Source organism: Acipenser ruthenus, chromosome 1 (genome assembly GCF_902713425.1).
Source record: "Acipenser ruthenus chromosome 1, fAciRut3.2 maternal haplotype, whole genome shotgun sequence".
Lineage (NCBI taxonomy): Eukaryota > Metazoa > Chordata > Actinopteri > Acipenseriformes > Acipenseridae > Acipenser > Acipenser ruthenus.
The window spans coordinates 120,158,029-120,284,971 of record NC_081189.1 but is presented as its reverse complement, the minus strand read 5'-3'; the positions used below and the strand labels follow the sequence as shown (position 1 = coordinate 120,284,971).

At 42.7% G+C, this 126,943-nt stretch overlaps 1 protein-coding gene and 1 long non-coding RNA gene across 3 annotated transcripts; both read right to left on the bottom strand.

Moving 5' to 3' along the window:
• Nucleotides 1–10,812: 10,812 nt before the first annotated feature.
• On the bottom strand, nt 10,813–12,120 carry LOC131740109 (uncharacterized). Its single transcript, XR_009330759.1, has 3 exons — nt 12,048–12,120; nt 11,119–11,911; nt 10,813–11,031 (listed from the first exon to the last, which is right to left on the bottom strand). It is a non-coding gene; the product is annotated as an uncharacterized LOC131740109 (long non-coding RNA).
• A 32,413-nt stretch (nt 12,121–44,533) lies between these two features.
• LOC117421266 (eukaryotic translation initiation factor 2-alpha kinase 3-like) lies at nt 44,534–95,297 on the bottom strand. Of its 2 annotated transcripts, none has more exons than XM_059034810.1 (17): nt 94,820–95,297; nt 80,160–80,289; nt 64,018–64,212; nt 60,927–61,057; nt 57,193–57,421; nt 56,548–56,710; nt 56,131–56,262; nt 55,902–56,024; nt 55,164–55,390; nt 54,807–54,919; nt 53,364–53,486; nt 49,807–49,956; nt 48,790–49,540; nt 48,326–48,499; nt 48,016–48,117; nt 47,739–47,801; nt 44,534–47,221 (listed from the first exon to the last, which is right to left on the bottom strand). In XM_059034810.1, the coding sequence occupies exons 1-17, from the start codon at nt 95,212–95,214 to the stop codon at nt 47,048–47,050; spliced, it is 3,375 nt and encodes a 1,124-aa protein (XP_058890793.1). In that variant the 5' UTR covers nt 95,215–95,297; the 3' UTR covers nt 44,534–47,047. The 2 variants fall into 2 exon arrangements, with proteins under 2 accessions (XP_058890793.1, XP_058890801.1); XM_059034818.1 differs by lacking the exon at nt 94,820–95,297 and adding an exon at nt 80,415–80,546.
• Between the last annotated feature and the right edge of the window lie 31,646 nt (nt 95,298–126,943).

Sequence of the window (126,943 nt, the reverse complement as noted above, 5' to 3'; positions counted from 1 at the left end):
ACCCTAACCCTAACCCTAACCCTAACCCTAACCCTAACCCTAACCCTAACCCTAACCCTAACCCTAACCCTAACCCTAACCCTAACCCTAACCCTAACCCTAACCCTAACCCTAACCCTAACCCTAACCCTAACCCTAACCCTAACCCTAACCCTAACCCTAACCCTAACCCTAACCCTAACCCTAACCCTAACCCTAACCCTAACCCTAACCCTAACCCTAACCCTAACCCTAACCCTAACCCTAACCCTAACCCTAACCCTAACCCTAACCCTAACCCTAACCCTAACCCTAACCCTAACCCTAACCCTAACCCTAACCCTAACCCTAACCCTAACCCTAACCCTAACCCTAACCCTAACCCTAACCCTAACCCTAACCCTAACCCTAACCCTAACCCTAACCCTAACCCTAACCCTAACCCTAACCCTAACCCTAACCCTAACCCTAACCCTAACCCTAACCCTAACCCTAACCCTAACCCTAACCCTAACCCTAACCCTAACCCTAACCCTAACCCTAACCCTAACCCTAACCCTAACCCTAACCCTAACCCTAACCCTAACCCTAACCCTAACCCTAACCCTAACCCTAACCCTAACCCTAACCCTAACCCTAACCCTAACCCTAACCCTAACCCTAACCCTAACCCTAACCCTAACCCTAACCCTAACCCTAACCCTAACCCTAACCCTAACCCTAACCCTAACCCTAACCCTAACCCTAACCCTAACCCTAACCCTAACCCTAACCCTAACCCTAACCCTAACCCTAACCCTAACCCTAACCCTAACCCTAACCCTAACCCTAACCCTAACCCTAACCCTAACCCTAACCCTAACCCTAACCCTAACCCTAACCCTAACCCTAACCCTAACCCTAACCCTAACCCTAACCCTAACCCTAACCCTAACCCTAACCCTAACCCTAACCCTAACCCTAACCCTAACCCTAACCCTAACCCTAACCCTAACCCTAACCCTAACCCTAACCCTAACCCTAACCCTAACCCTAACCCTAACCCTAACCCTAACCCTAACCCTAACCCTAACCCTAACCCTAACCCTAACCCTAACCCTAACCCTAACCCTAACCCTAACCCTAACCCTAACCCTAACCCTAACCCTAACCCTAACCCTAACCCTAACCCTAACCCTAACCCTAACCCTAACCCTAACCCTAACCCTAACCCTAACCCTAACCCTAACCCTAACCCTAACCCTAACCCTAACCCTAACCCTAACCCTAACCCTAACCCTAACCCTAACCCTAACCCTAACCCTAACCCTAACCCTAACCCTAACCCTAACCCTAACCCTAACCCTAACCCTAACCCTAACCCTAACCCTAACCCTAACCCTAACCCTAACCCTAACCCTAACCCTAACCCTAACCCTAACCCTAACCCTAACCCTAACCCTAACCCTAACCCTAACCCTAACCCTAACCCTAACCCTAACCCTAACCCTAACCCTAACCCTAACCCTAACCCTAACCCTAACCCTAACCCTAACCCTAACCCTAACCCTAACCCTAACCCTAACCCTAACCCTAACCCTAACCCTAACCCTAACCCTAACCCTAACCCTAACCCTAACCCTAACCCTAACCCTAACCCTAACCCTAACCCTAACCCTAACCCTAACCCTAACCCTAACCCTAACCCTAACCCTAACCCTAACCCTAACCCTAACCCTAACCCTAACCCTAACCCTAACCCTAACCCTAACCCTAACCCTAACCCTAACCCTAACCCTAACCCTAACCCTAACCCTAACCCTAACCCTAACCCTAACCCTAACCCTAACCCTAACCCTAACCCTAACCCTAACCCTAACCCTAACCCTAACCCTAACCCTAACCCTAACCCTAACCCTAACCCTAACCCTAACCCTAACCCTAACCCTAACCCTAACCCTAACCCTAACCCTAACCCTAACCCTAACCCTAACCCTAACCCTAACCCTAACCCTAACCCTAACCCTAACCCTAACCCTAACCCTAACCCTAACCCTAACCCTAACCCTAACCCTAACCCTAACCCTAACCCTAACCCTAACCCTAACCCTAACCCTAACCCTAACCCTAACCCTAACCCTAACCCTAACCCTAACCCTAACCCTAACCCTAACCCTAACCCTAACCCTAACCCTAACCCTAACCCTAACCCTAACCCTAACCCTAACCCTAACCCTAACCCTAACCCTAACCCTAACCCTAACCCTAACCCTAACCCTAACCCTAACCCTAACCCTAACCCTAACCCTAACCCTAACCCTAACCCTAACCCTAACCCTAACCCTAACCCTAACCCTAACCCTAACCCTAACCCTAACCCTAACCCTAACCCTAACCCTAACCCTAACCCTAACCCTAACCCTAACCCTAACCCTAACCCTAACCCTAACCCTAACCCTAACCCTAACCCTAACCCTAACCCTAACCCTAACCCTAACCCTAACCCTAACCCTAACCCTAACCCTAACCCTAACCCTAACCCTAACCCTAACCCTAACCCTAACCCTAACCCTAACCCTAACCCTAACCGCTAACCCTAACCCTAACCCTAACCCTAACCCTAACCCTAACCCTAACCCTAACCCTAACCCTAACCCTAACCCTAACCCTAACCCTAACCCTAACCCTAACCCTAACCCTAACCCTAACCCTAACCCTAACCCTAACCCTAACCCTAACCCTAACCCTAACCCTAACCCTAACCCTAACCCTAACCCTAACCCTAACCCTAACCCTAACCCTAACCCTAACCCTAACCCTAACCCTAACCCTAACCCTAACCCTAACCCTAACCCTAACCCTAACCCTAACCCTAACCCTAACCCTAACCCTAACCCTAACCCTAACCCTAACCCTAACCCTAACCCTAACCCTAACCCTAACCCTAACCCTAACCCTAACCCTAACCCTAACCCTAACCCTAACCCTAACCCTAACCCTAACCCTAACCCTAACCCTAACCCTAACCCTAACCCTAACCCTAACCCTAACCCTAACCCTAACCCTAACCCTAACCCTAACCCTAACCCTAACCCTAACCCTAACCCTAACCCTAACCCTAACCCTAACCCTAACCCTAACCCTAACCCTAACCCTAACCCTAACCCTAACCCTAACCCTAACCCTAACCCTAACCCTAACCCTAACCCTAACCCTAACCCTAACCCTAACCCTAACCCTAACCCTAACCCTAACCCTAACCCTAACCCTAACCCTAACCCTAACCCTAACCCTAACCCTAACCCTAACCCTAACCCTAACCCTAACCCTAACCCTAACCCTAACCCTAACCCTAACCCTAACCCTAACCCTAACCCTAACCCTAACCCTAACCCTAACCCTAACCCTAACCCTAACCCTAACCCTAACCCTAACCCTAACCCTAACCCTAACCCTAACCCTAACCCTAACCCTAACCCTAACCCTAACCCTAACCCTAACCCTAACCCTAACCCTAACCCTAACCCTAACCCTAACCCTAACCCTAACCCTAACCCTAACCCTAACCCTAACCCTAACCCTAACCCTAACCCTAACCCTAACCCTAACCCTAACCCTAACCCTAACCCTAACCCTAACCCTAACCCTAACCCTAACCCTAACCCTAACCCTAACCCTAACCCTAACCCTAACCCTAACCCTAACCCTAACCCTAACCCTAACCCTAACCCTAACCCTAACCCTAACCCTAACCCTAACCCTAACCCTAACCCTAACCCTAACCCTAACCCTAACCCTAACCCTAACCCTAACCCTAACCCTAACCCTAACCCTAACCCTAACCCTAACCCTAACCCTAACCCTAACCCTAACCCTAACCCTAACCCTAACCCTAACCCTAACCCTAACCCTAACCCTAACCCTAACCCTAACCCTAACCCTAACCCTAACCCTAACCCTAACCCTAACCCTAACCCTAACCCTAACCCTAACCCTAACCCTAACCCTAACCCTAACCCTAACCCTAACCCTAACCCTAACCCTAACCCTAACCCTAACCCTAACCCTAACCCTAACCCTAACCCTAACCCTAACCCTAACCCTAACCCTAACCCTAACCCTAACCCTAACCCTAACCCTAACCCTAACCCTAACCCTAACCCTAACCCTAACCCTAACCCTAACCCTAACCCTAACCCTAACCCTAACCCTAACCCTAACCCTAACCCTAACCCTAACCCTAACCCTAACCCTAACCCTAACCCTAACCCTAACCCTAACCCTAACCCTAACCCTAACCCTAACCCTAACCCTAACCCTAACCCTAACCCTAACCCTAACCCTAACCCTAACCCTAACCCTAACCCTAACCCTAACCCTAACCCTAACCCTAACCCTAACCCTAACCCTAACCCTAACCCTAACCCTAACCCTAACCCTAACCCTAACCCTAACCCTAACCCTAACCCTAACCCTAACCCTAACCCTAACCCTAACCCTAACCCTAACCCTAACCCTAACCCTAACCCTAACCCTAACCCTAACCCTAACCCTAACCCTAACCCTAACCCTAACCCTAACCCTAACCCTAACCCTAACCCTAACCCTAACCCTAACCCTAACCCTAACCCTAACCCTAACCCTAACCCTAACCCTAACCCTAACCCTAACCCTAACCCTAACCCTAACCCTAACCCTAACCCTAACCCTAACCCTAACCCTAACCCTAACCCTAACCCTAACCCTAACCCTAACCCTAACCCTAACCCTAACCCTAACCCTAACCCTAACCCTAACCCTAACCCTAACCCTAACCCTAACCCTAACCCTAACCCTAACCCTAACCCTAACCCTAACCCTAACCCTAACCCTAACCCTAACCCTAACCCTAACCCTAACCCTAACCCTAACCCTAACCCTAACCCTAACCCTAACCCTAACCCTAACCCTAACCCTAACCCTAACCCTAACCCTAACCCTAACCCTAACCCTAACCCTAACCCTAACCCTAACCCTAACCCTAACCCTAACCCTAACCCTAACCCTAACCCTAACCCTAACCCTAACCCTAACCCTAACCCTAACCCTAACCCTAACCCTAACCCTAACCCTAACCCTAACCCTAACCCTAACCCTAACCCTAACCCTAACCCTAACCCTAACCCTAACCCTAACCCTAACCCTAACCCTAACCCTAACCCTAACCCTAACCCTAACCCTAACCCTAACCCTAACCCTAACCCTAACCCTAACCCTAACCCTAACCCTAACCCTAACCCTAACCCTAACCCTAACCCTAACCCTAACCCTAACCCTAACCCTAACCCTAACCCTAACCCTAACCCTAACCCTAACCCTAACCCTAACCCTAACCCTAACCCTAACCCTAACCCTAACCCTAACCCTAACCCTAACCCTAACCCTAACCCTAACCCTAACCCTAACCCTAACCCTAACCCTAACCCTAACCCTAACCCTAACCCTAACCCTAACCCTAACCCTAACCCTAACCCTAACCCTAACCCTAACCCTAACCCTAACCCTAACCCTAACCCTAACCCTAACCCTAACCCTAACCCTAACCCTAACCCTAACCCTAACCCTAACCCTAACCCTAACCCTAACCCTAACCCTAACCCTAACCCTAACCCTAACCCTAACCCTAACCCTAACCCTAACCCTAACCCTAACCCTAACCCTAACCCTAACCCTAACCCTAACCCTAACCCTAACCCTAACCCTAACCCTAACCCTAACCCTAACCCTAACCCTAACCCTAACCCTAACCCTAACCCTAACCCTAACCCTAACCCTAACCCTAACCCTAACCCTAACCCTAACCCTAACCCTAACCCTAACCCTAACCCTAACCCTAACCCTAACCCTAACCCTAACCCTAACCCTAACCCTAACCCTAACCCTAACCCTAACCCTAACCCTAACCCTAACCCTAACCCTAACCCTAACCCTAACCCTAACCCTAACCCTAACCCTAACCCTAACCCTAACCCTAACCCTAACCCTAACCCTAACCCTAACCCTAACCCTAACCCTAACCCTAACCCTAACCCTAACCCTAACCCTAACCCTAACCCTAACCCTAACCCTAACCCTAACCCTAACCCTAACCCTAACCCTAACCCTAACCCTAACCCTAACCCTAACCCTAACCCTAACCCTAACCCTAACCCTAACCCTAACCCTAACCCTAACCCTAACCCTAACCCTAACCCTAACCCTAACCCTAACCCTAACCCTAACCCTAACCCTAACCCTAACCCTAACCCTAACCCTAACCCTAACCCTAACCCTAACCCTAACCCTAACCCTAACCCTAACCCTAACCCTAACCCTAACCCTAACCCTAACCCTAACCCTAACCCTAACCCTAACCCTAACCCTAACCCTAACCCTAACCCTAACCCTAACCCTAACCCTAACCCTAACCCTAACCCTAACCCTAACCCTAACCCTAACCCTAACCCTAACCCTAACCCTAACCCTAACCCTAACCCTAACCCTAACCCTAACCCTAACCCTAACCCTAACCCTAACCCTAACCCTAACCCTAACCCTAACCCTAACCCTAACCCTAACCCTAACCCTAACCCTAACCCTAACCCTAACCCTAACCCTAACCCTAACCCTAACCCTAACCCTAACCCTAACCCTAACCCTAACCCTAACCCTAACCCTAACCCTAACCCTAACCCTAACCCTAACCCTAACCCTAACCCTAACCCTAACCCTAACCCTAACCCTAACCCTAACCCTAACCCTAACCCTAACCCTAACCCTAACCCTAACCCTAACCCTAACCCTAACCCTAACCCTAACCCTAACCCTAACCCTAACCCTAACCCTAACCCTAACCCTAACCCTAACCCTAACCCTAACCCTAACCCTAACCCTAACCCTAACCCTAACCCTAACCCTAACCCTAACCCTAACCCTAACCCTAACCCTAACCCTAACCCTAACCCTAACCCTAACCCTAACCCTAACCCTAACCCTAACCCTAACCCTAACCCTAACCCTAACCCTAACCCTAACCCTAACCCTAACCCTAACCCTAACCCTAACCCTAACCCTAACCCTAACCCTAACCCTAACCCTAACCCTAACCCTAACCCTAACCCTAACCCTAACCCTAACCCTAACCCTAACCCTAACCCTAACCCTAACCCTAACCCTAACCCTAACCCTAACCCTAACCCTAACCCTAACCCTAACCCTAACCCTAACCCTAACCCTAACCCTAACCCTAACCCTAACCCTAACCCTAACCCTAACCCTAACCCTAACCCTAACCCTAACCCTAACCCTAACCCTAACCCTAACCCTAACCCTAACCCTAACCCTAACCCTAACCCTAACCCTAACCCTAACCCTAACCCTAACCCTAACCCTAACCCTAACCCTAACCCTAACCCTAACCCTAACCCTAACCCTAACCCTAACCCTAACCCTAACCCTAACCCTAACCCTAACCCTAACCCTAACCCTAACCCTAACCCTAACCCTAACCCTAACCCTAACCCTAACCCTAACCCTAACCCTAACCCTAACCCTAACCCTAACCCTAACCCTAACCCTAACCCTAACCCTAACCCTAACCCTAACCCTAACCCTAACCCTAACCCTAACCCTAACCCTAACCCTAACCCTAACCCTAACCCTAACCCTAACCCTAACCCTAACCCTAACCCTAACCCTAACCCTAACCCTAACCCTAACCCTAACCCTAACCCTAACCCTAACCCTAACCCTAACCCTAACCCTAACCCTAACCCTAACCCTAACCCTAACCCTAACCCTAACCCTAACCCTAACCCTAACCCTAACCCTAACCCTAACCCTAACCCTAACCCTAACCCTAACCCTAACCCTAACCCTAACCCTAACCCTAACCCTAACCCTAACCCTAACCCTAACCCTAACCCTAACCCTAACCCTAACCCTAACCCTAACCCTAACCCTAACCCTAACCCTAACCCTAACCCTAACCCTAACCCTAACCCTAACCCTAACCCTAACCCTAACCCTAACCCTAACCCTAACCCTAACCCTAACCCTAACCCTAACCCTAACCCTAACCCTAACCCTAACCCTAACCCTAACCCTAACCCTAACCCTAACCCTAACCCTAACCCTAACCCTAACCCTAACCCTAACCCTAACCCTAACCCTAACCCTAACCCTAACCCTAACCCTAACCCTAACCCTAACCCTAACCCTAACCCTAACCCTAACCCTAACCCTAACCCTAACCCTAACCCTAACCCTAACCCTAACCCTAACCCTAACCCTAACCCTAACCCTAACCCTAACCCTAACCCTAACCCTAACCCTAACCCTAACCCTAACCCTAACCCTAACCCTAACCCTAACCCTAACCCTAACCCTAACCCTAACCCTAACCCTAACCCTAACCCTAACCCTAACCCTAACCCTAACCCTAACCCTAACCCTAACCCTAACCCTAACCCTAACCCTAACCCTAACCCTAACCCTAACCCTAACCCTAACCCTAACCCTAACCCTAACCCTAACCCTAACCCTAACCCTAACCCTAACCCTAACCCTAACCCTAACCCTAACCCTAACCCTAACCCTAACCCTAACCCTAACCCTAACCCTAACCCTAACCCTAACCCTAACCCTAACCCTAACCCTAACCCTAACCCTAACCCTAACCCTAACCCTAACCCTAACCCTAACCCTAACCCTAACCCTAACCCTAACCCTAACCCTAACCCTAACCCTAACCCTAACCCTAACCCTAACCCTAACCCTAACCCTAACCCTAACCCTAACCCTAACCCTAACCCTAACCCTAACCCTAACCCTAACCCTAACCCTAACCCTAACCCTAACCCTAACCCTAACCCTAACCCTAACCCTAACCCTAACCCTAACCCTAACCCTAACCCTAACCCTAACCCTAACCCTAACCCTAACCCTAACCCTAACCCTAACCCTAACCCTAACCCTAACCCTAACCCTAACCCTAACCCTAACCCTAACCCTAACCCTAACCCTAACCCTAACCCTAACCCTAACCCTAACCCTAACCCTAACCCTAACCCTAACCCTAACCCTAACCCTAACCCTAACCCTAACCCTAACCCTAACCCTAACCCTAACCCTAACCCTAACCCTAACCCTAACCCTAACCCTAACCCTAACCCTAACCCTAACCCTAACCCTAACCCTAACCCTAACCCTAACCCTAACCCTAACCCTAACCCTAACCCTAACCCTAACCCTAACCCTAACCCTAACCCTAACCCTAACCCTAACCCTAACCCTAACCCTAACCCTAACCCTAACCCTAACCCTAACCCTAACCCTAACTCTAAACCAGAGTCACACTTTTGATGGGCCACAGCTGGAGCTGCGTGCCTGCAACGGAGAGTGGGAGAGCTGGAGAGTGGGAGAGCTTGGGAGTGGGACTGCACTTGCATCCCAGCCGGATGCTGGGCTTTGGGATGCTCCATCCTTTTCACCGGCCATGGATGCGGCCAGGGCAGGGGCATGGATGCCTGGGACACAAGCCCAGTGCGGGAGTGCAAGCCCAGGGGTCATAGCTAGGAACATGCGACCAATGAAAACAGCCAAGGTTTTGAGTCTAAAGCACTTTATTAAAATCAGACAGATCCTGAGACGGTGCATTTAAACAGGTGTCCTCTGTGGAGGCAGAGTGAGCGACCAGGGGCGGCAGGCTGTCGGTAAGCTCCAGGCTCTCCCCGATGAGGCGTCTTGCTCGTTGGTGGTCAGCCGGGGCTTGGTCATGGACGTAGAAGCTCTCCTGTGTTCTCAGGCTGTGCGCCATGTGTCTCGAAACTGCAGTTTTGTTAACTTCGTTATGAGTTGCCCAAGTCTAGGGAGTAAAGAAAAATGAGTCAGGTTAGTGAAGTTGCCTTTACGTGCTGCAAACACCACTGGGCAGTGGTCAAGTCCTTCTTACATAGGTGACCACCGCAGAGCGAATCATGCCTGTGGTAATGTCGTCTCCCAGCCCCCAGTACTTCCAAGCTTTCGAAATGGCTCTTCTGATCTTCTTGATAGGGTTGCCCTTGTTGGTAAAGAAAAACGTGGTTGGTTTGTAGCTGTATCCCGGGAGTTTGTGTCTCATTGCGGCATACCGCAAGAGCCATTGATGCTCCAGGGTGCTCACCACCAACACCGCTTTCCCGAAGGTCCCTGCCGTTTTGTGGTTACTCACCTGTTGGGAGGGGGTAAAGAAAAGGAGACATTATAAAAAAAGGTCCCACTGTATTGTATATCAAAATAGAGAGCTGAAATACACAGCAAACCATATATAATATATATATATATATATATATATATATATATATATATATAATTTCCCCCAATGTCATACTTATTTTACACCAGTAGATAGCAGCAGCCCCCAAGAAGTGTAGTCGACAAACATTAAAATTGTTACACACGCTGATGTGGAACTCCCCCGTGTAGGCTTTGGCACCGTCAAAGTCAAGCAGACTCATATTCATTACGACCCCCCTACGGTGACCATTGTGCAACAACAGCCTCCCGCACAGAAGGCCGACCAGGGTGCAGGCGTTGGAAGGTGCCGACTCGCAGAGATCTGTAAAGACAAGGGGAGCAGGCAGTCAGCTGTGAGCGCCCAGACGACAGGCGAGTACGTGTGCATTGCAAGGCTTACCAAGTAGTTCAGGTATCGCCGTCTCGCATTGCTGGTTAAAGCACTGGAGCTTGTTTTTTAGGGATGAGCCGCTCTGCGAAACAGACATGAATGCACACATGAGCCGATACTATAAAATACACAAAAAGACAAACAACAAGAACATCGCAGAAATATCTTGCCCATGGTCTTGTACCAATTGACGGTGCAGCGAGAGTTGCCTTTTCCCCTGCTTTCTGAACGATTTGAGGAGGAACATTAACGAGCGTATGTTCCGTTCAGAAAGTTTTACGTGGCTTAAGTCAGCCTCATGCAGGTACCGCAGGAAAGAAAGTACGTCCTGTAGGTAACTGTGGACCGTGGTAGGTTTCAATCCTGATCTCATCAACTCATCGAACCACCTGTAATGAAAGAAGGACATGGGACGTTCAGTGGTTTGTCTAAACAGACGGGGTCGATGGAGCTTGTACTTTACGAGTATTACTCACGACTGGCTCCGTGAGGCATGGCGCAAGAACCGCAAGTCGTTCCTGACTGGCCCCTCTGGTAACCTGGCCATGTGTTGCAAGAATAGTCGGATATGCTGAACCGCCTGTTTCGTGTTGTCCCGGCCCTTTGCAGTGGGTAGCGGTCCTGACAGAAACGCTCGGTACAGCTGAAGCGCTTTGGCTGAAAGGCACAGGAAAATAAAAAACGGGTTACACACACACACACACACACACACACATACAGAGTCTGAACTCATGGTCACGTTGGCTTCTTGGCTCGGGGCTTGAAGGTCCATGCTCTGTATAGGAGGAGGAGGAGGAGGAGGAGGAATCATCATCTTCAGATGTTGAGGACGGCGACAGGTATGTGCCGCTACAAGATGTGCTACTCTCTGGGCGTACCGAGCCAGTCCCAGTAGCTGCCGAGGTGTCCTCTGTGGCTCGTAGCTGTCGTCGCAGCCCTGTGACAGTCGGCAGCGTTTTTGTACATGCTGGCTCCCTTCCCGAGGGCATTAAAGTCAGCGGAGCCGACTCTTGGTGAACACCCGGGTCTGAACTGAGAGTATGCATTTTCTCGGTCGACTTATGTCTTTCCTCCGGCTCCTCCTGCATCCAATTATCAGTGACATTGCTTGTGGACCTTCGGTCAACTGTAGCTTTAGCCTTGGACATGAGTGCAGCATACTCTGGGTTGACTATCTGAATATCGTGAATCCTGTGCAAGTGTCGATCCAGTCGGGCAATATTTCTGGCAGGGCAGCCCTCCAATGGACAATTTAACTTTACGGGTGTTCTATAAAAAGGAAAAAAAACAACAGAAAAAACACTCAATTAAAACACAAAATCTAACTTTAAAAATAAATTAAGAAATAAACGTAAAAAGGTATTTAACAAACAGAAAGAAAGTTACAATACATTAACACGCTTACTTATCTGTGGTATGCTGGCGAACAGAGCAGTTTTTTTTCCGTGTCCATCACTGACTCAGGCTCTAGCCTGATGAAAGAGTAAATGACTGTCTGACGATCCGGCTTTATATCCTTATGGACGAGTCCACTGTTAATTGGACACGACCATTTTCCAGTGCTTGCTTAATTAGAAGTTGGACGGGATTACCCGCAGCTGCGGCCAACAAGGAGGCTGTTTTTTCTGCTGCGTGGGATCGACGAAAATAGCAGAGAATTAAGCTCACCCCACCCCCGAGTCTTCGGAAGACTTCGGCAACGTCACGGGCAGCTGCACGGCGGTTAGCCGTGGTCCCGTGTCCCTGGAGAAAAGCGATTAATTAATTAAATGCACGTCCCCCCCCCCCCCCCCGGGTGCACGAGTGTTATGAGGCCGGGCTGCAGTTCCGCGAGCTCGGGGTGAACACCTGCTCGTCCCCCCCGGGGAGCTGCACGGCGGGACAGCGATTAATTAATTAAATGCACGTCCCGTGTTCCCCCGGGAGCACGGGTGTTATGGGTCCGGGGCGGCGGGAGCTGTCCCCGGGGCCGTGGAACCCAAGCTGGGGCAGTAGGAGCAGAGGCCAGGGTGGTGGGAGCCAGCCCGGGGAGGCTGGAGCTGTCCCCGGGGCCGTGGAACCCTGCCCGGGGAAGTGGGAGCAGAGGCCGGGTTGCAGTTCCGCGATCTCGGGCTGAACACCTGCTCGTCCCCCCCCCGGGAGCACGGGTGTTATGAGGCCGGGCTGGAGTTCCGCGAGCTCGGCTGAACACCTGCACAAGCGCCGCTGCGGAGACCCGTTAGAAGCAGCCCCGGAGGCCAGCGAAAATAGCCGAGAGTTAAGCCCCCTCCCCGCCGTGGCTTCGGCTGCCTTCCGCCGCGTCACGTCAGACGGGACTCTGGTCATGTGATTTGCGACATGACCAGAGTCCCGTCCGTCTTGAAGCGGCGAGAGGCTGCCGAAGCCACGCTAGGGAGGGGGCTTAACTCTCGGGCTATTTTCAAACTCGGCGGGAAGGCAGCAGGGGGCTCCATTCACGGCTAACTCCCCGCGATCCCCGCTGACCGATCGGAGCCGGTTTAGCGCTCCAGGCAATCGGATACTTTAGCGCCTCAGCAGCGGGGGCGACGACCTCTAACATTCCCCGGGGAGCTGCCCGAGTGTAAGGCCGGGACCCGTCTGCTGGGGGAAAAAAATACCTGCACGTCCCCCCCGGGTGCACGGGTGTTATGAGGCCGGGTTGCAGTTCCGCGAGCTCGGGCTGAACACTTGCTCGTCCCCCCCGCCCCCGGGGAGCTGCACGGCGGGACAGCGATTAATTAATTAAATGCACGTCCCCCCCGGGTGCACGGGTGTTATGAGGCCGGGTTGCAGTTCCGCGAGCTCGGGGTGAACACCTGCACAAGCGCTGCGGAGGCCCCCCTGTCCTTAACCCTTTCAGACCTGGTGTCCATTACAATGTACATCACCTGTTTGAGCGTTTTTCGATTGTTTTCGAATTCCTGCAGAAATCTGATTTTTTTTAGCAATTCAAATAAGAGTAACAGCATTTGCGTTGGGTTCCCCGATGTCATAAATATTTTCCACCAGTAGATGGCAGCAGCCCCTAAGAAGTGGAGTCGATAACCATTCAAATACTTGAAAAAGTACATTTGGAAGAGTTTTGAAGCCATGCAACCAGGTAGAAACACCATTTCAAGGGCTGTAGTATCAGACTGACAGACTGTAACTGAGCCCAGTGTTTTTAGAGCGATTCCTGCAAAATTCAGCTTTTTTCCCATTCAACTAAGGCGACCGCTGCTTTAAGCCTATGGGGCATTTGGAACAATTTTGGCAGGCTCTCAAAGAATCAGCGAATGTGGTAGGTGGCTGAAAATTGCTACAGAGTACCTGTAGGACATGCAGATAAGTGGTGGAAAAGCACAGGTTGCTGGGCCTTTTGGTTCCGACGCTGCCCCTGTCCTTAAATGCCACTTCTAAGTGCATTGCAGGCCCCTTGAAAAAGTACATTTGGAAGAGTTTTGAAGCCATGCAACCAGGTAGAAACACCATTTCAAGGGCTGTAGTATCAGACTAACAACCTGTAACTGAGCCCAGTGTTTTTAGAGCGATTCCTGCAAAATTCAGCTTTTTTCCCATTCAACTAAGGCGAAAACTGCTTTAAGCCTATGGGGCATTGTGGCAGGAATGGCTGAGGGTCTGACGTCACGGCAGAAGAAGGGACAACCAAAACAAAAAGGTAGGATGCAGTGGCGCGGGCGCCGTTTTATTTAAAGCAACCAAAAATAAAATAAATATTTAAACAAAAGAACACTTGCTCACAGAGCAAAATAAAAGGGTAAACAAAAACAAATCACGAACACAAAATCCAAAATAAATAAACCATACAGGTCAGGCTGGGCAGTCGCTGTCACTGTTCCTGTATGCTATGATTTATTTAGTTTCGTTTTGTAACTCCGTCTCCTCTCACACACTCTCTCCTTCTGACACCCACCCCGAGTTGGAGATCTGCAGGCTTTTTATAACAGGTGACCATCTCCCGATTAGCAACAAATTAAATCACCTAATTAATTCGGGAGATGGCCACCTTCTGCACGAGTTTTAATTATTACTCCTGGCAGAGGACGAGCACCGATCTCGCCTCTGCCAGGACACGTTTTAAAAATAAACAAAACAACAACACGGCGCTACGCCGTCATAAATACAATACAATAAAACATACGGCGCTCGCCGACATAAATACAATAAATCATAATAAACAAAAACAATACTCTGCACAGGGGCGGAGGGGGAGACCCCGATCTAAAAATAAACAATGTACAGGGCTGCTCGCCCTGTTACAGGCATTAAAAACAATTTTGGCAGGCTCTCAAAGAATCAGCGAATGTGGTAGGTGGCTGAAAATTGCTACAGAGTACCGAAATTATATGCAGATAATAAATGTAGAAGCACAGGTTTATGGGGCTTTTGGTTGAAATGCAGCAGCTTGCCTTAGATTGACTCATACCGAAAGATTGCAGCATATTTGATAAGCACCTTTTTAAGTGTTTCTCGGCTGTGCGACCAGATAGAAGCTCCATTTAAATGGCTGTAGTATCAGAGAATTAGTCTCTAACAGTATTCAGTGGCCTTGTAATGAATCCTGCAAAAACTGATTTATAAGAAAAAAAAAAAGATTACTGGCAGATGCAAATTCACTTCTTTTTTTTTTATTTCTCTGGAACAGTATGTGCTAGAGAAACCATTCAAACAGTTCCTGCATCAGGGTAATAGGTAGCAATTGTGTACCAAATTTGAGACCAATCCGTTAAAAAACAGAGTTTTTATTCAAAAAAAGCAATTGTGTTTTGTGGATTTCAATGTTATCCTATGGGTTGTCTTCAAGTTGCGGTTTGGTGCAAAATTCTTATTTTCCCTATAAATACGAAACGCCAGGTGCTATCGTTTCAGGTAGGGCATTGTTATACAGATAAGGGTGTAATCTACACAACGAGACCGTTCCTGGGTTGTAATTCCACACCTGCACTAAATGGCACGTGTTATTGTGTCTTTTTTTACGGTTTTGGTGAAAACGCCTATACGTTTCAATGGGAATCACATTAAAATTAATATTTCAATAACCCCTGGTGCTACCACCTCATACGAGGTATCGTTGGATAGGTATGATTGCAAGCTACAAAACAACACCACACTCGAGTTCTATTCTATTCGACTGCTACACTAAATAACGACCTTAAATAGGTTTCGTTTACATTTGGCGAAACAACGTTCAGGTTTTTTTTTTTTTTTTTTTTTAATATTTAAATAACCACAGGTGGTATCAATTGAATCAAGGTATGCCTGGAAAGGTATTACTGCGAGCTACAAAACAAGACCTTTAGCACGGAAACGAGTGTGACCCTAACCCTAAACCCTAACCCTAACCCTAACCCTAACCCTAACCCCAAACCCAAATCTAACCGCAACCCTAACCCCAAACCCAAATCTAACCGCAACCCTAACCGCACGTCTATCCCCAACCCCTACCCCCGCTGCACCCCCACCCTTAACCCTAACCCACACCACACCCCGACCCAGACACTACCAGAGAACCGACGACTCAGCAACAGTCCAGCAACACTGCCCAGGAGAACCTACCAGGTTCACAGACACATTAACACGGACAAAAATAACATAGACTGGAGCCTGCAAACTAATAAGAACATTCTCATCATTGGGGACTCCAATCTCCACAGAATCCTTGACCACACGCACAGCCAAATACAGATTGAAAGCTACCCCGGAGCAAAATTCCTACATGCAGCCAACCTTCTGGACAAAGCCAAAACAGAAAGAGGAGTGACCAAAGTGATCCTATCATTCGGAATCAACAACAAGGACCAGAAAGTCAAAGAGACAGCGATCAAAAACCTACAAAGGATGTACAGGTCAGCAAAGACAACCTTCCCAACTGCAGAAATCAAAGTGCCACTGGTGAACTTCTCACGAGCACTAGACATGCAGGCCCAACGGAACTTGGAAGAACTAAACGGATTCATCTCAGCCAACCTACCACACATACCGCTATTACCAACTGAGAAATTTCAAGTAGGCGGAGACAACATCCACTGGACAATTTACCTTGATTCTGCTCAGGAAATTAACAGAATAATACAAACACTAACAGACCACAAAATAATTACTAGAAAACAGGCACACTATCTCAAGGGGGCAGACACACCCAGAGCACGCATTTTTTACATGCTACCAAAAATACACAAATCACCAGACACATGGACTATCCCACACACCATACCACCAGGCAGACCGATAGTATCGGATTGCAACAGTGAATCATATAGAATTGCAGAATACATAGACCACTTTTTAAACCCCCTATCCACCAAACACACTAGCTACCTTAAAGACACATATGACTTCATAGACAAAATTAAAACACTCAAACTACCAGAAACAGCTTTTCTCTTCACAATAGATATAGACAGCTTGTACACAAACATAGAGACCAACGCAGGCATTGCAGCTATCAGGAAATGTCTAAATCTAAATCCGGATCCAACCAGACCAGACGAGGAACTGATCAAACTCCTGGAAATCAGCTTAACGAAAAACGACTTTGAATTCGACAACCAATTCTACCTCCAAACCAAAGGAACAGCAATGGGGAAACGCATGGCCGATTGGGAAGAAACAATCCTCCCCAGATGCCCACACAGACCAACTCACTATTTCAGGTACCTAGATGACATTTGGGGCACTTGGACACATAGCATGGAGGAATTTACACATTTCATCTCGTTACTTAACACACACCACCAGTCCATCAAGGTAAAATACACCACACATAACAGCAAAGTAAACTTTTTAGACACCACCACTTACAAAGGACCACATTTTTCACAAACACACCAACTAGACACAAAAGTATATTTTAAAGAAACTGACACACACACTCTACTACACAAAACCAGCTATCACCCTAAACACACATTTAGAGGTTTAATAAAATCACAACTACTCAGATTCCACAGAATTTGCACACAACATACTGACTTCCAGGCAGCTACCAAAGTCTTATTCACAGCACTCAAGCAAAGGGGGTACTCCCGATCCTTCCTCAGAGGAATAAGGAAAACCTTCTTAGAACAAAAGCCTAGAGACAACAAAAAGATTATTCCACTTATAACTACCTACTCACATTTTAGTGTGGCAGCTAATTCACAGATAAAACAAAACCTAACCAACAAATTACAAGACACCAACCTTCTTACAGGACACAAGATCATCTCAGCCTACAGAAAAAACAAAAACTTGACCAACTATTTAGTGTCCAGTAAACTGCCTTCACTTAATCGCAAACCAACAAAAGCATCACGACACTTCAAGCAACTTTCCACCCTCCGGAGCCAATCCACAGGCATCACATACAACATTCCACAAACCTTTACACAAAACAGCAGAAACTGCATCTACGCAATACAATGCGATACATGCAAACTCATTTACATTGGAGAAACAGGCAACACTATCCAAGTAAGACTAATGCAACACATCTTTAATATCAAACACAAAAAAGAATCACAAACACCTCTAGTAGCACACTTCCTACAACACAACTTGGAATCTCTGAAAATTACAGGGCTGGAGAGGAACCAGAACTGGACAATTGGAGAAAGGAAATGGAGAGAAAAAGACTGGATCAACAAACTACAAACAACTTTCCTGCTAGGCCTGAACATTAGAAACTCCACGATAGACCTACACTAGAAAAGGAGATCCAAAACAAAATAACAAAGAAATAAATCCAAAAAGAGCCAGATGGCCAGCGCATCTTTCTTTCCCTGAAAAACCAACCAAGTGTGGAGTTCTTACGGAAACAAAGTTCCTACCTCACCCTAACCCTAACCCTAACCCTAAATCCTAACCCTAACCCCTAACCCCTAACCCTAACCGGCTTTTGTTTGTTTTCTGTGCTGCGGGCTCCGCCCTTCCCTGTGTCTTATAACAGCGGCTAATTTGAATCAGCTGCTCCGAGTTTCATATCATTATCAGAAAAAGTCACACCCCTGTTAGACTTTAAGATGCAGTGTTTTCTTATTAAAGCAATTAAAGATGTAATTTCTCCTCACTGCTTCTAACTGCTCTGTACTTGTCCACTTGTACTTCTCCCACGCTGTCGCCTTAGGATTTTGTCAAAAGCTTTCTGGAAATCTAAATAAACCTTGTCATATGCTTTGCAATTATCCATTGTCGATGATGCATCCTCAAATAAATCAAGCAGGTTAGTTAGACATGAACTTCATTTCCTAAAACCATGCTGACTGTCTCCCAGGATACCGTTACCATATAGGTAATTTTCAATTTTGGATCTTATTGTAGTTTCCATAAGTTTACATATAATAGAAGTCATGCTTATTGGTCTGTATTATTATTATTATTATTATTATTATTATTATTATTATTATTATTATTCATTTTTAGCAGATGCGCTTACACAGGGAGATTTACAGTTGTAATATAAAAAACATTTCAAGAATCACAGTACAAGTATTAATACAATTAACAGCAAGATAAAATACAATGACTTCAGTTCTATTAACTACAAGTATATGACAAAATACAATTCAATATCAGAGCAGATAACAGTGTCAGTGACAGTTACATCACGATACAACAGATTGAATAACACTTGTGGCAGATTACAGTACACTACTCTGTAAAGTACAGGATTAAATGCAGTAAAATAGGGAGCAGATAAGTGCAAGTAAAGTGCATTAAGGAAGAATGATAAAGTGTCCAGAGGGAAAAGTTCTACAGGTGCTGTCTGAAGATGTGAGTCTTGAGGAGGTGCCAGAAGGTGGTCAGGGACTGGGCAGTCCTGACATCTGTATGAAGGTCATTTCACCACTGTTGGGTGAGGGTGGAGAAGGAGTGGGCTCTGGAGGCAGGGGAGCATAGAGGAGCTACAGCCAGTCTTCTAGTGCAGGAGGGGCGGAGAGGTCAAGTGGGGGTGTAGGGAGAGATGAGGGTCTGAGAGAGCGGAGCAGTGGAGTTGCGTTGGAGAACCGAGGCAGAGAGAACACCAGGCGAGCAGCGGGGTTCTGGATGAGCTGGAGCGGATAGGTGGTGAATGTAGGGAGGCCAGCCAGGAGGGCATTGCAGCAGTCTAGGCAGAGGAGTACCAGGGCCTGGACCAGGAGCTGGGTGGCCTAGTTGGTGAGAAAGGGTCGGATTCTTCTTATGTTCCTCAGGAAGAATTGGCAAGTGTTTGCCAGAGTGGAGATGTGCTGGGAATACAAGAGGAAGGGGTCCAGGGTGACTCTGAGTTTAGTGAGTTAGTGACAGACAGGCGGGCGGTTTCAGTGGAGTGAGCAGAGCGGAAGCCAGATTGGAGAGGGTCGAGCAGAGTGGTTGGACAGGAAAGCAGAGAGCTGGCAGTGTACTGCCCGCTCAAGGGTTTTGGAGAGAAAGGGTAGGAAGGAGACAGGACGGTAGCTCTGGAGGGAGGTGGGGTCGAGGGTAGGTTTTTTGAAGAGGGGAGTGATGGAGGCTTGTTTGAAGGCAGAGGGAAATAGACCAGAAAGGAGAGAGGTGTCGAGTATGGAGGAGATGAAGGGAAGTAGAGCAGGAGCAGCAGTTTGAAAGAGGTCAGTGAGGAGGGGGTCCAGGGCACACGTGATGAGTTTGTGGCCCTGGAGCAGGGAGGAGAGGTCAGAGTCTGAGAGGGGAGAGAAGATGGAGAAGGAGGGTGAGTTAGTAGGGGATGCAGTGGGTATAGGGGTTGGAGCTGGAGGGGGTGGGGGGAGGGAGAGGTGTTAAGGAGTTTGCGGATATCTTAGATTTTAGAAGACAAGAAAGAGGCAAAGTATTCAGAGATAGAGGAGGGAGGAGGAGGGGGAGGGTTTAGGAGGGAGGAGAAGGTAGAGAATGGTTTACGTGGGTTGTTAGTGGAGTCTTGGATTATAGATTGGAAATAAGAACATTTACCAGAGGAGAGAGTAGAGGAGAAGGAGGAGATTAGGGAGCAGTAGAGGTCTAGGGTAGGAGGGAGTTTGGTTCTCTTCCATTTCTTTTCAGCAGATCGCAGTGTGGTTCTTGCTGAGCAGAGCACAGAGGAGAGCCAGGGTTGGGGAGGGGAGGGGCAAGCAGGTCGGGAGGTGAGGGGACAGAGGGAGTCAAGGGAGGAGGAGAAGCGGGTGGAGGTAGTAGAATCTACAGAGAGTTGGGAGAAGGAGTCGATAGGAGGGAGGTGAGAGACAGTGGTGGAGGCAAGGACAGAGGGGGAGAGCGGAAGTTAAGGCGAGAGGTGACAGTGGGGGTAGGAGGAGCAGGGAGAGAGGGGAGAGACAGAGAAAAAGAGATGAAATAGTGATCAGAGAGGTCCAGGGGTGTGACAGAGAGTGGAGGGGCAGCAGGTTCAGGGGAAGTTGAGGCCCAGTTGACGGACAGCTTTGTGGGTATGAGGGGATGGAGAGAGACAGAAGTTGAAGGAGTGAAGGAGAGGGAGAAATCCAACAGAGTGGCTGGGTTGGAGAGATGGATATTGAAATCACCTAAAAGGACAGTTGGGGTAGACAAAGAGGAGAGGGAGGAGAGTAGATAGTCGAGTTCATCGAGAAAGTGAGCAAGTGATCCAGGGGCATGGTACAGTACAATTAGCAGGAGTTGACAGGAAGAGGTTAGTTGAACAGCATGAAATTCAAAGCTGTGAACAGAGAGTGAGGAGAGGTCAGAGGGGACAGAAAAGAGTAAGGAGGGAGAGAGGAGAAGACCAGTCCCACCTCCCCGTCCAGTGAGACGCGGAGTATGGGACAGGAGGTAGAGAGAGGACAGGGCAGCAGGAGTTACAGTGTTATCAGGGGACAGCTAGGTTTCAGTGAGAGCAAGTTAATTGAGAGAGAGGTGGGAGGCAAAGGCAGAGATTAAATCAGCTTTGTTAGCAGAAGAGTGACAGTTCCAGAGTGCACCAGAGAGAGTGCAAGGGGGAGAGTGACAGGTGGGAGAGGCAGAGGGATGAGGTTAGAGTGGTTGGAAGAGCAGTGGCAGAGAGAGGACAGAGGACGAGTGAAAGGACAGAATGACAGGGATGTTAGAGACATCTGTAGTTACCTGGTTCGTTTTTTTCTCCCTTTTTGTGGATCGGTATTACGTTTGCAATTCTCCAGTCTGTCGGTACAACACCTGTGTCAAGAGACTGTTGCATGATCTTGATTAGTGGTTTGTAAATAACTTCTTTCATTTCTTTGAGTACTATTGGGAGGATCTCATCTGGCCTAGGGGATTTGTTTATTTTAAGAGCGCCTAGTCCCTTTAACACTTCTGCCTCTGTTATGCTAATGTTATTTAAACTGGATAGGAACAGGTCGACATGTCGGGCATGTTGTCCGTATCCTCCTTTGTAAAAACTTGTGAAAAGTAATCATTTAATATATTTGCAATTTTTTTCTCTTCATTTACGATTTGCCATTTGTATTTCTTAGACATTTAACCTCCTCTTTGAATTTTCTCTTGCTGTTATAATAGTGGAAAACCATTTTCAAATTAGTTTACACAGCTATAGCAGTGTCCCCCAGTGGTACACAGTATCTTTGTAAGTAACTTATGTTGTTTGCTTGTTCAACTTAATTGGCATTGCTGTCCCTGTAGCAATAAAAAATACTATTAGTTTATACTGGGAGAAAGCATTAGCAGAAAACATGTTTAGAAAAAACTGGGAACTACTAAAATACAAAATCAGAAGATTTACCATGAAAAGTGGCACAGAACTAGCTGAATCTAGACAAAAGGAGGAAACTCATGTCTTTCTACCATTATATATATATATATATATATGAATCTAAGATCTCTTTGGATTCAATAGAATACACTTCCTCAACAGTGCGGAACACAAAGGCATACAGAGCTAATAACAGGCAGCAGCGGTTGGAGTTCAAGACCAGTTCTCAGAGCCGACTATAGCACTGTGTTTATTAGTTTAATTATTTACGTGATCAGGAGGCTGTGTGGTCCAGTGATTAAAGAAAAGTGCTTGTAACCAGGAGGTACCCGGTTCAAATCCCACCTCAGCCACTGACTCATTGTGTAACCCTGAGCAAGTCACATAACCTCCTTGTGCTCCGTCTTTCGGGTGAGACGTAGTTGTAAGTGACTGCAGCTGATGATGTAAGTCGCCTTGGATAAAGGCGCCTGCTAAATAAACAAATGATGATCAATCACTGAGTCCATTGTAGACAGATGATGATCATATACCCAAGTGCATATGAACTGGAGTGAGAGAGTGTAAAGCTCTGAGTGCAGAATAATTGGGAGGTATGTGAGGTTGAATTATGAAAATCGACAACACCTTCAGTACAAGATGAAGCATTCCAAACCCAGCTTTATTAAAGCAACTCCAGCACAATGCATTGAGAATCCGTCCAGCAGAGGGCGACAGAATCAAACATTTCTACAGGATCCAGAAGTGTCCTCTATTTGCATACAATACATTTAACTCAAGCAATGTGTTTACCTTTCATTGCACATCTACAGAAGAATAAAAGGGTAAGAATTCCACAAACAAATTGAAAAGAAGGACAGTTCAGAGAACATCAAAACGGCTGTGTGCAACCCCGGCAGATCTAACACATAAAAGAGAAAGTAAGAAGCGAAAGGACCTCACAGCTACTGCAAAGTAAACCAAACACCTGTCCAAAAAACCAAGGACCTTCCTGCCCCAGCATCACTACAGCACTTTAAACAAGGACCTTCCTGCCCCAACATCACTACAGCCATTTAAACAAGGACCTTCCTGCCCCAACATCACTACAGCCATTTAAACAAGGACCTTCCTGCCCCAGCATGACTACAGCCATTTAAACAAGGACCTTCCTGCCCCAGCATCACTACAGCCATTTAAACAAGGACCGTCCTGCCCCAGCATCACTACAGCACTTTAAACAAGGACCTTCCTTCCCCAACATCACTACAGCCATTTAAACAAGGACCTTCCTGCCCCAGCATCACTACAGCCATTTAAACAAAGACCTTCCTGCTCCAACATCACTACAGCCATTTAAAGCACTTCAGTGACTGATCTGTACAGTATTGTGCAAATGGGCTTGCTTTAATCTGCACACTAAAAACAGTATGTTGTGTAGTTCTGCTTCCAGTGGTGGATATGAGTCATTCTTTACTAGATATTCTGTTACGAGCTGCTTTAATTCTTCAACAAGAAGAAAACAAGAAGAATAGCAAGAAAAACTAAAAAGGGTTTTTCAAGAGGTATTACACTGGAAATGGCTTTATGAACAAAAACTTCTTAACTGCTGTAATTCCATTATATGTTAGTGTGTGGCTGCAGATATAGCTGGCTTCCTAACCGTCAATGCTCCATCACTCCACTCCCTTGTCACGAATTCTGAGGGTTCAGATTTCTTTACGTACTCTTTTTATTTTGCTCAGCATACGCTCTTATCTCAGGGGAGACGTTAGGAGGACAGAGATGGTACTACTCCTTGTGGGGTATTTTTATTACGCTCTTGACCCCGCAATATATCCAGATGACTAATATAGCACCCAAGAAATTGACAGAAAGATTTTTACGAATCTGAGTATGATTAGTACTCGTTCGGTTTATTAACGGTTAAATATTGTATTGAGTAGCTACAGGCTACTTCGTATCCCCAGCTGACAGACGCACTGGGCAGTCCAGTGTCTTAACAGATATCAACGTTAACACTTTAATACATATACATACATATACATACATATACATACATATATATACATATATATATATATATATATATATATATATATATATATATATATATATATATATGTATTCAAGGCCGACAAGCAGGCCAAGAACACGTCACCTAAAGTACCCAATGGTCTATTTCAGCACATTCAACAAAATACTCTTATTTTCTAAACATAGCGTGAGTCCCTTATAGCAATACATGCAATACATGTGAGATAAAATAATAATTGATTAATGCTTACCCTTTAAAATAAATCGTAAATGGATATGGCTGTCTTCACCAGGCAAATGAAACTGAGTTCAATCAACTCAATTGTGTAGGCATGCAGAAGATGGACCACATTACCCTGTCTGGGATGAGTGTGGTACTCCATTGTAATTACTTAGGAGTTATATAGGTTTTTCATCTCATTGGAATACATGGGACGCCTCAATTAAATCCAGTCATTAATCTGTTGAGACAGCTCTTCTTCCTTTTACAAATAATAGTTTTCAAAAGATCCGGACTAACTTTTCAGAATAGGTGTCATGTACTCAATAAATTCAAGACTTCACATTTGTCTAACTCCAAACTTTATGATCTCACTCCTTGCTTTCCTCCGAGCCCCTCCTTTATCTGAAAAGTCAAGTGAACCAAAGTTCCCAGGATCTTGGTTTATAATATAATATAAAAACACTACTGTTATATGTGCATGCAAAACACTTTTTTTATATGTGTTATATATAAGAGATGTTCTTAATATGTGACATCATCTTCTAATTGATTATATGTTGCTAAATTAAAGGTATCTGTTTCTTTTAACCGCATATTTTTTCATCATTTTGTTAATGAGTCAGTTTTAATTCCATATACCATTGTCTAACAGAGTATTTGACAAAAGATTGTCTCATACAGTATTTAAGTCAATTAGTTTCACTAAGTTTAAGTGGTAATAGTTTTCATTACAATTTTTTTTATCCCTTAAAAGATGCACTAACCAGGCTCTGACCTGTACCTGACTCTGAGTATATGCGATTGCCATCAATTTCCACAGTCTCTTGTTTTTTCAAAGGCCAGAGTCTGTGCAAACACTTTATTAGATATATGACCTATCAATGTCTGTTAAGCCATAATTTTTGCATATTATTTCAAGATATATTCTTATCTGTGCTAAACCACTAATTCCATAAACCTTAACACTCCAAATCTATAAGACTTGCAGCTTTGTTAGAGTGGAATGTAATAAGACCCCTCCTTTCTCTACAGCCCATACTTCTTGATAAGGAGAGGGGCCCCTTTTTCAATGCAGCAGTTTCAAAGAACCACATTATAAGGACTCCGTCTACCATCATTAAACAATAGTATAGTGGATTAACAACAAAGTACATTATAGTATATCATTACAAACTTAACACAAAAACATAACACAACACCTTTTATATTCTATAATTCAATGGATATCATAATGTCTAGAGGACTTGTTGTTCAATAGGAGAAAGAAACTACCACTTTCCCATTTAATTAAATTGAATACTGCTCCAGCTTTTAATCTTCTTATCACTACAGTAAAGTCATGAACAAGCAATATTACTTGTCAGTTTTAAATAATATGTTTTCTTATTACAGCAAATACTTAAAACATATTATTAATCTTATGAAATCAAATAATTATTTTTAGTTTCAAATATCGTGCTGTCTAAAAAAGGGGTTAATCATTTATTATATTAATTTACAATACCTTTGTGTCTAATTTCTATTCTTTGACCATTATAAACTATAAACAGTGTCAATTAGCACTGAACCTTTTTTAACTATATATTAATTTACTTCAGTTTAACAGTTGCTCCTAGAATTTATAATATCACTTTATTTCTTTGGTGAATCCCTCTAAGATTTAAATCCAAATACAGGCCAAAATAACTGCATTCAACTCTTATATATTTTATAATGACTGAACTAGGTTTGACCCTGTCCTTTGTTCATACAAAATCCAGCCAAAACAGTTTTTTTCTTAAGACCTTGGCTGCTAAATTTTAATGTTAATTTATGTGTTGCAAAGAATTCCTTTCTTATCTTGTTTTTAGAAACATGAATTTGTAGGTGTGATTAACGTTCACTTTTTAGCCGGAATGGTGCTTTTTATCAAGCGTCATGCTTTCTGAAGATTAGATATACAAGCGGTAAATCGTTCATTATATATTTTCTTAGAAATTCCCAGATTACTAAGTACTTAATTAAGTGATTTATCCAAAACAAGAGTGGACTGACCTATTTCATGGGACAAGAGAGCCATCTACTGGCGGTACAAGGATACTCTTTCTTTATCCTTCCTTCAAAAAACCTCTAACACTTCATTTTTAAATCAAAGTACATTCCATATTTGAAATCGCCTAGTCACTGTCCAGCATATCCACACATTCCCAGCAGGATTCAGCTTCTGTACTAGGTTTCGCTCTTAGTTGGTTCCACAAGAAGTCCCTTGATCCAATGTTTCTCCAGCACAGGTGTGGATTTCCATGGTCTGACTTCATTCCTATAAGATACTTGGACACATTTAGCTGTACATATTATTTCTATATATTTCCTTTTGTTCACACCGGGTCATTTTGCAAGGTATGCGCTCCATCCAGAATTCTAAAAGAGGTCAAAACTCACTGTGATTCATATTTCTGGGCACTCAGTTGTTGCCGTGCCCTACATCATCAATTGGAAGACTTAACATAACTGAATCTGAATCAGTTGATGAACCGTGCACTGTAGCTTATTGAGATCCTCCATGCAAAGGAGTCCAATGTTTTACTACACGGAATAACTAGTTCAGTGTCACCTGCGACACCCTACACAATAACCTATTCATTGAGCATGAGAAGTGAAGCTGACACTGCAACATGAGGGCAGACTTCACAATGATGCAGCCGGCAAAGATTCTACAAGGAGCTCTCAGGAGGATACAACTGAACAAGTGAAAGAGAACCCAGTGCAATTCCTATCCTCCTCACTAGAGGGAGCCATTACAGCAGCATTCTTTACCTTGTGTGTATGAGTGTGCGAGTGCCCGCTGTCCCAAGGAAGACAATTTGCATAGAAAAGACACTTTGCATTGGCAGCACATGCTTCAGTGCTCTGGGAGTCTTTATAGCCCTGTGAGTTTAACACTTCATGATTGAGAGCTGTCCTTCATGTCAACACAATCTGAAACAACAATGAGTTTTATAATTCACTTCATCTGCTCGCTGATAATCTTCACTCACATTAAGAGATCATTTATTAAAAGGGCTACATTATAAAGAAAGTAGGTAATTAATGTGGATTCTCAAAGAAGCTCTAAATAGTAAACAAACAACTTTATGGCTTTGAGTATTTAACACAAAATATAACTTTTTAAATGTATTCTGAAATGCTTTTTATACAATGACTATTTTGAAATAAGCGTAATTACAGAATTGTATTATTTTAATTGCTCTTTTAGATTCCAGTGGACAGACTTTGACTCAGTCTCCATCGGCTAAATCTGTTCTCCCTGGAGATACTGTCACTATCAACTGCAAAGCAAGCAGCTCTGTGAGCAGCTACCTAGCATGGTACCTGCAGACACCTGGAGAAGCTCCTAAACTCCTGATCTATTACGCAAGCACCCTTCAATCTGGGATCCCAGCTAGTTTCAGTGGCAGTGGATCTGGGACTGACTTCACTCTGACCATCCGCAGTGTCCAGGCTGAAGATGCAGGAGATTACACTGTGTAACATTTTTTTTTTTTTGTTCCTGGGTAGTAAGTGTTATTTCCTAATTGCTTATGCCTCAAAAGTATAGAAAATGGCTATTATTCCCCACACTTTGCTTTTGTGACCAGGACAGTGATGTTTTGAAATTTACCTATTTTCCAGAACATTCCAGATAGATTCAGTGCTGAGTAAACTTGGAGTAACTTCTAGAACTTTCTAGAACTTTTCAGTAATATAAATAGTAGTATAAATACAGGGGCCTTAAGTCCACCAGTTCAGTTTAGTTCCAGCTGCCTAAGTGGATACATATCTGCATTTTCCTGAGATGGCATCAAGGTCATAGGAGACTTCAAAATGGTGGCATTCCTGATGGGTCTCCAAGGCGGTTTTACCAAGTTTCCCTGCTATCTTTGCCTGTGGGGAGGAACAACGTCAAGTGGGAGCCACTGGTGGACCCCCGGAAGGTGCTGATGCCACCACTGCACATCAAATTGGGACTTATGAAACAATTTGTCAGAGCTCTAGATAAGGAGTCGGCAGCCTTCAAGGACCTTCAAGACTTCTTCCCTAAGCTGTCTGAGGCAAAGGTCAAAGCCGGTGTCTTCGTCGGACCACAGATAAAGAAGATCCTGGAGTGCAATGAATTCCCCAAGAAGCTCACTAGTAAGGAGAAAGCGGCTTGGAACAGCTTTTTCACAGTGGTTCGGGGCTTCCTGGGCAATCACAAGGCCGAAAACTATGTGCAGCTGGTTGAGACTCTGGTGAAGAACTACAGCACAATGGGCTGTAGGATGTCCCTCAAAGTCCATATCCTTGATGCTCATCTTGATAAATTCAAGGAGAACATGGGAGCGTACTCGGAGGAGCAAGGCGAGCGCTTCCACCAGGATATACTGGACTTTGAACGCCGCTACCAAGGACATTATAACGAGAACATGATGGGAGACTACATTTGGGGGCTGATTCGTGAAAGTGATTTACAGTATAATCGTAAATCTCGAAAAACTACTCACTTCTAACCCTTTGCGGTCCATTTATTAATCGCGCGTCAGGCACGCCAGGTCTAATTAATTTTCACACGCGCAGTTAATTTTATACGCACTGTTTAAAAGTATTTTTTTTCACAGTCAAACGGGTTTAAATGGCCCTGCATATCAACAAAGCACACACTAGGCATCTCCAGCCCCGCCCCACCCTTTCGTTTGCTATAGCGTTCAGCTATGTAAGAAATAAATAATAATAATAATAATAATAATAGTCGTACATACCGATCGATCATCTCCCGATCACTCGTTTTATCACCAAACTCCTCAATAATGCGATCCAAGTCATTATTTTATTACTATAACATCTGAAAAAAGCTCTACAAATGTCCATGATAGTCTCAGTGCGCTGACGCACTCAGCCAGCTTGTTTACTATGAACGCCCCATTATCTGATACCTGATACCATGTATGACTAATCATGAAATACGCCTTTTTTTTTTTTTTCGACTTGTCTCGGCTCCTGTCGCTCCCACTCGGCAATTGAATGGTTTTCTCGGCTTTTTCCGGAGAAAAAACGACTAAACACCCGTTTATTGCGTTGCTATAATGATGTCGGACCCAGTCCGACAAAGGACCTGTGAGGAATAATTGCAATGTCGGACCGCAAAGGGATAAATCTTTTGTAGTCATTTTTGTATTACTTTAGTATAAATACATGTTAATTTGGATTCATATGTTGTTTTTTTCTGACTTTACGTGAACGAAAAGACACAAATTCATCCGTTTTCTCATTGGAAATAGGTAAATTTCAAAATATCACTGTCCTGGTCACAAAAGCAAAGTTTGTGGGGAATAATAGCCATTTTCTATACTTTTGAGGCATAAGCAATTAGGAAATAACACTTACTACCCAGGAACAAAAATTGTGTTACATAGTGTTATTACTGTCAAAAGCACTACAGCGGCCCTCTCACACAGTGATTCATGTCCGTACAAAAACCTCCCTCAGCTTGACTGCACAGCGACTGCACTGCTGCAGCTAGACCTTCTGCAGGTGCTGAGGGGGAAGGCAGTGACAGTTGCTCAAGGACTGGAATAGAAAAAAAGAACTTCATAAAACCATGACACCCAGCAAGAGTTATGTGTATTTATATTAAAATTAGACGCTTGCATATTTAAAATCACCATTACATACCATACATGCTAAACCTGCTCCCCAGTCCATTATTAACATATAAGTAATAAACACCCTTTGTTTCAATATGAGTGAGAGTTAAACACGACTCTGAAATACCTGGGAGTGATTGCAGCTCCCACAAGGTGCGCTGGACACTCACAGTGCCAGGGTGTGGCAGGGCAGGTCAGTTAAACAATCTGAATACATTTAACACGTCCAGTATACACCAACCCCAAATTATCAACAGACAACTCACCAAAGAGATGCATACAATACAATGCAATACAATACAATACAATACAATACAATGCAATACAATACAATACAATACAATACAATACAATACAATACAATACAATACAATACAATGCAATACAATACAATACAATACAATGCAATTCACATTTATATTGTGCCTTTCATCACAAGCATCACAAAGCGCTTCACAAATAAAATAGCAATTAAACAATCAATTCAATTAAAAACAGTCTAATACAAAATGCAATAAAATTGAAATTAAAAACACACAATGTGATCTTAATTGTAAAATTAGAAAAAACAAATAATAAGCTAATTGGTAAAAATAGAACAATTAATGAAATTGCAATTTATAAAAGAAGGAAATGCAGCTTTGATTAGAAAATTAAGATAAAGCTATTTTGTAAAATACATTTTCTATCTTGATTTAGAAACAGTAAGAGTCCCAGCTTCCCTGACAGAAGAAGGCAGAGCATTCCACAATGTAGCAGCTTTGGCTATTATGTGTACTACCCCCTTCCTTTGTTTATTAGCGTTTAACACTAGAAGCGCCAAACCAGTCATTTTAACAGGTAGCTTTTTTTAACAGAACAGCTGTAATATGATAATGAAAGACAAACGATCGTATAAGACTCAAAGGTTTTATTTATGAACATCAAATCAAACATGTGCATAGCAGAAACACCGTATTTAGATGGAAAACAAAACTTTTTTTTTCAAAAGGAGCAGTACAAAACAAGAAAAACTTAAATAAAACATAAATAAAATAATTTTACTAGTAACAATTTTGTAACGCGTCTCTGTACATACAAAATTGTATAAACATTTTATTTGTTTGTAAAAATAACATCAAAGGATCTTTTTTTCGAAAATAGTATATAATGCACTACTTCAAAACATAAATGACTATAATACAATAAACAATTTACTTAACATTTTTATTTAGCCTACATACCTGGCAGCTTTGTAACCTGTACAGTCCACACACAATACACGCTTCTCCATTTTCCCTGAGCATTTACCACACACATCCAAAGTTTTGTTGTCGTTGCATTTTGCAACCTGCCATTGTTTCCTTTTGCATGTGGTTGCAGCGGCTGCAGCACTGCCAGAAGGGGCATCTGTGTCTGCCATTGAACTGATCCATTGTGCTTGCCGAAGTTCCATGGCTAACTACAAGATGAAGTCCCTCCTGTTGCAGTTTTCCCCGGTACATTCTTTGTACAAAACATACGCATTGATGGCTGTCTGGTCCAAAATGTTATAAAATACAGCCACAGGCACTGATGAAATCTGCTTTTGACTGAATGCTGTCATGCCGTGTGATCTAGCATATCCACACTGAACATGTGGCATTGTAGTATTCCACTGTCTCAGGCTTTCATCTGGTCCAGCACATCCACACTGAACATGTGGCATTGTAGTATTCCACTGTCTCAGGCTTTCATCTGGTCCAGCACATCCACACCGAACATATGGCATTGTAGTATTCCACTGTCTCAGGATTTCTTTGCCATCGGTTTAGATCACCACTGTTTTGTGCATAGAGCTGAGAATGAACCTGCAGTGCTATACACAGGGAGGTACCTATGACTCAGAGAGGCGTGTTTCTCAAGCACTCAATGTAGATAGGTAGACGCCACTTGATCACGGGACTGATTGTATTGAAAAGGACAGGCAGGATTATAGGCTATATTTGATAAATAAATATGTATTGATATAACCAATTAAAATGACTGGTTTTGGCGCCTCTAGGTAAACATGCTTATCTGGCTTCCGCTCTGCTCACTCCACTGAAACTGCCCTCCTGTCTGTCACCAACTCACTTAAGTGTGCCCGAGCTGCCTCTCTCTCCTCTGTCCTAATTCTCCTCGACCTCTCTGCTGCCTTTGACACTGTTGATCACTCTATTCTACTATCATTTCTTGCTGACCTGGGGATCTCTGGCACTGCTCTGGCCTGGTTCTCCACCTACCTCTCCAACCGCACTTACCAGGTAACTGGCATGGAGCAACCTCCACACCTCACCCTCTCTTAACTGGAGTCCCCCAAGGGTCAGTCTTGGGTCCTCTCCTGTTCTCTCTCTACACCCGCTCCCTGGGCCCCCTCATCGCATCCTATGGTTTCTCATACCATTACTATGCTGATGATGCTCAGATTTTCCTCTCCTTCCCCACCTCTGACTACACCATCTCCTCCTGTATCTCTACCTGTCTGTATGCTATTTCCTCCTGGATGCACTCGCATCACCTCAAACTCAACCTCTCTAAATCTGACCTCCTTTTCTTTCCCTCCTCCTCCCTCTCCTCTGATCTCTCTATCTCTGTTCCTCTGGAATCTACCACACTCTCTCCCTCTTCCTCCGCTAAGAACCTTGGAGTCACCCTGGGCCCCTGCCTCTCTTATTCCCAGCACATCTCCACTCTGGCACGCACTTGCCGATTCTTCCTGAGCAACATCCGAAGAATCTGACCCTTCCTCACGAACTATGCTACCCAGCTCCTGGTCCAGGCCCTGGTACTCTCCCGCCTAGACTACTGCAACTCCCTCCTGGCTGGCCTCCCTGCGTCCGCCACCCGTCCGCTCCAGCTCATCCAGAACTCTGCTGCCCGCCTGGTGTACTCTCTGCCTCGCTTCGCCCACGCTACTCCACTACTCCGCTCGCTCCACTGGCTCCCGATCACCGCTCGCATCCAGTTCAAGACTCTTGTACTAGCCTACAGATGCCTTGACCAGACTGCACCCAGCTACATCCAGACCCTCATCTCTCCCTACACCCCCACTCGACCTCTTCGCTCCGCCTGCACTAGAAGACTAGCTCTACCTCCGCTACGCTCCCCTGCCTCCAGAGCCAGCTCCTTCTCCACCCTTGCTCCGCAGTGGTGGAATGACCTTCCTACAGATGTAAGGACTGCCCAGTCCCTGACCACATTCCGGCGCCTCCTTAAGACTCACCTCTTCAAAGAGCACCTGTAGAACTCCTCTGTTTGTATCCTGGGACACTATCACCCTTCATGTAAATGTGCTTTATTTTGCTCTTATCTGCCCCCTATTTTACTGCATTTAATCCTGTACTTCAGAATACTGTAATCTGCCAAGTGTTTAACCTGTAGTACTTTGTATTTAATCACATCCTGATGTAACTATCACTATTTAATCATATCCTGATGTAACTATCACTATTATCTGCTGTATTATTGAATTGTGGTTTGTCACACTTGTACCTTGCTTGAACAAAAGTTATTGTATTCTTGCTCTTATTCTATTACTTGTATTGTAACACTTGAAATGTATTTGCTTACGATTGTAAGTCGCCCTGGATAAGGGCGTCTGCTAAGAAATAAATAATAATAATAATAATAATAATAATCAATGTCTTGCAAATATATGTATTAGATATACTTATGCCGTTTGGCTCAAACAGCATAAGTATATCTAATACATATATTTAGGAAAAGTCACAAACGGGCATGCGCATTACATTCCGGAATGCAGAATAATATACATTTTAAAACTCAAAACGCTTTTCGCTTCTAGTGTTAAAATCTTTTCACTGCACAGGTTCTTCTATTGAGGCAGAAGAGTCAGGAGAGAGTGCTGTATCAATAATAATGTGGCAGGAGACAGTCATAAAGTAGAACATTATATTGTATTAAAACATTGAGACAATGGAATGATTTAATGTTGCACTTCCCATTTACAATCACTAATCTTTTGATCATTAGTCATCTTGATTTAATCACAGAGTACTGTTTCACTTGTTTACCATCAACTGGATTATCACAGTTAGACAGTCTGAGTGCAGTTAAGAATCACCTAATAGACCCATGGAAAGCTATCTTACAGAACATGCTTATAATCCACAGCATTCCAGATGCCCTCAAGTAGACTTTTAAAAAGCTTACAGAGGGAGGCATCAGAGAACATTGTAGGTGTTTGAGTTGAATCTGTTGAACTCAATACAGGACACTTGACATGTTTCTGATGCTGATGTTAAACAGTGTGTCACTTCTCATGGGAATCATGGGGTTTAGTGGATTCACCATGAATTCACTTGGAAGTGTTTTCAGTGTCAATGTGCCTCCTGAACTCATTCCTTGTGTTCTTCACCAGTCCTTCATGTCTAATTAATGAACCTCACTCTAAAGTGCTGGCAGCACTAACCCCCCCCCCCCCCCCAATCATATGGACTCACAGCGGAGTTCACGGTTCAGCTCTCATATAGCTATTTCTAACAGGATTTGCATGAAGGAAGGTTCTTTGCATACCTGTGCATGCTTCATTGCTCAAACCCTTTTAACTGAAGACACACATTATTGTTCAATCACTGTTGAGACCTTTCAGAGCTCCTGAAACACACAAGAAAATGATGTCCTTGTTTCTCCTGGTTGGGACGCTTCTTATAATCTTTGCCCAGGGTAAGAGTGAAAGTGGAGATTTTAAACACACAGCAATGCATTCTTTACTGCATAGTTTTTAAACATAGATTTTTATTATTATGTAACTCTTTCTTTCTGTTCCTCAGTCTCCAGTGGGCAGATCACTTTGACCTAGACTCCTTCAGCGCTCTCTGCTCTCCCAGGAGAAAGAGTCACTATCAACTGTAAAGTCAGCAGCTCTGTAACTGACAGTGATGGTGACAACATGGCCTGGTACCTGCAGACACCTGGAGAAGCTCCTAAACTCCTGATCTATGATGCAAGCACTCTTCAATCTGGGATCCCAGCTCGTTTCAGTGGCAGTGGATCTGGGATTGACTTCACTCTGACCATCAGCGGTGTCCAGGCTAAAGATGCAGGAGATTACTACTGTCAGCAGGGTTACAGCACCCCTCTCACACAGTGATACATGTCTGTACAAAAACCTACCTCAGCTCTACAGGAACTGCTCTGGTTCATAAACAGAACCCACAGGGGGCTGAGGCGGATACCAGCTGCAGAGCTGCAGGCTTGTCAGACCGGTATGCTTTTGATTTGAACATTTTAACAACATTCCTAGCTATACCAGGACGTTTTGTGAACTCGAAGCAAACACACACTGCCGTCAGATTTTATTAACTTGCATCACCCGTTTATTTCTCAAAAGCAAAATTAATTTTTACAGAATAAGGGTCTGAAAACTGTTAAACTGTCTGCTATTTCCTCCTGGATGCACTCGCATCACCTCAAACTCAACCTCTCTAAATCTGACCTCCTTTTCTTTCCCTCCTCCTCCCTCTCCTCTGATCTCTCTATCTCTGTTCCTCTGGAATCTACCACACTCTCTCCCTCTTCCTCCGCTAAGAACCTTGGAGTCACCCTGGACCCCTGCCTCTCTTATTCCCAGCACATCTCCACTCTGGCACGCACTTGCCGATTCTTCCTGAGCAACATCCGAAGAATCTGACCATTCCTCACCAACTACGCTACCCAGCTCCTGGTCCAGGCCCTGGTACTCTCCCGCCTGGACTACTGCAACTCCCTCCTGGCTGGTCTCCCTGCGTCCACTACCCGTCCGCTCCAGCTCATCCAGAACTCTGCTGCCTGCCTGGTGTTCTCTCTGCCTCGCTTCGCCCACGCTACTCCACTACTCCGCTCGCTCCACTGGCTCCCGATCACCGCTCGCATCCAGTTCAAGACTCTTGTACTAGCCTACAGATGCCTTGACCAGACTGCACCCAGCTACCTCCAGACCCTCATCTCTCCGCTCCGCCTGCACTAGAAGACTGGCTCTACCTCCGCTGCGCTCCCCTGCTTCCAGAGCCCGCTCCTTCACCACCCTTGCTCCGCAGTGGTGGAATGACCTTCCTACAGATGTCAGGACTGCCCAGTCCCTGACCACATTCCGGCGCCTCCTTAAGACTCACCTCTTCAAACAGCACCTGTAGAACTCCTCTGTTTGTATCCTGGGACACTATCACCCTTCATTTAAATGTGCTTTATTTTGCTCTTATCTGCCCCCTATTTTATTGCATTTAATCCTGTACTTCAGAATACTGTAATCTGCCAAGTGTTTAACCTGTAGTATTTTGTATTTAATCATATCCTGATGTAACTATCACTATTTAATCATATCCTGATGTAACTATCACTATTATCTGCTGTATTATTGAATTGTGGTTTGTCACACTTGAACAAAAGTTATTGTATTTCTTGCTCTTATTGTATTACTTGTATTGTAACACTTGAAATGTATTTGCTTACGATTGTAAATCGCCCTGGATAAGGGCGTCTGTTAAGAAATAAATAATAATAATAATAATAAAGTCCAAAGCAATACTCAGACAAAACCTTACAAACAAACAGCCCAGAACCACAGCAACACTCAGTATTAACGTACAGTGAATTCAGACAAACTTAATAATCAAAATATGAATTTAACATAAACTGAATAATTCCACACACAATTATAAACCAAAACATAAACAAAAGAATATCTAAGTAATAAAAGGGAATACATCCAACCACACACAATCATAAACCAAAAAATAATCAAATTAAATAACCCTGAAATAATTCTGGTGTGCTTTTTTATGAAAAGATCCACAAATATCGATTAGGAAGTCTACTATCACATTGTGACAGAGACAAAATGATTCTTGGTGATACATCTCCCTCCCGACCTGTGAAAATAAACATATCCAGGTGTTAGAATGGCCAAGTCAAAGTCCAGACCTGAATCCAATCGAGAATCTGTGGAAAGAACTGAAAACTGCTGTTCACAAATGCTCTCCATCCAACCTCACTGAGCTCGAGCTGTTTTGCAAGGAGGAATGGGCAAAAATTTCAGTCTCTCGATGTGCAAAACTGATAGAGACATACCCCAAGCGACTTACAGCTGTAATCGCAGCAAAAGGTGGCGCTACAAAGTATTAACTTAAGGGGGCTGAATAATTTTGCACGCCCAATTTTTCAGTTTTTTATTTGTTAAAAAAGTTTGAAATATCCAATAAATTTCGTTCCACTTCATGATTGTGTCCCACTTGTTGTTGATTCTTCACAAAAAATTACAGTTTCATATCTTTATGTTTGAAGCCTGAAATGTGGCAAAAGGTCGCAAAGTTCAAGGGGGCCGAATACTTTCGCAAGGCACTGTATATGTGTCTCCATCCATTTGCGCTTCCTTCCATATGATGTAGATATCCCTCTTTCTGGTGTTGATGGCTGAAGTGTAATGCTGGCTCCAGTGATCAGTTTATTGCCTCCCTAGCGCATCAGCACACACAATGGCTATGATGCTGGCTTTGGGGATCAACCACAGTGCGGCCTCCCCAGCGCATCAGCATGACAACCGTCTGGATTGAGCTAAGTAGGGTACATCTCTGGGGTCTTGAAATGGGCACCTTCCATCCTCAGTGTTTCGTCGACTAGCCCACAACACCTCAAGAGGGCTTGACAGTGATTCTGGCGTCCCAGCATCACCCCCCTCCATCCCCCACTCAACTCAGCCCAGCTTACTTACCTGTACATCAGCTTTCCTTTCTATTGTGCTTGAGATCCCCAGCCAGAATCTTTCCATCTCAACCACAGCCAGTTGCTGCTCCTCTCTGCTGCTTCAGATAAGTTCTTCACTGTGCGATGCAACTCTTGTCCACTGAATCCGACGTCTCTGAGAAACTGGGTTGTAGAGTGTGCCACAAATCCTCGACAACCCACCTCGGACCAAACCCGGACTCTCCACCCTTGCTGTTCCACTTCAGTAGCTAGTTGAGCATACAGCAGTTTCTTCCTCTCATACGCCTCATCTACAGCATCCTCCCATGGCACTGTTAACTCTGCAAGGTGAACAAGGCGTGCTGATCCAGACCTCAAGACAATATCTGGTCAAAGTGAAAAATAAAATCTACAAATTGTTATAAATTAATTTCAAATACAAAACAGAAAATAATTGATTGCATAAGTATTCAACCCCTTGAGTCAATATTTGGTAGAGGCACCTTTGGCAGCAATTACAGCCATGAGTCTATTTGGATAAGTCTCTACCAGCTTTGCACATCTGGACACTGCAATTTTTGGCTATTCTTCTTGCAAAATTGCTCAAGCTCCGTCAAGTTGAATGGGGACCTTTGGTGAACAGCAATTTTCAACTCTTTCCACATATTCTCAATTGGATTGAGGTCTGGGCTTTAACTGGGCCATTCCAGGACATTGACCTTTTTGTTTTTAAGCCACTCCTGTGTCGCTTTGGCTGTATGTTTGGGGTCATTGCCCTGCTGGAAGATGAATCTTCTCCCAAGTCCCAGGTCTCTTGCAGACTTCAGCAGGTTTTCATCCAGGATTTGCTGCATCCATTTTGCCCTCTATCTTCACAAGCTTTCCATGCCCTGACGCAGAGAAGCATCCCCATAGCATGATGCTGCTACCACCATGCTTCACGGTAGGGATGGTGTTCTCAGGATGATGTGTGGTGTTAGGCTTGCGCCAAACATAGCGCTTAGCGTTGAGGCCAAAAAGCTCTATTTTGGTCTCATCAGACCATAGAATCTTCTTCCACTTGGTCTCAGAGTCTCCCACATGCCTTCTGGCAAACTCTAGTCAAGCTTTGATATGGGGTTTTTTCAACAATGGCTTTCTTTTTGCCACTCCCCCATAAAAGCCAGTTTTGTGAAGCACCCAGGCTATTGTTGCTGTATGCAGTGTCTCCCAGCTCAGCCGTGGAAGACTTAACTCCTTTAGAGTTGCCATAGGCCTCTTGGTGGCCTCCCTGACTAGTGCCCTTCTCACCTGGATACTCAGTTTTTGAGGATGGCCTGTTCTAGACAGATTCACAGTTGTGCCATATTCTCTCTATTTCTTAATAATGGACTTTACTGTGCTCCGAGGGATATTCAATGCCTTGGAAATGTTCTTATATTCTACCCCTGATTGGTGCTTTTGAAGAACCTTATTCCAGATTTACTTTGAATGTTCCTTCATCTTCATGATGTAGTATTTGTTAGGAAATGTACTAACCAACTGTGAGACCTCCCAGAGACAGGTATATTTAACCTGAAATCTTGTGAAACACCATAATTGCACACAGGTGGACTCCATTCAACTAATTATGTGACTTCTAAAGACAATTGGTTGCACCAGAGTTTATTTAGGTGTGTCATAGCAAAGGGGGTGAATACTTATGCAATCAATTATTTTCTATTTTCTATTTGTAATTAATTTAGAACAATTTGTAGATTTTATTTTTCACTTTGACATGATGGACTTTTTTGTGTGGATCAGTGGCAAAAACTCCTAATTAAATCCATTTTGATTCCATGTTGTAACACAATAAAATGTGGAAAAGTCCAAGGGGGGTGAATACTTTTGAGAGCCACTGTAAATAATAATGAGTTTGTGACAGCGCTGTGCTTTGTTGGACAGTCACTGTTTATTGTAGAGAGGTATGTATTGGTAACTTCATGCAACAGTCCTGTCTGTCCATCAGCTAAAACACTGCCTAATGCTGACAATCTTTTGTCGTAAATATTTGACAGAAAATGGTGATGCTTTAGTTGATAAACTTATGGAATGCATTGATGTGTGATTTTTGACAGGTCTCCGCTGGCTTGCACCGCCCAGTTCTGTCAATTTTCTTTTTTTTATGATTTTAAGGCGAATAAACCTGTCTTGCTTTGTGCTGATGTCATGTTCATACTTTCTGTAGATCCTATTTCCATCAGCACAGCGACTGGCCAAACGTTTGCAAAGTGCCAGCTAACTTGGGATGTGGCTTTGACTTGCACAGATTCTGCTTCATCATACATGCCAAGGACATTATTAACACTATGTAACACAATTTTTGTTCCTGGGTAGTAAGTGTTATTTCCTAATTGCTTATGCCTCAAAAGTATAGAAAATGGCTATTATTCCCCAAACTTTGCTTTTGTGACCAGGACAGTGATATTTTGAAATTGACCTATTTCCAATGAGAAAACGGACGTTCACGTAAAGTCAGAAAAAAAATAACATATGAATCCAAATTAACATGTATTTATACTAAAGTAATACAAAAATGACTACAAAAGATTTAGAAGTGAGTAGTTTTTCAAGATTTACGATTATACTGTAAATCACTTTCACGAATCAGCCCCCAAATGTAGTCTCCCATCATGTTCTCGTTATAATGTCCTTGGTAGCGGCGTTCAAAGTCCAGTATATCCTGGTGGAAGCGCTCGCCTTGCTCCTCCGAGTACGCTCCCATGTTCTCCTTGAATTTATCAAGATGAGCATCAAGGATATGGACTTTGAGGGACATCCTACAGCCCATTGTGCCGTAGTTTTTCACCAGAGTCTCAACCAGCTGCACATAGTTTTCGGCCTTGTGATTGCCCAGGAAGCCCCGAACCACTGCGACAAAGCTGTTCCAAGCCGCTTTCTCCTTACTAGTGAGCTTCTTGGGGAATTCATTGCACTCCAGGATCTTCTTTATCTGTGGTCCGACGAAGACACCAGCTTTGACCTTTGCCTCAGACAGCTTAGGGAAGAAGTCTTGAAGGTCCTTGAAGGCTGCCGACTCCTTTAGAGCTCTGACAAATTGTTTCATAAGTCCCAATTTGATGTGCAGTGGTGGCATCAGCACCTTCCGGGGGTCCACCAGTAGCTCCCACTTGACGTTGTTCCTCCCCACAGAGAACTCGGTCCGCTGTGGCCAGTCCTGCCTGTGGTAGTGCGCCTTGGTGTCCCTGCTGTCCCAAAGGCAAAGATAGCAGGGAAACTTGGTAAAACCGCCTTGGAGACCCATCAGGAATGCCACCATTTTGAAGTCTCCTATGACCTTGATGCCATCTCAGGAAAATGCAGATATGTATCCACTTAGGCAGCTGGAACTAAACTGAACTGGTGGGCTTAAGGCCCCTGTATTTATACTACTATTTATATTACTGAAAGGTTCTAGAAAGTTCTAGAAGTTACTCCAAGTTTACTCAGCGCTGAATCTATCTGGAATGTTCTGGAAAATAGGTAAATTTCAAAATATCATTGTCCTGGTCACAAAAGCAAAGTTTGTGGGGAATAATTGCCATTTTCTATACTTTTGAGGCATAAACAATTAGGAAATAACACTTACTACCCAGGAACCAAAAAAAAAAAAAATTGTTACATGGTGTAATCAGAAACCAGAACTGCTACGCATCATATTCCACATGTAAAGTGGGTATACTGAGATTTTTTCCCCAGATTTTTACTGATGTTTCAATTAAAAACTATTTATTACTGATTTTATCCCTATTTTAATATATGTAAAATGAACTCTGTAAAATTCCCGGAATTTTTTTTTAAAGATAAAAACCGAAAATGCAGAACACAATTTATTCTTTACCGCTGTATTTGGGTCATCAGACCAAATGGATTGTAAAAATAAACATCATTGCACCTGGATTATTGCCGTCTGTCCATTCATTAATCACTGCTGCATTACCTGCACCTGCACACTGTTAACCACTTTGCCACACACATTTATATATGTCTTAATCAGAATGAATATGTTAAAACGTACAAATGCCTCTAGTCCATCCTTATACCTTGGCTTACAATACAGTGTATTCAAAATGTAGCAGAACAAACACAGCTCCCAGCACATCCCTCCCACAGCATCCTTCACAGAGCACAGCGTCCTTCACTGAGCGCAGCTCCCAGCACATCCCTCCCACAGCGTCCTTCACAGAGTGCAGCTCCCAGCACATCCCTCCCACAGCGTCCTTCACAGAGCACAGCGTCCTTCACAGAGCGCAGCTCCCAGCACATCCCTCCCACAGCGTCCTTCACAGAGCGCAGCTCCCAGCACATCCCTCCCACAGCGTCCTTCACAGAGCGCAGCTCCCAGCACATCCCTCCCACAGCGTCCTTCACAGAGCGCAGCTCACAGCACATCCCTCCCACAGCGTCCTTCAAAGAGCGCAGCTCCCAGCACATCCCTCCCACAGCGTCCTTCACAGAGCGCAGCTCCCAGCACATCCCTCCCACAGCGTCCTTCACAGAGCGCAGCTCCCAGCACATCCCTCCCACAGCGTCCTTCACAGAGCGCAGCTCCCAGCACATCCCTCCCACAGCGTCCTTCACAGAGCGCAGCTCACAGCACATCCCTCCCACAGCGTCCTTCAAAGAGCGCAGCTCCCAGCACATCCCTCCCACTGCGTCCTTCAAAGAGCGCAGCTCCCAGCACATCCCTCCCACTGCGTCCTTCACAAAGCGCAGCTCCCAGCACATCCCTCCCACAGCGTCCTTCACAGAGCGCAGCTCCCAGCACATCCCTCCCACAGCGTCCTTCACAGAGCGCAGCTCCCAGCACATCCCTCCCACAGCGTCCTTCACAGAGCGCAGCTCCCAGCACATCCCTCACAGAGCGCAGCTCACAGCACATCCCTCCCACAGCGTCCTTCAAAGAGCGCAGCTCCCAGCACATCCCTCCCACTGCGTCCTTCAAAGAGCGCAGCTCCCAGCAGAATCAATGACTATGGAAAATACATGGTCCCCGTCCAATTCATTTTTATTAAAAGTAAATAATATGCATATAGTCCCCATATACCTTGACCAGCACATCCCTCCTGCAGCGTCCTTCACAGAGCGCAGTTCAGAATCAATGACTATGGCAAATACACGGTCCCCATCCAATTCAGTTTCAGCCATTTGCAGCATACATGCTTCAGCAAGAGACTGAAAGGTTGCTTTGACTCTTATTATAACTCAGACAGCTATTGTATGAAACACCTTTATCTGCAAGTTCTATGTTCACAATAAAAATATCAAATCAGGTTGTACGGTAGATCGGCATAAACAATACTATAATAATCTAGTAAATGTGTTACTTTTTGGATAGAACTTTTTTTTAAGAACATAAGAAAGTTTACAAACGAGAGGAGGCCATTCAGCCCATCTTGCTAGTTTGGTTGTTTGTAGCACAATCTTATCAAGCAGCTTCTTGAAGGACCCCAGGGTGTCAGCTTCAACAACATTACTGGGGAGTTGGTTCAAGACCCTCGCAATTCGCTGTGTAAAAAAGTGCCTCCTATTTTCTGTTCTGAATGCCCCTTTATCTAATCTCCATTTGTGACCCCTGGTCCTTGTTTCTTTTTTCAGGTCGAAAAAGTCCCTTGGGTTGACATTGTCAATACCTTTTAGAATTTTAAATGCTTGAATCAGATCACCGCGTAGTCTTCTTTGTTCAAGACTGAACAGATTCAATTATTTTAGCCTGTCTGCATACGACATGCCTTTTATTTAGGAAAAGTAAATAAAGTCTTGGTAGCTGACCTTGTCTGTTTGATAAGCAATTACACACAATGCCTATTAAATTGGTATTAGTGAATACTTCCCACAGGACTCTGAAGCAAGTATGTGAATAAACATACTTGCTGGGCAGCAGTGTGGAGTAGTGGTTAGGGCTCTGGACTCTTGACAGGAGGGTCGTGGGTTCAATCCCAGGTGGGGGACACTGCTGCTGTACCCTTGAGCAAGGTACTTTACCTAGATTGCTCCAATAAAAACCCAACTGTATAAATGGGTAATTGTATGTAAAAATAATGTGTACAAAATAATGTAATTGTATGTAAAAATAATGTGATATCTTGTAACAATTTTAAGTCGCCCTGGATAAGGGCATCTGCTAAGAAAATAAATAATAATAAGCACTAGAATCAGTTTGGGATTTGTTGACAAAATTACCAATCTGAAATGAGCAGTTATGTACACTAATGCAGAATACCTGTGTTTACAAAGTGTAAAGGATTATAAAGGAAATTTCAATTGTAAGCATGCACCATTCTATAATGTATGGTTCAAGTTCATTTCAATCATTCATTGAAAAATAGTTAGCCACTGTCAGTAGAACGCAGGGACATGGAGGACAGTCAAGCTGTTTCAGTTGTTCAGGGGATTAACAATTCTTAATGAAAATCCAATTTCTCAAATTATACCAGAGGAATTACAGATGGAAATACGAAGAGAGGTTAGCTCCCAGCAATGTGTGTGCCTCCTACTAGTACCTCAAAGCCAGCAATACAGTAGAAATGATCAGCATTGTCAATTTAAATAAAAAGTGTGAAGGGATCATGGATAGTTTCCAGGTTGATGTAACACTTGTTAATACCATGTTTAATGCTATCCAACAGAAGCGTATGTGCATTCCAATAATTTACTGAAGAAAAAACAAGACAGCATTTTAAAAATGTCATAGAATAGTTTTATTAAATTTAGGCAGCTTAGAAGCACAGTATTTCAATGCACTTGTCAATTATTGCATGAAGTGCATTATTTCATACCACCAATCCAAATGGGTTGATTATGCATCAACATAAATAAAAGCAAAAATATACAGTATAGTTACATACCAACGTTAACAGGCAGAAACCATAGACTGTGCTTAAAAACAAAAAAGAACGAATTTGCATAGATGCAGAAAGGACACTTTGGGGATTCTTTGTAATGAATCAATATCATCTCTTGTCACATGCATGGGAACAAAACTGCCCAAGAAAAACAGCAACTTCCTTCCTCAGTTTGAGTTGCGAGGGCTGTCTCTCGAGTCAGGTATCTGGGAATGAACCGCTAGACCCCAGGAGCAGCAGAGTACGATACAAATCGAAATAAAATAACATGTACAAGCTGAAGAACAGGAGGCATAGGTGCATCCAGCTCTACAGAGCAACAATCTTCCCAAGCCTTCCCGAACATGCCACGCAGCTCTATAGGATCAAATCCTTCATTATTTTAATTCTTTATGACCCAGTATCATTTCACTGGTTTATCTCCAATTACATCAGAAACCTGCATTCAAATACAACACTGGGAGCAAACAGTATGTACAGTGTTTTTAAAAGTTGTCATTTCATAAAGATATAAAAAGTAGCCAATCATTATTTACAAGTATGAAAAAAATATATAAAAGATGAACCTGCAACAAAATCAGTCCTTTTTTTCAAGCCAAGGCAATGATGAGACAACAGTTCCCTCTGCTGGCCAAAGTATGTAATGAATGAATAACTTCAACCGAAGCACGCAGTTCAAATATTCCATTTGTATTCAGTTCACACAGTCTTGTTTTCTTTCTTAGTTTGTTTGAAACTCTTACCCATTTAAAATATAGTTTTCTGTCTCCTCACTTTTACACTCTGTCCAGCAGGTTTGTGTGAACAATAGAAGCTCCTAATTGTTTTATTAACTGGCTAATGCCTTTATCATACATTTCTCTGAAATGTTAGGGTGTTTTTTCATGGCTGTACGTCATAACTTAAGAATGAGAGCTTGATTTCTATATTGAAAATGTATATGTTTTACAGCATTTTCTGAATGCATAAACGCTGCAGAAATAAGAATATTAAATATGAAAGACATTCGGATCTCTTCAAACCTCCAACATTTTGCAATGACAGTTCTACATGAAAACGCCACTTCGTTGTTCATCCAGTTGCAACACCTTTTTACTACATTATTATAACCAAGACTGTGATTGTATGGAGATAGTCGGCACACCTGCTTGAAATTTCAAGGCTGATGTGTCACAGCAAATATACAGGTTTACCTGAGAAGATGTTTTACACAAGCATTTGTACATTTTACCAATACAATATTGTACAGTATATGTGTGTTCATTTATAAAAAAAAAAAAAAAAAAAAACACACATACAAGGATAAGCTAAATGTAAAAATGTTAAGGAGTCTGTAACTGGTGGAAACTGAACAATTACAGGAAGATGTTGCTTTTGAATTAAAACTCCTCCTGATCAAAAGTACACATCTGCATGCTCGACAGAGCACTCGCTAGATCACTGTTTGAACCAGGCATGGCTTAGACACAGAGCACTCGCTGGATCACTGTGTTTGAAACAGGCATGGCTTCGACACAGAGCATTCACTGGAACCAAATGAAAAGCAGTCTAATCCTTCACAAGGGTCTGCGAGATTGAAGCAGCATGTGAATAGCTCGGGTTTATATTTCAACGTGGAATTACAACTTAACTGTTCTGTTCTCATTTTAAAATGTCAAATAACTTCAGTTAAGCTTTATGTTCACCTGTCTTACTCATTTTTTTAAAACAGAGACAGAATGGGCTCTTCTTTAGCTGCATGGGATCAGATTTTGTATCAAGCAGTCACAAAAGAAACAAATGGAAACATGGGTTTGGACTATTCAATTGGGTTAAATACAATTTGATCCAGTAGCCTGTTGTTTTTTTTCCCACTTGGTCCCGTTTCACCCAGGAGAGACCCAGGAGTGAGAGGAGGTTGTGTGGAGCTTTTGTCCTCCAATGAGCAGTGCCAGCAGTGTGAAGCCAGGAGAGAGACACTGACAGGCCCTGGTGTGTGTGAAGCTGGCCCCTCCTCTCAGGAGAGACTCTGACAAGCCCTGGTGTGTGTGAAGCTGACCCCTCCTCAGGAGAGACACTGACAGGCCCTGGTGTGTGTGAAGCTGGGCACTCAGCAGGAGAGACACCGACAGGCCCTGGTGTGTGTGAAGCTGGCCTCTCCTCTCAGGAGAGACACTGACAGGCCCTGGTGTGTGTGAAGCTGGCCTCTCCTCTCAGGAGAGACACGGACAGGCCCTGGTGTGTGTGAAGCTGGCCTCTCCTCTCAGGAGAGACACTGACTGACAGGCCCTGGTGTGTGTGAAGCTGACCCCTCCTCTCAGGAGAGGCACTGACAGGCCCTGGTGTGTGTGAAGCTGGGCACTCCTTTCAGGTGCTGGGCTGCTTACAGTCTCTGTTCCCTGAGCTGTTTGTCCGTGATCGCTGCCTCAGGACCAGCCTGCTGAGGACCTCAAACTCCTGGAAGAGGGGCGTCTCTGTGATCTCCTCTGCCTCTGGGCGCTCACTCGGGCACAGCGACAGCATACACTGCACCATCTCATGCTGGGAGAAAAAGACATAGAAACCTTGTTCAAAATGATAGACATGAACTGTAACTTGTACAAGTATCTACTACTAAAAACAGTGTGTTAGTAACATGCATGCCCTAGCATGACTGTCAAAACCGTTTAGAACCATCAGTATGTATGTAAAAATAAAATGATCATAGTCACAGGACGGGCTTCTCCACAGTGGTAGATTTGTAATTAACACAGGCGCCTTCACTCGATCCCAGGACAACGGACATGCGTTCTGCCTGCGGCACTCAACCTCCAGGGCCTCACCTCTTGCATGTTTAACGGACATGCGTTCTGTCTGCTGAACTCAACCTCCAGGGCCTCACCTCTTGCATGTTTAACGGACATGCGTTCTGTCTGCTGAACTCAACCTCCAGGGCCTCACCTCTTGCATGTTTAACGGACATGCGTTCTGTCTGCTGAACTCAACCTTCAGAGACTCACCTCTTGCATGTTTAACGGACATGCGTTCTGTCTGCTGAACTCAACCTTCAGAGACTCACCTCTTGCATGTTTTTCTGGGTGAACACTGGAGGAAATTTGAGGTTCCTCACTTCTGTTAAAGTCTGAAAAAAAACACACACAAATATTAGTATTCATCCCCCCCCACCCACCACCAGGTTTTCCGATAGAAGCAACCTCCCTCAAGCTAATCCTGGAATGGGAAGAGCAGCACAGTGACGCGCCACCATCTAGCAAGCAGCATGTCTCACCCTAGTGGCATGCGAGAGTACTGCGTCTAATTAAATGTTTACTACTCTCAGTTCCATGACCTCTCACCCGAACTCTTTCCATCTGGGTGCTGAAAGGACAGAGCAATTCAAACAGGATCAGGCCCAAGGAGTAGATATCCACTTTGTGAGAGTATGAGTTTCCAGAAAGCTACAAGAAGAGAGAGTATATTTATTTAATGCAGTGAAATGAAATTAAAATACATGTAGGTAAGAATGAAAAGCTGTTTTTAATTGTTCAAAAGATTGTCCTGCCTGGAATTTGACTTTGTACTTGATGCAGAGTGCAGTGCCTTCTTTAGCAATTGGAAGACATGCCTCCATGCACAGTCATACAGCAGAAAGTTACACCTGCCCACCTGCTCTGGGCTCATGTACAGCTTGGTGCCCACTTGTCCAGTGTGCCTGGCATAGGCTGGCATGGGCGTCAGCACAGCAGCCTCCTCATCTTCCTCCTCCTGCTCCATCGCAGTCACCAGTCCAAAGTCTCCCACCTTCACCACATCATCCATCGTGAAGAAGATATTTGAGGGCTGTGGGGAGCAAAGAGCAATCAGGACGTATTTCAAAGAGAGTGTTCTTTATACACAAAGACGACACCCGCTTCACCCATAGCAATCCAGCAATTTGAGTTCAGAAACATTTTAAAAGCAGAGAAACAGAACAAAAAAAAGTGATAAGAATACTACAAGTACAATCTTAAAAACAGAAAACAATGAGGATCAGCAAAACAGTGGGAAGGAATACAGTTAAAGAAACTGCACAGCAACAGAGAAGTGTTTCAGGAAGGAAGGAATTCTCTAGACATTTCATTGATTCTCACCTTCAAGTCCCGGTGCATGAGCCCCTTGCTGTGCAGGAACTCCACAGCCTCAGCAATCTGCAGGAAGATCCCCAGACACTCCGGGCGGCTCCTCTGCTCCACGCAGCCCCTCTTGCTCATCCAGTCCTTCAGGTTGTCCTTGCGGCACAGCTGCATCTGGATGTACAGGAACACCTTGGGGGAGGGGAGCTTGGCATCGCGCTCAGTCAGGACAGTGGCCGGGCACAGGGTGAGGTTGGTGCGTCTGGGAGGCGAGTGGGCGTGGGAGAGGGGGACCGGGGGGCTGCTGCTGGTGGTCAGGGAGCCTGTGCTGGGGCGCTCAGTCAGGATGCTGTGGCCGCCGGGCTCCACAGACCTGGAAGTGTGGTCACAGCCCGAGTCCTTGAAGACTATGTCAAAGGAGGAGGTGGTCCTCTCGTTGCCAAGCCGAAGGGGGCAGAACTCAAAGGAGTGCTCCTGCTCCCCCAGACTGTCATTCTCCGTCAAAAAGCTGTCCTGCCCATGGAGGACATGACCAGCAGTGCCCTCACTAGCTTCCTTGCTCTCTGTGTTAGTGGTGGAGTTCAGCTCGCTGGCTTCCTTGCTCTCTGTGTTAGTGGTGGAGTTCAGCTCGCTGGCTTCCTTGCTCTCTGTGTTAGTGGTGGAGTCCAGGCCCTGGGAGAACAGGGCCAGGGCAAGGGGCTTTGGGACAGGCACCTTTACTGACAGTGCCTCCAAATGCTCCGGGGAACTTAGCAGCCAATCAGTGGTACTGTAAAAGAAGGACAGAGAGCAACAAGGCTAGGATCAAGATTACTGGACAATGACTATTGGAAGTAAAACTGAACCAGTTCTGAATGAAATCTTTGATATTCATCATATGCATGTCCCATAAACAAAGTAAATTAAGTACAAGGAGGTTTTGCGTGCAAATTCTCTTTATCCAGGAGGTTACTCAATGTGCTATGCAGCACTGGAAGCAGCTTCCAAGGCACTGGGTAAAGTTCTTCATCCTGCTTTATCCCAGTAAAGGGTTACCTGGAATCCTTCAGCCACCTTTTATCCATCTCTTCCTGCCAGCCCTCTGGCGGGGTCTCCTGCCAGGCGTTGAAGTAGCGAATGATCCCGGGATGCTCCAGCTTTGCCAACGCCTTCACCTCCCTCATCACTTTCTCTCTGGCCACCTCCCTGTAGCAACAGGCAGGACAGACATGGTTATCTACTGCAGACTTCCTCTCTGAACAAGCTCCAGTATTCAGTGCTGCAAAGCATGCGACTGTCTGCACAGTTAGGTGCAATCTGAATTCTGTGGGACTGTGGCAAAGTGGCTGAGTGGAAACAGCTGCAGGAGTGCTGCAGTACATTAAAGAAGCAGACAGAGATCACTGTAAATGTTTTTATTTTATTTTCCAGGTCTGCTGACAACAATGTGTACTGCACAGGGTAAATAAGAACGGGGTTGCAATCCCAACTAATAAACAATAATATCCGCCCCACAATAATACAGACACGGTCACCAGTCCTGGGTGTGTGCAGTAGTGCTCGTGGTGGGTTATTTAGTGACAATTGGTGTGGTGCTGTTCAGGTTTAGTTCTGGCCCTGGGCGACATGTCCGGAACATGTGTTAGCTGTCTGGTAACGTGCAAGACAAGACAAGACAATTACAAACAAACAAAACACAACCCTCACGATACTGTTCTCAATACACAGGGTCTCTCACAGTCCTTCTCGGTTCAAAACACAAACCAAAGCAAAGGAACAGATTGCGATTCTCCGTCCCCTTTTATGCCGTCACACGACTCCTTGGTAAACGAGCGCAACCGCCTCTCCAATCTGCGGCTGCCACGTCGTTTCCCTTCCAGGTCAATGCGTTATTGAAATGGAGGCCTACCCCCTTTCTATCTGGCTGACTTCCCTTGAACCCTGGGAAAGTACTGTCAGGCCAGCCCGTCCAGGGAACTCTGTTAAGAACATTAGAAAGTTTGCTTTTCGCTGCTTAGTGCCCTCACAGGTTGGGAGGGAGTTTTTACAACCAAGAATCATTGTACTTCTGTCACAGGGACCAATAAAGTCAGAGATTCGGGAACCCATCTCCACTGGGGCTTTGTTCCCTGGATTTATATTATAAAACAGTGGTTCCCAACCTGTGGTCCGCAGACCGCTTGTGGACCGCAAAGAACTCCCAAAATTCAGTTACACAGTTCTTGCAAAATCCCATTTCTGCACAATCACGCATTGTGCTACAACTAATCAACAGAACAAACCACTTTAACCATGTGATATACAATTAGAAGATATGTATGCAGTCTGCATTCTCCCCCTTTATCTGTCTTTAAGTTATTACGGGTGTGTTTATAAATTAATATATATTACAGATCCCTTTGATGCACTACCAAGCTTTCAAAGCTGCCATCAACAGAAACAGCTTTCTAATGTGAAACAAATACTAATGAAACAAGCTACACGTTATGAAGCACATTTGTCTTGTCAAAATTACAGACTTTTTTTTTAGCCAGCATTATTAAAAAAAATGACGGCTGGAATGACTAAATAAAAACGTTACATTAAAAAAAATAACAACACTAAACCACAGGTTTAGTTCTTATTATTTTCATACGTTTTTGGAGAGGTTAGCTGCATATAGTAATAGATGTTAATGTGAAACAAAAAGGCTATATTTGTAGTTTGACTTGTGAACTGTACCGTAGTGTGATTTCAGCTGCATGTTATTAAATGGGGTTATTCAGCCAGGTTTAATATCCCACAAGACTATATGCCATAAAGAAATCTTCTTCACTCTACTTCTGGAAACAATGTGTACAGTCTGTTCTTGACGCCGTCACATTTAACCAACATGCTAGAAATCCTATTGACAGCGGCACCAATCCCATTTCATTTGCACATCACAGCCCACAAGAAGTGGATGTAACATCCTGTACACTCTCCAATCGCTTCCCACTCACCTCGTCGTCATTTTCCGTTGTTTTTCTTTATGAACATCGAGTGAAGTTGGAGAATAAGAAATTGCATTAGAAATGTTTTGGACAGATTAATCTGCTACGCGAGGGAACGGTTGCAGAGGCTAGCACTGGCTTTCCCATTTACTGGATACCCAAGCACCAGTGCATAATTTGTTAGGAGATTTTGTCAAACAAAACTCTTAAAATGTGCAAAACTGAGACACCATTTATCTACAAAGCATTCAGAATGTGAAATATATATTATATATATATATATATATATATATATATATATATATATATATATATATATATATATATTTTTTTTTTTAAACAAAAGAAATAGGAACTTTGCCATCAGCAGCTTTCAAATGCACAAAATGACGGCATTCCTCACTGACCTGGTAGTGAAGATTCAAGCCCAGGAATCTCATTGCGTTCGGTACGTTATATAAATACTTTACTTTCTACATGTACTTATACACATAAAAACTAGTTTCAAAATGCTGATGTGAAAAAATGCATGGCAAGTGGTCTGTGGGAAGAATTCAAACATCAAGGTGGTCCTACATTGAAAACGGTTGGGCACCACAATGATAAAAACACAGCTTAAGAGAATTTGGCTGCTATTTAAATCTATTGTATGATATCAACATTTTCTACCCTTTAAATGAAGCACATGACATTTTATTCCAGACAAGAGATTTGCAGTGGCAGAATCTGAAGTATGTAAACAAAAAAGTTGTTTTTTTTTTAGGCTAGATATTGAAACAAAATATTAAATAAAATACAAAACAGACAGACACTCGTACAAAACAGACACTCATACAAAACACTCATACAAAACAGACAGACAGACACTCATACAAAACACTCATATCAAACAGACAGACAGACAAACTCATACACACAGACAAACACACTCAGACACACAGACAAAATAAACTCACACACAGACAAACAAACTCATACACACAGACAAACAAGCTCATACACACAGACAGACAAACAAACTCATGCAGACAGACAGACAAACTCACACACAAACAAATTCATACAGACAAACAAACTCACACACAAACTCACACACAGGCAAACCTACAAACTCATACACAGACAGACAAACTCATATACAGACAAACAAACAAACACACACAGACAAACAAACTCATACACACAGACAAACAAATTCATACAGACAAACAAACTCATACACACAGACAAACTCATACAGACTCATACAAACAGACATAGTCCTCTACTGAGGTGCTGCAGCAGCTGATTTCTGTGTTTCTCAAAAATAAATATAATTTTCCAATGGGAATAAGATCTTTTTTTTTTTTTTTAATTATTTGAAGTTAAGCAAATTTTAAAAACGAATAGACTTCTGACCACATACATATGTGACACACATGCATGTGTGGTGTGCAGTGTAGGACTACAGTATGAATTGTGCTGTGTGTCTGGGTTAGCCCCATACCAGCCAGTCCACCTTTACAAGGTGCTGGGATGAAAAGTGGGATTCAAATCTGAACCTGTACTGAAGAACCTTGCACTGCATCACCACCCATCCTTTATAATAGAGAGATACTGTTAATGAAAACCCACAACCTGTCCCTCACTCCAGTGAATCACCTGTTCGGCAGACGTATCCTCTTAATGGCGTAGTTACAGTCGTCTACCTTGTTCCTGGCCTCAAAAACAACGCCAAAGCCCCCTCGCCCCAGACACTGCACGGGCTCAAAGTCAGTCAGGTACCTGGCAGGACAAACCAAAGTATTTCTTAAGTGTCACTATACATCCCACCGAAGGAAATGCACAGTTCAGTATTCATATTTTACTTTTTTCAATGCTTCTTTCTTTCTTTTTTTCTCTAATTTGTACACATAAACAGAGATCCCTGCATATTAAATTTAGGTGTTGCAGTTTCCAGTTCTTATGATGCAGAACCCAAGCTCTAAATTCAAAGCATGTAGTATGGATTACCCAGGACACAGATGGCAGTAATTAGGTTTCTATGAGTTTGTGAACAGGACACTGCAGACACTAAGCAAGCTGCCCAGGATCTAGTGAGAGGGCTCCTTACTCGCTGTCTACAAGGGACAGTTGCATATCAGAACATAAGAAAGTTCACAAACGAGAGGCCATTCGGCCCATATTGCTCGTTTGGTTGTTAGTAGCTTATTGATCCCAGAATCTTATCAAGCAGCTTCTTGAAGGATCCCAGGGTGTCAGCTTCAACAACATTACTGGGGAGTTGTTGGTTCCAGACCCTCACAATTCTCTGCATAAAAAAGTGCCTCCTATATTCTGTTCTGAATGCCCCTTTATCTAATCTCCACTTGTGACCCCTGGTCCTTGTTCCTTTTTTCAGGTCGAAAAAGTCCCCTGGGTCGACATTGTCAATACCTTTTAGAATTTTGAATGACCATTGAGCGCATGCTGCACCTGGTTTAACTGTGAATGTACACTGGAAACAGCTTTCTCTACTGGTACTTAAAGTAATAGTTTATTTTTTCTTTACATACATTTGAGAGTCAAAATTGTCATGTTAGGTTCATATTTTATATTAACCCCATATGAAACAGTAAACAGAAAAAAAAAAACAAAGCAGTGATCTCTTAAGAAAATGCATTCTTGCATAGTTTGCTTTGAAAAGTGATTTATTGTACAATTGTATAACTGTAGTTGTAAAACTGGCTTCTTCCAAGAAAGCCTTTGGCTGCATTCTCCACACAAGCCACTTGAATTCCCCTACACTGAGCCAGCAATGCTCAGAAGCATTGACTTGTTCTGGATTGCTGACAGAAGCTTTTGAAACAGGATGCAGAAATACTGCCAAGGTATTTGGCACAGAGCTATTGAAACCAGGAATGAGTGCATTCTCTGGAGCAGAGTACGAGTGCCTCTGAGGATTTCACAAAGGGGGTGAATGAAACGCCTTCTATTATAACTAACCCTAACCCCTTAATGATATCTCCTTGTTTTAGACGCACCACACAGCACGTCTGAGCGGTCCATCAACACAACTTTATTGTATTAGCTTGCAGCCTTTCCAAAGAGTCCTGCAGTGCTCACCTGGAGACGTATTCGCTGTCCCTCCCTTCTGTCCCATTACTGTCCTTCAGCTCTTCACCGTCCTCCTTCAACATACTGTTAGTCTGGCATTGGGTTTCAGACTCCTTTCGTTGCTTTAAAAAACACATTTAATGTGTAAACTGTTACTGTGTCACTAAAGTATGAATAATAATAATAATAATAATAATAATAATAATAATAATAATAATAATAATAATAAGACAGTGAAAACACAGATTACAGATTATGGTAGTTTATTATTAGCGCCGATTCTGATCCGATGATATAGCAACCGTAAAGCAACTTGAAACAGGTGCGGATTTCTTTAACACACACAGGTAAGAGAACACAACTCACTCTGCTCATGTGCAGGGTGGGGGGGTGGAAGAACTTGCGCACGATGTAGGTGGTGGCGGCGATGCAGAAGATGATGGTTCCCAGGATCTCCTTCCACCAGGGCAGCAGCAGCACGGGGTCCTTCCTGCGCAGCTCCGCCCGCGAGGTCTCCTGGCGCTCCAGCAAGCTCACCTGCGTGTCCCGTCGGCCCCTGTAACGCCTGCTGTACGGGAAGTAGTACCCATTGTCTACGCGCCAAGAGAGAGGGAACACATTACTGCCAACCCCACAAAGCGGACAGTCGGTCATGCATCACTTACAAGTCCTTTACCACCACTAGATTTCTCTTCATGCACCATTAATAACTGCACATGTGTTTCTGTTTCACATTGTGGCATGCAGTTCTAAACTCTAACCACTAGATCTCATAGCAAACCAGAAAACAGCTCAAAGTCTTCGCTCAAACCACCAACATGTATTAAAAAGGCTCAGCTTTAAATCAGGGCATGCTTCTTCCCATTCCTCAGCCCGAAGCACTTACAGTATTAAACTTCTCCTAAACTTCACCCACTACCTCCAGGCATCAGCATGTACAGAACCATTTCATCAGCCGTTACCACGAGACCACACCGAAAAGCACAGTGCCATTTCATCAGCCGTTACCACGAGACCACACCGAAAAGCAGAGCCATTTCATCAGCCGTTACCACGAGACCACACCGAAAAGCAAGGTTACTGCAGGGTCTTCACTGTACATACCATAGGGATACTGCAGGACAGAGAGAGCTCCGTTGCTGTACTCCTCGTGGGAGAACTTGTCATTGTTCAGACACTTGTCAAACTCATCCGAGCCCACCAACACTGGAGTCCTGGACGGAGAGTCTACAAAGATAAAAGCGAGTTGTTCACAAGTGCAACATAATTAAATAAATAAATAACCTGCAACATAAATAAGTAAGTAACCTGCAACATGTATAAAAAGTCTTACGTATCAATGGTTTCCACTTCACTGTGGGAAGGGAGATGATGCCAGTCTCAGTGTCCAGGGCGTTGGACTTTGTTGGGAATTTTTCTGAAATGCGGACGGATGACTGCAAATAAAGCTGCCCTCGGAACATTCCTGAACGAGGATAAAAAAAAAAAATTAAAAAAAAAGATGAAATGTTGTAATTCCAACTCGGACTGCTGTGGACGTTCCACTAAGAGCACACAGAGGACATGCATTACACGGTCTGTAGAATAAGAACTTAAGAATAGTTTACAAACGAGAGGAGGCCATTCAGCCCATCTTGCTCGTTTGGTTGTTAGTAGCTTATTGATCCCAGATAATATCAGACAGACTAGATTCTCTTCTCATTCCCCATGTGGAAACTAGCAGTCCCCCGGGACCCACATTCCTCTTTACCAAGATAGACACTGGACTCCGTGGCCCCCCGGGCAGCCTCCACAATATCCTCCTCGTCCTCCAGGACCTCGGGGCGCGTGGTGTAGCTGGTGTCGTCAAACAGGCTGATGGGGATCACCTTGCCATCCCTCACCAGCCAGGCAGATGCAATGGGTGTGCAGAACTAGGGAAGCCATAGGAGGAGTTGTTGTTAATAATAATAATAATAATAATAATAATAATAATAATAATTACTTGGCACACACCCTTATCCAGGATGACTTACAGTTGTTACAAAATATCACTTCACAGATAAGAGCAGTTATGAAATACAAGGTCAGTGATAAATAAGAGCAAATTTAAATGAGAGAATAAAAACAATACATTAAGTAATTACTTTTGAGAGCAATAGCGACTAACAGCAGCTAAACGGAGAGTTTAATTCCATTACAGCAAGTAGTAAGGTACAATGAATGGATAAGAACGATTTCAAGTTAGGTCCTGCCTGGGCTGGGGGCAGCAGGGCGTGAGAAGTGCCCTGCGAATAGCATTAACCTGAACCGTTCTGCTGTATAATATAATTACCAACCATTCAATACTCTGGATTGTATTTTAGGATTTGGCATACAACCAGTGCTAAACTGGGGGGACTGTACCAGCACCTACCTGGTGCTCCCACTCCAGGTGCCCCCCACGCTTGGTCAAAGCCATGACCTTCCAGTCTGCCACGGACACCTTGATGACTGCGTCCTTGGTCTCGGCCGCTGAGTCCTCCTGCTCCTCCCGAATCACCGTGGGGTCGTCCCTCTTCACTCTGTCTCCCTCCAGGAAGTTCACTCCGGGCTGAACCTCAGGGACGAACTTCAGCTCAAAGTGTCCCACACTGAAGTTCCACCTAGACAAGGACACAGAGGCGTTCATTATAAACAGCTCTGCTGAACTAGGCTTTCATTATAAACAGCTCTGCTGAACTAGGCTTTCATTATAAACAGCTCTGCTGAACTAGGCTTTCATTATAAACAGCACTGCTGAACTAGGCTTTCATTATAAACAGCTCTGCTGAACTAGGCTTTCATTATAAACAGCTCTGCTGAACTAGGCTTTCATTATAAACAGCTCTGCTGCTGAACTAGGCTTTCATTATAAACAGCACTGCTGAACTAGGCTTTCATTATAAACAGCTCTGCTGAACTAGGCTTTCATTATAAACAGCTCTGCTGAACTAGGCTTTCATTATAAACAGCTCTGCTGAACAAGGCTTTCATTATAAACAGCACTGCTGAACTAGGCTTTCATTATAAACAGCACTGCTGAACTAGGCTTTCATTATAAACAGCTCTGCTGAACTAGGCTTTCATTATAAACAGCTCTGCTGCTGAACTAGGCTTTCATTATAAACAGCTCTGCTGAACTAAGCTTTCATTATAAACAGCTCTGCTGAACTAGGCTTTCATTATAAACAGCTCTGCTGAACTAGGCTTTCATTATAAACAGCTCTGCTGAACTAGGCTTTCATTATAAACAGCTCTGCTGCTGAACTAGGCTTTCATTATAAACAGCTCTGCTGAACTAGGCTTTCATTATAAACAGCTCTGCTGAACTAGGCTTTCATTATAAACAGCTCTGCTGAACTAGGCTTTCATTATAAACAGCTCTGCTGAACTAGGCTTTCATTATAAACAGCTCTGCTGAACTAGGCTTTCATTATAAACAGCTCTGCTGCTGAACTAGGCTTTCATTATAAACAGCTCTGCTGCTGAACTAAGCTTTCATTATAAACAGCTCTGCTGAACTAGGCTTTCATTATAAACAGCTCTGCTGCTGAACTAGGCTTTCATTATAAACAGGACTGCTGAACTAGGCTTTCATTATAAACAGCTCTGCTGAACTAGGCTTTCATTATAAACAGCTCTGCTGAACTAGGCTTTCATTATAAACAGCTCTGCTGAACTAGGCTTTCATTGTAAACAGCGCTGCTGAACTAGGCTTTCATTATAAACAGCACTGCTGAACTAGGCTTTCATTATAAACAGCTCTGCTGAACTAGGCTTTCATTATAAACAGCTCTGCTGAACTAAGCTTTCATTATAAACAGCTCTGCTGAACTAGGCTTTCATTATAAACAGCTCTGCTGAACTAGGCGTTCATTATAAACAGCTCTGCTGAACTAGGCTTTCATTATAAACAGCTCTGCTGAACTAGGCTTTCATTATAAACAGCTCTGCTGAACTAGGCTTTCATTATAAACAGCACTGCTGAACTAGGCTTTCATTATAAACAGCTCTGCTGAACTAGGCTTTCATTGTAAACAGCTCTGCTGAACTAGGCTTTCATTATAAACAGCACTGCTGAACTAGGCTTTCATTATAAACAGCACTGCTGAACTAGGCTTTCATTATAAACAGCTCTGCTGAACTAGGCTTTCATTATAAACAGCTCTGCTGAACTAGGCTTTCATTATAAACAGCTCTGCTGAACTAGGCTTTCATTATAAACAGCTCTGCTGAACTAGGCTTTCATTATAAACAGCTCTGCTGCTGAACTAGGCTTTCATTATAAACAGCTCTGCTGCTGAACTAGGCTTTCATTATAAACAGCTCTGCTGAACTAGGCTTTCATTATAAACAGCACTGCTGAACTAGGCTTTCATTATAAACAGCTCTGCTGAACTAGGCTTTCATTATAAACAGCTCTGCTGCTGAACTAGGCTTTCATTATAAACAGCACTGCTGAACTAGGCTTTCATTATAAACAGCACTGCTGAACTAGGCTTTCATTATAAACAGCTCTGCTGAACTAGGCTTTCATTATAAACAGCTCTGCTGAACTAGGCTTTCATTATAAACAGCACTGCTGAACTAGGCTTTCATTATAAACAGCACTGCTGAACTAGGCTTTCATTATAAACAGCTCTGCTGAACTAGGCTTTCATTATAAACAGCTCTGCTGAACTAGGCTTTCATTATAAACAGCTCTGCTGAACTAGGCTTTCATTATAAACAGCTCTGCTGAACTAGGCTTTCATTATAAACAGCTCTGCTGAACTAGGCTTTCATTATAAACAGCTCTGCTGAACTAGGCTTTCATTATAAACAGCTCTGCTGAACTAGGCTTTCATTATAAACAGCTCTGCTGAACTAGGCTTTCATTATAAACAGCTCTGCTGAACTAGGCTTTCATTATAAACAGCTCTGCTGAACTAGGCTTTCATTATAAACAGCTCTGCTGAACTAGGCTTTCATTATAAACAGCTCTGCTGAACTAGGCTTTCATTATAAACAGCTCTGCTGAACTAGGCTTTCATTATAAACAGCACTGCTGAACTAGGCTTTCATTATAAACAGCTCTGCTGAACTAGGCTTTCATTATAAACAGCTCTGCTGAACTAGGCTTTCATTATAAACAGCACTGCTGAACTAGGCTTTCATTATAAACAGCACTGCTGAACTAGGCTTTCATTATAAACAGCTCTGCTGAACTAGGCTTTCATTATAAACAGCTCTGCTGAACTAGGCTTTCATTATAAACAGCTCTGCTGAACTAGGCTTTCATTATAAACAGCTCTGCTGAACTAGGCTTTCATTATAAACAGCTCTGCTGAACTAGGCTTTCATTATGAACAGCTCTGCTGAACTAGGCTTTCATTATAAACAGCTCTGCTGAACTAGGCTTTCATTATAAACAGCTCTGCTGAACTAGGCTTTCATTATAAACAGCTCTGCTGAACTAGGCTTTCATTATAAACAGCTCTGCTGAACTAAGCTTTCATTATAAACAGCTCTGCTGAACTAAGCTTTCATTATAAACAGCTCTGCTGCTGAACTAGGCTTTCATTATAAACAGCTCTGCTGAACTAGGCTTTCATTATAAACAGCTCTGCTGAACTAGGCTTTCATTATAAACAGCTCTGCTGAACTAGGCTTTCATTATAAACAGCTCTGCTGAACTAGGCTTTCATTATAAACAGCTCTGCTGAACTAAGCTTTCATTATAAACAGCTCTGCTGAACTAAGCTTTCATTATAAACAGCTCTGCTGCTGAACTAGGCTTTCATTATAAACAGCACTGCTGAACTAGGCTTTCATTATAAACAGCTCTGCTGCTGAACTAGGCTTTCATTATAAACTCTGCTGCTGCTTTATCATAAATGCTTCTGAAATAATGTTACAAAACTAGTAACAAGAAACCAGGGGTGTTAAAAGGGTTTAAATCGTTTGGTGATCACTAAGCATCCAACGTTTATAATTTCCCCCAAACTTTTTATTACCATTGTCAAAAGGCATGCAGGCCAATATAGATGTTAGCAGGCTACTATTTTTTCTTTAGCCAAAGAGTAATGTTAAAATCTGTGTCCTCCCCTAAATGTATTGGCTCCACTCCTCCCCACTTGTTTTACTCACTTCTCATTGCCACTGCGAGGTCCCACTGCACGGACAGTCTTTTGTGTTCTCTGGAGAAGCAGCACGTCCTGAGGCTCTGACTCCTCCTCATCCCAGCGGCTGCATCCCACCGCAGAGCAGATATATCGCAGCTGGAGGGGAATAAACCACAGCGTTACAAACACCTGCTTCAGACCCAATATACAGGACCAGGACGTCCATTACAGCTCACGTCCAGGACACAAACACCCACAGATAAACCACACTAACACAGACAGGTTGCCCTTTGGTAGTTACAGCTAGTAAAAATAAAAATTAATGTGATGTAAAATGTACAATTTAATATTTGCTTAAATGAATATACCTATTGAATCTTAATTTCTAAGACAACTCTGATGAGAGATCTGGATAAACTCATCTAGAACAAAGAATTTGTTAAATCCCTGCTGTGCTAAATCCCAGTTTGGCTTGACTTTGTTAAGCACATTTAGATTGTTATCAGAACTAAGTATCAAGCTTTAAACAAAGTGTTTCACACTTGTGATAATAAATTCCTATCTACAAGACATTGTGTCTCCGAATGGATATATTCAATAAGAAATCTGGTCAAAAATAGAGTAATACTGCCATCTAGTGGACGATGGAGGTGGTTCAGTTTGTAATTAAAACACATTGGCTTCGCTGGTGATTTTATGTTAACTTATAAAAACAGTATTCTTGTGAACTCGTAAATTTACAAACGTTTAAAATGTAGGATATTAAAAGCCTTACTTAAATCACTAAAATTAATTAATTTATCATTCAGGAAATTGATAAATCTAATTAATTCATTTGAATGACAATTATTGGACTTACATGATTTATTTTGGTACATCATTGTGTGGAATCACACCAGGAAAATAGAAATGTGATTAAGTAAAAATTAATAACTTAGGAAAAGTATTTTTAACTGAACGCATTTTCTGTGATTTACGACTCTTTGTTCAAATGAAAATGGGGAGGTGTCTTTTTGATGAAGTTATGATCCAATAAAATTACCTGATGGAGAGTTACCAATGGAATGACTAACAGAGTCCACCAATTGAAAGACAATAATCTGAGAGATACACCTATTCTCAAATGTTATAAAAATGCTTTATAAAAATGTTATAAAAATGCTTTTGGACCTGGCAGCCATCAACGCTTTGGTTTTGTACAAGGATTGCACCGGCAACACAATCACTCGGAGGGACTTCATTTTGCAGCTAGTCCTGGAGCTACGGCAGAAACATTTTGATAAGAGACATGAAAGCCGGCTAGCAAATGGCCCTCAACCTTCAGCCAGCGCTGCACCCACTGGCACACGGAATAAAAGTCAATGCCAGGTTGCTAAATGCAATAAAAAAACAACTTTTGATGTCTGCGCCCGTTGTGAAAAGGCAGTCTGTGGCAAATGCACTGGTACAGTTGAAAAGCGTGTTTTCCGCATAGATTGTACTTAGAAAGCTGTAATAGAACTCTGAACAGACAGACAGAGCCTTTGAACTCGGTTTCACTCAAAGCGCTTTCACATTGCATAAGTTGTTATATTTTGTTTTATGCTATTTTTATAAGTAGTTATTTATGTTTTATAATTTTAGATGTGCATACAGCTTCCTAAACCTGTTTACACAGAAGTTTATTGCGTAAAGTTTATTTTATTAGTTTCATGTTTATGTATATGTGTTCTTTTTGAAAAAAATAAAAAAAAAAGTTTAATTTTCAATGTAAATACGGTGTTTCTGCTCTGAAAATGTTATGTATGATGTTCATAAATAAATATATTTAGTTGTATCCAATTGTTTGTTTTCTATGTTGAATTACATGATTGAATATAAATGCATTGTTGAATGTTGAATATAATTAGAATCTTAATTACAACTGAATATATGGTATAATACTTGATTATACATTGAAAACTAATTACTACAATCTAATGCAATCTACTTGTAATCTTATTTTTGTAATTTTAAAAGGTATTTACTTTCAACAAGATTAGTCATTTTGTTTTTGTATGTTGAAACAAGCACTGAATTGAATCAAACTTGAATATTGTCTAAACCTTAAATCATATGCCGAATGACTCAATCATATTTATAGCCAGAATTCTATGATTACTGTAAAAATATATATTCATATGTTTAAGTCTAACTTTCGGATTGCACTTGGATATGAATGTGGTTTTGATGGATATTGTGGTAAAACCCTAGGATTAGAGTAAGGTACTGTTAACCCTAGGATTAGAGTAAAGTACTGTTAACAATAGGATTAGAGTAAGGTACTGTTAACCCTAGGATTAGAGTAAAGTACTGTTAACAATAGGATTAGAGTAAGGTACTGTTAACCCTAGGATTAGAGTAAGGTACTGTTAACCCTAGGATTAGAGTAAGGTACTGTTAACCCTAGGATTAGAGTAAAGTACTGTTAACCCTAGGATTAGAGTAAGGTACTGTTAACCCTAGGATTAGCGTAAGGTACTGTTAACCCTAGGATTAGAGTAAGGTACTGTTAACCCTAGGATTAGAGTAAAGTACTGTTAACCCTAGGATTAGAGTAAAGTACTGTTAACCCTAGGATTAGGATTAGAGTAAGGTACTGTTAACCCTAGGATTAGGATTAGAGTAAGGTACTGTTAACCCTAGGATTAGCGTAAGGTACTGTTAACCCTAGGATTAGCGTAAGGTACTGTTAACCCTAGGATTAGCGTAAGGTACTGTTAACCCTAGGATTAGCGTAAGGTACTGTTAACCCTAGGATTAGCGTAAAGTACTGTTAACCCTAGGATTAGAGTAAGGTACTGTTAACCCTAGGATTAGTATTAGAGTAAGGTACTGTTAACCCTAGGATTAGAGTAAAGTACTGTTAACCCTAGGATTAAGATTAGAGTAAGGTACTGTTAACACTAGGATTAGAGTACTGTTAATCCTAGGATTAGAGTGAGGTACTGTTTATACACATAGCTAAAGACAGGTCTTGAGAAGGTATCCAAATACATGTGTACTTGTCTCGAGATAGATTAAGGATTAATGTTACAATTACTTTATCATAACTTGTATCACCACATTAAGATAAGGATTGCTGATGTCTTCCTTACCTTGCCGCTGTAGGCTCCGAGTCCGTAAGTAGTGAGAGATTTGCCTCCGACCAGCACAGTGTCTTCTCTCAGCCTGTAGGAAGACTCCAGGAGCGACTCCACAGTGAAGGGCACGGCCTCCATGCTCTCCCGGTCTCGATCCCATTGAAACAGGGCCCCGTCCAGTGAGGGGATGATCATCTTGTTCCCAAACACCTGCAGGGACGGGAGGGCAGACACACATAAATGGCAGTGAGGGAGGCTTGCTTTCTACTCTCAAAATCACTGAATGTATGAATATCCTTGAAAGACAAGAACTGTAGTTGATCAGTACCATGTCACCAGGTATTTCGGATGCAGACTTATCCTGCAGCACACAGATGTTACCTGTTCAAATCTACAATTCACTTAATTACATTTTCAGAAGAAAAAAAACAGTTATTTGGTTTAAAGGTTTAACTTGAAATGCAAGGTCAGTTGATCACCCTGCTTACTCCGATTATGAGAAAATCTTTTACGCAGATCAAGTTAAAATCAGCACTGCATGCCAATTGTACCTTTTCAGGGTTCTGTGATCAAAGGGTGGCAATCACTAACCCATTTGACAGGATTCCAATGCTTTCATTTTTCAGGAAAATCTCAAAGCACCTATTTAAGCAGAGAGCACCAAACTCCACCCACTGAGCAGGATTGCAACATTAGTGTTGATGAATACATTGGATGCCTACGATTTAAAAATTCTGTGCAGATATTGTGTCAAATTAGTTGTAAATCTGAATTTGAAGAAACTGCAACCTTGACGTTTAGCAAAGAAGGAAATCAAATTCAATGAACCCTTTGTGGTCCGACATTACAATTTTCCTTTTCCGGTCCAATATCATCAAAAAGACGTCAAGCACAGGTCCCTGGTCGTTTTTTTCTCCGGAAAAAGCCGAGAAAACCTTTCAATGGCCGAGCGAGACCAATAGGATATTGCTTTCAGTTCTGGGCACCTTGTTACAAAAGGATATTGCTGCTCTAGAAAGAGTGCAAAGAAGAGCGACCAGAATTATCCCGGGTTTAAAAGGCATGTCGCATGCAGACAGGCTAAATAATTGAATCTATTCAGTCTTGAACAAAGAAGACTACACGTCGATCTGATTCAAACATTCAAAAACCTAAAAGGTATTGACAATGTCGACCTAGGGGACTTTTTCGACCTGAAAAAAGAAACAAGGACCAGGGGTCACAAAAGGAGATTAGATAAAGGAGCATTCAGAACAGAAAATAGGAGGCACTTTTTTACACAGCGAATTGTGAGGGTCTGGAACCAACTACCCAGTAATGTTGTTGAAGCTGACACCCTGGGATCCTTCAAGAAGCTGCTTGATGAGATTGTGGGATCAATAAGCTACTAACAACCAAACAAGCAAGATGGGCCGAATGGCCTCCTCCCCTTTGTAAACTTTATGTTCTTCTTATGTTCTTATGTCATTTGCCATGTGTCTGCCCAGTTTTGAATGCTATCTAGATCATTTTGAATGACCTTTGCTGCTGCAACAGTGTTTGCCACTCCTCCTATTTTTGTGTCGTCTACAAATTTAACAAGTTTGCTTACTATACCAGAATCTAAATCATTAATGTAGATTAGGAATAGCAGAGGACCTAATACTGATCCCTGTGGTACACCACTGGTTACCTCGCTCCATTTTGAAGTTTCTCCTCTAATCAGTACTTTCTGTTTTCTACATGTTAACCACTCCCTAATCCATGTGCATGCATTTCCTTGAATCCCTACTGCATTCAGTTTGAGAATTAATCTCTTATGCGGGACTTTGTCAAAAGCTTTCTGGAAATCTAAATAAACCATGTTGTATGCTTTGCAATTATCCTTAATTAGGTCCTTTCGTTCTTTTTTTTTTATATATATATGTACAGTGCCGTGAAAAAGTATTTGCCCCGTCTGATTTTCTGCATTTTTGCACATTTTTCACATTGTATTTGGTCAGATTGTTTTGTGGGTTGTAGTAGTACATAGAGGGAGTCTGAGAGAAAAAATGACACCAAAGTTTGGTGCTTCTTTCATTTGTTTGGTGTGCAAGGTAATCAAACATGCAATCTTCGGGTGTGAAAAAGTTATTGCCCCCTCTAGTTAACTCAACCCAATTAAAGGGATCATTAGGGTCAGCTGTTTGAGTACTTTGGTTAACAACCAGGCCCTTACCATCAGAGTGAAGTTGTCAGCACACAGATTCTAGAGGCACATCACGCCACGAACAAAAGAAATTCCTGAAGACCTCCGGAAATAAAAGTTTTGATGCCTATCAGTCTGGAAAGGGTTACAAAGCCATTTCTAAGGCTCTGGGGCTCCACCGAATCACAGTCAGAGCCATATTGTCCAAATGGAGAAAGTTTGGGACAGTAGCGAATCTTCCCAGGAGTGGCCGTCCTGCCAAAATCTCTCCAAGAGCAAGGCGTAAAATTGTCCAGGAAGTCACAAAGAACCCTAGAACAACAGCCAGGGATCTGCAGGCCTCTCTCGCCTCGGCTAAAGACTTTTTTTTTTTTTTTTAAATATTTATTATACTTTTATACCAATATTAATTCTTTAGGTTGTGCTGCTGTAGCGGCAGGGCAAACTCAATGAACATGGACTGTGTTATGGACTGGAGAAGAGGATGGGATTCTGTATGTTATTCATAATGTGTACCTATTTGTGCGCTGCTGTGGGCGAGTGCGTGTGTTTCACCAGCTAGTGCCGACGTCTGCCTCCCTCTAATCTCCAGCAGCCAGCCTGTCAGTTTCGTTGTGTGTGTGTGTGTAACTTCAATGGAGTCGATCCAGATAGGCGAATGGGTGATGAGTGGGCGGAGTCAGCATCTCTAGAACTGAGAGCGAGCCACCCAGTGAATTTAAAACGATCTGCGTGTTGCTTTCGCTTCTGTTCAATGGGGATCGATAAAAACCTCTCTTTTGAATACTGTCTCACATTTCGTGAATTAAAATTCCACATTAAAACACTGTGCTGATTGTCTACCTTTACTTGTTGTTGAATCTCTCCATCTGTCTGTTTATCTATATATAAAGGGGAGGGGGATAGTAGACTGGTGGTGCATGCAGCACAATTCATAATTCCCAGTCTATTTAGGTCCCAGAACATGCAAGTGTTTTAAATGGAACGTCAAGCAGTGCAGATTTTAAAATAAATGAATATGTGCTAGCTGGATCAAAAACCTGGATCGTTAGTGTGTCCATAGCACTGGGTTGGGAACTGTGTCTAGAGAACCACTTCTCTGATTGTGATGAAACTTACAATATTCTTTATTGAGAGTATCAGAATATGGGGGTGTCTGTCTTTACCTGCTCTTATGAATACCACAAATACACATGACTAAACTGCATCTAGGAGAACTACTTACACTATAAAACATTAATTAAACATAAAATGAAATGCCTACTGGCAACAGATAAACATGTTGATATTTATTTTCTAAACACAAATTAAAGTATATAGTGATTACAATTTAAACATAATGAAGTATTGAAAAGCTAAATACTTTGTGTGAATAGGTGAAGAAAAACTAATCATGTGTATTTTATATAAACATGTGTCAGTGTTTAACATCTATACACCTGTGACGTGTTTAATCAAGTTTACAAATATAGCCACTTTCACTTCTTGTGCTCTACAATAGAATACACAGACTTTCTAGTTATAATTATATTCTCAAAAAAGGAAGGAAATTCTTTGCAAAAAACTTAGTTAATGCATCAGTTATGGTTGATATTAAAACAACAGAAGTAGGGAAATGCGATGTTCGGGTTTTTAACCGTAACTCTGCATTCCCTCCCACCCCCTTACAAACAGTGGAAGGGGCAAGGCAACACAGGCAATCACAGACAGCCATCATCAGTTAAGACAAACAACATACAACTCTGCAGATAACACGAGAGACACCCATCATCATGGTCCACTAGGTGTATGAGATCTGCTGCCATGCCTGTGTGTTGGAGGGTCGTGTATATCTGGGCACTGCTTATGCAGGTCTAGTAGGAGACAGATGCATAATAGTGGCACCAACATCACACTGTACATCTATGAATTCCACTGTTATAAATCTGTGTTTACATGGGCGAGTGGAATGTGCTGTCATGTCAATTTGAGAAGGCAGCACCACGGATCAGCCAGGAGATTTTCAGTGTCATACTGGATGAGCAACAGAATACAGTTTAATGGGAGGGATGACCTCACCGTCACAGTTGGACTGTATACATTGTGCTGTTATACCAGTATATTCTGTATTCTCCAGTGTTCTAGGACTATGTTGGCAGATAGCAGACACATGCGTTCTGTAAATATCCATCCTTATACAGTGTGCCTTCCCCGACGACCTCGGCAGCCGCCCAGCAGGTCTCTAGGGAGCACGCAGAGGTCATACACCTAGTGGACCATGATGATGGACGTCTCAGGTGTTATCTGCACAGAGTTTTTTGTTGCTCACCTTATCTGATGATGGGTCTGCGCTTGCTTGTGTTGCCTTGCCCTTTCCACTGCTTGCAGTTCGGGTTAAAAACTAAAATCTGAAATTCAAGATACACAAGATTCCCTGTGACCCCACCTCAACAAATGCATAACACACTTTCAGGAAATTCAAGATACACAAGATTCCCTGAGACCCCACCTCAACAAATGCATAACACACTTTCAGGAAATTCAAGATACACAAGATTCCCTGTGACCCCACCTCAACAAATGCATAACACACTTTCAGGAAATTCAAGATACACAAGATTCCCTGAGACCCCACCTCAACAAATGCATAACACACTTTCAGGAAATTCAAGATACACAAGATTCCCTGTGACCCCACCTCAACAAATGCATAACACACTTTCAGGAAATTCAAGATACACAAGATTCCCTGAGACCCCACCTCAACAAATGCATAACACACTTTCAGGAAATTCAAGATACACAAGATACACAAGAAAAAGAAATTAGAAAAGCAGTTTACCCGAGCTGAGGATACTCTCAAATACCCTCAAGCTCTGCTACTATCTGAATGTCTTTCTTATTTGTTATTAAAATAACAAGATCATCAGCATAAGCCACCACCTTAAAAGGGCTCTATTGTCACAGTAGGAATGGACAACCCATTCAATATCTCTCAATTTTACCATTAGGGTTTCCACAATGCATTCCTCCATCACTTCCAACACGTCACTTCCCAACTCAAACCAGAAAGTTTTAAGACTTAACAGGTAGTCCATTGATTCTGGGTGCTTTGCTCATGTTGAGCCCTTACAGAGCTTTAGAGTTCATGTAATATCAGTGCACTCTCCAGCCTCTCTTTTCTCTTTTGGAACCTGCGTTAGCCCCTAGAGGAACTGCTGGGCTCCCTCAGACCCATCCACAGCTCTGAAAAGAAACCCACAGCATGCTGCTTGATGGCCTTAGTCTCACACAACAGCTGACCACTCGCTGTTCTAAGGCAGTGTATTGCTTTACTCTGAGCCACTTTCTTTTCCAATGCAAAAAAACAGAGTTGCAGCATCCATCTGAGAAAGGTTTAACTACTTCAACACCATGACGTACGCACGTACGTCAATCGAAAACCCACTTACAGTACCATGCCGTACCTGCGTACGTCAAGTTTCCCATTCTATTCTATGATCGGTTTCTCAGTCTAGCATTTCAGGTTTCATTCTCTAAAGCAGTGCTAGTACTGTGGAATGTGCAATGAAAGTTGGGGGAGGGTCAGGTGACATTTTTATCCAATTGCGTGTCATGTAGCGATTGCAATCTAACTGTGGGCGTTTGAATGCCGAGATATATTGCAGGAAGCCATTCAGCTTTTACAAGTATATATATATATAGTGTTTTAAATTATTATTTTTTGATTTAGTATTAGTTTTACTTGTTTAGTTATAGTTTATATAGGTTTTAGCGAAAGCTAAACTTGGCAACATATGTGGTCTTTCTATAATGAGAAAAGGGAGTGAAGTTGGTTCGGAGGATTTCGATACCAGCAACAGTGATGCTGACTTATCACTCGGCGATTATGATGAAGAAAATGTGGAGCCAAGAACAATACAAACTGTACGAACAGGAGAGCATGCAGCTACTTTACAGGTAAGCCAGCTGCAAACAGGAAGCTGTTTGGTTTGAAATGGCAGTGCTGTGACGAAATACTATCAAAACACAGCATTGGGTACAGGCAATGCGGCAGCCAGATCCATCACAAGGCCTGTGCAGAGTAGCTGTGTACAAGCATGTGTGACGATCCCTCCAACACAAGCGAAGCAGACACCGTAAAAAAGGTACAAGGTCTGCTACGAAAATAAAAACAAAAGACAAAAGAAATATGTGCAGTGGTTGCGAAGGCAATCCCAGGTTCTGTTGTATTGAACATTTGAATAAATGGCACAGAGCAAGTCGATACTGGCACACGTTTTGATGTTGTTTGATAATTACAGTTCACTTATTGTTATCGTTATTAGCAGCATTTTTGTTTTCATTGTTTAAAAAAAAAATAAAATTTTTTTTATCTCTATATTGAATATGGGTATGTAGTACACAGCAGCATAAAGGGTTAATGAAAAACACAGTTTAAGTCATTTATTTGTGTTTTATTCATCATATGTTAACATTTTATAGCAATTACAGGTTTGAAAACATTATTATTATTTTCAAAATCTTGTACCTGGGAAGGGGTTTCATTTTTACATGTGGAGTTGAAGTGGTTAAAAACCATGAACGTACCATTGCTCCCTGTACCTGCCAGTCCAACAGATCAGCCAAACTACTCTCTGATAAAGCCTGTCACTATATGTGGACTCCAGCGTCCTACGGAACATCCTCTTCCAGCTCTCTCATTGCCTCGCTACTGCTCTTTTATAGCATTCATAGTGTACTGTTGACAGAACATTTCAGGTTTGAACTTCTCACGTCCCACCATTGCCTTCTTGATAAAAAAGCCCCATTCTGCCTCCTCCATCGTTCCCAATAGAATTTAAAACATTTTTAAAAATGACTCTTAAAAGTTTAGTATTAAAATGCCAATAGGAAAAACAAACATGTGCAGCAGGGATAATCATATTCAAACTGACCAAACTGAATAATACATTTAGAAAAATAATTTAAAATGATGCTTAAACACATAAAATGTATCTAGTCGACCAAAACATATATTCCCACGGCTCCCCTTAGCCCAGGTATCGTGCTTAACATCTGGATTCATTAGTCTCCACACATCCCCCACATCATGCGCTGTTAAAACACTAACCAGCTCCTTAACTGACCTGGTGTGACCACGGGACTCCCGCAGTACGGGAAAAATGGTGTTAAATTTTGTGGGAGGGGACGGTCCAGAAGTGAAGCTCACAGGAATGGGCGGGACTGGGAAATAATAAAAAATAAACCTCACAGGATGGGCAAGAACGGGATTTATTCCGGGAATAAGAACATAAGAAAGTTTACAAACGAGAGGAGGCCCCATTCAGCCCATCTTGCTCGTTTGGTTGTTAGTAGCTTATTGATCCCCGAAACTCATCAAGCAGCTTATTGAAGGATCCCAGGGTGTCAGCTTCAACAACATTACTGGGGAGTTGGTTCCAGACCCTCACAATTCTGTGTAAAAAACTGCCTCCTATTTTCTGTTCTGAATGCCCCTTTATCTAATCTCCATTTGTGACCCCTGGTCCTGGTTTCTTTTTTCAGGTCAAAGAAGTCCCCTAGGTTGACATTGTCTATACCTTTTAGGATTTTGAATGTTTGAATCAGATCGCCGCGTAGTCTTCTTTGTTCAAGACTGAATAGATTCAATTCTTTTAGCCTGTCTGCATACGACATGCCTTTTAAACCCGGGATAATTCTGGTTGCTCTTCTTTGCACTCTTTCTAGAGCAGCAATATCCTTTTTGTAACGAGGTGACCAGAACTGAACACAATATTTTAAGTGAGGTCTTACTAATGCATTGTGGAGTTTTAACACTACTTCCCTTGATTTAAATTCAACACTTCTCACAATATATCCGAGCATCTTGTTAGCCTTTTTTATAGCTTCCCCACATTGTCTAGATGAAGACATTTCTGAGTCAACATAAACTCCTAGGTCTTTTTCATAGTTCCCTTCTTCAATTTCACTATCTCCCATATGATATTTATAATGCACATTTTTATTGCCCGCATGCAATACTTTACACTTTTCTCTATTAAATTTCATGTGCCATTATTATTATTATTATTATTTATTTATTTATTTATTTCTTAGCAGACGCCCTTATCCAGGGCGACTTACAATCGTAAGCAAATACATTTCAAGTGTTACAATACAAGTAATACAATAAGAGCAAGAAATACAATCATTTTTGTTCAAGTGTGACAAACCACAATTCAATAATACAGCAGATAATAGTGATAGTTACATCAGGATATGATTAAATACAAAATACTACAGGTTAAACACTTGGCAGATTACAGTATTCTGAAGTACAGGATTAAATGCAGTAAAATAGGGGGCAGATAAGAGCAAAATAAAGCACATTTAAATGAAGGGTGATAGTGTCCCAGGATACAAACAGAGGAGTTCTACAGGTGCTGTTTGAAGAGGTGAGTCTTAAGGAGGCGCCGGAATGTGGTCAGGGACTGGGCAGTCCTTACATCTGGAGGAAGGTCATTCCACCACTGCGGAGCAAGGGTGGAGAAGGAGCGGGCTCTGGAGGCAGGGGAGCATAGCAGAGGTAGAGCCAGTCTTCTAGTGCAGGCGGAGCAGAGGGGTCGAGTGGGGGTGTAGGGAGAGATGAGGGTCTGGAGGTAGCTGGGTGCAGTCTGGTCAAGGCATCTGTCATGTGTCTGCCCAATTCTGAATGCTGTCTAGATCATTTTGAATGACCTTTGCTGCTTCAACAGTGTTTGCCACTCCTCCTATTTTTGTGTCATCTGCAAATTTAATGAGTTTGCTTACTATACCAGAATCTAAATCATTAATGTAGATTAGGAATAGCAGAGGACCTAATACTGATCCCTGTGGTACACCACTGGTTACCTCACTCCATTTTGAGGTTTCTCCTCTAATCAGTACTTTCTGTTTTCTACATGTTAACCACTCCCTAATCCATGTGCATGCATTTCCTTGAATCCCTACTGCGTTCAGTTTGAGAATTCATCTTTTATGCGGGACTATGTCAAAAGCTTTCTGGAAATCTAAATAAACCATGTCGTATGCTTTGCAGTTATCCATTGTCAATGTTGCATCCTCAAAAAAATCAAGCAGGTTAGTTAGACACGATCTCCCTTTCCTAAAACCATGCTGGTTGTCTCCCAGGATATTGTCCATTTTGGATCTTATTATAGTTTCCATAAGTTTCCATATAATAGAAGTCAGGCTTATTGGTCTGTATTATTATTTGTTTATTTAGCAGACGCCTTTATCCAAGGCGACTTACAGAGACTAGGGTGTGTGAACTATGCATCAGCTGCAGAATCACTTACAAGTACGTCTCACCCGAAAGACGGAGCACAAGGACGTTAAGTGACTTGCTCAGGGTCACACAATGAGTCCGTGGCTGAGGTGGGATTTGAACCGGAGACCTCCTGGTTACAAACCCATTTCTTTAACCACTGGACCACACAGCCTCCTGTAGTTACCTGGTTCGGTTTTGTCTCCCTTTTTGTGGATCAGTATTACGTTTGCTATTTTCCAGTCTGTCGGTACAACCCCTGTGTCAAGAGACTGTTGCATGATCTTGGTTAGCGGTTTGTAAATAACTTCTTTCATTTCTTTGAGTACTATTGGGAGGATCTCATCCAGCCCAGGGGATTTGTTTATTTTAAGAGCTCCTAGTCCCTTTAACACTTCTGCCTCTGTTATGCTAAAGTTATTTAAAACTGGATAGGAAACAGGTCGACATGTCAGGTATGTTGTCCGTGTCCTCCTTTGTAAAAACTTGTGAAAAGTAATCATTTAATATATTTGCTATTTTTTTTTCTTCATCTATGATTTTGCCATTTGTGTCTCTTAGACATTTAACCTCCTCTTTGAATGTTCTCTTGCTGTTATAATATTGGATCTTATTATTTTTGTGTGTGTTTGTGTTTTATGGTTTTTTTTGTTTTGTCCCCAATATAGTGTCCAGTTATGTTTGTTTAGCTCAGCTCACCGCTACCACCCCTGCGCTGACTCTGGAGCAGCAAAGACGAGCGCACGCTGTTCTCCGAAGCGTGTGCCGTCAGCCGACCACTTTTTTTTCACACTGCAGACTCGCCATGCAGCCAGCCAAAGCTACAGCGTTGCTGGACAACGCAGCTCTGGGCAGCTTACAGGCAAGCCCGCAGGCACTTGGCCAGACTACAGGGGTCGCTGGTGCGCGGTGAGCCAAGGACACCCTGGCCGACCTAAACCCTCCCTCCCCCCCCGGACAGCGCTCAGCCAATTATGCGCCGCCTCCTGGGAGCTCCCGTCCTCAGTCAGCAAAGGAATAGCTTGCACTCTACGCGAGTGCTTTTACTGGATGCGCCTCTCGGAGCAGATCTTATTATAGTTTCCATAAGTTTACATATAATAGAAGTCAGGCTTATTGGTCTGTATTTACCTGGTTCGGTTTTGTCTCCCTTTTTATAGATTGGTATTACGTTTGCAATTCTCCAGTCTGTCGGTACAACCCCTGTGTCAAGAGACTGTTGCATGATCTTGGTTAGCGGTTTGTAAATAACTTCTTTCATTTCTTTTGAGTACTATTGTGAGGATCTCATCCGGCTCAGGGGATTTGTTTATTTTAAGAGCTCCTAGTCCCTTTAACACTTCTGCCTCTGTTATGCTAAAGTTATTTAAAACTGGATAGGAAACAGGTCGACATGTCGGGTATGTTGTCCGTGTCCTCCTTTGTAAAAACTTGTGAAAAGTAATCATTTAATATATTTGCTATTTTTTTTTCTTCATCTATGATTTTGCCATTTGTGTCTCTTAGACATTTAACCTCCTCTTTGAATGTTCTCTTGCTGTTATAATATTGGAAAAATATTTTGGAATTGGTTTTAGCCCCCTTATCAATATTGATTTCTATCTCTCTCTTGGCCTTTCTAACTTCCTTTTTGACTTGTGTTTGCAGTTCCAAGTACTCTTTCTGTGTACTTTGTTTTTGGTCCCTTTTAAAACGCTCTGTAAAGTGCCTTTTTTCGCTGAATATTTTTTTTTAATTGATCTATTGAACCATTTTGGCCATTTTGTTTTAGATTTAGATTTGCCTACTTTTGGGATGTAATTGTTTTGTGCCTCTAGTACTACATTTTTAAAAAACAGCCATCCTTTTTCTGTGGATGTTTTCTCTATTTTACTCCAATCTACTTCTGTTAGTCTCCGTTTCATACCTTCATAGTTTGCTTTTCTAAAATTGTAAACCTTTTGTCATTACTTTTGGGGTTTTAAAAATATTTCAAAATGAGACCATGTTGTGGTCTGAGTTTGCCAATGGCTCTCTGACCTGTTTTAGTTATTCTGTCTTCATTATTTGAATGGGAAGGAACGGGACTACTCTGCCACCAGCAGACAGGAAGAGTGTTTTTTTGCTCTTTAAAATGTTCATTGTTTCAGAAAAAGCAAAAATTCACTACCACCCACCCGAAATCTGAAAGCTAGATTTAGCACTCCATTCAGGTGTTCAGAAGCATATAAAAAACTGCGTGCTTGAAGTCAGGATTTACAACCCAGAGGAAATCACTATAATGCCTGACATTATTTTTCCATGACATCGAGGCTCTCACAAAGTTTGTTTTTCAGAAAAGGAGGAATATTAGAAATTGTTATTTTATATATAATACTTTCAAAACTTGGACTTGATCCCCTAGTGACCCGCCGCCCCAACTTTGGCCATCACGGCCATTCATTTATAAAAGACCCAACTATTAATCTGTTTCTTTACAAAACTATAGACATAAGAAATAAAAGAATGAAAAAGTAAAAAGGAACAAAAAAAAAAGCAAGCAGGGGAGAACCCCTCACACTCTGAGCTCTGCACTCTGCACACACGATGCAAGCACTCCCGACAGAATCAGCGACAGACAGCAAGAGTAGATGGGCAATTATGAAGGCATGTAGAGGAGACTGAGAGGGGGGGGGGGGGGTAGTGCAGAGCATTATGACGGCATGCAGAGGAGACTGAGGGGCAGGGGGGGGGGGGGGGGTACCTCACCCCTAATCCACAACAGGATGACTAACCAGATCCTCCTTAGTCTCTTGTTGTTTATCCCAAACTTGTCATATTCTTGAGATCCCCAGAGGTAAATACTTTGTTTCAGCTCAGTTGCTTAAAACAAAGGCATTAGCCAGCCCCAATCACTAAGCAGACTAGTGTCCCAAGGACAGGGCTCGCAAATCAAAGCGCCTGGTTACAGAGCGCAGGGCTCGCAAATCAAAGCGCCTGGTCACAGAGCGCAGGGCTCGCAAATCAAAGCGCCTGGTTACAGAGGGCAGGGCTCGCAAATCAAAGCGCCTGGTCACAGAGCGCAGGGCTCGCAAATTAAAGCGCCTGGTCACAGAGGACAGGGCTCGCAAATCAGCAGGCTCTCCGTCGGCAACAGCAAGACTAAAACACAAGGTTATTTCCGTCTGACAAAAGGTTTGAAACTGCCTAAAAGCAGACCCAGAAAACCTGGCCAGTGAAATACTCCCAGACACATGTTAAAAGGGGCACAGCCTCACTGTGCTTGCCCCTGATCCAACAACGAATAAAATAGTGACCCATTACAGTACCCATCCTGTAAGCTCTATAAAAACACTGGCAAAACTCAGTTCACGAGACGTCAACGTTCAATTTCAGATGAATATCATTTCATATAGATAGCTTTGAATTAAATGCCCTCCCCTTCAATCGTTAACTTTCTGAAATGTACATTTATTCCAGTCAAACTAATTTTTGGGGAATTGTATGTTTAAAGTACAATGGTTATAGAATGCATTTAGCATAGTTTACCCTGGTTTGCCATCTTTATTAACAGCTTAACCGTATTCTTTACAATGCTTACATAGTGTTTTCACTACACTTTGCTGGGCTTTTACTGTGTGAAGCCTTTAAGGGCATTTCAATTGCATAGACATGTTGATTGCAAAGTGTTGCAAGTCTATGGTGCCTGCCTCCTCTCACCTGTAGAAGCAGCTCATGCCAACGTGCAGGCTGCAGACTGGCTAAAGTGTGAAGAGCTTCTAGCCCAGGGTTGTCCTGATTGGTTATCTAAAGAAAAGTTGTGCTGTAAGCTTCATAGGCGTCAAACAGACTCATTCTAAAGAGCCAGCAAAGTAAGAGGATAATGAGGGTAAATCAAGGAGGAAATGACTATGAACACAGATGTGCAGCAGGCTCTCCATCAAACCTCAGCTGCAGCTGAGGTTTGAACCATGAACTGGATATTTGCAACCTGAATGCTAAACCACACAGGAAAGGGATTCGTTCTCGTCTGTGCCTTGAAAAATCTGCTTACAGATCTGGCAAGAAAGGCAGTTTGAACTGCAAAACACTTCTGCAAGCTTGGCATCTTAACCCCCTGAATGAACAAACCATTCAGGGGATTAAGAAGGTCAAGGAATTTATGAATGTATGCTTGAATATGCTGTTTTGAGTGCAGGTACTCTGTAAAATTAACGTGTTTCTTCTAAGCTCCCTAACTGACTTTTTCAAAAATGTTTTGATATATTTCTTGTTAGAGTAAGTAGCAGGGTTGGGACTGTTTTAATAACATATCTGTAATATAGCGTCCCCCGTCCTCACGTGCTGCTACAACTGTGTAAACAACGTATCTGTAATACAGCGTCCCCCGTCCTCACGTGCTGCTACAACTGTGTAAATAACATATCTGTAAAACAGCGTCCCCCGTCCTCACGTGCAGCTACAACTGTGTAAATAACATATCTGTAATACAGCGTCCCCCGTCCTCACGTGCTGCTACAACTGTGTAAATAACATATCTGTAATACAGCGTCCCCCGTCCTCACGTGCTGCTACAACTGTGTAAATAACATATCTGTAATACAGCGTCCCCCGTCCTCACGTGCTGCTACAACTGTTTTAATAACATATCTGTAATACAACGTCCCCCGTCCCCACGTGCTGCTACAACTGTGTAAATAACATCTGTAATACAGCGTCCCCCGTCCTCACGTGCTGCTACAACTGTGTAAATAACATATCTGTAATACAACGTCCCCCGTCCCCACGTGCTGCTACAACGGTGTAAATAACATCTGTAATACAGCGTCCCCCGTCCTCACGTGCTGCTACAACTGTGTAAATAACATATCTGTAATACAGCGTCCCCCGTCCTCACGTGCTGCTACAACTGTGTAAATAACATATCTGTAATACAGCGTCCCCCGTCCTCACGTGCTGCTACAACTGTGTAAATAACATATCTGTAATACAGCGTCCCCCGTCCTCACGTGCTGCTACAACTGTGTAAATAACATATCTGTAATACAGCGTCCCCCGTCCTCACGTGCTGCTACAACTGTTTTAATAACATATCTGTAATACAACGTCCCCCGTCCCCACATGCTGCTACAACTGTGTAAATAACATATATATATATATATATATATATATATATATATATATATATATATATATATATATATATATATAACAAAAGGGTTAAAGTCTGTTTCAAAACGTCCGCACTAGTACACGGATAGTGTAAGGATTATTGCCCACACTCTCAAACAGGTAACACAGCAACAACGATCCATGATGTGGTACAGAACCAAAATGCTCTTCTTGCAGTGATTTAGAGGACAGATCTCAAACCCCAGTTCACTAGAGCAAACAATTTGAAAAGAGCTTTGAAAACAGACTAACAGCTAGAAGTGTAAAAAGTTGTCAGAATGTTAACAATGGAAAGAATTTACAGGTATGTTAGTTAAACAGTTACGTGGGGATGTGTAAACACTATTTCTTTAGAGCCCAGCGACTTCCTCTTTAAGGCCCTCTAAACTTCTATGACCAGACAGCTTGGTTCCAGATAGCGTTGGCCCGCTAATGTGTGAATGTGACAGGGTACAGGACCTCCCTCAGGATAGGAATACGAGGGGGTACAGGACCTCCCTCAGGATAGGAATACGAGGGGGTACAGGACCTCCCTCAGGATAGGAATACGAGGGGGTACAGGACCTCCCTCAGGATAGGAATACGAGGGGGTACAGGACCTCCCTCAGGATAGGAATACAAGGGGGTACAGGACCTCCCTCAGGATAGGAATACAAGGGGGTACAGGACCTCCCTCAGGATAGGAATACAAGGGGGTACAGGACCTCCCTCAGGATAGGAATACAAGGGGGTACAGGACCTCCCTCATGTTAGGAATACGAGGGGGTACAGGACCTCCCTCAGGATAGGAATACGAGGGGGTACTGGACCTCCCTCAGGATAGGAATACAAGGGGGTACTGGACCTCCCTCAGGATAGGAATACAAGGGGGTACAGGACCTCCCTCAGGATAGGAATACAAGGGGGTACAGGACCTCCCTCATGTTAGGAATACGAGGGGGTACAGGACCTCCCTCAGGTTAGGAATACGAGGGGGTACAGGACCTCCCTCAGGTTAGGAATACGAGGGGGTACAGGACCTCCCTCAGGATAGGAATGCGAGGGGGTACAGGACCTCCCTCATGTTAGGAATACGAGGGGGTACAGGACCTCCCTCATGTTAGGAATACGAGGGGGTACAGGACCTCCCTCAGGATAGGAATGTGAAGGGGTACAGGACCTCCCTCAGGAATGCGAGGGGATACAGGACCTCCCTCAGGATAGGAATACGAGGGGATACAGGACCTCCCTCAGGATAGGAATGCGAGGGGGTACAGGACCTCCCTCATGTTAGGAATACGAGGGGGTACAGGACCTCCCTCATGTTAGGAATACGAGGGGGTACAGGACCTCCCTCAGGATAGGAATGTGAAGGGGTACAGGACCTCCCTCAGGAATGCGAGGGGATACAGGACCTCCCTCAGGATAGGAATACGAGGGGGTACAGGACCTCCCTCAGGATAGGAATACGAGGGGGTACAGGTCCTCCCTCATGTTAGGAATGTGAAGGTGTACAGGACCTCCCTCAGGAATGCGAGGGGATACAGGACCTCCCTCAGGAATGCGAGGGGATACAGGACCTCCCTCAGGAATGCGAGGGGATACAGGACCTACCTCCGGCTTGCTGAGGCTTGAGGAGACCAGCGTCCCGGAGCCCACATCCAGGTCCCACTGCTTCCTGCCATGATTCTCTGGGTCCAGGGCAGATATCCGCCCATCTAAAGTGCTGATGATCACCAGAGACCTGGGGGAGAATATTACATACATTATAATGAATACATTGTGTATCTGCAGTCAAAGAAAGTAACAGCGCACGGCTGCTATCAACAGTGATGTTTCTGGGGCTTCTGCTCAATGTTGCAGCCTCACTGTATTTGAGCTGGAGTGCACCGTCTGGTCCAGATGCTCTGATCTGGTTCTGAGACTATGAATCCCAGCAGAGAAGATGAACTTGGTGATCGCAGACAGGGAGTCCCTGGATCTGAACTCAGTCTGCCCGTCTCTCTCACTCATTCACTCGGATGCCTGGAAAGAGAAACCGGGTCAATTCCTCCCTGCCTGTGAACCAACTAGAGTACTGGTGTTCTAGTGCATACACTGAACTGGAGGAGCGCAGACAGGGAGTCCCTGGATCTGAACTCAGTCTGCCCGTCTCTCTCTCTCTCTCTCTCACTCACTCACTCTGATGCCTGGAAAGAGAAACCGGGTCAATCCCTACCTGCATACACTTTCAGCTGCCTCTACACAGCTCTTTTCCAATGTTTTTACCATAGTTTACCATTATTTTGTTTTATTATTATTTTATTATGCTTTTAAAAAGTACCATACCTCTCTGGGCTCTACAATGTTTACTTGTGATTTATTACACTACTATGGTCAATTATTAGAAGGGCATACTTGGCACTCTAGTTAAATGTAAACAGTAAATGATGGTGTGCATTGCAAGCATGACCTTTCCGCTCCTCATTCATAAAACATCTGGATTATCATCAGTACCACACAGTGAGTATCAGTTGAAGTCACCCACCTGGCCCTACATCTACAGTGTGCAGAAGCAGCATGACTGTGCAGTAAACATGCCAGCTCAACACACTCAACTGTGTGCGAGGAGAGACATTTAAATAGTTTGAAACATAGTACTGCTTAAAAACATCACTTCTCAGAGAAACTAGAGGACAGCAGTGTGGTTAAACTATCAATATGCACCGTTTACTTAAGTGTGTACAGCCTTCATAATGTTACAGTTCTGCCAAGTCTAAAGAGGAAGACTCTCCTCTCCTTGTGTATTTACCATTCCCTGTCACCAGGGTTAAACTACAGTTCACAGCACAAATCCTCATTGCTGCCTGCGGTGTTACACATACTGTATATCATGTTCAACAGGACTGTCAAATTGTTTTCATATTTCTTTATTCATATATTTGATCATAAATCAGTTGCCCTGTGATTCTTTAAGATCAGGCAAGCATCAAATCCAGCAATTTATTTATATATATTTAACTTTAAATCTTTCAATACATGCATGTTACTGTGAACATTTATTAAAAGTTAATCTGTTATTTAGTTAACACTTGCTACAATATCAGGAAGACATTCCTGCTGCTGCTGCGTACAATGCAGATGCTATTGAACACCATGGGAAACAGGACTAGCTGAAGCTGCCCAATCCAATGAGGAGCTGTGTACTAGAGGCACAAAACAATTACATCCCAAAAAGTAGACAAATCTAAAACATTGCCAAAATGGTTTAATAGATCACTATATATATATATATATATATATATATATATATATATACACATATATACACACACATATACATATACATATACACAGTACTGTGCAGAAGTTTTAGGCAAGTGTGAAAAAATGCTGTAAAGTAAGAATGCTTTCAAAAATAGACATGTTAATAGATTATATTTATCAATTAACTAAATGCAAAGTGAGTGAACAGAAGAAAAATCTAAATCAAATCCATATTTGGTATGACCACCCTTTGCCTTCAAAACAGCATCAATTCTTCTAGGTACACTTGCACAAAGTCAGGGATTTTGTAGGCATATAGTCAGGTGTATGATTAAACAATTATACCAAACAGGTGCTAATGATCATCAATTCAATATGTAGGTTGAAACACAATCATTAACTGAAACAGAAACAGCTGTGTAGGAGGAATAAAACTGGGTGAGGAACAGCCAAACTCAGCTAACAAGGTGAGGTTGCTGAAGACAGTTTACTGTCAAAAGTCATACACCATGGCAAGACTGAGCACAGCAACAAGACACAAGGTAGTTATACTGCATCAGCAAGGTCTCTCCCAGGCAGAAATTTCAAGGCAGACAGGGGTTTCCAGATGTGCTGTCCAAGCTCTTTTGAAGAAGTACAAAGAAACGGGCAACGTTGAGGACCGTAGACGCAGTGGTCGGCCAAGGAAACTTACTGCAGCAGATGAAAGACACATCATGCTTACTTCCCTTTGCAATTTGAAGATGTCCAGCAGTGCCATCAGCTCAGAATTGGCAGAAAACAGTGGGACCCTGGTACACCCATCTACTGTCCGGAGAAGGCTGGTCAGAAGTGGCCTTCATGGAAGACTTGTGGCCAAAAAGCCATACCTCCGACGTGGAAACAAGGCCAAGCGACTCAACTATGCACGAAAACACAGGAACTGGGGTGCAGAAAAATGGCAGCAGGTGCTCTGGACTGATGAGTAAAAATTTGAAATATTTGGCTGTAGCAGAAGGCAGTTTGTTCGCCAAAGGGCTGGAGAGCGGTACACGAATGAGTGTCTGCAGGCAACAGTGAAGCATGGTGGAGGTTCCTTGCAAGTTTGGGGCTGCATTTCTGCAAATGGAGTTGGGGATTTGGTCACAATTAATGGTCTCCTCAATGCTGAGAAGTACAGGCAGATACTTATCCATCATGCAATACCATCAGGGAGGCATCTGATTGGCCCCAAATATATTCTGCAGCATGACAACGACCCCAAACATACAGCGAAAGTCATGAAGAACTATCTTCAGCGTAAAGAAGAACAAGGAGTCCTGGAAGTGATGGTATGGCCCCCACAGAGCCCTGATCTCAACATCATCGAGTCTGTCTGGGATTACATGAAGAGAGAGAAGCAACTGAGGCTGCCTAAATCCATAGAAGAACTGTGGTTATTTCTCCAAGATGTTTGGGCCAACCTACCTGCAGAGTTCCTTCAAAAACTGTGTGCAAGTGTACCTAGAAGAATTGATGCTGTTTTGAAGGCAAAGGGTGGTCACACCAAATATTGATTTGATGTCGATTTTTCTTCTGTTCACTCACTTTGCATTTTGTTAATTGATAAATATAAACTATTAACATGTCTATTTTTGAAAGCATTCTTACTTTACTGAATTTTCACACCTGCCTAAAACTTTTGCACAGTACTGTATTTACACATACACACACACACACACAGTGCCTTGCAAAAGTATTCAGACCCCTGACCAATTCTCTCATGTTACTGAATTACAAATGGTACATTGAAATTTCATTCTGTTTGATATTTTATTTTAAAACACCGAAACTCAAAATCAATTATTGTAAGGTGACATTGGTTTTATGTTGGGAAATATTTTTAAAAGAAATAAACTGAAATATCTTGCTTGCATAAGTATTCAACCCCCACACATTAATATTTGGTAGAGCCACATTTCACTGCAATAACAGCTTTAAGTATTTTGGGGTAAGTATGTACCAGCTTTACACACAGTGTCGGAGTGATTTTGGTCCATTCTTCTTGGCAGATTTGCTCCAGGTTGTTCAGGTTGGTTGGACGACGCTTGTGGACTGCAATTTTCAAATAGTGCCACAGATTCTCAATGGGATTGAGATCAGGACTTTGACTGGGCCACTGTAGGACATTCACCTTTTTGTTCTTGAGCTATTCCAATGCTGCTTTGGCCTTGTGCTTGGGATCATTGTCCTGCTGAAAGGTGAATTTCCTCCCAAGCTTCAGTTTTTTAGCGGACTGAAGCAGGTTCTCTTGCAGTATTTCCCTGTATTTTGCTCCATCCATTCTTCCTTCAATTTTAACAAGATGCCCAGTCCTTGCTGATGAAAAGCATCCCCACAGCATGATGCTGCCACCACCATACTTCACTGTAGGGAGGGTGTGTCTTGAGGCATGGGCAGTGTTAGGTTTGCGCCACACATAGCGCTTTGAGTTTTGGCCAAAAAGCTCTATCTTGGTCTCATCTGACCACAAAACCTTTTCCCACATCGCAGCTGGGTCACTCTCATGCTTTCTGGCAAACTCCGGACGTGCTTTCAGATGGTACTTTGAGTAACGGTTTCTTTCTTGCCACCCTCCCATACAGGCCAGTGTTATGCAGAGCTCTTGATATGATTGACTGGTGCACCATTACTCCACTCCCAGCCACTGAACTCTGTAGCTCCTTCAAAGTGATTGTTGGCCTCTCTGTGGCTTCTCTCACAAGTCTTCTTGTTTGAGCGCTGAGTTTTGAGGGATGGCCTTTTCTTGGCAGTGCCTGGGTGGTGTGATGCAGCTTCCACTTCCTGATTATTGATCCAACTGTGCTCACTGGGATATCCAAACACTTGGATATTACTTTGTACCCTTTCCCTAATCTATGCATTTGTATTACTTTATCTCCAACTTCTGTAGAATGCTCTTTGGTCTTCATTTTCCTTCAGATTCACAGCCTGACCAATGATCCTTCAACAGTGGGGTTTTTATCCAGAAAATGACAGCAACTTTAATGGTTCACAGGTGGAAGCCAATGGTAAGGTAATTGTGTCCTCATTTGGGCAATTTCTTTCATCGGTGTAAACTGGGAGCTTCCACAGCACAGGGGTTGAATACTTATGCAAGCAAGATATTTCAGTTTTTTTATTTTTCTTAAATATTTCCCAATATAAAACCAATGTCACCTTACAATTGATTTGGAGTTGATATAAAATATCAAACAGAACGAAATTTCAATGTACCATTTGTAATTCAGTAATGAGAGAATTGGTCTGAATACTTTTGCAAGGCAGTGTGTGTGTAATATATATATATATATATATATATATATATATATATATATATATATATATATATATACACACACACACAGACACACACACACACACACACACTGTATATACAGAGCGTTTAAAAGGGACCAAAAACAAAGTACACAGAAAGTACTGTAAAATTTCAAGAGCAAGAAATCTGAGAATTTCGCATTAATCATATACACAAAATTAATGTGCCGTGAAATATATTAATAAAATACATGTGACATACTGGAAAAAAAAATTGCAGCCGGTGTACAGTATCCATGTGAAAGGTGCAACCGCAACACACAGCAGTCTACAGTGCAGGTCATGTGCGCTCTGTCAGTTGCCATGGTACAGCCAGCACTGTACACTACTGCACTTGCCTGGTTGCATTCATTTTTTGTAACCGTGCTTCTCCACTGCGTAAAGTTTAAAAAACCACCCAAGGAACCCCTGACCCAAATGCAGAAGAAAACCCATCTGAAGCAAGAGCAGTAGCATCTGCCAATGAAAATGTTATTGAGGCCACCGACCGACCAAAAAGAGAACCTGATCACGTATATGACGCGTCAACACAAGCCAAACTAGCCAGGTACGCTGCACTCAATGGAAACGCTGACGCCGTTCGGAAGTACTCTGTTGAACTGGGACATGGCCTGAACGAGTCTACTGGAAGACATTTTAAAAAACTAGATGTTGTAAACCTGAAGAAAGGCGACGATGTGTTCGAGTTGCCTTTTCAACGCCGTGGCCGTCCTGTCATGCTAGGTGAATATGACAAAGATGTACAAAATTGACTTGCTTAACCTTAGAGCAGCTGGAGGCATAGTCAATCAATCAATTGCAATTGCGGCAGCAACTGGAATTTTAAAAACACAAGAAACCAAGCCTCTCAAGAGAAGTTGATATTGGTCGTGCCTGGGCCACGTCTCTCATGATACGGGTGGGATTTGTCAAGAGAAAGGCAACAAAGGCTGTTAAAAAAAAAACTGCTGCCAAATTTCGAACTGAAGGAAGGGTTTCTTACAAGAATCAAGGAGACAGTAACGAAGGAATCCATTCCTAAGGAACTGATCAATCATCAACTGGCAGCAAACAGGTTTGTTTTTATTTTTTTGCGTTTTACTTTTGAAAGTGTTACTGGTAGCTTGTTCACTGTATATCCCTTTGTGATTGCTCATTTTCAGAATACATTAATAGAGCATTATTTTAGTTGCCATTTTTAATACATTGTGTTTAATTTAAGCGAACAATTACAGCTATTGTGCTGCACTGTCGCAATAGGAAGCTTACATTTTATTATTCAGTACTAAACTTATGTAAAAACAAAGTGTTTTGATCTCATTTACTGCATGCTGTAGTACCGTTTCCTCTGCAGAGTACGAACATTATCTTTGAGCACGGCGCTGCTTCGTAGCATTAATACAGTACAGTATGTGTAGAGGCAGAGTAGGGTACAGCACTACTGCTTCTAAATACAGTATGATAGTACAGTATTTTACATCATGGTGTCACATACAGAAACAGTACTGCACTAGAGTCTGAAACACTGTATTCCAGTTTATTTAATGTTTTATACAGTGTTTATTATGGTAGAGTACAGTACTTCGGATTTGGTCAGGTTTGGAATGCTTTTGTAGGATTTTTATGTACCTGTATTAGGGTGGGTCCAGTTAGTGAGTGGACCCTGGAGGTGAAGGGATCAAAACAAGTTCCAGTTCGTCCTGCAGCCTTGCAAATTACTCTCCTCCTTGCGCTCGCTAGTTCTGGAGATATGCTGTGTCCCCAGATCATTTATGCTGGGAAAAGAGAGCAGGTCCACTCCAAAGTACGTTTTCCTGAAGGGGGTATATTTGGTATAGCCAATCTCATTGGGGCACAGGAGACCATGCTGCGCTATGTAGACACAGTTACTATTCTATATGTTGAAGCAGTCCGCCACAAGCTTGGCTTGCCAAACACCCAAAAAGCTCTAGCTTTATTTGTTTTTGCAGCTCAGAGAACTGAACCCTTCCTGAAGAAACTTTGAGAATAGCATAACAGATGGCAGAAGTGTTAAAGGGACTAGGAGCTCTTCTCGAAAGAAGAGGAAATTAGGCTAGTTCTCTATTCGCACTTCATGTAGACAAACCTAACGTGAATATGAATCAAATCCACCGCTGCAGCATGCTTTGGTGTTTGAACGAGTTGACTCCAATCCATAAATAAATACACATTTGGTTTTCAATGCATAAATAAATACACATTTGTTTTTTTTCATTATTTCAGGAGGCTACTCCAAGCTACTTCCTCTGCTGGTGTTCTGACCCAGTTGATCCCCTCTGCCAGCATGCATGCAGTGGCTGCTATGCACATGTGTTTCGGGTCATTGTCTGAAAAGAGATATACACTAATATATTTTAAAAGATTACATTTCATCAGCTACGCATATAACAAACTGAAGACGTTTTAACAAAGGAGGATACGGACAACATGCCTCACATGGTCGACCTGTTCCTATCCAGTTTTAAATAACTTTAGCATAACAGAGGCAGAAGTGTTAAAGGGACTAGGAGCTCTTAAAATAAACAAATCCCCCGAGCCAGATGAGATCCTCACAATAGTACTCAAAGAAATGAAAGAAGTTATTTACAAACCGCTAACCAAGATCATGCAACAGTCTCTTGACACAGGGGTTGTACCGACAGACTGGAGAATTGCAAACGTAATACCAATCCATAAAAAAAGGGAGACAAAACCGAACCAGGTAAATACAGACCAATAAGCCTGACTTCTATTATATGTAAACTTATGGAAACTATAATAAGATCTGGCTCCGAGAGGCGCATCCAGTAAAAGCACTCGCGTAGAGTGCAAGATGCGCCCTACAGTCTGGACGTCGTCGGTTCGAGTCCAGGCTATTCCTTTGCTGACTGAGGACGGGAGCTCCCAGGAGGCAGCGCATAATTGGCTGAGCGCTGTCCGGGGGGGAGGGAGGGTTTAGGTCAGCCAGGGTGTCTTCGACTCACCGCGCACCAGCAACCTCTGTAGTCTGGCCAGGTGCCTGCGGGCTTGCCTGTAAGCTGCCCAGAGCTGTGTTGTCCACCAACGCTGTCCACCAACGCCCAGAGCTGCGTTGTCCACCAACGCTGGCTGGCTGCATGGTGAGTCTGCAGTGTGAAAAAAAGTGGTCGGCTGACGGCACACGCTTCGGAGAACAGCGTGTGCTCGTCTTTGCTGCTCCAGAGTCAGCGCAGGGGTGGTAGCGGTGAGCTGAGCTAAACAAACATAATTGGACACTACATTGGGGACAAAACAAAAAAACAAACACACACAAAAAAAAAATAATAAGATCCAAAATGAAAAATGACTTGTATGGTAACAGTATCCTGGGAGACAGTCAGCATGGTTTTAGGAAAGGGAGATCGTGTCTAACTAACCTGCTTGATTTTTTTGAGGATGCAACATCGACAATGGATAATTGCAAAGCATATCTGTTTCCAGAAAGCTTTTGACAAAGTCCCACATAAAAGATTAATTCTCAAACTGAACGCAGTAGGGATTCAAGGAAATGCATGCACATGGATTAGGGAGTGGTTAACATATAGAAAACAGAAAGTACTGATTAGAGGAGAAACCTCAAAATTGTTCGAGGTAACCAGTGGTGTACCACAAGGATCAGTATTAGGTCCTCTGCTATTCCTAATCTACATTACTGACTTAGATTCTGGTATAGTAAGCAAACTTGTTAAATTTGCAGACGACACAAAAATAGGAGGAGTGGCAAACACTGTTGCAGCAGCAAAGGTCATTCAAAATGATCTAGACAGCATTCAGAACTGGGCAGGCACATGGCAAATTACATTTAATAGAGAAAAGTGTAAGGTACTGCACGCAGGCAATAAAAATGTGCATTATAAATATCAGATACTGAAGTTGAAGAAGGAATCCATGAAAAAGACCTAGGAGTTTATGTTGACTCAGAAAATGTGGGGAAGCTATAAAAAAGGTCAACAAGATGCTTGTATATATTGTGAAAAGTGTTGAATTTAAACCAAAGGAAGTAATGTTAAAACTTTACAATGCATTAGTAAGACCTCATCTAGAATATTGTGTTCAGTTCTGGTCACCTCGTTACAAAAAGGATATTGCTGCTCTAGAAAGAGTGCAAAGAAGAGCGACCAGAATTATCCCAGGTTTAAAAGCTATGTCATATGCAGACAGACTCAAAGAATTGAATCTGTTCAGTCTTGAACAATGAAGACTATGCGGTGATCTGATTCAAGCATTCAAAATTCTGAAAGGTATTGACAATGTCGACCCAGGGGACTTCTTCAAACTAAAAAAAAGAAACAAAGGACCAGGGGTCATAAATGGGGCATTCAGAACAGAAAATAGGAGGCACTTTTTTTACACAGAGAATTGTGAGGGTCTGGAACCAACTCCCCAGTAATGTTGTTGAAGTTGACACCCTGGGACCTTCAAGAAGCTGCTTGATGAGATTCTGGGATCAATAAGCTACTAACAACCAAACAAGCAAGATGGGCTGAATGGCCTCCTCTCGTTTGGAAACTTTCTTATGTTCTTATTTTTATTCTACCTTCATTTTTGTACACTGCATTTTTGTACACTGCAGTTCAACCTCTTCTGAAAATGCTGTATAATTAATATTATATACATATACACACACACGTACGTTTTAATTTTCCATTCACAGTATTAAAACAGAACTGCAATTTCATAATGTGACAGTGTGCTTGAGTGTCGTATTAATGTGTTTTATGCCATGTAAATTGCCTTGGAAAAAGCGGTCTGCAAAATAACTACAACAATTGTGTTCATTTTCCTATTACTCTTCCATTAAAATCTGCTACATTGTCTTTCTATATTCCATTAAATAAAATCACTAACATGGTAATGAACCGCATTAATTTTTTGGAAAACCGCACTTTGTATTCATCATTAGAAATAGCCTATATTAGGCGTGTGTGTCTGTAAATTACCATCAGTCGTGAGGGCAATGTTGAAATCAGTAGCAAATACACATGTTCAAAAAGTGACTCGTGTCAGACAAGTTCAAATAAGCACAGGTAATGATGACGACAAGTACAACAATGCATATTTTTCATTTAATAACTGGAAAATCCGATTTACACTTAACCGGATAATGATACAGTTATTTCAATGACAGCGTTTTTTTTTTTTATTGAACAATCAAAACAAATATGTTTTTGTAAATCAATAGTTTCACGTAATATTTGTAGTCCTAATATATTACCGTTTGAAGCCAGAGTTTAAACAGTTAAACACCTCTTCTGCGTCTCCACTTCTATCTGTTGCCTTACAGGGAATGCACTTCCGTCCCTCGGCAGCATGGCCGCGGGTTCGCACCCTGCCCCTCAGAGCGTGTATAGGCGTGTCCTATCTAGTGTTTTTATATCTATGGCTGAGCAGATGGGAGATGGAGACAGACGAGTTTGCTGGGTCCTTGTGCCCCCTGGTCTATACCCTACACAGGAAACAGAAGTGTTTGCTTTTGTTCTGGTTTCTTATTTGTAAAGCCAATCCATATTTTATTATGCAGTTTTAAAAAGTTCTGCATTTCATCACTGCAGAACTACATCACCAGGGCAAGCCCCACACAACCCAAGCAGTGTGCAATGAAAATTAAATACAGACACTGATGCAGAGCCAATAATAATAACAACAATAATAATAAAAATACACCAACACTGGTGAATGTAATTCATTTAGATTGTAGTTGCAGTGTGCCCAAATACAACCGTCTACAGAAACGATAGAGGCAGAGGTGCAATAGCATCACCACAGGATAGCTGCACTACAATTACAACCCACTACAGAAACGATAGAGGCAGAGGTGCAATAGCATCACCACAGGATAGCTGCACTACAATTACAACCCTCTACAGAAACGGTAGAGGCAGAGGTGCAAAAGCATCACCACAGGATAGCTGCACTACAAATACAACCCTCTATAGAAACGATAGAGGCAGAGGTGCAATCGCTTCCTCCATAATTGACACAGAAAGTTAGTTTTGGTGTTGTTTTAAAGCTCTCGAAGAGCACTATCTTCTCATTCTATGGAAGGTTCTGTGAAGTGGAAGATAAAGTTGTGTGATTGTGACCTTTGACCTCACCCAGGTCAACTCGCGTAACCTTGGATTTTTGTCAGTGTGATAGAAGCCTAGACCCTGATCTACATTTCCTGCAAGTTTCATTGTGTGCCTGCCGTTGGTTGAGGCACAGCACAAAGCTGAATGCAGAGTGTCAAGTGAGTCTTCTAAGTGAAGCAATTACACACCTAACAATTAAACAAAAATATTTAGTTGTAATCGAGTACACTTGCATGTTACAATGAAGCTGCAGTGAACTGGTGCAGCTGTAACAGAGTCACATTAATTAACCAACCAGTTTGGCCTGTTAACACATGCGACTAAAGTGTAGCACATGTGAATTATATACAGATCAATACTGAAAAGTGTCCTTTATAAAGTGAAAAACAAGAAAACCCAACTAAGGTGTGTCCTTAAACCTGGTACTCTTCCAAAAACATTTATATATTATACTTATCAGTTTAACATTCTTGACATTAAATGTTTGTAGCTAAAATTCTTGCAGTTTTACAGTCTATTTGATATTGAAGACAATTTGTTACATAAATGGCAAGTACTTTGAATGACTTTCTTGGCGTTGAAGACATCAAAGCATGCCGTGACCCATTTTCAAAGCATCGTGGAGTGTGCCACACTAAAGGTGGCACCTTAAAGAAGCTGATCAAGGATCAGCAGAAGCTGAACTTTGTGTCTGGCCAGAAGTTATGATACTCTTGTATGAAGTTATTAGCCCATCGTCCTCCTGACCAAGACCAAACATCACCTTCAACACAAAGGGACCCCAAGGAGTCGAGTTCAGAGAATCCAGCCCTCATGCTGTTCAAGACAAGCAACCTGAAAGCAACGCATTTAAAAAGCTGAAAAGGAACATGACATTTCACAAATAAACAGGCCTTGGAGGCAATACAAGAATCTCCACTGAAGAGAAGGGAATTGTCACAAAAGGTATATGCAGCTCAGAAGGTAAAGAAGGTCGGAGAAGCAATGAAGAGAAAGCCAAGAAAGGTTTTCCACAAACAGAAGTAGAAGACCGTGAAACAATCAAGGAGCAGGATCAGGCATATCAAAAGATGATGGCCCAGCTGAAGGAAAAATGTAATTCAAATATCAGTCGAAGTCAGCAAGTTCATATTTTGACAGCTGTCCCAATGTCTTGGTCTATACGGAGGACCGATGTGCTGACATCAGGAGATGCCAAAGCATCAAAACCCTTGACAGAGTGGCTACGAAGGGAAAGGGCAACTTAAGCATAGGGGAGGGGTCAATTGTGTTGCATGAAGGAATATAAGGACAGAGACCTGAAACTGAAATATCTACATTTCCACCACTTCTATCAGTACGTGTTCTTTTCCAGGCTCAGCGATTCATTGGATTTGAACAGTGGTAATTACAGCTCCTGGAAAAGCATCACTTAAAGTACCAAACATGGGCTGACAGAAGTACCACTGGTGGGGACAAAATTAAACCTGCACAATTCAGTATTGATTTATATTTAATTCACCTGTAGTTGTTTGTCACCAGTTCACTGCAGCTTCATTGTAACAGGCGAGTGTACTCGAATGCAAATAAATATTTTTGTTTAATTGTATTAGGTGTGTAATCGCTTCACTTAGAGTCACCCGACACTCTGCATTCAGCTCTGTACTGTGCCTCAACCAATGGGCTACAATCTATCAAGAACTGACAAAAATCCAAGGTTATGTGATTTGACCTGGGTGAGGTCAAAGGTCACAGATTCACACAACTTTTGTCTTGTACTTCACATCAATTTTGATAATGAATATATACTCCTATTTGAGAGCTTTAAAAACGACACCAACACCAGCTTTCATGTCAATTATGGAGGCAGTTATGCCCATGTAAAGATAGGGTGGGTGTCCAAATCGGGTCAAGCTGTGAGGACCTGTATCTCATGAATGGGAGGTCACTCAGGCCTACAATCACAGTGTAACCTTTTCTAACAAAGACAATAATAATAATTAATATGTGCAAAAGGTCAAGTGAAAAACAGCTGTTTTTTTGATTGATTTCATATGGAATGACATTCAGTTTATCCAAGATTATATACAGCGTGACTTGTATTGTTACCTCAAAAATACATTCCGTAATATCCGAGTGACTTTTCTAGGAAGCTTCACATATCAGATCTGTGAAGACTTCAGGTTTCTGCACCGCGTCCACAGCCACCTTCTTAGTTTGCAGAATACAGAGTAGAATTAGAGGCGATATATCTGGAGTACAATATCAGTAAAGTTTGTTTTAGTCTGATAGCTCCATATTTAATCAGTTGTGCTGCTTTCTGTATGGGAGGTCAACTTGCACTACAACTCAGAGGGAAATGGCCATCCATATAAAGCACAGGTCCAGACAGATCTAACAGAACACCTGCTTTCTTTACATCGTGTCGAGTTGTTCGATTTGTTAGTTTAAATATGTACTCCTAGTTTGCCCTGAAAGTACCGGTGCTTTAGCTTTTCCAGTTAGGAGGTGTGTACTCCAATTTCCCACAAACTACTTCTTCACAAAAGGTATACAGTAATTGAGATCAATTTCTTTACATTCAGTGTTAGGATGTAAAGTGCAAATAACTAGTAATCATAACTATCTATTAAAAAGCAAGCCATAAGAAGCAGGTTATGTCCTGCCTGATAAGAGCTCAGGTACAGATGTATTTTACCTGGGACACAGTGCGCACGATCACCAGTCTGTGTAACTACGATGGAAACATGAAGGGACTGGACAGTGCGCACAAATCACAACTGCAGCTGGTCAAGCCTTTCTCTGCTGCGGAATAACATTAAAAGAGAAGTTTCTAATTCTGCGACTCCAACAAACAACGTATCACTGGTTGAAAAAAAAAATTACACGAAGCGTTTTATCATTTTAAAGCGGTCTGCAGTTATACGAAAGACTTTCAAGAAAGCAATTTAAAAGACAGATGTTGCGAATAAATGACTTCCCTTGTAGTACAATGATGCACTAGTAGCGCAGATGAGATTAAGAAACCTGTCAGGACAAACAAACGTTCAAACTGATGTTTCAGTTTACGCACGCACGCACGCAGGCACGCACCTGAAAACTAGCAAAAGCGTGTTGTTTAAATGAGGGCGTCTGCCCCAATACTGGTATTAACTGCAGGGGGAGTCACACAGTCTGAAGCCAAGGACCAGCTTGCTTCACTAGGATTTGCTCAATTCCTGTATAAATATCTTCTTGCCCCAAACTCAAAATAACACGAAACCCCTTGCCTCTCCGAGCCGTAGCAAGTCAGATAGACATGCACCAAGTTACGTTGTAACAACCAGGATCTGTCTCGACAAAGTAAGAAACAAAGTGGCATTTAAATGAAGTAAACAAATCGAGTGTGAAATGCAAATATAACATGAAATACAATCAAGTTACTGGATTCTTATGAATCCCATTCGTACCCAACGATGTCCAGACAAATTAACAACAAGTCGCCGACCACAAACCAAGCACAACAACTGTACTGATGCTACTCCACTAGGAATGGCACAGGACTTTACTACAATAACAGTATATAGTTTGCCTCTAACGCTAAAAGTACTTGCGAAATGATCATGTGAACGTCCTTTTCACGAATGTACAATAACTTTTATTAACCTTTTCATCTTTCCGTCCCCACTTGATTCCGCTGTTGAATCGCCCGCTTCCTCAGCAGCTGCGATCTCGTCGTCTTCCACAGTCACATCCCCGAAAGCCGCTGCAGCCCACACACTTTCCAGCCCTCTCTCCATTGCATTGCCACCATCTTCGCCGGCCTCCGCCCCGGCAGCAGCGGCGGCAGCTCCGGGCTTCCCCTCGGCCGAGTTGTACGATGTCCCCGTGAGCGCTTTCAGCAGGAGCAGAAGAACCACAGAAATGCTCAGGTTTCCAAACCGCAAACCCTTTCCCATCGGGGGGGAGGCACATTGATACAAATAAATAGCGGGCGAGATGAAATAAAAGAAAACAAGTGTGTGAATCACCGTACTTACAACAGTCTCTGACGTAAACATAAACAGCCACCAGGGCCCCACGTTACTCCCTTTACACTTACGAGACCAGCCTGCTTTACAACACTCCGCCCGCCCCGTCCCCGCACACTGATTGGATAGAAACGCCCGATCCATCTTTCAACAGCAGCCGTGGCGTGGATGGAGCTAGCGAGTTGGCGATTGGCTCCTTGAAACGCACATTTTGACAAATAGAAAGGCGACTTTCAGTCAGTCGTAAGATGATTGGTGTAGCAGTTGAATGGCTAGCTTGTCGTGTCAATCAAAGTCGTTGCTAAGGCTGAGTAACTGCTGAAGGGATTTCTTGCCGTACCTTCGGGGGTCCGGAGCGCTAATTGGTCGGTGGAAAATGTGATGGAAATAATGATACGTGGCTTATTTAGAGTGGGAAGTGCTGATAGCGGAAGGAGCTGTACAGCATTACGGAAACTCAAACACGACTCCTGTAATAAATAAGCTGTTTTTAACCCGTTACAGTGCATTGCGACAGCTGAGAATGATATGCGTCCTGAGTACGTACTCACAGTACTCAGCTGAAATGTGAAATCTATACATTTTATTTCCAGTTTCTCTATTCTTGTAAAGTGTGTAATAATAATAATAATAATTTAGTCATAAAAATAAAAGTTATGTATATGTTTTATGAATTTATTCTCCCCTGCTCTCGTTTTTAAAGTAGCTTGCATGATGTGTTGTTGTTTAAACTTCCATCACTATTTGTGTGGTTCCTATCCAATCATGTGACAGCATGACCTTTCAACTCTGCCAGCCCCACGGAAAGGTCATATTGTCACATGAATTGAACCGTTCAGCTGCAACACTTGGATTCACCGGACAAACTCGAAACCAAAGCGTTTTGAAGAAAAATGACAGCAACACAATAGTATGGTAACAAGCCCAGAGCCACTCAGAATGGTTAAAAACACCATCAAATAACAAGAAACACTAAAATAAACACATACAATGGTATTAAAAGCAACTTATTATTATTTAATTTCAAAATCTGTTTAAAGTGAAGAGTGTGAGACCAGAATGCCAGACAGGAGTGATGTCATTTACAAAGACAGTGAGAGTGAGGGCTTGTCATTGCACAGAAACATTCTGTTGTAACTGATACTTAGAACTATCATTACAACTGAACGACAGATAGTTTACATGTACAATAATATGTGCATGCGTGTGTTCAGCTGTATTTTAGTACCCATTATGTTTTCTTTTTTATTACTGGTTTGATAGTTGATTAGGAAACTGGTCGATTGCTGATTGAACCTCTACGATCTACAAATATTAGCCTTTTCTATTTCCTAGGGTTCATATGGGTTTGAGCCCGTCATCGTGGTTCAGAATCTTAGATCACTGTATGTCTGTTTCAGTCTGCTGTTCTTCTACCTCTGGGCATTGTAGACAAATCCCTCCACTTTCTGCCTCTTCTGCCATGCTAAAGGAGTGGCCTCAGCGATCTGCTAGAGTTTTGAAATGGCACAGTAATTTGCACTGCTGCAGTCACAGGTCTCAACGCCTTTGCTTCAGTTAAATTCACTGTGGATCTCCCTGCAGTAAGGGCTATTATTATTATTATTATTATTATTATTATTATTATTATTATTATTATTATTATTATTATTATTATTAATTTCTTAGCAGATGCCCTAATCCAGGGCGACTTACAGTTGTATACAAAAAAAAAATCCATATCAAGAATTACAGTACAATTAAGAGCAAGATACAAAATACAATGACTTCAGGCCTAATAAGAGCAAATACAAATCTGCATTTGCACACTAAGGTACAGTGCTGTTTTAAACTCCTGGTTGCACTGGCTCACAGATATCAGCTTCGCAGGGTGATTTAATTTGTTCAGTCTAATGTTGGCTAAAGTCCAAGCTAGCTGTGTTGTGTTGTCTCTTATTCCCTCTCTTAGCTACCCAGGTGATTGTCAAACAACCTTTCCATTGAGTCCAGGGAAGAATTGCAGGTTGTGCTAGTCTGTCACGAGGACTTCATCTAGAATATTGTGTTCAGTTCTGGTCACCTCACTACAAAAAGGATATTGCTGCTCTAGAAAGAATGCAAACAAGAGCAACCAGAATTATCCCGGGTTTAAAAGGCATGTCGTATACAGACAGGCTAAAAGAATTTAATCTATTCAGTCTTGAACAAAGAAGACTATGCGGTGATCTGATTCAAGCATTCAAAATCCTAAAAGGTATTGACAATGTCGACCCAAGGGACTTTTTCGAGGTGAAAAAAGAAACAAGGACCAGGGGTCACAAATGGAGATTAGATAAAGGAGCATTCAGAACAGAAAATAGGAGGCACTTTTTTTACACAGAGAATTGTGAGGGTCTGGAACCAATTCCCCAGTAATGTTGTTGAAGCTGACACCCTGGGATCTTTCAAGAAGCTGCTTGATGAGATTCTGGGATCAATAAGCTACTAACAACCAAATGAGCAAGATGAGCCGATTGGCCTCCTCTCGTTTGTAAACTTTCTTATGGTCTTATGTGACGTTTCAGTGCCACAGCATGACAGTGGAACTGCATGTGTACAGGAATCTGAGAAGGTAAATATGGATGAAAGGCAGGAAGTGAGGGGGATGGGCAACTGTTAGAAAAAGTAAGAAGAGGAGGACGGCACCGAGCCGTCAACATAGAGGAGACTGATCTAGCCAATAGATTCCAAGCACTGAGCAAAGATGACCTAGTGCTGAATGAACACAGGTGTGAGGTGGTGTTAGTAGTGATTCAATTCTACGCTATGATGATCTAGTGCTGAATGAACACGGGTGAGGTGGTGTTAGTAGATGATTCAATTCTACGCTATGATGATCTAGTGCTGAATGAACACAGGGGTGAGGTTTTGTTAGTAGTGATTCAATTCTACGCTATGATGATCTAGAGCTGGATGAATACAGGTGTGAGGTGGTGTTAGTAGATGATTCAATTCTACGCTATGATGATCTAGTGCTGAATGAACACAGGGGTGAGGTGTTGTTAGTAGATGATTCAATTCTACGCTATGATGATCTAGTGCTGAATGAACACAGGGGTGAGGTGTTGTTAGTAGATGATTCAATTCTACGCTATGATGATCTAGTGCTGGATGAACACAGGGGTGAGGTGGTGTTAGTAGTGATTCAATTCTACGCTATGATGATCTAGTGCTGGATGAACACAGGGGTGAGGTGTTGTTAGTAGATGATTCAATTCTACGCTATGATGACATAACGCTGGATGAACACAGGGGTGAGGTGTTGTTAGTAGATGATTCAATTCTACGCTATGATGATCTAGTGCTGGATGAACACAGGGGTGAGGTGTTGTTAGTAGATGATTCAATTCTACGCTATGATGATCTAGTGCTGAATGAACACAGGGGTGAGGTGTTGTTAGTAGATGATTCAATTCTACGCTATGATGATCTAGTGGTGGATGAACACAGGGGTGAGGTGGTGTTAGTAGTGATTCAATTCTACGCTATGATGATCTAGTGCTGAATGAACACAGGGGTGAGGTGTTGTTAGTAGATGATTCAATTCTACGCTATGATGATCTAGTGCTGAATGAACACAGGGGTGAGGTGTTGTTAGTAGATGATTCAATTCTACGCTATGATGATCTAGTGCTGGATGAACACAGGGGTGAGGTGGTGTTAGTAGTGATTCAATTCTACGCTATGATGATCTAGTGCTGAATGAACACAGGTGTGAGGTGGTGTTAGTAGTGATTCAATTCTACGCTATGATGATCTAGTGCTGAATGAACACGGGTGAGGTGGTGTTAGTAGATGATTCAATTCTACGCTATGATGATCTAGTGCTGAATGAACACAGGGGTGAGGTGTTGTTAGTAGTGATTCAATTCTACGCTATGATGATCTAGAGCTGGATGAATACAGGTGTGAGGTGGTGTTAGTAGATGATTCAATTCTACGCTATGATGATCTAGTGCTGAATGAACACAGGGGTGAGGTGTTGTTAGTAGATGATTCAATTCTACGCTATGATGATCTAGTGCTGAATGAACACAGGGGTGAGGTGTTGTTAGTAGATGATTCAATTCTACGCTATGATGATCTAGTGCTGGATGAACACAGGGGTGAGGTGGTGTTAGTAGTGATTCAATTCTACGCTATGATGATCTAGTGCTGGATGAACACAGGGGTGAGGTGTTGTTAGTAGATGATTCAATTCTACGCTATGATGACCTAGTGCTGGATGAATACAGATGTGAGGTGGTGTTAGTAGATGATTCAATTCTACGCTATGATGATCTAGTGCTGAATGAACACAGGTGTGAGGTGGTGTTAGTAGTGATTCAATTCTACGCTATGATGATCTAGTGCTGGATGAACACAGGGGTGAGGTGGTGTTAGTAGTGATTCAATTCTACGCTATGATGATCTAGTGCTGAATGAACACGGGTGAGGTGGTGTTAGTAGATGATTCAATTCTACGCTATGATGATCTAGTGCTGGATGAACACAGGGGTGAGGTGTTGTTAGTAGATGATTCAATTCAACGCTATGATGATCTAGTGCTGGATGAACACAGGGGTGAGGTGGTGTTAGTAGTGATTCAATTCTACGCTATGATGATCTAGTGCTGAATGAACACGGGTGAGGTGGTGTTAGTAGATGATTCAATTCTACGCTATGATGATCTAGTGCTGGATGAACACAGGGGTGAGGTGTTGTTAGTAGATGATTCAATTCAACGCTATGATGATCTAGTGCTGGATGAACACAGGGGTGAGGTGTTGTTAGTAGATGATTCAATTCAACGCTATGATGATCTAGTGGTGGATGAACACAGGGGTGAGGTGTTGTTAGTAGATGATTCAATTCTATGCTATGATGATCTAGTGCTGAATGAACACAGGGGTGAGGTGTTGTTAGCAGATGATTCAATTCTACGCTATGATGATCTAGTGCTGGATGAATACAGGTGTGAGGTGGTGTTAGTAGTGATTCAATTCTACGCTATGATGATCTAGTGCTGGATGAACACAGGGGTGAGGTGGTGTTAGTAGATGATTCAATTCTACGCTATGATGATCTAGTGCTGGATGAATACAGGTGTGAGGTGGTGTTAGTAGATGATTCAATTCTACGCTATGATGATCTAGTGCTGAATGAACACAGGTGTGAAGTGGTGTTAGTAGTGATTCAATTCTTCGCTATGATGATCTAGTGCTGGATGAACACAGGGGTGAGGTGTTGTTAGTAGATGATTCAATTCTATGCTATGATGATCTAGTGCTGGATGAACACAGGGGTGAGGTGGTGTTAGTAATGATTCAGTTCTACGCTATGATGACATAACGCTGGATGAACACAGGGGTGAGGTGTTGTTAGTAGATGATTCAATTCTACGCTATGATGATCTAGTGCTGGATGAACACAGGGGTGAGGTGTTGTTAGTAGATGATTCAATTCAACGCTATGATGATCTAGTGCTGAATGAACACAGGTGTGAGGTGTTGTTAGTAGATGATTCAATTCAACGCTATGATGATCTAGTGCTGGATGAACACAGGGGTGAGGTGTTGTTAGTAGATGATTCAATTCTACGCTATGATGATCTAGTGCTGGATGAACACAGGGGTGAGGTGTTGTTAGTAGATGATTCAATTCTACGCTATGATGATCTAGTGCTGAATGAACACAGGGGTGAGGTGTTGTTAGTAGATGATTCAATTCAACGCTATGATGACCTAGTGGTGGATGAACACAGGGGTGAGGTGGTGTTAGTAGATGATTCAATTCTTCGCTATGATGATCTAGTGCTGGATGAACACAGGGGTGAGGTGTTGTTAGTAGATGATTCAATTCAACGCTATGATGACCTAGTGGTGGATGAACACAGGGGTGAGGTGGTGTTAGTAGATGATTCAATTCTACGCTATGATGACCTAGTGCTGGATGAACACAGGGGTGAGGTGTTGTTAGTAGATGATTCAATTCAACGCTATGATGTCCTAGTGCTGGATGAACACAGGGGTGAGGTGTTGTTAATAGGTGATTCAATTCAACGCTATGATGTCCTAGTGCTGGATGAACACAGGGGTGAGGTGTTGTTAATAGGTGATTCAATTCTACGCTATGATGTCCTAGTGCTGGATGAACACAGGGGTGAGGTGTTGTTAATAGGTGATTCAATTCAACGCTATGATGATCTAGTGCTGGATGAACACAGGGGTGAGGTGTTGTTAATAGGTGATTCAATTCTATGCTGTGTCGACAGTGATTTTACCTGTAAAGAGCCTGTAAATAGGGATGTCTCTGGGCAGGATTTTCAAAAACCAGTGTTATGGTATCAGACTCATGGTATAGTAACTAGAGCTTTAGTAGTATTTTCAAATGAAATGTGTTCATTAAATCAATCTGTTAATGCTTTGAGATTGAGTCGATGAGTTTGTTAATGAACGCATTTCTCGTTAAACATTGTCGCAGGTCACGTACATCACTTCCTATCTCACCGACCTGATAAAAGGGGAACTCGTTAATCAAAATGCATGTTAACGAGATCAAGAAAAATGAATGGAAGCATAATTCACTGTTATGGAAACTACCAGTGTGCAAGGAGACGGCTCTCCCACCAGCGAGCAGCAGCCAAGTGGAAATAAAAACAAATTATGGGAATATCTATTTTTGTGTATAATTTCTAAACTTCATTTAAAACTGTGCATTTTGTCATGCAAAATGTACATTTATTTAGAACACTTCACACATATAATGCTGATTTACGATTATCTGGCATGTGGGTAAAAATCGGACAGCATGGATTAAAGAATAAAAAAGAAAAAAACCCATTAGTCATTTAGCCTCATTCGGGGGATATTCTGGCACAGTTTACTGAATACAACTCTTTTGATGTGCCTGTTGCAATCCTTTGTGGGTTAAAAAGAAAAATATCCCGTAAGCCATCTATGTATGGTTGGAATTTATTTTCTTATGATGACATCTACCTTTGTATGTAATGTAGTGTTTTCTCTTTTGGGGAAAGAAATGAGACTCCAACCGTGAGCAGATTAAGGCTCAAGCTGTTTATTTGTGGTACAACAATAAAAAAATAAATTCATAAAATGAGGGAATGGGACTGGGAGTCGAAAATGAAAATAAATTATTATAATTATTATTTGCTCTTCCCTATATACATTTCCCCTCTATCTGTCCATCGCTTTATCTCTCCATACACACCCTTCTGTCTCACTCTTGTCTTCCCCAAATCTCCCAGTCTTTTCCACATCCCCCCTTATGTGCCCTCGTTCTCCCCCCCAACACAGACCTCCGCTCCCCAAGTCTTTCCTGCAACCTCATTCCCCTGCATGCACACACATGCAAAGCAACCCATCCACGCACCCACACACATGCAAAGCAACCCATCCACGCACCCACACACATGCAAAGCAACCCATGCACACACACACACACACAAAGCAACCCCCGCACGCACACACACACACAAAGCAACCCCTGCACGCACACACACACAAAGCAACCCCTGCACGCACACACACACACAAAGCAACCCCTGCACGCACACACACACACAAAGCAACCCCTGCACGCATACACACACACAAAGCAACCCCTGCACGCACACACACACACAAAGCAACCCCTGCATGCACACACACACACAAAGCAACCCCTGCACGCACACACACACACAAAGCAACCCCTGCACGCACACACACACACAAAGCAACCCCTGCACGCACACACACACACAAAGCAACCCCTGCACGCACACACACACACAAAGCAACCCCTGCATGCACACACACACACAAAGCAACCCCTGCACGCACACACACACACAAAGCAACCCCTGCACGCACACACACACACAAAGCAACCCCTGCACGCACACACACACACAAAGCAACCCCTGCACGCACACACACACTATCCAAATTCTCTCCCCTCCCCTTAGGATCGCTACAGTATTTTCGTATGTACGATTGTAGGCTATATATACTGTAAATACATACGTTTCAAGTGCATTTGGTGTTTGTAGTTGTTAGTTATTATACATGTATACCATGTATGTAACGCTTCATTATACATTTATTAAGCTTTTAAAATTACGATAGAACTCCCTAACCCAATACACAATGTGTTTATAGTTAATTGTTCAGTGAATTCCTCTGATCGTGCTTTTCCTCTGGTACTCTTTGCTCGCCTTTGCGATAAATAAACTCAACATGAATAGAAGTAGCCATCGAACACCTACAGTATTGTTAGAAGATGTTATAATATGTGCATACAGGTGTGAATGTGAAAGTGTACACTGAACATACAGTGTGGGGGGAGTCTGACAACATTACAAATACGTTAGGCAAAATCCATGTCAATGATCTCGATCACATTAGGTATTCCATTCAAATCACGTTTTTATTTACAACGAAAGGAAAACATGTTTTTGCTGACTATAAGCATCTGGGCGACACAGTATAGGTTACTTTCATTGTAAAAAAAACCATGATTTGGTATAGTTTAATGATAACGCTATTAATAATAAATGAATCATGATTATAGCAGCAGTTTTTAAGTATTCTGTAAATATTTTGTCTGATAGTTTAGTACAATGTGGGGCTGTCAGGTCTTGTTTTAAAAATAATATTGGCAAGGACATTATATACAAATCAGTGGAATACTGTGTGTGTATGTACGTATGTATATTCACTGCTGTGCAGAATGTTGCATGTTCTACTCTAATGCATTATGAGCATCAACAATTTACTCAAAGTCTCCACTAGTGTTTTCTACTATTATAACAACCTTGACTTGCATAAAGAAGGAAAAACATTGAGTGAAATAGCTCTCATCACTCGATTTTCAAGGTGTGGTATCCGAAGCATAATCAACAAGCACAGAGAAACATCATCTGTAATTGACAAACCCAGGACTGGAAGACTTAAAGCTAAACTATGCACAAGAACACAGAACTTGGACTGTGGAACAAAGATCAAAGGTGCTTTGGCCTGTGGGTCTACAACACCACCTTGACTGGTATCTTAGATACGGTAGCTCCAATCAAAACTCAGAGTGTCTTTTATAAAAAGCTCACCGTGGTTCAATGATACAACTCGTAAGATGAAATATGAGGGTTGTAAACTAGAACGGAGATGGCAGGAATCTAAACTGCACGTTCATGACATCGCGTGGAAGGAGCACCTGGTTAAATATAGGAAGGCTCTGGCGTTGGCTAGATCATCATATTATTCTAATTTAATTGAAACAAATAAAAATAATCCTAGATTTCTTTTTTCTGCCCTAGATAGATTAATGAATCCTTCCCTAATAGTCCTACCATTGATGTTGGCTCCTCTCACAGCTGCAATGACTTCATACATTTCTTTAAAAGTACAATAGTAGACATCAGAAATGAGATTCCACAGACACCTTCTATTAAGGAGGACTCGGCACAATTTGACCAACTACACCTATTAAGGCTACTATGGGGGCTTTCTCTTTGATTACCTTACAGGAACTGACAGAGCTAATTCACCAATGAGAGCTACTACATGCTCTCTTGATCCTATTCCTACAAAACTATTAAAAGATGTTCTTGGTGTTATTAATACCCACATTTTAAAAATGATAAATGGTTCACTTTCCTCCGGTTTAGTTCCCTCAGCACTTAAGGTAGATGTGGTAAAGCCTATGCTTCTACACAATTTGGACCCTAAAGTCCTCAATAACTATAGGCCAATCTCCAACCTACAATTCTTAGATAAGGTTCTAGAGAGAGTTGTTGCAATTCAGTTACAAACATTTCTAACTCTTAATGGTATATTGGAGAAGTTTCAGTCTGGTTTTCGTGCTGCACCAAGACGGCCCTTGTCAGAGTTGTGAATGATCTGCTGATAAGCTCTGTCTCGGGCTTTCCATCAGTATTAATTCTTCTTGATCTAAGGGCTGCCTTTGATACTGTAGATGAGGGGTTTTCAAACTGATTTTTTCTGGGACCCCCTTTGGAAATGTTTGAGGCTGTGACGACCCCCCGCCCCCGCGGTGCGATATGAAATTACATCAGTGATCCCGAACCTTAGCTACACCCATGGGCAACAACACTGAACAAGTAACGCACCGCGGGGGGGTGTCGTCACAGCTCTACCTATCAGCCTGAAAAAACATGTATTTGTGGCAAGCACAATATAGGAGATAGAATTGCTCTCCCTCAGCCTAAGGGAAACATTTATGTGTGTAAAATAAAATATAGGACCATCTCAGACAGTGTTGATTCTAGAGTAGAGCACACAGGGGGGCACCGAGGGGGCCTCAATTTAATAAAATATAGGACCTACATCTCAGACAGTGTTGATTCTAGAGTAGAGCACACAGGGGGGTTAATTATGGAGGGGCACTTCAGGGGTTCTACAGTGTTTTCACATCTGATAAAATGACCCACAAAAACAACTGTGTTAATTAAAAATAAGAGATCTGCACACGCACACACACTGACACGCACACACCACACACACGCACACACCACACACACGCACACGCACACACCACACACACTGACACGCACACACACTGACACGCACACACCACACACACACACACACACTGACACGCAGGCACGTACACACTGACACACACACACACAGTTGTGTACCTTCCTACAATGTAGCGAATTCTGAAGTGCCTTGAACCCCCTAACTTTAGTATTAACCTGGACACATTATTAAAAATAAATAGCAATAAAGTACAGAGTAAAATAAATATATAAATAACAATTAAAAAATATACTTTAATGCTGACATTAAATGTTAGATGAGATTGGATCTGATTTAAAAAGCTGACTGTGACTACAGAAGTGCAAGAAATAAGAACGCTGTCAACACATAATTAATAATTTTAAATGATCGTCAACCAATAAACCACATATAATATATATATATATATATATATATATATATATATATATATATATATATATATATATATATATTGTGAGCAAGAACAGAACGGACCCCGAATTCATTTCTATATGCATCAGATCATAGCTTATTGAATTAAACTGGCGCTAAATAAAAAAGATTTCATACATTTATTTATATATTTTACACAAACCTGATTACCAATTCTAGACTCCAAGTCCCTCACCTAAACTAACATTAAGAAGGTGTTTGAGTTACAGACTCATCTCGGACCCGTTTACCAGTGAAAAAAAAAATGCAAATAAACCGCAAGCCCACTGGATCAAAAAACTTTTTCTACATTTTATTTTTTAACTAGTCTGTGTCACAATGGGTGCGACTTAGTAAGAAAACTTGCAACAAACAACAACAAAAAAACCTACAGACCGATACGTTTTCTATGCATTATTATTTTTTAAAGCTTTTTCTGATTAAATAGTAGAAGGTACTTCTATTAAATAAACATGTTCAGTTCCTGACAGGGTTTGTAGTAAACTAATTACTTTTATAACAAATATGATTTTTATACAGATGGTTCGCTCCCACTCACCTTCCCACCAAACACATTCGTTTCGAAACTTGTCACTCAGCTGCTTGCAGCGTGTGGTGGGCGGGGAGAGGCGAGGCTAGTAAGGGCTGTGCTGTATTAAGAACACAACAGACTCGACATTGTCTATACCTTTTAGGATTTTGAATGTTTGAATCAGATCACAGCATAGTCTTCTTTGTTCAAGACTGAATAGATTAAATTATTTTAGCCTGTCTGCATACGACATGCCTTTTAAACCCGGGATAATTCTGGTTGCTCTTCTTTGCACTCTTTCTAGAGCAGCAATATCCTTTTTGTAACGAGGTGACCAGAACTGAACACAATATTCTAGGTGAGGTCTTACTAATGCATTGTAAAGTTTTAACATTACTTCCTTTGATTTAAATTCAACACTTCTCACAATATATCCGAGCATCTTGTTGGCCCTTTTTATAGCTTCCCCACATTGTCTAGATGAAGACATTTCTGAGTCAACATAAACTCCTAGGTCTTTTTCATAGTTCCCTTCTTCAATTTCACTATCTCCCATATGATATTTATAATGCACATTTTTATTGCCTGCGTGCAGTACCTTACACTTTTCTCTATTAAATTTCATTTGCCATGTGTCTGCCCAATTTTGAATGCTGTCTAGATCATTTTGAATGACCTTTGCTGCTTCAACAGTGTCTGCCACTCCTCCTATTTTTGTGTCGTCTGCAAATTTAACGAGTTTGCTTACTATATCAGAGTCTAAATCATTAATATAGATTAGGAATAGCAGAGGACCTAATACTGATACACCACTGGTTACCTCACTCCATTTCAAGGTTTCTCCTCTAATCAGTACTTTCTGTTTTCTACATGTTAACCACTTCCTAATCCCTGTGCATGCATTTCCTTGAGTCTGTGTGACCTTGATATGGCTGCAATAGTCTGGGGTTTAAAGTGAAAACCCAGACTTGGTTTTTGTTTATTGAACTTGTTTAATGACTGTGTTAAAAACATACCCAAGAAGTAATCAAACCACACGGACAGTGGTAGCTTTGTTTTATTTTTATTTAAGTCAGTCAGGACCCACCAAGCAGTAGGCTGCAAGTGACAGTGTTCACCAGCAGAGGGCGACAAAAGAACCCAAAAGAACGCAAAGGTGGTGTGGTAATCACAAGGACTGTGAGAGGGCTCTAAAGGAGCATCCTCACCTGTTGTTCCTGTCTGGACCACACAAGGTGCAATCTTCCTGGTACCAAGTGAGATACTACTTGGAATACTTACCAGTTCACCTGATAAAGGATTACAAACTTCATTACCCAACAGCCCTTGTGGATTATAAAAGTAAATGAACACGTGACACTTACCTGGTGAGACTTTCTGATCCAAGACTGGATCTACAGTTACCAGCAGCAGCTGGACGGAACCTGGACTGGTCTGCAATTGAGCAATACGTTTTCCCTTGCAACGAGGAGAGCTCGTGCAAGCAATAGAGAGGGTTGAAGAAGTGAGATTAGTGGGCAGGTTTTCTTTTGTTTATTTTCATTTCAACGTTTTTGTTATTCTGTGTGAACTTTAACTAAAGAAATAATAAAACCGCCTCTTCTTCAAGCTCATATTCTGCCTCGTGTGTCACCTCTCATACTGCCAGTTCACTACCACATTCAATATGGAACAAATCGTTCACAATATGTACTGCATATAGCAAATTATTTTCCAAACCTGTTCATAGATTCCTTCTACGGACCAGTAGTAGCATTGCATTCAACAGAACAAAACAATGTAGTTTAACACAAAAGGGAATAACTTTTCTGTCCTTTACTACTTTGTTTCTCTCGCTGCAAAAGAAAACCCGCAAACACTATGGACTGAAACCCTTCTTGCCGGATGCAGAAATCCACATTTGAATTTCCTTCAGCCTCCCGCATTGTACACGTTTACCTTTACCCGCCTTTATTTCTAAAATTCCAACCCCGAAATGAAAAAGGAACATTTCTAAAATGTAAGGAGGCATACTGTGCACTTTTCAGACAGGACAGGTTTTTCAAATTGGCCTTAAAACTGAAATAAATGAATATGTAAATTGAACCTGATTCATACGTATCCTGCAGACTGATTTTTTTTTTCATTTATTTATTTCTTAGCAGACGATGCCTCTGACATAGCAGGAGAGGGCCGGATCTCTCCCAGGAAGTAGAGGGCGTGGAGTATTAGGTATTGTACATTAGCAGAAAGCTGCTTGCATGACTGAGAGACCAGGTATGCTGTAACAGAGAAGGAATTCATAGCCATCATAAAAGAACAAAATTAACCAAAATTAACCAAAAGCAAGCTTCTGTGTGCCTGTCTTCCTGTGTGTGTGGGCCTGTCTGCCCGCATGCAGTTTTTGTAAAATGTCCCAAACAAACAGTGACCTCATGGGGGCCCCAATTCTGCGGGGCCCCACGCTACAGAGTATTTTGCATGTAGGTTAATCCGGCCCTGTCTATCTGCCGTGTTCTTTGAAGATTTTTGGTTTTTGATTGTTTTGTACTTGAATACTAAAGCTGACCTGAGTTTGATATTGTGAGAGAAATATAATGCTTAGCGCCCTCACAGGTCTCCCTCCCGACCTGTGAGGGTGCTAAGCAACTAAAGGGGAAGGCTTTGGATGGGCTGGCCTGACAGTTCTTTCCCCGGGCCGTGAAGTCGGTCAGTTTGGAAGAAGGCGAGACTCTGTTGCAGGAACGTATTGACCCAGAAGGTAAAGTATGTAGCTGCTGCAGATAGTAGAGACAGGGGGTCATGCGTGATAGCATAAAAGGGACAGATGATCGTAAATCTTTTCCTTCGCTTGGTTCAGAGAAGCACGGAACTGGAAGGACTGGGAGAGTTCCCAAACACAATTGTTAAAAGAGTTTGTGAGTGTTTTGTCTGTTTGTAGCACTGTTAGTAATTGTCTTTTGTTTTGTAAATTCACTAGACGGCTAACACGTCTCCGGAGCTGTCACCTTGGGCCAGCACTACCTGGAACAACAACGCCACAGTCACTGTTATTTGTTATCACCCATCACGAGCACTACTGCACGCACCCGGACTGGTGACTGTGTTTAGTATTATTGTGGGGCGGATAACGTGTTATTATTTATTTGGTTTTGCAAACCATTATCATTTCCTGCCAAGCTTTACACATTGGGGTGTATTGCCGGAGGATTTTTGTTTGGTCGCCAGACCGGGATTTATACAAAATAAAGACCCCCTTTTCCAAACCGGATTACCGTTTCCTTTTGTGTGATTATTTCTGCACTGCATCACCTCTGCACCTGTTTCTCCTCTGCAGCCACTTTGCCACAGATATTTAGGAAAATTTCAGGGAGGCTGTGTGGTCCAGTGGTTAAAGAAAAGGGCTTGTAACCAGGAGGTCCGCGGTTCAAACAACGTCTCGAGTGAGACGTTGTTATAAGTGACTCTGCAGCTGATGCATAGTTCACACTCCCTAGTCTCTGTAAGTCACCTTGGATAAGTAAACCCATCATAATAATAATAGGAAGTAATCTTTTCTGCTGCAGTACGTTCGTGTCTAACAGGAAGTGAAGGGGCTCTATTAAAACACACACTGGTCATTTATAATAACTATTACCATGTTTTAAATCTGTTATAGAAACGTATGCTCCTGTCATATAAACCCCAGATGAAAGAAACAAAAGCATGACCCTTTCTGCTGAATATGTACTTTTCATTCAGAAATGTAATGCATTACCAGCAGACCTGTGTCCTGAGCGTCAGTAATTCGTGTAGAAACCGAGCCAACCCCTTTCCAACCCTAAACACCCTGAGAGAAAATCAAAAGGGGAAGCTTTAAAATAATAATAATAATAATAATAATAATAATAATAATAATAATAATAATAATAATAAGTGCACACATTGCAAATACATTGGAAAGGTCCACAAGCAAGAGCACAGAATTACTAACAGCAGCCACCAGAGGGGGGCAGAGCGCCACTTGTCACAATCCTCTGCTTGCCAATGAAAGGGACAAAATCACTCAATTATAGTTTTAAGTCTAACCATTGTTTTAATAGTTATTATCTGATTTTGAAATAAGGATCAAGCAGCATGTAACTGGTACAGCCTTTCCATAAAAAGCAAAAGAAACCTGCTCTCCATGAGTCGTATTTTTGTGATTGTTCTTTGTTTTTTTTTTGTAATTATAATTAATAATACTTTCACACTGGATTCTGACTCTAAAGACTTCCACACAATCCCTGTAGGTATTGTTACTTTTATTGTAGCAAACTGAGAACAGAAACGAGCTTCGCTGAAGCATGAGTGATGAGCACTTATTCAGTGAAAAGGGTTTCATTCTTTAATTTAGATTTAGATGCATTTTTTTTACAGTATATAGCCTCAAATTTTATTTGTAGATTTTTCTGAAATATAATCTCTCAGGAAAGTTAGCTAGTGGTCGTCATTGGTTTGGTTTACTTTATTTATTTGCATTTTAAGTAAAGATTTCATTTATCATCATAATTTATATATTACATAAAGCAAACATATTGAGCTTGTTTCACAAACCCCGATTACACTACTCTTGGACTTCCTTACCTAGTCCAAGATGATGTTAATCAGGGTCTGTGAAACCAGTCAACAGGGTATTAACCCTTGATAAAACCCTGAAACCCACGGTCTGTGAAACCAACCGACAAGACATGAACCCCCAAGAAAACCATGAAACCCAGGGTCTGTGAAACCAGCCGACAAGTCATGAACCCTTAATAAAACCATGAAACCCAGGGTCTGTGAAACCAGCCGACGAGTCATGAACCCTCAATAAAACCATGAAACCCAGGGTCTGTGAAACCAGCCGACAAGTCATGAACCCTCAATAAAACCATGAAACCCAGGGTCTGTGAAACCAGCCGACAAGTCATGAACCCTCAATAAAACCATGAAACCCAGGGTCTGTGAAACCAGCCGACAAGTCATGAACCCTCAATAAAGCACTGAAACAGGATCCAAACACAAGGACTGGCTGTTTTCTCTAGCAGGGAGCTGGCAGCATTATTATTATTATTATTATTATTATTATTATTATTATTATTATTATTATTATTATTAGTATTATTATTATTATTATTTATTTCTTAGCTGACGCCCTTATCCAGGGCTACTTACAATTGTTACAAGATATCACATTATTTTTACATACAATTACCCATTTATACAGTTGGGTTTTTACTGGAGCAATCTAGGTAAAGTACCTTGCTCAAGGGTACAGCAGCAGTGTCCCCACCAGGATTTGAACCCACGACCCTCCGGTCAAGAGTCCAGAGCCCTAACCACTACTCCACACTGCTGCCCCAACCACAGACATGGTGAGGACAGCTTGTTCAAGTCCCTGTTTGTGAGGAAGGTCGATCCAAGAAAGGACGCTCATTCTAATCTTATAGCCAAGAAGGAAATGAGCAGAGTGAAATTTCTCAGTCGTGATACAATTTTCAATGTTTACTGTCGCAATACTTTGCAAATATTTTCTATTTGAGCAATGAGATTTTATTGTCATAGAGTGGCTGTGAAATACTTTTTAAATCAAAGTTACTTCACTGGATCCAAGCACCAAGTCTACCACCAGGGGGGGGCAAAGACCAGGGCTAGCAGCTTGCACAGTTTTCAAGCCAGGAGGCGGAGGGACAGAAGTATTGTCAAGGGAGATTAAATAACGAGACAGCACAGCCAGGCTCCAGCAAGGTTCAATAATGAGAACATAAGAACACAAGAAAGTTTACAAACGAGAGGAGGCCATTCGGCCCATCTTGCTCGTTTGGTTGTTAGTAGCTTATTGATCCCAGAATCTCATCAAGCAGCTTCTTGAAGGATCCCAGGGTGTCAGCTTCAACAACATTACTGGGGAGTTGGTTTCAGACCCTCACAATTCTCTGTGTAAAAAAGGTGCCTCCTATTTTCTGTTCTGAATGCCCCTTTATCTAATCTCCATTTGTGACCCCTGGTCCTTGTTTCTTTTTTCACGTCAAAAAAGTCCCTTGGGTCGACATTGTCAATACCTTTTAGAATTCTGAATGCCTGAATCAGATTGCTGTGTAGTCTTTAATCAAGCTGGTTAGTTAGACACAATCTCCCTTTTCTAAAACCATGCTGATGTCTCCCAGGATACTGTTACCATATAGGTAATTTTCCATTTGGGATCTTATTATAGTTTCCATAAGTTTACATATAATAGAACTCAGACTGGTCTGTAGTTACCTGGTTCGGTTTAGTCTCTCATTTTGTAGATCGGTATTACATTTGCAATTCTCCAGTCTGTTGGAATAACCAAGAGACTGTTGCATGATCTTAGCGGTTTGTAAATAACTTCTTTCATTTATAATGTGATAGCACAGTCAGGCACCAGCAAATAGAAGAAGCAGGAGTGACCCTGGTGAGCAAGCTGGGCCAAAAGAGGAGCAGGGCCTTGTCTGGAGCAGTGTAGAGAGAGTGAAGCACAGAGGAGCAGAGCCTTGTCTGGAGCAGTGTAGAGAGAGGGAAGCACAGAGGAGCAGAGCCTTGTCTGGAGCAGTGTAGAGAGAGAGGGAAGAGGAGCAGAGCCTTGTCTGGAGCAGTGTAGAGAGAGGGAAGCACAGAGGAGCAGATCCTTTTCTGGAGCAGTGTAGAGAGAGAGGGAAGAGGAGCAGAGCCTTGTCTGGAGCAATGTAGAGAGAGTGAAGCACAGAGGAGCAGAGCCTTGTCTGGAGCAGTGTAGAGAGAGAGGGAAGAGGAGCAGAGCCTTGTCTGGAGCAGTGTAGAGAGAGAGGGAAGAGGAGCAGAGCCTTGTCTGGAGCAGTGTAGAGAGAGGGATGCACAGAGGAGCAGAGCCTTGTCTGGAGCAGTGTAGAGAGAGAGGGAAGCACAAGAGGAGCAGAGCCTTGTCTGGAGCAGTGTAGAGAGAGGGAAGCACAGAGGAGCAGAGCCTTGTCTGGAGCAGTGTAGAGAGAGAGGGACACTGTATCAGAAGACACTTCATTTCACACCATGTCAGAAGACGCTGTATCAGCAGACATTTCATTTCACCACATTTAACATTCTGAACTCAGAACATGCCTCCCAAGGTTTTACTGGGATTGCGCTCTTCTTTGTATTTTTAAAGCCAAGATCTATGAATCTTTTCAGTTTTGTGAAGTTTTTTTGTTATTATTTTTATTGAGGAATATCATTTTTGAGCAGAACATCTTGTATTAGATTAAGGGCTATGAATGGGAGAGTAACGGCATGATTGTAGTCTGTGTTTCTCTGCTTTTAATTGCTAAATTATAAAATAATATGCTAGAAGTTAGATGACAGTGTTAACATTGCAATGGTATACAGTGTACCTGAACAATATTTCACAGAGGGAGCTGTAGACAGGGGCTACTGTGTCAGAGTTTGTACTTGGTCTCTGTCCTAAATAGTCTCCAGTAATTTCTCTACAGTATCAACGATAAATTAATAAATATTTAAGCTATTTCATTTTCCAAAGACTGAACAGCTCATAGATTTTAGACAAACATACACAGTAGAGGTATGATTTCTTTTTACATTTTTAAGTGCAGTTTAGATCATTTGTATGCCTGTACATATTATTATTATTATTATTATTATTATTATTATTATTATTATTATTATTATTATTAGTAGTAGTAGTAGTAGTAGTAGTAGTAGTAGTAGCAGTAGTAATAGTAGTAGTAGCAGTAGTAGGGTAAATCAAATCATACTAAAACAATTATTTATCAAACACTGAACTGCAGATTAATAGACAGCATGTATTTTTAAAATGCAGGTTTTCACAGTGTAGCTTGTATCTCCCCAGAGTGTAGTTTGAGTATCAGAAGGAGTTTAATAGATGTGTTGAGAGGTTTGTATCACAGGGATACAGGGTTTGGTTCACATCAAACTCCACAGCAGCATTAAACTCGTAGTGAATGCTTAAATACATAATAAGGACAAGTCTGCCTTTTCACATATTGAATTTATTTACAATATTTAATCTGGAACAGCATTAGGAGGCAGAGCTCTCATACAGTATTAACGCACCTGTCCAGCTATACCGTACCATCCACTGAACAACCACACAACCCAAACCTGCCCTTTACTCAAACTGTAACTATAGCTGCAGTTTCAAATGGGTTCTAGTCACAGATATGAATACATGGAGGCATTTTAATGCAGTTGGAAGGTAATTCCAAGACAAGGCTGCCATGTGTCTGTCTAGTTTTTGCTCTAGGAATGCATTATTATTTGAGTAAAACAGTAAGTGCTGATTGAGATTGGATGGACCATTGGAGTTTAGACAGTAAAACAGCAGGTGTCTGTGGTTATTTTTTGTGTCTCCACTAGATGGCACATTTCCTCATAAGTGCCACTGTCCCAGCCCAGCGTCTACAGCTTGTGTTTGCAGTAGCAGCATGATGTTATGCAGATACCAACGTGGCGTTTGCAACAGGCTGTCAGGAGGATTGGTCCCCAGAACAGGGTTCTGTTTGTGTACCCCAAAAATAACAATACCTCATACATGGGTGGTAATGTTTCTTCCATATGCTGGGTCTACATTTAAGGTCTGAGGATAACATACTGATTGCTGGTGGATCTTCAGAGGTGTTGAAAACTGGAGCCAGGTTTTGACAAACAAGGATTTGTGAGGAATTTCCTGCACATTACAGTATTTTCAGTATCTTCAATATTATAAAGTGCTGCTGTGACTTTACAAAGTATTGATTCCCCATTACCAGGCTGGAGGCTAAACTGGCAAGACCAAATGATGTACTTTATTCCTAATAACTGAAATAACAAGAGCGCAATTTGATTTGAGAGGTGAATTGTAATAAGAGATATGAGTTTGGGCCAGGGAGAGAAATGAACAGCGTTTGTGTTGCAGAAGAAGATGTTTGATCTACAAAGACACCAGCAATGGAACCACAATGGAACCACAATGTAACCGCAATGGAACCGCAATGGAACCGACAAAACAGTTCCTACCTTGTTTTTCCATCTCCTCCTACAGCTTGGATTTCTGTTAGTCTAGACTTGGAATGAAATAAGAATCTCAAATGTACCTGTTTGTTATTGCAGCTAAAAAAGCAAAAGGATTCAGCATTGTGCTCAGAAGAAACATTTATTCTATGCTCCTCAACCAGCTTCTTAGAGACTGGGTCAATTTGGGGATACACCTCTCACAAACTAATTGAGAAGACTGGATGAATGAGGATACACCTCTCACAAACTAATTGAAAATTCACTCTTTCAGGTGTGTTTGTGTGACTAGTAGCAGTCAAACCTTTTTTTTTAATAATTCTTGAGATTAATTAAATATATGTTTCTTTCATGATGTCCTATTCCATTAAGTCACTAACACTAGATGGTTTAATTTCAAATGCAGTTGGCAATGGCATTTTGAATGAATATCAGAGGAATTCAAAATGTTTTAGGGGAGATAAAGGACTCAACGTGGTGATTCTGTGTTCAGATTGTCAGTCAGCTCTTAATAGCTCAGATTTCTCCTACTGTCTTGTATTAAAACTACATCAAGTGTTGTTGTATTGGCAGCAGTGTGGAGTAGTGGTTAGGGCTCTGGACTCTTGACCAGTGGGTTGTGGGTTCAATCCCTGGTGGGGGACACTGCTGCTGTACCCTTGAGCAAGGTACTTTACCTAGATTGCTCCAGTAAAAACCCAACTGTATAAATGGGTAATTATATGTAAAAAAATAATGTGATATCTTGTAATAATTGTAAGTTGCCCTGGATAAGGACATCTGCAAGTAATCAATAATAATATTACTGGGATTTCCTGGCTATTTTTTTTAGCATACTGCTCCTTTGGTCATCTCACTTCTGACACCCTTTATCTAAAGGACAAGGCAGAGGCAGCCTTTTGCGGCCCTTGTGTTTTTCAACACAGCTCTGTACAGAACAGGAAATCAACCCACACACACACATCAGGCTTCCTCCCCAATGTGATCATTCAGGCAGTGAACAGCCAGACTGGGTGTACTGGCTCCATGCAAGGACCCTGGATGTCAGGAGAATGGTGCCCAAGTCAGTGCCTGTCTGAGACCTCCCTCCAGCCCCAATTTCAGTGACCAGTGATCCCAGGCCCTAGGCCCCAGGCCCCAACACGCACAGTTTCACAACTGTAGTTATTTCTTCACCTATTTTGGTCCCCTATCATAATGACTTCGCTGGTGTCTATACATCTGCCTGGATTGACTGAGCTGTTGGTTTCATGGCATGTTTCATGTCAGTAACGTTTTCTTTTCCACCCCGGCAACAATGTGCTTCTGTACAAAGATAGCTATATAGAGAACTACAGATATAGTAAAAACAGGAATGTGTTCTTCAATGCTGTTTAAGAATTGAATGTGTGTAATAAAAATGAAAAATGTGACAGATACTTTTCCCAAAATAGCCCCCCCATTCATAATGGCACCAATTATTACTCAACCACCCCCCCCAAAAAAAAAAAAAATACAAAGACAAACTAGGAAACAAATATGCACAAATAAATAGCTTTAAAGAAATTAAATTAAAGTGAACCAATATAAACTTAATTCGGTGTATAGCAATCAATTCAAACAATAGTGGTTAATATATACAGAACATAACGCAATAACAAGACAAGTAAAATAAAATAAAAAACATGCAACAAATCTGCGCAGTGTGGATGGCTGGTGTGCTGCCAAATAGAATCTCCTGGCAGCTTAGGTGCTAAATACTGTCCCTACTAAATAGTGTCTCCAAGCCGTATTTTAATAATAAAGTAATAATGATTAGCAATATATTGTATAACCGTATCGATTGGATATGTCATTTGTTTTACATTCTTTGCTTTGGAAGATCGGAGAACATTGATAATCAGTGCATTTACTACTGCAGCGCAGCAGAATAGCGTCTCTATGTACCTTCTATGTGTGGAATCATGTGCTGAGGATGCAAACAAAGTTCTCACTGCCTCTTCTTTAGAAATAAATATATCATTTATTAAAAACTATATATATATATATATATATATAAGATATATAAAGCAACATAATTCAAGATGTACTGTATATGAGAACATAGCTTCTATTTAAAACAGAAGGGTGTCCCTCAACTAAGATATACTGTATATGAGAACATATTCTGATAAATAAAGATTCACATCTTCCAGTGAAACCAGTTCTTGTGCTGACCTTTCCATCATTAAATTTCAATGCAAAACCATTGAAATGGACCGTTTTAGCAGACTAGATTCAAAGACAGCGCAAAACATAAACTAGTCATGCACAATTGAACTTGCATGTGTTCTGACTACAAATGAGACTCTCTCCTTCCGATGATACTATTTCTATCAATCTTTATTTTTATATAGCACCTACTGCTTTACAAGGGTACAAACATTAATAAATATTACAAAAAGTAACAATAAGCAGTAAAAATGAACAACAGAATAAAAACAAATAAAACAATAAAACAGTAAAACAAGCAAGACAGATGTATAAAGTAGATTATAAACATGTGTTTTTAATCTCGTTTTAAAGACAGCAACACTGGGAGCATCATTTCGGAGCTTTAGAGCTGAACGCTCTGCCACCTGTGTTTTTTTCTGAATTTTGAGAATAGTAAGTATCCCAGCATCCTTTGATCGTAGTGAACGTCTAAGAACATATGGGGTTAAAGGATCATTAAAGTAAGATGGGGCAGGGCCATCTCAAGCCTTATAGGTTAAAAGCAGCACCTTAAAATGTATTGTAAACTGGACAGGAAGCCAGTGCAGAGATGCTAGCACAGGGGTAATGTGTTTTTGTCTTAGTCACTGTTAAAACTCTAGCAGCAGCATTTTGTGCAAGTTGCAGATGAGAAATATCATGACTATGAGTACCAGAGAATAGGATTTACAGTAATCAAGCCTTGAAGATACAAAAGTACGCATCAGTTTCTCAGCATCTGATCGGGAAAGAATACTTTTCAATTTGGCGATATTTCTTAGACGAAAGAAAGAGATGTTGGTAAAATTTCTAATGTGTGGTTCAAAAGAAAGATCTGTGTCAAAGATCACTCCTATATTTCTCATTTCCATTCTAAATTCAGGAGAGAAGCCATCAAGGACGAAATCAGACACATATAGATTATTTTGTTGTTTCTGAGAGTTTAACATTAAAAAGTTTTTAAACATCCAATTTTTTATGTCAGCAGTACATGTATTCAAAATATTAGCCACAGTGGTGTCACCCTGTTCGAGAGATAGATATAACTGGAATTACACCAGTACAAACAAGGTGCTGTATATTAGCCAAGGATGGGGACTGAATGAGATCAGAGTGTAAAAATAAATAAAAATAATCCTGTGGTAAATATCTATCAATAAACCCCCAACACTCGCCAGGAGAAGGAGACACGGGTTAGGGTTAGGGTTAGGTTAAATATCTATCAATAAACCCCCAACACTCGCCAGGAGAAGGAGACACAGGTTAGGGTTAGGTTAAATATCTATCAATAAACCCCCAACACTCACCAGGAGAAGGAGTCACGGGTTAGGGTTAGGGTTAGGGTTAGGGTTAGGGTTAGGTTAAATATCTATCAATAAACCCCCAACACTCGCCAGGAGAAGGAGACACGGGTTAGGGTTAGGGTTAGGTTAAATATCTATCAATAAACCCCCAACACTCGCCAGGAGAAGGAGACACGGGTTAGGGTTAGGGTTAGGTTAAATATCTATCAATAAGCCCCCAACACTCACCAGGAGAAGGAGACACGGGTTAGGGTTAGGGTTAGGGTTAGGTTAAATATCTATCAATAAACCCCCAACACTCACCAGGAGAAGGAGGTATGGGTAGCACCAGTAAACAAAAAAACAACAATTACTGTAGCTGACCAAAGCACAGATTTGGCCAGAATCCAGCCCCTAAAGGCAACCCAGAAGTACAACTACTTTACGTTGTTAAATTAAAGAGACGCGCTTCTGCTTACAGAGACCCGTGCACATATGGAAGGCCACCCGGGTCAAAAATGTGTTATTTTACACTTTAGTATGTGTTGTAATTTTAATTATTACATATACTAATTTGGCCAATCAGATAACTGAAAACAAAACGAGAAGCAATGAATTTAAAGAAAATAGTGTGTGTAATAAATTATCCAATTAAAATTCACCTTACATCTGCCATTCACACCCAATTTGTGGCGGTATATGGACTTGGCATTGGGTAAGTCTCATGAAAGATTGACGACCCAGGATCTCAGAGACGAGCATCAACCAGCAGTTTCAGAGCCTTAGAAATTGCTTTAATCCGGTTCGACTGTAAACACGAGGTCGATCGAGAGGGACAGTCAGGGTGTAAACACGAGGTCGATCGAGAGGGGTAGTCAGTGTAAACACGAGGTCGATCGAGAGGGATAGTCAGTGTAAACACGAGGTCGATCGAGAGAGAAAGTCAGTGTAAACACGAGGTCGATCGAGAGGGACAGTCAGTGTAAACACGAGGTCGAACGAGAGGGACAGTCAGTGTAAACACGAGGTCGATCGAGAGGGACAGTCAGTGTAAACACGAGGTCGAACGAGAGGGACAGTCAGTGTAAACACGAGGTCGATCGACAGGGATAGTCAGGGTGTAAACATGAGGTCGATCGAGAGGGACAGTCAGTGTAAACACGAGGTCGATCGAGAGGGATAGTCAGGGTGTAAACACGAGGTCGATCGAGAGGGACAGTCAGTGTAAACACGAGGTCGATCGAGAGGGACAGTCAGTGTAAACACGAGGTCGATCGAGAGGGACAGTCAGTGTAAACACAAGGTCGATCGAGAGGGACAGTCAGTGTAAACACGAGGTCGAACGAGAGGGACAGTCAGTGTAAACACGAGGTCGATCGACAGGGACAGTCAGTGTAAACACGAGGTCGAACGAGAGGGACAGTCAGTGTAAACACGAGGTCGATCAAGAGTGACAGTCAGTGTAAACACAAGGTCGATCGAGAGGGACAGTCAGTGTAAACACGAGGTCGATCGACAGGGACAGTCAGTGTAAACACGAGGTCGATCGAGAGGGACAGTCAGTGTAAACACGAGGTCGATCGACAGGGATAGTCAGGGTGTAAACATGAGGTCGATCGAGAGGGACAGTCAGTGTAAACACGAGGTCGAACGAGAGGGACAGTCAGTGTAAACACAAGGTCGATCGAGAGGGACAGTCAGGGTGTAAACACGAGGTCGAACGAGAGGGACAGTCAGTGTAAACACGAGGTCGATCGACAGGGATAGTCAGGGTGTAAACACGAGGTCGATCGAGAGGGACAGTCAGTGTAAACACGAGGTCGATCGAGAGGGACAGTCAGTGTAAACGCAAGGTCGAACGAGAGGGACAGTCAGTGTAATCACGAGGTCGATCGAGAGGGACAGTCAGTGTAAACACGAGGTCGATCGACAGGGATAGTCAGGGTGTAAACACGAGGTCAAACGAGAGGGACAGTTAGTGTAAACACGAGGTCGATCGAGAGGGACAGTCAGTGTAAACACGAGGTCGATCGAGAGGGACAGTCAGTGTAAACACGAGGTCGATCGAGAGGGATAGTCAGTGTAAACACGAGGTCGATCGAGAGGGACAGTCAGTGTAAACACGAGGTCGATCGAGAGGGATAGTCAGGGTGTAAACATGAGGTCGATCGAGAGGGACAGTCAGTGTAAACACAAGGTCGATCGAGAGGGACAGTCAGTGTAAACACGAGGTCGATCGAGAGGGATAGTCAGGGTGTAAACATGAGGTCGATCGACAGGGATAGTCAGGGTGTAAACACGAGGTCGATCGAGAGGGACAGTCAGTGTAAACACGAGGTCGATCGAGAGGGACAGTCAGTGTAAACACAAGGTCGATCGAGAGGGACAGTCAGTGTAAACACGAGGTCGATCGAGAGGGATAGTCAGTGTAAACACAAGGTCGAACGAGAGGGACAGTCAGTGTAATCACGAGGTCGATCGAGAGGGACAGTCAGTGTAAACACAAGGTCGATCGAGAGGGACAGTCAGTGTAAACACGAGGTCGAACGAGAGGGACAGTCAGTGTAAACACGAGGTCGATCGAGAGGGACAGTCAGTGTAAACACGAGGTCGATCGAGAGGGATAGTCAGGGTGTAAACATGAGGTCGATCGAGAGGGACAGTCAGTGTAAACACGAGGTCGAACGAGAGGGACAGTCAGTGTAAACACGAGGTCGATCGAGAGGGACAGTCAGTGTAAACACGAGGTCGATCGACAGGGATAGTCAGGGTGTAAACACGAGGTCGATCGAGAGATACAGTCAGTGTAAACGCGAGGTCGAACGAGAGGGACAGTCAGTGTAAACACGAGGTCGATCGACAGGGATAGTCAGGGTGTAAACACGAGGTCGATCGAGAGGGACAGTCAGTGTAAACACGAGGTCGATCGAGAGGGACAGTCAGTGTAAACACGAGGTCGAACGAGAGGGACAGTCAGTGTAAACACGAGGTCGATCGAGAGGGACAGTCAGTGTAAACACGAGGTCGAACGAGAGGGACAGTCAGTGTAAACACGAGGTCGATCGAGAGGGACAGTCAGTGTAAACACGAGGTCGAACGAGAGGGACAGTCAGTGTAAACACGAGGTCGAACGAGAGGGACAGTCAGTGTAATCACGAGGTCGATCGAGAGGGACAGTCAGTGTAAACACGAGGTCGATCGAGAGGGACAGTCAGTGTAAACACAAGTTCGAACGAGAGGGACAGTCAGGGTGTAAACACGAGGTCGATCGAGAGAGAAAGTCAGGGTGTAACCACGAGATCGATCAAGAGGGAAAGTCAGTCAGATTTTAAATCAAAATATCTGCTGGATTGCACCATGTTAATGTAGTTACCAGGTCAGTATAGGAGTGTTTGGAATGCTATAGGGCTGCTGTCTGTGTTAATGTAGTTACCAGGTCAGTATAGGAGTGTTTGGAATGCTACAGGGCTGCTGTCTGTGTTAATGTAGTTACCAGGTCAGTATAGGAGTGTTTGGAATGCTATAGGGCTGCTGTCTGTGTTAATGTAGTTACCAGGTCAGTATAGGAGTGTTTGGAATGCTATAGGGCTGCTGTCTGTGTTAATGTAGTTACCAGGTCAGTATAGGAGTGTTTGGAATGCTATAGGGCTGCTGTCTGTGTTAATGTAGTTACCAGGTCAGTATAGGAGTGTTTGGAATGCTATAGGGCTGCTGTCTGTGTTAATGTAGTTACCAGGTCAGTATAGGAGTGTTTGGAATGCTATAGGACTGAAGTCTGTGTTACTGTAGCGCACGAGGAAGGCTGCGTCCAGCTCTGTTTTAACATTTTAATGTCTTACTGGCTATAAAGAGCTACCCGCTTGTTTCAGTTGAAACATGCATGGCTGTGTGTTTCAGTGCAGAGCAGAAGCAGGTATCACGGTTCAATGCACCAGAGAACACATCTGCTCAGCCAACTTCGGTTTTGCTTCCTGCAGCCCGAAGATTCAGTCATGTTTGTACTCAGGCCCAGTCCACTGAATTAAAAACCAAGGTATTACTTTTCAAAGCCCAAACTACCTGCAGTGTCAGTGCTGACTTGGGGCCAGTGTTCACCGTTACCTGCAGTGTCAGTGCTGACCTGGGGCCAGTGTTCACTGTCACCTGCAGTGTCAGTGCTGACCTGGGGCCAGTGTTCACCGTTACCTGCAGTGTCAGTGCTGACCTGGGGCCAGTGTTCACCGTTATTCAGTGCTGACCTGGGGCCAGTGTTCACCATTATTCAGTGCTGACCTGGGGCCAGTGTTCACCGTTACCTGCAGTGTCAGTGCTGACCTGGGGCCAGTGTTCACCGTCACCTGCAGTGTCAGTACTCTACCTGGGGCCAGTGTTCACCGTTATTCAGTGCTGACCTGGGGCCAGTGTTCACCGTTATTCAGTGCTGACCTGGGGCCAGTGTTCACTGTTATTCAGTGCTGACCTGGGGCCAATGTTCACCGTTATTCAGTACTCTACCTGGGGCCAGTGTTCACTGTTATTTAGTACTCTACCTGGGGCCAGTGTTCACCGTTATTCAGTGCTGACCTGGGGCCAGTGTTCACCGTTATTCAGTGCTGACCTGGGGCCAGTGTTCACCGTTATTCAGTGCTGACCTGGGGCCAGTGTTCACCGTTATTCAGTGCTGACCTGGGGCCAGTGTTCACCGTTATTCAGTGCTGACCTGGGGCCAGTGTTCACCGTTATTCAGTGCTGACCTGGGGCCAGTGTTCACCGTTATTCAGTGCTGACCTGGGGCCAGTGTTCACCGTTATTCAATGCTGACCTGGGGCCAGTGTTCACCGTTATTCAGTGCTGACCTGGGGCCAGTGTTCACCGTTATTCAGTGCTGACCTGGGGCCAGTGTTCACCGTTATTCAGTGCTGACCTGGGGCCAGTGTTCACCGTTATTCAATGCTGACCTGGGGCCAGTGTTCACCGTTATTCAATGCTGACCTGGGGCCAGTGTTCACCGTTATTCAGTGCTGACCTGGGGCCAGTGGTCACCGTTATTCAGTACTGACCTGGGGCCAGTGTTCACCGTTATTCAATGCTGAACTGGGGCCAGTGTTCACTGTTATTCAGTGCTGACCTGGGGCCAGTGTTCACCGTTATTCAGTGCTGACCTGGGGCCAGTGTTCACCGTTATTCAGTACTGACCTGGGGCCAGTGTTCACCGTTATTCAATGCTGACCTGGGGCCAGTGTTCACTGTTATTCAGTGCTGACCTGGGGCCAGTGTTCACCGTTATTCAGTGCTGACCTGGGGCCAGTGTTCACTGTTATTCAGTGCTGACCTGGGGCCAATGTTCACCGTTATTCAGTACTCTACCTGGGGCCAGTGTTCACCGTTATTTAGTACTCTACCTGGGGCCAGTGTTCACCGTTTTTCAGTGCTGACCTGGGGCCAGTGTTCACCGTTATTCAGTGCTGACCTGGGGCCAGTGTTCACCGTTATTCAGTGCTGACCTGGGGCCAGTGTTCACCGTTATTCAGTGCTGACCTGGGGCCAGTGTTCACCGTTATTCAGTGCTGACCTGGGGCCAGTGTTCACCGTTACTCAGTGCTGACCTGGGGCCAGTGTTCACCGTTATTCAGTGCTGACCTGGGGCCAGTGTTCACTGTTGTTCAGTGCTGACCTGGGGCTTCTGTGTTTCATACACAATACAGGCAGAGGCTTCTTACAGCAAAACTGGGTATCAATTGACATGAAGTGGCTTGTAATGCCATTGCATGTGTGTGATAACATTATATGGAAATACAATGTGTAAAAACAGTGTAATTACAAAAGACAATGTAATTGTGTTGCATTGTAACAGAACCATGTGCGTAATTATTGTGTTATTGCAGTGTAATTACAGTGCAGCTGAAGACACCTAATATAAAATATATTCATAATATGAAGTTAGTCACCAGATACATACCGAGAGGAGAAACACTGCAAAAACAAGATTGACAAACTTTTTAACTATATATTTTTACTTCAGTCAAGTATTAGATAATGTATTGATAACAATAGCATTGATGTATAAGATTATGTTTTCAATATGCAGTGCACCATACTGTTCATGTTGTAATAATATGCAGTGCACCATACTGTTCATGTTTTCAATATGCAGTGCACCACACTGTTCATGTTGTAATAATATGCAGTGCACCATACTGTTCATGTTTTCAATATGCAGTGCACCATACTGTTCATGTTTTCAATATGCAGTGCACCATACTGTTCATGATTTCAATATGCAGTGCACCATACTGTTCATGATTTCAATATGCAGTGCACCATACTATTCTGTATGCTGTTATGTACTTTATATTTTAAACATTTCAATACTGTACAGAATCATATTTTCATATAAACCTTCTGATCATATGCGTTTATTTACCAGTGATATTTAGTGTTGTGGAAATCAGATGGTTGCTAAATGAATGTGTGATATGACTTGGAGTGTGATCATCACCATGCTATATGACTCGGAGTGTGATCATCTCCATGCTATATGACTCGGAGTGTGATCATCGTCATGCTATATGACTTGGAGTGTGATCATCACCATGCTATATGACTCGGAGTGTGATCATCGTCATGCTATATGACTCAGAGTGTGATCATCACCATGCTATATGACTCGGAGTGTGATCATCACCATGCTATATGACTCGGAGTGTGATCATCGTCATGCTATATGACTCGGAGTGTGGTCATCACCATGCTATATGACTCGGAGTGTGATCATCTCCATGCTATATGACTCGGAGTGTGATCATCGTCATGCTATATGACTCGGAGTGTGGTCATCACCATGCTATATGACTCGGAGTGTGATCATCGTCATGCTATATGACTCGGAGTGTGGTCATCACCATGCTATATGATAAATGAATGTGATCATCTCCATGCTATATGACTCGGAGTGTGATCATCGCCATGCTATATGACTCGGAGTGTGATCATCTCCATGCTATATGACTCGGAGTGTGATCATCGTCATGCTATATGACTCGGAGTGTGGTCATCACCATGCTATATGATAAATGAATGTGATCATCACCATGCTATATGACTCGGAGTGTGATCATCTCCATGCTATATGACTCGGAGTGTGATCATCGTCATGCTATATGACTCGGAGTGTGGTCATCACCATGCTATATGATAAATGAATGTGATCATCACCATGCTATATGACTCGGAGTGTGAACATCACCATGCTATATGACTCAGAGTGTGATCATCACCATGCTATATGATAAATGACTGTGATCATCTCCATGCTATATGACTCGGAGTGTGATCATCACCATGCTATATGACTCAGAGTGTGATCATCACCATGCTATATGATAAATGACTGTGATCATCTCCATGCTATATGACTCGGAGTGTGATCATCGTCATGCTATATGACTCGGAGTGTGATCATCGTCATGCTATATAACTCGTAGTGTGATCATCTCCATGCTATATGACTCAGAGTGTGATCACCATCATGCTATATGATAAATGAATGTGATCATCTCCATGCTATATGACTCGGAGTGTGATCATCGCCATGCTATATGACTCAGAGTGTGATCATCTCCATGCTATATGACTCGGAGTGTGATCATCTTCATGCTATATGACTCGGAGTGTGATCATCACCATGCTATATGACTCGGAGTGTGATCATCTCCATGCTATATGACTCAGAGTGTGATCATCATCATGCTATATGATAAATGAATGTGATCATCTCCATGCTATATGACTCGGAGTGTGATCATCGCCATGCTATATGACTC

Bases quoted from the DNA above. Each gene is read 5' to 3' on its own strand.
- LOC117421266 (XM_059034810.1), bottom strand. From the start codon at position 95,214: ATGTTTACGTCAGAGACTGTTGTAAGTACGGTGATTCACACACTTGTT. The intron at 57,422-60,926 runs GTGAGTAAAACA...GTCCTTGTCTAG, and splicing joins CCTCGCAGTGGCAATGAGAA to GTGGAACTTCAGTGTGGGAC. The intron at 53,487-54,806 runs GTGAGCACTGCA...TTGTCCTGCCAG, and splicing joins GACAGCGAATACGTCTCCAG to GTACCTGACTGACTTTGAGC.